The sequence below is a fragment of the Vigna umbellata genome, chromosome 1, assembly GCF_029865625.1.
Source record: "Vigna umbellata cultivar VRB3 chromosome 1, Vumbellata_1.0, whole genome shotgun sequence".
Lineage (NCBI taxonomy): Eukaryota > Viridiplantae > Streptophyta > Magnoliopsida > Fabales > Fabaceae > Vigna > Vigna umbellata.
Genome location: NC_142165.1, coordinates 77,979,796 through 78,103,030, shown reverse-complemented (window position 1 = coordinate 78,103,030; position 123,235 = coordinate 77,979,796). Strand labels below are relative to the sequence as shown.

The 123,235-nt window shown below is 32.2% G+C and overlaps 9 protein-coding genes, 1 long non-coding RNA gene and 1 pseudogene across 10 annotated transcripts; 7 read left to right on the top strand and 4 right to left on the bottom strand.

Annotated features, from left to right (window-relative positions):
• Positions 1-9,123: 9,123 nt before the first annotated feature.
• LOC148206480 (protein DMP6 pseudogene) lies at positions 9,124-10,383 on the top strand (annotated as a pseudogene).
• Positions 10,384-15,201: 4,818 nt separating this feature from the next.
• LOC124822345 (triose phosphate/phosphate translocator, chloroplastic) lies at positions 15,202-19,663 on the top strand. The gene is made up of 12 exons (XM_047294340.2): positions 15,202-15,563; positions 15,649-15,720; positions 15,811-15,876; positions 16,743-16,821; positions 17,071-17,191; positions 17,290-17,385; positions 17,896-18,008; positions 18,142-18,219; positions 18,330-18,446; positions 18,808-18,907; positions 19,043-19,143; positions 19,373-19,663. Exons 1-12 carry the CDS (start codon positions 15,307-15,309, stop codon positions 19,388-19,390), a joined length of 1,218 nt encoding a protein of 405 aa, XP_047150296.1. The 5' UTR covers positions 15,202-15,306; the 3' UTR covers positions 19,391-19,663.
• Positions 19,664-28,648: 8,985 nt separating this feature from the next.
• On the top strand, positions 28,649-39,538 carry LOC124822343 (homeobox-DDT domain protein RLT1-like). Its single transcript, XM_047294337.2, has 18 exons — positions 28,649-29,830; positions 30,009-30,446; positions 30,776-30,852; positions 31,294-31,704; positions 31,814-31,894; positions 32,006-32,170; positions 32,257-32,479; positions 32,611-32,711; positions 33,157-33,243; positions 33,343-33,495; positions 33,595-33,750; positions 34,051-34,260; positions 34,348-35,010; positions 35,095-35,646; positions 36,973-37,593; positions 37,686-37,790; positions 37,875-38,138; positions 38,420-39,538. Exons 1-18 carry the CDS (start codon positions 29,629-29,631, stop codon positions 39,314-39,316), a joined length of 5,406 nt encoding a protein of 1,801 aa, XP_047150293.2. The 5' UTR covers positions 28,649-29,628; the 3' UTR covers positions 39,317-39,538.
• Positions 39,539-59,538: 20,000 nt separating this feature from the next.
• LOC148206479 (uncharacterized) lies at positions 59,539-61,029 on the top strand. Its single transcript, XM_088104322.1, has one exon. The coding sequence runs from the start codon at positions 59,595-59,597 to the stop codon at positions 60,723-60,725; it is 1,131 nt and encodes a 376-aa protein (XP_087960448.1). The 5' UTR covers positions 59,539-59,594; the 3' UTR covers positions 60,726-61,029.
• Positions 61,030-67,466: 6,437 nt separating this feature from the next.
• LOC148206478 (uncharacterized) lies at positions 67,467-68,992 on the bottom strand. Its single transcript, XM_088107928.1, is given in 3 exon segments — positions 67,467-67,602; positions 68,533-68,587; positions 68,659-68,992. Coding segments are annotated over 3 exon segments (525 nt in total).
• A 17,279-nt stretch (positions 68,993-86,271) lies between these two features.
• LOC148206477 (uncharacterized) lies at positions 86,272-89,324 on the top strand. The gene is made up of 3 exons (XM_088107925.1): positions 86,272-86,409; positions 88,057-88,317; positions 88,892-89,324. The coding sequence occupies exons 1-3, from the start codon at positions 86,272-86,274 to the stop codon at positions 89,147-89,149; spliced, it is 657 nt and encodes a 218-aa protein (XP_087964051.1). The 3' UTR covers positions 89,150-89,324.
• Positions 89,325-98,231: 8,907 nt separating this feature from the next.
• LOC148206476 (protein DEHYDRATION-INDUCED 19-like) lies at positions 98,232-101,368 on the top strand. Its single transcript, XM_088104321.1, has 5 exons — positions 98,232-98,606; positions 98,719-98,858; positions 100,177-100,254; positions 100,365-100,654; positions 100,992-101,368. Exons 1-5 carry the CDS (start codon positions 98,522-98,524, stop codon positions 101,098-101,100), a joined length of 702 nt encoding a protein of 233 aa, XP_087960447.1. The 5' UTR covers positions 98,232-98,521; the 3' UTR covers positions 101,101-101,368.
• A 3,785-nt stretch (positions 101,369-105,153) lies between these two features.
• Positions 105,154-110,173, bottom strand: LOC148206474 (uncharacterized). The gene is made up of 3 exons (XR_015783597.1): positions 109,898-110,173; positions 109,675-109,776; positions 105,154-105,465 (listed from the first exon to the last, which is right to left on the bottom strand). It is a non-coding gene; the product is annotated as an uncharacterized LOC148206474 (long non-coding RNA).
• LOC148206475 (18.5 kDa class I heat shock protein-like) lies at positions 105,589-106,514 on the bottom strand. The gene has a single exon (XM_088104320.1). The coding sequence runs from the start codon at positions 106,253-106,255 to the stop codon at positions 105,776-105,778; it is 480 nt and encodes a 159-aa protein (XP_087960446.1). The 5' UTR covers positions 106,256-106,514; the 3' UTR covers positions 105,589-105,775.
• A 2,273-nt stretch (positions 110,174-112,446) lies between the features above and the next one.
• On the bottom strand, positions 112,447-113,051 carry LOC148206473 (18.5 kDa class I heat shock protein-like). Its single transcript, XM_088113635.1, has one exon. The coding sequence runs from the start codon at positions 113,005-113,007 to the stop codon at positions 112,549-112,551; it is 459 nt and encodes a 152-aa protein (XP_087969761.1). The 5' UTR covers positions 113,008-113,051; the 3' UTR covers positions 112,447-112,548.
• Positions 113,052-119,848: 6,797 nt separating this feature from the next.
• Positions 119,849-120,416, top strand: LOC148206472 (18.5 kDa class I heat shock protein-like). The gene has a single exon (XM_088113627.1). The coding sequence runs from the start codon at positions 119,892-119,894 to the stop codon at positions 120,348-120,350; it is 459 nt and encodes a 152-aa protein (XP_087969753.1). The 5' UTR covers positions 119,849-119,891; the 3' UTR covers positions 120,351-120,416.
• Positions 120,417-123,235: the final 2,819 nt, after the last annotated feature.

The following is a 123,235-nucleotide window of genomic DNA, read 5'->3' as shown; positions in this document are numbered from 1 at the left end:
AAAGATATGATTTTACGTTGGCAAACATTCTTACCTTACCTCGGAAGCAAAGTCTGAAGTTGCTAACCGTTACAGGGGAGCATCCTAATTATATATGATGTTGCTATGTGGAGAGAGAAGAAACACGTATCATAAGTATATTATGTGTTTCTCACAGAAAAAAACAAGTTTTTAGATGAATATAAAACCATAACTTTGCGACCAACTTTTTGGTTGATTTTAAATATTTTGCATATCTACTAAGATGGAGTGATCAATGTTTTTCCAAAATAAAACAATAAAAAATAACATTTTAATACATAAATATTTTATGACACTATCTTTTTTATTTTTTTTAAATAAATACAAAAATATACTTTTTAATCACCATTTTACTCTTATATTATATGATAAATGAATATAAAAATGTATTATTAATTTCTCAAAAGGATAACACTGATTCTCTTTACACACCTAATCCGAGTGACACACTCTGCACTATGGACTTCATGTATTCGCCAAAGATTCTTTGGCAGAAAAATTTGACAAAATACACAAATGGGATATATAACAATTTTTATATATATAATATAACTTTTTTTATATTTGTTTCAATCATTATAGCATGTAAGGATGATGTGTAGGGAGAGATAATAAAAAACATTCTTTGATAAACTACCTTAGGAATTGTTATTCGTGTAACATTTCTTACGAAATTTATCCTATTTAAATTAAACAAGATTATTTACTTATAGAGATTCTGATTCTAGCAATGTATAGTATGGTTTAGGAGATATATATGTAAATGAAAAAGTGGTGCTTGTTGTCACTTAGTCTAAAACAATCAAATTATTTTCGTAATTAGTCACACTAATCAAATTAGATCTATCAAATGTTGGACATTTATAAAATACTATATATTATTTGAGGATGTGTACCTTATTAAGAAAGTGAGAGAAAGATATATCGATGAAAAAAAAAAGAATATTTCATTCTTTAAGAAAAAAAAAAAAAGAGTACAGTTCTTATAATATCACTTTAGATCCATATAAATAGTCAACTACTGTAAATATGTTTTTCAAATGATACAGTAAAAAGTAAATAAAATGTACTTGACTTTGTCATGTGAATATAGATTTGTTGAATCTTTATATCACTATTCTTTTAGTGAATCATTGATTGAAAAAGAATTTTGATGAAATATATTTTATTCTACCACCTGTATTTCTTTTCTTGATCGATAAATGTATTGTTTTCATATATAAGATATGTTTTTTTATTAAAATAAAACACAGTTAAATTTATTCTTGATTTGATTTTTATAACTTTAAAATTTTCACATCCCCACGTGATTAAAGTGGTGCGATTGTCGTGATTTATTTACAAATACTATATCTATTTATTGGATGGGTTTCATTGAACATATCATCCAATTCAATTCACAAATACATGAGTTAGATTTATATTTTTTATTAGATTTATAATTTTAATAATTTAAACTATTTTAAATTAGATATATGTTTTGCTTGAATATATATATGATAAGACACACCGGTGTTCGTATTTTCCGTTATTCCATTTGGATAGGATACTTTATAATGAAGTAATTCTTTATGTTTTCTAAAATATCTTCCTTCATAAACCAATTTACTATTTATCCAAAAAAAAAAAGAAAAAATTGAAAAGGAAGGATTAGAATTAATTCTGTCTAAAATTGAATTAGCTTGATTTATTTATTTAAAATAATGAAGAGAAAGGTCCCTTTTGATGTTACTTGTGTGATACTCGAAGAAGGCAGGACCTCTTGCATATTGTGACGATGACTATTATGATGAAAATGGCAATAAGTAGATCTAGCATTTTAGTCACAATCACAATCCAATGCCACCACTACTTTCTCTCTGAGCTACCTTACCCACCACTCACGAAACTACTTCCGACACTACCACCTCCGTCACCACAATTCTAGTTAGTTGCCACACTCATATCATTATTACCACCATAATGCAATCTCCTACTTTTTTTCTTTCTAAATCACTGTAAGGGAAAACAATTTTACGAAATATGTTGATAATTTTTTAAATTTGTAGGTAAATTGAATTTGCGAATCACGACAAAAAAAATCGTTAATAATCATTAAAATCAGTAAGTAAATCAAAATTATTGTGATTAATCAACAGTTAGACATGTCTCGTTAAAATGTTTATCAATAAAATTTATCGATAAATAATTTTTTTTTTCCAGTTATTATCAATATTCAAAATTTATCAATAATAATTTATCATTAAATATTTGTTGATAATTATTGATAGACTTTGATCATTGGTATATTTTATAATTTAATAATTTTATTCCTTCTTATTTTATACGTTTTTTTTTCTTATCTTCTCATCAAATATTCATTATATCAACTATTGTTATTGGAGGATGCTCCCTGCACCTTACCTATTTCACCCTCACCTCTCATTTTACACATTTGTCCTTCATTTATTAAAGTTAAATGAAAATTAATGATGAGTTAATGATTTCATAACAACCAACAACTCTCCTAAGGACCAACAACCCTAAATTTTTTTTGATTGTATAAACCCTACATCTCCTTATAAACCCTACCCTACATGCACCCCTTCCCTCTTTTTATTTTTTCACTTTCATTATTCACTTGTACTGTTAAATTATTTTCTGAGTTCAGAGTTGTAATGTTATACAGTGATGGTTGTGATTCGTGCTGGTGGTGCTGTAAACAATGGGGGAGGAACAGTGTTGATGGTGTTGTGGGCAGTGGAGGAGGAAGAAGACAAAGAGCTCATCGCCGGTTAGACATAGCCGAAATTTGAATTTCGACGGACCCCAACTGCACTTCGAACTGCGGTTGAGGGGTGTTGCACTTCCAAGTGCGGTTTCACTATGCAGATCTTTTTGTTATTTTTAAGCCTAGCCTACAAGTTCACATGTTTGCTTATGATGATTTGATGTTTATTTGAACATTACATTTTGAATCTTGATTTACATATTTCTTGTTCGTTTATTGTCATATACTCTTATGGCTTATACTGTGTTTGGTAACCAGTTTAATTTATATCATGCAAATGTTAGAAACAATTTAGGCATAATAATAATTATTTAAAGAAATAAATAATTTCATAAAAAAATACATATTTAAAAAAATTCAGAAACAAATAAAATAAAATAAAACAAAAAAATATACATAATAAATAATATATAAAAAATTTAAAATTATAAAAAACAACAAATTTAAAACAAACAAATAAAAAAAGCAAAACATAATACGAAAACATGTTAACAAAAAAAATATATAAAATATTAAAAAAATTAACTTTAATATATTAACATAATTTTTCATAAACGCAGAAAAAAGAAAACCAAAAAAAGAAAACCAAAAAAAAGCTTGATTGCGTCTCCAACTTTGGCCAACAGCAACCAAAACTCCAACTTCGGCGAAACACCAGCCACACCTTCAACTACGGCGCTCCTCAACCTCCCTTCCAAGTGCAGCTCTGTCTTAGTCGCAGTTCCAGGTACAGTTATAAGGCGTCCCTCTCGTATCTCCTTCCACAACCCCATATCTCACCACCACAGCAACACCATACAACCACCAACAACAACACCACACAACCACCAAACCATGAAACAAAGAGGAGGGGAGGAAGGGATTCAAAATAAATGGTCAAAGTGAGGGAGGAGGGGAGGACTACGGGAAGAGAGGAGAAAGAAAGGTGTATATGTTGTGATATATGAAATACGACATAGAGGAAGAAAGGAGGAAAAATGGATGCAGGATTTTCAAACGTGAAATGCAGCACTGGAGTGGAGAAATGTTTTCAAACGTGAAATGCGGCACTGGAGTGGAGAAAGGTTTTTAAACGTGAAATGCGGCACTGGAGTGGATAAAGGAGTGTAGGGTTTGCTTCTTTTTATTGAATGGATGTGTCAATCTTTTTTTTAAAAATCAAAATATTCTTTGACAAAGGGTTACAGTTAGAAATATCAAAACAATGGGAGGTGTAGGGTGAATGCAGTGAGGTGCAGGAAGAAGCCCTCTTGTTATCGTTGGCTTTAACTCTCCCTTCTTATCTTTTTCTTCCTTCAACGATTCTATTATTGTATAGTAATGCCAATTCTTTATGAAATTTGACTCAAATTTTACCGGTATTGTATCTTTCTATTAAACCTCTTCTTTATTAAACCTAACATAAATATCATTTTTTTTCCTAATTTTAGATTTTAATATTTCATTCACATCTCACACTTGACTATAATGTTTACAACTATAATGTTTACAAAGTTGTTTTGAACCTGATAATAATAACATTTTAAATTGGATAAATACAAAATATATAATAGTAATATATTTATTATTATAAATTAAATATATTTTTAAATCACAATAGAAATAGAACATTTACGTAAAAACAAAATCATTATCTGAACATAAAATATTTTACAAAATATATCGGGTACACGAAGTAAAACGGTTGCACAAGTTGACGTCAAAACAGGCCTGCAGAAAAGCCCAAAATATCTTATCTCCTAGTAGGCCATAGGTTTACGAAAGATGTCCAGCAATTACATATTCTAATTTTTTTTCAAATAAAGGAGCATTTAACAAAATATCTTATTTTTTATTAGGAAAATGTTTATCCGTCGAACTATTCCTTTAACCAGACAGATAAGTTTTATCGGTTATAATAAATTGTCATAAAATATTATTTTTCCGAGTGAAAATACAATTTACAAAAGAACAATGTGAACGATTTGATTTTGTTTTTAAAAATTAAAAAACATGCTAAGGCTAGACGAGTTTAATGCAAAAAGAAATACACTAAAATGGTGAGTACAAAAGACGACTTTTAATTTAATTTTTATAATCAAAATTCATAGAAGGAGAACATGACTTTAGTGCAAAGGTTACATAAGTCATTCTTGTTAAGAACAACATTTGATTGGTTAAATCAGAAATCATGCATAGAGTGAACGGCTTTGATAAAAAAAAAACCACACAATTCAAATTATGTTTGAATACGATAACTTATTTTATTTCTTTATTATGTATGATTTGAGGAAAAACATTTGACTTGTTTTTATTTTTGTAATTTATTTTCAAACGAAAATATGTATGAAAATTGAATAAAAAGATTTATATATTAGGTTAACAAATTAGGGTTGGGATACAAAATTACATTAATTTATTAATTTGTTGAGATTCAAAATAGGATGTCACAGGGAAGAAAAATTTTCTATCTTGTTTTAAGATTTTTTGTAATTGATTGTATGATTTATTTAAAAATTTATCTAACACCAATTTTGATTTGGTTTTAATAAATGGTTAAGAAAATGTTTTTAGCAAAAATATCCAAAAACTATTTGAAGTAGAAAAAAAAATTTAATGAATTAATTCGTAATTTGTTTGATTTATTTTATAATTTTGTTAATAATATATTGCATGCATTAAAGAGTAATTTTTAGTTATTTATTATGTTAAATGAAATTTGTTATTTAAGTATGTAATTTAGATGAGAACTTAGGAAATGGTCTAAGAGGTTGTTTTAAAAACATGATACTAGAATATTTTCATAATAAAAGGTTGAAACTATATAAACAGATTTTCTATTAATTCCTTTTATAAAGAACATTATTTCTTTAAACTTCTCTTCTATCTTCTTTATAAATATTTGACTTTATTCTTTATCTATTTGAAGATCAGAGTACGTCATAGGATTTTTGACGTTGAGATTTAAAATCTTATTCGATTAGAATCTTGAACAAAGTGAGTTCATATTTTGTCCTTATTTTTTAGTTTTTTAAGAAATTTATTGTATGTGGGGTCTTTGGGCTTACATGTAGAATTTCAGGATTCAAGTCGAATCTTTGTTCAATTAAGATTGTTAGGATGTGTTTTTTCTATTTAAAATTTGTTTTGTTTTTAGAATTGTTATGTAATTAAGTGAAATTGATGCGTAATTTGAATGGGATGATTTGAATTATTGGATATTAAATTATGCTGAATTGTTGTCATGTGAGATGCATATGTGAAAGCATCAATTGTTAGCATTTTGGTCTCAAGGGTTGATAAATTTAACTTCTTTAGTTTCAAGTAGTACATTTGACGAGTTGATTTTTCATTAAAAATTTTGAAGAAAAAAGGGAAAACACCATTTGAAACCTAAAGTAGTACAATTGTCATTTACTTGAACTATGTTATAATTTTTATGTGTAAAATCTTGTTGTTATAATGGTTTCGTTTCAAAGATTGATAACTTTGTTTCAATTAGTATTGGAGTATGTGTTTGTTCTTTTAAAATTGGGGTTTAGTTGTTAATAGGAACTTCTCTATAATATCTTTGGTGATTAGATCTGGAACTTCTTGAGCTAAGAGATCGATATATTAAAGCATTATAAAGTTTATTAAGTGGAGAATAGTTTAAGCAAAGTCATTGCTCAATTAAAACTCAAAAAGAAAGTTTCGCTTTCGGTATACCATCAGGCACCGTTGTAGCATTGTTGGGTGCCACTTAGACAATGGCCACTGACTTAAGGGCGTTGGGTGTGACTTATGGACCATTGAGTGCTCTCACATCAACGAGTCCCATAAGTTTGTGGTGTACCACTTTTCCAACGTTGGACGCCATTCTATTTTTGTTCTTAGTCACCTCCGGAAGATTGAGATTCCTACTTTGTTAATCATTGAATCGAGTTAAAATTTTGACAATCGATTCTAGATACATAATTCTTTACTTAGACCGTTGTGATATTTAATTAGAAGATTGTGGCTAAAATAATGTATCTCACATTTTTTATGTATTTGATGAAAACAAGGTAAGTGAATATTATGCAAATGTAATAGAAAATGAATGATGAATTATTATAATGTATTTTGAAATAAATAGTAGGTAAATTATTTTATGAGATGAGTTTGGATTGGGGTAAACTACATAGGTATGCCATGATGTGATGATTTAAGATTTATATGGAAATATGATAAATGAGCTATTGTGATATGATATTTTTTGACTTTTTTTTGTGATTGGACTTATTAATTTGGTTATGTTTATCAGCTATGTAATGTTTTAAACTAGTAGATTGAATTTTAATTAATTTGGAATGTTATAGTACAAATTTAGAAAAGTATTGTATAATTGGTAATATTTTTAACTGTATTATAATATTTCATAACTTACTACTTTTTACATAGAAGTTGTCCTAGTCTTAGTACGATTTATGGGTTTTAAAGGTAAAGTCAAATTTCGATCTCCGCATGCACGATTTTGGTGGAAAAGGTAATCATAATCCATTTTCCACGACTTCTAGAAATCATATTTTCAAAACTAAAGTTCTTATATTTGCACGACTTCTATGTAAGTTGGAATTTTAATTTGAAGTCATGTGTATAAAATGTGGTTTTTTAAAGAAAGTTGTTCACTACTTATCCAGAATTAGTCAAATTATTCATTATAGTAAAATTAGTAAAACAATTACACCATTTTAATAAGAAAACCTATATATTATTGAACAAAATATAACATTTATCTGTATAGCTCAGTACAATGAGTAATATCAATTTCCGGTACACAGAAAACTTCAAAAAATCAGTCTTAAGAAAATGCAACATTTATTTATGAATAAGAATCCTTTTACTTTAAAAGTAACTGAAATAATTTACTTATATATTTTTATTTTCTATTTTATTTTAAATTAACTATTTATAAGATTAATTAAATAATAAGTACATTAATTTAATTATGTAATAAGAAATATCATTCTTTCTTCAATTACTTCTGAGTATTATATCTCTCTCTTATTTATTAATAATTATTTAATTATGAAAAAAATATTATAAAAATCTTTGATAACAAAAGTTTTACACTTGATAAAAAACTCATGTTAAATATCCTACTTTAATTTATAAAATAAGTATAATTTAATTAAATATAATTACATTAAAATTAATTTATATTTTAATTAATTTTTTTTATAATAATGTTGTAATGAAATAATATTATTCACAATAATTAAATATAAAATTTTAATATAATGTTATCAGTTTATTAAATTTATTAACATTTGTAATAATATCTTATATTTTAAAATAATGTAAATAAAAATTTAAATATATTTCTATCATATTTCTGATTCTATGAAAAAAATATTAAACAAATCTATGTTTTTGATTAAAATTACATTTAAAATAAATATTTAAATATACTTTTATTATTTAGAATGCATGATCGAAATTAAAGTTATGCTTTATTATTTATTTAATATTTTAAAGAGTTAAAAATTATATCATTAAAAAATTAATTAAATTTTAAATTATTGAAAAGTTAACTAAAATATAGATAGATATTACAAAATGTAATAATTTTAATAAAATAAATTAATATTTATTATAAGTATTTTTATGAGTCGTACGTTTATGAGTAATGAAAATTTTCATAATACTCTTTAGCATATGGAAATGATTATTAAACAGGAAGAGGAAAGTGTTTGGAGAAAAAATATCAATAATTGTTTCACTTATTATTTAATTAATCTGAACACTGAATTTGAAATAAAATGAAGGACTACCACGAAGAGTAACTCATATTTTATCTACTCTTGGAGTAAGTATATGTATATCCCTATTTATAACATATAACTGAAACGTAAATTACAATGTTTACGAAAAAAAAACCTATTTTTGCACAAATAATATTATATTGATTGATTCCTAGTACATGTATTTGTTGTTTAAATAATCCCTTTAATATCATGTGCTTAAAGCTAACATATGCAAATTTCAGTTTCTAGCCCTTGCGTCTCAGCAAAACATTTCTTCTGTCACCAAACTTCACTCTTACGAAGTTGGTAATTGAAATCCCACGCATTTTCTCTCTTATATATTCTGGAAACTTGTGCATTCGTAACTATCACGTCTGCTTAAAACAGAAAACACAGGAACCACATCTTCTAACTAACTTGCTTTTCGTGAAACCAAGTAACATAGATTAAGTTAAAACCTCATATATATCAACTTTTCAGTTACTGTTTCTTGCAAGTCATGGCAACACTGCTTCTTTTCTTTAGCATTTGCCCAATATATATCAAAGCCTAACTGCATACAAGAATGCAACTTTAACAATCACATGCAAAACAAAAGAGTTAATCAAAGCACAACACAGAAGGCAGATTAGGAAGCTGAAAAAATCTATTGCCAACAATGGATGCTATTATTAAAGCAGACTTGAATATGTATAATAATCATGGTGAACAAAAGCTACCACTTCTGCACAACATGGGGGTTCCAGATGCAGATAGAAGCCTCATTCAGAGAGCCATAAGTCAAACATTTCAAAGCACAGCCCATTTGGCAAATCTGTTACCAACTGGCACTGTTCTTGCTTTCCAACTTCTGTCTCCAATAGTCACAAATCAAGGCAACTGTGACTCGGTTTGCAAGTTCATGACTGCTACAGTCGTGGCTCTCTGTGGTGCCTCTTGTTTCTTGCAATGCTTTACCGATAGCTTCAGGAATGATAAGGGGAATGTTTGTTATGGACTTGCCACCTTCAAGGGCTTGTGGGTCATTGATGGATCCGCCACTCTTCCACCTGAACTTGGTGCAAAATTTAGATTGAAGTTTATCGACTTCATGCATGCAGTGATGTCAGTTTTGGTGTTTGCAGCAGTTGCATTATTTGATCAGAATGTGGTGAATTGCTTCTTTCCATCACCTTCAACTGAGGCACGGGAAATCCTAACAGTGTTGCCTGTGGCCACAGGGATTTTTTGCAGCATGCTCTTTGTGGCGTTTCCCACACATAGACATGGAATTGGCTTCCCACTATCACCGAACTAAAAGTTGGATAATCAATTCGATTCTCTTGTCTGCAACACTATAGAGGAATTTAAGTGAATTTCATTGCTGTGTTATCATCTAAATAAAGTGGAATATTTTTTTCATTCTATCAAACACTGGTACATATAATATATAGACCCCTTTCCATGATACGTGATAGATTCAATCACAAATTCCTTTAATTACAGCTATGTGCTCTTATATATATACACAGTTTCAGCAGAGATAGGATTTGCAGTTTATTTATTCAAGATCATCTGCATATTTCAGTATAGCTTTCAGTGAAGAGCCTGTGTGAAAAGTTTCACAGCCATCCCACAAGGAAAGCAAGCAAGCAGAACTCTATGAATGAACAAACCTAGATGCTATAACTTGTATCAGAGTTTATCCATATGTTTAGAAAAAAGTGCAGTCATGTAAATCTCTTTCTTTGTTTCTTGCATATATCAGTACTAAAATGGCATCAGCATGAGAACTAAATTTAAATATTTCCACAAGAATAAATCTCAAGTTATTTTCTTCAAAAGCTTTGTATCGAATTTATTTGATTTTCATCCTCATAAATAAAATTATTTAGAAATATAGATTTTTTTAAGTGTTTTTTAGTCTCTACTATTAAGTATCACTGATTTAGACTAAAAGTAAAATAATAATTAGGATAATGACAAATGTTTTAAATTGAGATGTTATATTATTTTTAATTTATTCCATAACATAATATATTTATTATTTTATATTATCAAGGTAACTGTAGAATTTTTTTAATTTATTTTTAATAGTGAATGAATCACGATTTTATTTATTAATTTAGTTCTTTATTTAAAAATAAAATCTTCCTAATTTTTCATTCCAAATTTTCTTTTTGGTAATAACTTTTCTTATATGCTTATAATTTAATGTTAACATGTTATTATTCTTATACTTTTCGACCGTGTAATATACCAGAAATTATGATTCGTAGTAGAAAAAATAAATCACTAAGTGGGTTTAATATTCTAAATTTTATATAATCACCAAACAAGTTAGTTGATAAATCTTCTAACTTTTTTTTGTCTGTATGCATGTTTTCTTTTAATGTTTAGATATAGTAAAATTTAAATGCGTATAAGAGATGGAAAAAAATGGAGTTCAAAACTAAACAAGTTATAACTATTGATATGGGTATGAAGAATGCCAAGGATGGAAAATTTAAAGAAAATTAAGAGGTCCATATAGGGTAGTCATAAAAACTTCCTATGAAATTTGGCTAAGTTGAAATTATGTTACAACTAAATTATGCTTGAATAAACTATTTCATTAAACATTTATAGAAGAAGAACTAAAAATTTAAAAATGAGTTGAATTCTTCCACGAGTTATTATCTACTCTTACATTTCAACTTCTGAAGAAATTAGGTGAGAAAGAATTGATCGTAAAACAAACTTTTGAAGATATATGACTGCTTTCAATTATTTTTAATTTTAAAAATTAGCATTAAATTATATATATATAAATTACATTAATACTTTTTTCTTAATTTATTTGGGTTTTTCTTGAAACCAAATCCTTTGTCTTTCAGTGAGTGTCTTATGTAATAAAAATTGTTTCAAATAAATATGAGTATTACAAAAGCAGTTAAAATCTCCTAGAAAGATAAGGAGTTTAATTTTTGGTGCATTGTGCACTTCCTTTGCAAGTCATGGGAAACTTCATCTGAAACGACTTAATGGTTGTTCCTCTTCCTTCAGTGGCTCTTAGCAGATCATGGTGAGCATCTTGGATTTGTTGTAGATTTTTTTAGTGAGTCGTGGTTATTTGACTTATCATAAACTCATCCAGCACCTATCATAAATAGGTGTTTCTATTCTCCTCCGAAAACACTTTTCATTCCTTTCTCTCCACTTTTCTTCTATCATTCTTGTTTTCTCTTCTTTCTTTCTTTTCTTAAAATCTTGGGTTATTTATTTTTAAGACTTTATCTTACTAATTTTTAGGTTCCTCGAAAACAATTGAGAAGAGAAGTTTTTATTGTATCAGAGAAAACTTACGTAATACGTTACGGATAAGTCCTTAAGGAAAGTAAATATACATGACTTAGAAAGTTCACTTTGTTCATGTTTTTCATCATCTTCTACTAACCTTATAGGGACTTATAGTTGACGGTATAAACATCGACAATAACTCTACATTGAAGAAGTAGAACAACATTTTTGGAACTCAATATACTTTTCCGAAATCCTTTTCAGATGTTTCAAAAATTGAAGTCTTCGTGGGACTAAATTTTTGACCTAGAAATGTGTGTCTACTCTAATAGACACGTATAAAGTTGCTTCTGCTCTTACAACCATCAAACCTAACTTCAATAGTCTTGTAAAAGAGATTGAAGACTGTATTCATTTGAATAAGGTATGCCAAAACACTTCGCTCAATGCATTATCTATTGATTTGTTCGTTGTGTACTACTCTTACAAGAAAGCCAATGATATATTTGGGACTTGTTGATTCTCAATTACACTACCAAAGATGTTGTGAGCCAAAGGATCGTCAACAAAAATTACTACCGTTGGGAAATTATACAAAATAATGACATCAATATCTTTTTCAACAAGAACCATAAATTGTTCGAAGATATTAAAGCAATAGTCTTATTTGATGAGTTATTTTTAGAACTTATAATCGAAAAGCTTCTAGAATCTTGGATGAACTACAACAACAACTAAAGCACAAACACAGATAAATGTCACCATCAAACCTTATCATGTACATTATCATCAAAGACACCAACTGAAAGGAGTGTGTTGTTACAAGTGCCAAGACATTATCAACAAAAGCAAATATGGTATAAGACAAATCAACTCCAAAAAGGTATAAGAAAAAACATAATCACAAGAAGAAATATTTTGGAAATTCCCATCCTAATGGATCTAACCTCACTTTTAAGAAAAAAGAAAAATTGTTTTGTGTATGAAAACTAGGCCATCATGCACCTTAGTGCAGACAGAGAGTTAGAAACTACAATCCCCCTAAGGAAACTATAGCTCAAGGAGAAACATTTATGTTGTTGTCATCATCAAAAAACACACAAGAGTTTGAGTTTAGCTTTCACATAGCTTCCCTCATAAAAAACTATCATGTTGGAGGACATCATGGAGTTGTCATCCACATTGTAACTAAAATTATGTTAATGACACATAAAACAAAAAATAGCCCTATCAACACCTTCATCCACTTTTGAAGAATCAACATAACTTTCTCCAAATTACATATCATTTTCCTATCAGCTTCCTTTTCTTTAGTGCTCATGAAACTGTCATCCTTTCCTTCACACTTCATATAAGTACCCCTTTCGTCAAACCCATCATCAGTGCACCATCTAGAGTAGTTGCAACCAACATCTTCACTTTCATTTTGTTTAAAAAAATCAACAACCACAAGGATTGAGTATTCCATTCTGTAAAAAAAAAAATCAACAATGGTCTCTTTTGAAAAACAATGACACAAATAACATAGGTTTCATGTATTTTACCTTGCACTTAGGGCAACTCCAAAATTATTTCCTTTAGTTCTTAGTAGTTTTTGTAGTTCTTAATACTAATTTCTCTCCACAATGACAAATGGGTGAATACTTCAAACTCCTTGATCCTTCACCACCACAACAACAGAGATTAGAGCTTTGCTTCTGTCACCCATTACTTGTGGAAGACGAACTTGAATGGCCCATAGTCATTCTTCAATTACTCCAATGACAACGCAAACAAAAGAAAGGAACATTAACACGTCAAACAAAATAAACATCAACCAACAACATCGAAGAAGTACACAAATGAGGTTAAAAAATTTTGCAGCACAAGAACAACCACCACCAACATCATCGTAGAAGAACAAATTACAACTTGATTAATGTGGAACGACACCAACAACATGGTAGAAGAACAACGACAAACACCTTAAGCATCCTCTAATTAAGGATTCAACGAATTAGGGATTCAAAAAAATCCCAAATTTTTTATTTTCAAAATAACAAAATCCCCCTAATTAATAACCTCACTCTGTCACATTGTTTAAAAAAGTCACATCAACATGTCATGTTAATGTGCTACGTCAACGTGTCATGTTAACATATTTTTAATGTTATTAAGCCAATTTTAACGAGAGGTCGAATTGTATCAAATTTTCAATTTAACCTAATATTTATTGATATTATAAATGATTAGAACTAAACTTGAAATGTGTTAAACCTCACTAGTCAACCCGGTCCTCTATGGGTTCGAGTCGGGTTGGATTAAAAAAATTACAAATTTCGACACAGACTACAAATGAACTCGGTATACTAAGAATTCGACTCACTCAGGTTGAATCCATGGTGAGTTAGGTTGACTCACCAACCTACTTATAAATTTAAAATATTAAAAAAACAAAAGTACTAAATGCTCTTATATTTAAATATATTTGGATTGTATTGTATTTTTGTGATTTTGAATTATATTTAGAGTTTAACATCGTTTTGCATTGTATTTAGATTGAATTTTATTTAAATTTCAATTAAAAAAAATTTTACAATTTTATTTTAAGATTAAAAAAAAATTTATAATTAAATGAGTCAATCTATTTGACCTATCAATTTATACCAAAATAAATCAAATTAAATATTTTAAACTCACTAATAAATAAATAAAAATAAATACATCAAATTAAATTAAATGAACTCGCTAAATAATAAGCTATAATCAAGTTGGAAACCAAAGTCAACCTCAATTTCATTTTATCTTTAGAAATAAGACACATTGTTTGTCTCTAGTGACAGCTTCACATGAGTGAACACTAAGTTTCATTTCCAAACCGTCAAAATCTAACGCCATATCTCTCTCACACACAAACATGCACGTTATTTCAATCAAGTCATGCTCATTCAACAATTTCTCACCATTTTTATAGATAAAAGAGGAAGAAAAGGAAAATCATGAGATTCTGGGCTTTTGTATTTATTTATTTTTGATTTAAAGTTTTGGTGAGAGAATGAGGGATTCCGTGACGTGAATTACAGTAACAGCCAATGGCAATTGAATAGCCTCCGTCACAATTTTACAAGGCGAAGGAGAAAGAGAATGTGATAAGGCCTGACCTTGATATCACGAAAAACAATCACACACAAGCTCCCTCTTTCACCACCAATCATCCCTTACGCCCTATACAAAAATCTCTTCCCAACAGATAAGAGGGTCCCACTTATCCACTTCCCTATCCTTCACCCCACCAAACCACCCTGCTTCCTCACCATCTCTCACCCTCCATTCCATCACTCCACTCACCGACCCTGATCACACAATCAAGCGCATCGCATGCATTGACTCCGCGAAGAACCCGATCACAGCCCTGCATAAACAAAACCAGACGGTTAACGAGAGCCACAGGTACTCTCACCAGAACAATATCGCATACACACTCTCTTCTTCTCTCATTCTCGCCATTCCCTCTTCCTCGTTCGGGTTCAGATGGAGTCGCGAGTGCTGTCACGCGCCGGAGCCTTCTCCTCCCTCGCTCACCTCCGCAAGTCTCCGCGGGACGTCGCTGGCGGTGCCTCCTTCGTCACGGTGAAGACCGTGGGGTCCCTTGCGGAAGGTGGGAATCTGATTTGGGGGAGGCAGCTGCGTCCGGAGCTCTGCTCGCCGGCGCTGAAGAAGGAGGCCGTCCTCCTCCGACCTTGCCTTGCCGCCACCTCCTCACCGGCCGAGGGTGGTGATTCCGCCGGGTGAGGTCCGTTTCATCCGTTCTGACTCGGCCAACTCGGCCACGTCACTCTCCTAACTAATGCCGTTCAATTTTTTTCATTACAGGGAAAAGGTTGCTCCCGCGGGATTCTTCGACAAATACCCCGCTCTTGTCACAGGGTTTTTCTTCTTCACGTGGTACGTCACTTGACTCTGTTCTTGTTACTGCCATCAGTCTCTGACTCTGTAGTGGCTTCCGCTTACGTCGCCTTTGTTTTCCTGATGTAGGTACTTCTTGAACGTGATTTTCAACATCCTCAACAAGAAGATCTACAACTATTTCCCCTATCCGTAGTAAGTGTTCAGCGACTCTCTATCTTGCACTTTGTCTGGTGTTGGCTCGTTGATCAGTGAAATCATATGCGCAAACATTGTCTTTGGCTTTGTTAAAGTCGATTAATATTGAGTTAAGGTCAACTTAAGGAATATCGTAATAATTGATTTCGTATTTCTTGATTATTATATTTTGTAATAAAATGACACTCTGTTAGTGTCTATGAAATGAGTTAGAACGGTCTGTTCTGAATGATGTATACAGATTCTCTTGATTTTAAATCTATATTAAGAATAGAGCAAACCATTGTCTAAGACTAAGAGTTAATATATTTTAATTGAGCAAATAACCAATGTGGAGACCTTTCAATTTTCTTCTTAAATTATGAAAACAAAAATCTAATTTACTTTTTGAGTGCCCCAAAAATGCCACACACTAAATCAATTTTTTTTTTTCATTTTTTAAAGAGTAAATTGACGAGACTCACTCTCATGGACATGGTTTTGCTTTGAATTTCTCCAATTCAATAATGAGTTTATATACTCTATTAATCAGATTTGTTTGTATGATTTAAAAAAAAAATATTAAATCTCAATAATCTTGTATATTAAATTTTGACAAGGAAATAAATCTGTAATCTGTCTGTTTAAATTATATCCTTCGTTAATAATTTACTAATTTAAACGTGAGTCACTTTTGAATTTTATGATTAAATTTTTATCCTGCATATATTATGTATTAGTGTATCATGAACAGAAAAAAGTCAAAGGTTATTATAAATAAAAATTCTTCCAGAATATCCCTTGTTCCACATCAGTTTTTGATTTCATATTTTATTTTGTCCACCATCACCATTTTTATTTTGATTAGCTATGCTTTTATGCAGCTTCGTATCCGTCATCCATTTATTCGTCGGTGTGGTGTACTGTTTGGCGAGCTGGACCGTGGGCCTTCCTAAGCGTGCTGTAAGTCAAGTTCAATATCGCCCAGCCCAGAATACATAAACCAAAAAACAATCTAACTCCTAAGTGCTATTTCACGTTATTTTCTGGATTGACCCTGTTAGTCTATTTATCAGCGTATTACAAATGGTTCATTGATTCTACTTACCTACATCTTGTGACATTAATTTTAGTTTCATGATGAATATTTTACATAGAATACTATTGCTGTATATAAATAGTACTGTACTGATAAGGCTGTTGTTTCTGTAGCCTATAGACTCCAACCTGCTGAAGTTGCTCATTCCGGTGGCTGTGTGCCATGCATTAGGCCATGTGACCAGCAATGTCTCATTTGCTGCAGTTGCTGTTTCTTTCACGCATACCATTAAAGGTGATAAAAGTTTATCTTATACATCAAATAAGAGGTGCTTGAAATTGTTTAGGTGTGTCTACTTTCTAATAACAACATTTGACAAACTTTTGTTTCAGCTCTTGAACCATTCTTCAATGCTGCTGCTTCACAGTTCATCCTTGGCCAATCCATTCCCATCACTTTGTGGCTGTCTCTGGCTCCCGTTGTTATTGGTAACACCCCTCTTCTTCCTTAAACTGAGATAAGATTCACTGTTTCCACTAACCAGCTATTTCAATGGGAAAAATGTTCACAACGAATTTTCTACCCCTCGTCTCTCTAATACACACTCTTTCCAATACGATATAATCCACAGGGTTCCTGTTAAATATGTGGATCTTATCTCATTATCCATTTTAAATATGAGATTATGTTGAAATGAGTAGCACTCTTCTTTCATTAATGCATGGACATTTTCTGAATTGTCAAGGTAAACATTTTGTTCAGTTATTTTAGGGAATGATTTTCTTTTTTCACTTCTTTAGAGATCTTCAAAGTTATTCTCTGAAAATTAACCTCAGTCATATATGGACTATTATTTTCTTTGTTAACTCAACTTGGATTTTAAACCTAAAAGATTGTGAACAGATGATGCCAAAATACAAGTATTATTTGAACATTTGCTGAGAAATATTTAGTGAACGGAGAACTTAACATAATTTTTCATGCCATGTACTGAGCAGGTGTGTCCATGGCATCTTTGACCGAGCTCTCATTCAACTGGGTTGGCTTCATAAGTGCTATGATTTCAAACATTTCCTTCACCTACCGGAGCATCTATTCAAAGAAAGCCATGGTTATCTCCTATGCTACCCATGTTACATGTCCAAATTTTGATATACACCTCCAAATTACTTATATCAGCTACATGTCCTCCTACTTTACTGACTATTGTTCTTTCATATTATTGTTAAATAACTCTTGTGCAGACTGATATGGATAGTACCAATATCTATGCCTACATTTCCATCATTGCTCTAATTGTCTGCATACCTCCTGCAGTAATTGTGAGTGAAACGTATTTTAATTCACTTGAGAACTCAATTTTTATTTTAGAATTTATGTACGTTTTCTATTTTTGCATCGTATCAGGATTAATCATTATTTGATATCACAGGTGGAAGGCCCTGCTCTGTTGAAGCACGGCTTCAATGATGCTATTGCTAAAGTAGGTTTGGTCAAGTTCGTCTCAGATCTCTTCTGGGTTGGGATGTTTTACCATCTCTACAACCAGGTAAATCCTTCTTTTTCGATGCATTAGTCTAAATTTTGGATGAAACATTACCTTGAAATTGAGAAATTAACGGAAAAACGTTACATTGATTACTGAAAAAACGATTTTTCATTTAATAATTTTGATTTTGAACTCCTTAGAGCCTTTATGAGCATTATCTGTACTAAAATGTTGCTTCAATAAATTCATTTTGGTTTATTCTTCTAGCAAATTCCTTTTGGATAAACACAATATCTTGAATTATTACATTTCTTGATTTTTGTATAATGATCTTAGAAGAGATGTAAAAGGCGATGGAGGAATAATCTGTAGAATAGTTATTTCAATACTCAACTATCTTATCTACATTTTTGGTCATCAGGTGGCTACCAACACTCTTGAGAGAGTGGCTCCTCTCACTCATGCAGTTGGGAACGTACTGAAACGTGTATTTGTGATTGGATTTTCAATTATAGTCTTCGGTAAATATCGTTATCTTCCTTCCTTGTTATTAAAGTTTAACCTTCACGAGTTTTTGTTTGTTCCTTGCCATTGAAGAAAAAATCATCTTCCTGGGAGTCTAAACATATTTCTGCATGGCTAATTGCTGTACACAGGTAACAAGATTAGCACCCAAACTGGTATAGGAACAGCCATTGCAATTGCTGGAGTGGCACTCTACTCTCTCATCAAAGCCAGGATGGAGGAAGAGAAACGAGTGAGTCCCATTTCAATTTTTGTGTACCTCATTAAATTGGTTGAAACTTGGAAAGTTATTCTTCATATGCAAGGTTAAACCACTTTCTTCATAGATGCCTTCGTCTTTGAAAGTGTAATCATGGAATGTGTTTGAAAGTGATTTCCTAATAATTTCAACTGATAACATAGAATGTCTTTGAAAGTGTTATAATTTAATTGACACAATTTTGCTCCTGGTCTCTTGTCAGCAAGCGAAAGCAGCATAAGAAGAAAGTGGTCAACCTGGAGGAGGTCTTGCCCTGTAAATCACGCCAAATTTCGTTCAAAATAATTGAGTGACTGGTTCAGTATTGTACTATCCTTGTGATAGCGCGCTTTTATTTTTCCTTCTTCCTTTTTGTTAAATATTTTCTTTTTCTTTTTCTCTATTCAGAAAACAATGTCTTGCTGCTGATTTGCAGTCTTGTCGTCTCGACTGAAAAATGATGTACCCTTGATTCCCATAAAGAGCTATTGAAACTATTTTGAAAGCTGAAAAATAGTAAGCAGTCAAATGCAGTTGGGTCAATGGTCATTATAAAAAAAAAAACTCTAGGCTTGAGTGAGAGAGGTCATGTCAAATAATTTGATTTACAGAATGAATTTGAGGGAATTGTCATTCTGATTGCACTGATTGAATAAAATGGTGACCAAGCTTTATATAAACAGATGATACAATAAGTGAAATAACTAACAAAATAAATGGCAATTAGTGTAAGATTATCTTGATTGTGCTTGAAAGAATGCATGAGTAGGTAGATAGCTAAAGACCAACAATTACCAGATGGGTTGTTTGGAGCTAGCCATTTCAGCTTACTAAAGGAAATCGCGAATATATTTAGACTAAGACAATAAGAGACCAAAAAGTAATGAAGGAAACCGAAATCCTCAACCAACTGACATTGCACTTGAGAGATAAGCTGAATCACTATGTTACCTATGCTTATAAATGTTGGAAAAAGTAGTGAACCTCATAAAAGAAGTCATTTTTAAGCTACAACAAAATCGTTTTAAGCCAAGAAAGCATTATGTGTGGCTTACACTTGGAAAGGAAATAGCTTATACTCCTTGTCAAAGGTCATCACCACTGAAAATGGTTTTTAATCAACTTGTTGTGCAGGTCCATATGAGGAAAAAGCAAAATTAAGAAGAACTAACTAGTTGCTAGCTTGACCACATTAGGGTTTTGAAGGAAGGCCTTGGCCTTTAGTTAGCCTTTATGCTTCCGAAAGGTGTCACTAACATTATGTTTTATTCCAAATAAATACTATCCACTAATATTTGTACTGAGTAGCTTCCACTAAATGCATAATTAAGAATAATTTTGCGTACAAATTAACTAACACAAACAAAATACATATACATACTTAATGTATTTCCTAAGTGTATAACTCTATTTTCCTACGTTTTAACAAACTTTTCTTTTTATATAATTACTTATATGTTCTTAACGTATTCAACAAATAGGGAATATAGTGAACAAATGATTTCAAAAGATTGTATAGAATATCCAAATGAACTAAAATAAGACAATCCATGAGAATTCTTCAAGTACAAATACTCTCAAGTCTTTGTTAGGTGCACTAACATCTTACCCTTTTGTTTTAAATTTTTTTTAGAAAAACCCTCTAAGAAACAATTTGTTTATTCTCATTATATTCCAACAACAGAAATGTCACAAAAAAAGAGAGTCAATATTGTAAATGTTATATCAATAATAACAAGTATAAACAATTTATACGTGTTAATTTTGTATATATTGTTTGTCAACTAAATAATGTTAAATGCATTTAGTAGTTTCACTTAATTCAAATGAGTCAAAAAAACCATTTGTCATAAAATCTTGAGATTTTATCAAACTTTTTCTAGGAAATATACTTGTCATGTTCAAGCAACATCATTAATTGTTTTATTTCATTTCTAGATTTTCCCTTTTCATCTTCGATATGCATACCTTATATCATGTATACTTGTTAATATAATTATGACACTATCCTTGTTGTTATCCTTCAAAGTCAATAAAACTCTTATAGACTATAAAATAGTCACTTCAACAAGTATGAATTTCTCATTAGTTTTGACCTCCCAACATGTGGAAAACCTACTAATGTATTATTAGTTAGTAATTATGATATGTATAAAGTAATTTCATAAATCATCATCTAGTCATGCTCACTAATTTTTCATGGAAATTGAAAGGATACTTACATTTTCTTGTTCCAATTACATTGAGTTGTGATCATCTTTGCAATGTTTATATCTACCACATCTTTTACAACCTAATAGCACTTGTCTTCCTTCTTTGTTGATCTTTTATTGTATCCGACATTAATATGATAATGACAATTACAAGTATAGATGGTATCCCACAAATCTATTCAAACAAGTCTTTTCACAAATCAAACATCTACATAGATACATTATTGCATAAATATAAGTCATTTGTTGCATTTTATAACAAAATACAATATTTACCTCATATATCATGAAAAATTTAATGTAATCCTTATCAACTAATTCTTATGTTGTTGAACCAAATTTTATAATATCATCAAGTTTATCCACCCTGGTCAATATGTCAACTTTGTCTCATAGTTTATTCCAAAATTGATCTATTGCAATTTTGTCACATGAATTCATACATTAAAAAAGTAACAATTACATTGTGTTTTGTGTATGGGGTTGAGTCTTCACATCTAATTGGTCAGTCTTTAACTGGTCGTTCACAACTCCAAGTCTCGTTCGTCAAACATCAATCGATGGGTACCTATCAAAGGTTCTCCGATGTCAAAGTCAGATAAGTTCAAATTGTAAGGACAATAAATGCGTAACTAATGTGTAACATACGTCCATACCTCGAACCACTATTTATAAACTTTGTGATGTGTTTTTGATTAAGGTTGGTCTTACTATGGTCCAAACATGACTAATCATGATTTAACTTTTAAGTGAAATGATTTTGGACTTAATCTACTTTAGCTTGACCAATCAGTCTCCAAAGTGTTTAGATCGTCCAGTCTGATAGGGTTAACCATCCGACTAATAGTTGATCGTACGAGTATACTTTACATAGGCCTACCAAGCCCTAAAATTAAATAATTTGTGAGGGGGTTTATACTTTGGACGCTCGATATTATGCCTCCTACCACATTGGTCATTCATTCCAAATTATAATAGTTGGAAGGGGGAGGGAGATGTGATGCCTTGATCTTCGCATCTTTCAGAATTTGAAATTTGAAACTTTCTGGACCATAAGATGTGAACAAATCTTATAGTGGAGTATTGGAGACGGTTGAGATGAACACTCCTATAAATAAGGGTAGGCCTGGCCTTTCATTTTCACCTTTTTCTTAATCTGCTTCTCGCTCAACCGATCATTTTCTTACTCAAGATAATAATGTCTATTGTTCATGTTTCTTTGTTTGAGGAGTCTTATAACAAAGACGGTAATGCAAATGATGTGTCGTCGTCATTGATATCATTGTTGGCGTCTCCACACGATATCCAAGGATCAACCAAGCAGAGTCTAGACTTGGTCGGCAAAGCGAAACCAAATGTAAATATAGAGGAGAATAAAAGTAACCTTCCTGACATTAATGAGGAGGATTCAACTACAAAAATTGAGGTTGATATTTCTAATGAGGGATGAGCTAAATCTCCTAGTCGTCCCAGGCTATGATTAGGCGTCCTTCAAAGTTCGTGAGTACATAACTCGCTCCCGTTGGGCTCGGGACTTATGTGAATGGGTAGGGAGGGCTACCTATGAGAGTTAAATGTTGCGTTGATCCAACTGCATCCGTATAGTTGGGCATGCGTGCAAGCCTTATGAGTGTTTTTCTTAGCTCTAATCTAACTCCAATGCCTTCATTATTTCTTCACCATTTTTGCACCTACCTGAATGCCAAGAAAAGGTTGTCTGGTTTAGAAAGTTGGTCACATAACAATCGACATAAGGTCATGGGGTAGTCGTTGTTGGTTCGTCCAATCCTCCAAATCTTGCCTACCTGGCCCATTAATGTTGCGCGGCTTTCCCAAATTGCTTCCATAAGTACAATTTTTCCTCTAAATCGCCAAGTAGAGAAGCAAAAAGACAAAGGAAAGAGAAAGTCTCACCGATAAGGAGATAAGTCCTCATCCTCTTAAAAAAAATCCACCAAACGGAGGGCAAAACGTTAAGGCCTCTAGTTAGGGGTATCTTTAGTATCGAATTGTAATTAGGTGCCAAGGTATCTTTCAACCTATCCAAGGCTAAGAAGGCATGCTTAAGGGTATCACTAAACAAGAAGTCTTGATGCCCTTGCAGAACTTAGCCTTCAGGTGACATTATTAAGCACCAAGGTATCTACGAGTGTTGGAGCTAAGGCCTATCGGTTGAAGAAAGAGTTATGTAGGGCACAACTATACTTGGAACAAGCATTGAAGGCCAAAAATGGATTCTAAGTTGAAGGTCGACATCACCACTCAATCCAACTGCCAACAACCTCAAGAGGACCTAGATGCTTAGTTGGCAAACTCTAAGGCGGTCGAGAAGCGCTTGACTGAGGCCAACTAACGATTACAACATACATTGATGATCTTTTACTTGATCATTAAAAATGATAGGAAGACAATGGAGTATCTAACCAAGCATAATACTACCATGGCGGTTGAGTTGGCAGACATTGGTCAAGTTGTAATTGACTAACATGAATCTGGGTTCAAGAAAGCGTTGTCTCAGGCAACTCATTTTTACAACATCCCCCTAGACTAAGACAACTTTGACGTGATGAATGACTTTTATGAAGGACAACTGATGTTCCTTTATGAAATGCCGGTAGAGGGGAATGAAGAACTTAATGCCACCGCCGTAGATATCGCCACCACTGATGTTGCTCAAAATGTTTTTGACTCTTAGGATTGAATATTTTTGGTTTGGAAGGGTCTTTTTTGTAAGAATTCTTCCTTAACCAAGACTGTTCGGTAAGGGTTCTTTCAAAAAATATTCTTTAATTGTTCACAATTAAATCATTCACCAGGAGTTCTTGTACATAACCTTTCCTGAGTCGATAATCTTTAATATGATATATGACAGGGGTTTCTAGAACTCTTTCTTAACCTTTTGTTTATAGGGTTAAATATGTTTTTAGTCCCTAAACTATTGGCCGTTTCTGGTTTTCGTCCCTCTTCCAAAGTAAGGTACAATTTGGTCCTCATTCTTTAGAAAAACGTCCGTTTTAGTCCTCAAAATTTTGTTTTTAGTCCTCATTTTAGTCCTCAAAACGTTCGTTTTTTCGACTAAAACGAACGTTTTTTAAAGATTGAGGATTAAATTGTACCTTACTTTGGAAGAGGGACGAAAACCAGAAACGGTCAATAGTTTAGGGACTAAAAACATATTTAACCCTTGTTTATAATTTATTGCAGCAAAGGTTCATTTTATAACTTTCTCTTAGCTATTTAGAGTTAGCACATTCGATTTGCATAGCTTGCCTTGAATATGATTTTATTGCTTGCTTTGAACTCCTCATTAAAACCTCTCTAGCCAAAATATTCTTTAAGGAAAAATGTTGGTGGTAGGAAAGAGTACGCTGATCAAAGATTAGAGATTACAATTCTTAAGTGAATAAAACATCAAATGAGGAGCATTCCAAGTGTTGGGGACATTCTTGTTGTTCGAGTATTAAGGACAGTAAGCTTCATTCTTCAAGTCTTCTATTATCTTGAAGGATCTTTATTAGTTTGGTGCAATCTTGCCATATGTAGGTTTCTTCTAGGCTTCGTTTGTCTTCCTCCAAACTAAGTCTCTTTCGTTGAAACTTTTCAGCTTGACTTTGTTGTTGTACCTCCTTACTATCATTCTTCTTTATGTTTCTACTTGGAAGACCCCAACTTCCCTTCGTTGTTTTCTACGCTATCCAACTTTGTTCTTAGTTGTTCATCGTTAGGATCAAGATTTGTCATTGCCACCTCAGATCGATGTGTTTTACGTGATGGAATGTAAAGAGTCATTTTAAGACCCACATCATAACAAATATGTGTGATTTTCTAATCTACATGCATTATGCAAATTGTGCCCCTATCAGAAGGGATTTTGATAGTTAGGTGAGGTGTAGATATGATAGCTCCGAAGGCTTTGAGACATGGTCGTCTGATTAACACATTATAGGATGTGTTGGCCTCAACTAGAAGGTATCAGATGTAGATCTCCTGGCTGTTCCAACTGGATCCAATTCTCGTCCTCGGGTTAAGGTATCCTCTAGTGTCCACTCATTTGCTAGAGAATCATACAATCTGGTCATTATAAGGTACAATAAGGTCTTCGAATATGCATCTTTAGGAACATTTTTCGATACAAGATGTTGACCGAACTGCCTTTGTCAACTAGTGTTTTACTTATGCCATAATGAACAGTCTTTACAGTAATCACCATTGGATCATCCAAACCAAGATCAAGGGCCTTGAAATCTTTGTCGGTAAAGGTGACTTGAGGCATGGTTCTTGGTCTCTTCTAAAAAAGATGCATAATTTTCAATGCTCGGATATGCCTCATCAGCGCTGATGTTGATGATCTGCCTATAACAAATCGCTTAGTGATTGTATTTATATTCCCACTTAGTAGGTGTTCTCTACTTCTACATTGTCTTATGCATTGGATCGTCGGGAGCTCCACTAAAGGTTGTGCCTATGAGAGGGAGTCCTCTCTGCCCGTTTGGTTTTAACAAACTTTTTTAAATGACCCGTCCATATCAATTCTTCAATGTTGTCACATAGGGTAGTGCATTTTGCTATTCTTTGCACAAGATTTCTATGGTATAGGCAATGTCTATTCATCTCGACATTTGGAGGAGTGGGATTCCTCCTAGGAGTAGGTATCAACTCAACTTTAAGAGCTTCTTCAAGAATCTTTGCTTGGGATTCTTTGAGAGGAGTATACTGGTGAAATTGTGGTCTTTTAGCCGACTCTTTGTTTAAAGTATTATTCCCTTTATTGTGCATTTTTTTATCAACTTTCTTGTTACTTGATGAAGCTTTTGTTTGTAGTGCATTTCCTCAATTTGCATAAACTGAGCAACTATCTACCTAAACTTATTCATATTCTTTATAGGCTTCATGCAAAGACTACCCATAAATGGTTATGGTCTAAAGGACATAATCATATGATGCATAGCCACTTCATGGCTAAGGTTCCAGATTTGTCTTGTCACTTTCCCAAACTTCTCCATGAACACTCAAAGTGATTCGTCCTTTCCCTACCTAACATTCACCAAGGAAATGGACGTAAGATGATGCAGTCGGCTGGTCACAAATTGTGCCCCAAACTTAGAACGGATGGTGGCAAAGCTATCTATGGAGTTTGGTGGCAGCGAGGAGAACTAGACCAAAGCTTCTCCCTTTAGCGAGATGGAGAAGGATCTACACCAAACGGGATCACTTGAGGTGTAGAGTTCCATTTGATTCATTAACATTCTAAGATGTTCATTGGGATCAGAATAGTCATCGTACTTATAAAAAATAGGCATCGTCCACTTGTCCAGCAAAGGCGCCTCCATTATTCTTGTTGTGAATGGAAGCATCCCGATCGTGTTCGCAGTTGCGACAAACAAGTGATCCTTTCTAACCCCTGAGTTGTCCTTATGGACCATTCGATAAGGCTTTTCACACTGCTTGGTCTGCAAGAGTTGAGTTGGGGCAGGGGGCACAAAATTCATGACACTCTACTTTTGCTGCATATTTGTGTTTTCCGCGCGAAGGGTCCTCAACAATTTTTCATATTTTCTTTACATCTTCTCCATTTGTCTTTGTAGATTTCTCATCATCTCTATCGGATTAGCCTGGTTGTTCACTTCTTACATAACTACATTTCTTGTTGTGTTCCTTGTAGTCACCATGAGATTAACAAGTTGATCTCTAGTCCAACGGTAGGTGCCAAAATGTTTTAGGTGTGAGTCGAGTCTTCACATCCAATTGTCGGTCTTCAACTGGTCGTTCACAACTCCAAATCTTGTTCATCAAACACTAGTCGATGAGTACTAGTCAAATGTCCTCTTATACCAAAACCAAATTGCAAGGACAATAAATACATAATTAATATATAACTTATCTCCTTATCTTAAACTACTATTTATAAATTTTGTGCATAATAAACAGGTATACTATAAAGAAAACTTCCACATTACATAATTTAGTATCGGTTGTTCTAGAAATCACAATTCTATTTATGAATCACGTGACTACAAAGTGTTTAAAGAATTACCTTGTTTGAAATGGTTCAATTGACTTTTCAAGACAAAAGTTATGATTCACCTTTTTTCTAATGACTTTATGGATGAATTTATTAAAAAAAAAATACCTTGTAAAATCCAAAATGTTTCGTATGAGGTATTCTTCTAGGATTATGCAATCTAAAACTTTTCCCTTTATTCTTCTAGGATTATTCAATAAAAGTTTGTTTGCCTCTAGAAAAGTAGAAGCATATAATTCAAAACTAATATTTAAAATTATTCAATCTATGTCACTTTCATATATATATATATATATATATATATATATATATATATATATATATATATATATATATATATATATAATATCATAACTAGTGATGAAAAATTCCATTGGTACTAAAAATATTGACATTTATCACATAACTTGTCGGAACATTTTTAACACTTTAACTCTACCAACAATTTTTTTCTAATAGTCAAAAACCAAACCCATCACCCAACTGTAAGTAACAACATTATAGAATAGTTATTTTTAAGAGAAAACGACAAAGTAATCATTATCAAAATTTGAGGCGGTGCAAATAGAAAAACAGTGAAGAAGGATAAATCTCATTTAATTAATGTTTTTCTTCCAGCATCCTACCTTACTAACTACATCCTATAATAATATACAAAGACTAAAATACCCTCCCTAATTGTACTACACCGACCGATATTGTCATTGCTGTCATTGTTACGCCATCGTTGTTGAAAAGGAAGAAGAAGAGCAAGATGGGGAAAAAACTCACTCCAAAACGCAGTTCACATATTTCGGAAAGCTTCTTTTGGAAAACTCTTTATGGAAATTTTGTTCGAGATACTATCATATATGTTATGAAAAACTTGATTTAGAAATTCTATTCTTGAAAGCTTATTCGAGAAGGGATTTATGTCTTTTGGAAAGCTTATTTAAAAAATTCTATTTTGAAAATCTTATTCTAAAAATTATGTTTTAGAAATTTTGTTATGAAAATTTTGTTCCAAAAGATTTGTAGAATAGGTCATTTTAAAATTTTGGAGGTGCATATAGAAATTACGAAGAAAAAAAGCCTTTAAAGGAGCCCCAAAAGGAAGCCCAATTAGTACATTGGTGTCCGAGGAAAGAAAGGGACCCACAAAAGCATAAACGTGAAACATCAAGAGATCCCAAATCACTGAAAATCAAGGAAACCGAGACTGAGCTGAAAACGAAAAAACAAGTTTAAAGAACCAATCAATCCCAAGTTGAGTAACAACTAATTCGTTTCTTTTCCTCTCTCTTTCCTTCCTCGAAAACAAAAACCAAACACACACACACAAAAGTTACATTTTAGCAACAAAATAATAAAAACAAAACAAAAATAAAATAAAAATAAAAATAAAATAGAAAATCCCAGACCAGAACCTCCGAAAAATGTTCATCAAAATTAACACACCGGGGAGACAGGAACAGTACACACATGCAAAACTCAGCAAAACATTTCGTGTTTAGATAGTTTTAGTTTTAGCAAAATCAAAACAAAAACCCATAAAATTTTAGGTAGAAATCTTATCTAATCAAACAAAAGGAAAATTCAAAAGATAAGAAATAAGTAATATTGAGAAATCTTAACAAAAGATAAAGAAAGGCATATTTTCTTATCTTTGGCGTGTTATTGTTCGTTAAAGTCCTGTTTGACAGGAACAACAAAACACACACTCATTTTGACACCGTTCGTTCATAAAAAAGAGAACAAAAATAAAAATAAAAAAGAAATCGGTTTATTATTCGAAGAAGAAAAAAAATTAAAAAGGGAATTATTATGAAAGGTGGAGGTGATGATGGTGGGATTATAGTAGGAGTAGCAGTCAAGAGCAACTGTTGTTGTTGTTGTTGGTTTATTATTTTTGATTTTCGATTATTAATATTCTTATCTTACTATTGTTTTTTATCTTGCTTCTTTTATTCTTCTTTCTTGTTCTATCTTTTCAATCCTCACATTGCACACAGCTGTTATATTTTCCCCTTTATTTATCCATGTTGTTGTTTTCGTCCCTTGTGCTCTTCCATTCATCGTCATTACGAAATTGGGATTTGATCGCAAGAGAGAGAAAGGCATAAAGGATTGGAGGAACAACAGAAGTTCGTTCTCCTGGGGAACCCTAATTTTTGTTCCTGCTTCTTGTACTTTAGGGGTTCTGCAATTTCTGGGGTTTTGTGAAGCGGGGATAGGAAAGTCTCGATCTTTGATCGCTTTTCGTCCATGGAGGGAGAGGCTTGTTCCGAGGGAGAGAATAATCGGAAAAGGGGTGGCACAGACGATGATAGCAATGAGAATAACAACAACAACGACAGCAATCACGGAATTAGTAGCAAAATTGTGAATTCTAATGAGGGGCAGAGCAAGCCCAAGCGCCAGATGAAAACCCCTTTTCAACTTGAAACCCTCGAGAAGGCTTATGCTGGTTCGCTCCTTGCCCTCCTATCGTTTCTTGAATTTTGCAATTTTCAATTTTCTTGTGTTTTTGTTTTGTTCTGTTTGTTGCAGTAATTTTTTAATTGGGGAGTTTGGTGTTTTTTTTTTTTTTTTTTTTTTTGCTGAGGCCTGGGAAATAATTTTGTGACTTTTTTTTGGTTGATTAGTGGATAATTATCCGTCGGAGACGATGAGGGGAGAACTTTCTGAGAAATTGGGTTTGTCGGATCGGCAGCTTCAGATGTGGTTCTGCCATAGGAGGTTGAAGGACAAGAAGGACTTGACGTCCAAGAAAGTGCCACGGAAGGTGGTGGCAGAACCTTTGCCGGAATCACCTACAGATGACCCCATGCTTGGCCCCCCGGAGCTTGGTAATGAGTATGGATCCGGGTCCGGTTCAGGGTCCAGCCCTTATGCCCGAGTGGAGCCCCTGAACATTGTTCCCCGGGGTGTGCCTGGTTATTACGAGTCCCCACGGGCTATGATGGAGAGTAGAGCAATTGCTTGTGTTGAGGCGCAGTTAGGGGAGCCGTTGAGGGAAGATGGACCAATTCTAGGAGTAGAGTTTGATCCATTGCCACCAGATGCCTTTGGAGCACCTTTAGGTATATAAACAATCATAGAAACTTGTGATTCTATCTTGACCTGCTGAATTAACTGAATGCTTCTGTTTCTTTATATTGTACATTGTGTTATTTAGGTCCTATTTTAACTTAGACTGCTTTATCTTCCTTGCATTTCTTCTCTACCTTGGCATCGTGAAAAATTGTCTTATATTTCGTTTTTACTTATCATATACAGCTATGTTCTCCGACTCTACGTCTTCTACTTTTATAATTTAAACAAATAACTAGAAAAATAGGTAAATGTTTGTTATAGGCGTATGACCTTTGTTTGGCTACTGACATTCTTGTATATTTCTCTTTTGGAGCAGCTACCGAACAGCAGAAGCTACCTAGTTTCGCCTATGACAGTAAAATATATGAAAGACATGATAGTAGAGCCAATAAGGTTGGTTTTCTTTCTGCTACAACAGTGAAATCTTGGTTAATAAAATGAAACTTTTCCTGTACTGCTTATTAGTCACAAATTGGAAATTGGAAAGACTTTGGTGGCAAGGTTGGAGGTTGCCTAAGCTTTTATTGCTTGAGTTGTTAATATCATGTCTAGATTTTGGTCTTTACTTCTTTTCTATCAGCAATTTTGAGTGTTTGCTTGGTTAAGTACATCTTTATGATGTTTAATTTAGTGCCTTTTGGCTTCCTTGGCACACAGATTATCATTTTAAATGCCCTTTTTGTGCAAATGATCTGTCTGTTTTTCTTGACAGTTTGAGGAATTGAAGAACATGCTGTTATATTTGTTTAAATTATTTGTCTTCATGTTGATGCTTATTTTTATTTTAAGTTAGTTGCTTTATTTGAGCTTTGATTAAGTTGAGCTCCATTCTAGGCTATGGCAAGGACATTTCGTGACTATCGATCTCTTCCAACCCAGGCTGGCACTAGGTCTGATACTTCTGGACCGTTCAGCAAATCTCATTTACATGATGCAATGGAAGGTCCTGCCAGAAATCTTCATTTGGCCCTTGGAAATGAAACTGTACCTAGAATTCGTCCTAGTCAAGGTCAATTCCGTGCTCGTCTTTTGTCGCAACAAGATAAGCAATTGATTCCATATCAGTCTCCTATGCGGGATGATAATGCCGCCCCAACTAGGGAATTGGACCCAACCATACTTAATGTTGGAACGAGCTCTCACTTTGCTGATCACCAAATTGTTGTGCCAGAAAATCTCCATGCTCAACCTAGTGGTCAAGTTTTGCATAACAACAATGCAATACGGATTGAGAAGAAACGAAAGGTATCTGTGAGCTCTTTGTTAATGTTGTAATTTTGCTAAGTGATCCCTTTCAATATTTGGTATATTCTTTCTAAAGTGGAGTTTTATAATTTTAATTCTATTGATGTAGAGTGATGATGTTCGTGACGTAGAAGCGCATGAGATGAAAATCCGGAAAGAGATTGAGAAGCAAGATAACCTTAGACGAAAGGTTTCATTGAAATGAACTCACTTTTTCCCGCTATCATAATTGTTATAAGGGTTGAAATGAATTGCATTCACGTTCTTTGAATTAATCTCTTTTTCCTCCCCTCATTTTTAGAATGAAGAAAGGATGAGAAAAGAAATAGAGAAACAAGATCGTGAAAGAAAGAAGGAAGAAGAGAGGTTAATGCGTGAGAGACAACGAGAAGAGGAGAAAGCAAGACGGGAGCAAAAACGCGAAATTGAGCGAAGGGAAAAGTTTTTGCTGAAAGAAAATATAAGAGTGAGTGTCCAAGCCTTATGATGATAGCTTTTATGTTTAGACATCTGAGAATGCTTGATTTATTTTCACATATTTTACCATAAAAGGCAGAAAAAATGAAGATAAGAGAAGAGCTTCGCAAAGAGAAAGAAGCAGAGAGAAGGAAAGCTGCCCTTGAGAAGGCTACTGCTCGTAGAATAGCTAAGGAATCTATGGAACTTATTGAGGATGAACAGCTGGAAATGATGGAGTTGGCTGCCTCAAGCAAGGGGTTTTCCTCTATTATTCACCTTGATTTTGATACTCTGCAACATATTGAGTCATTTAGGGGTGAGAAATTTATTTTTATTTTGCCATCTGTAATTTATATATTCGGTCTTTTTGGGGGCTAAGTATTGATTCAAAGACTAAAGGGAAGGCATTTCTACGTTTAGTACTGAAAAATCATTCTTATATTATAGATTCATTGTGTGTTTTCCCACCAAAGAGTGTCAAGCTAAGAAAACCATTTGCAATCAAACCGTGGATCAACTCAGAGAAGAATGTTGGCAATCTTCTCATGGTATGTTCTTATAATCACTTTCGCCTCTTTTTCACACTCATAGTATACAAAATCCTTAATTTACCATTATTCTGCTCTGGTCCTGACAGTGATCTATAATTACAGTTCTTTTATTAATTCAAATAATAGATTAATGTTGTTATATCTGCTTGTATAAGACAGTTAAAAGACTTCAGGTTTTTTGTGTTAATGTTGCATGTATGTTAGACTAATATCAGGTAAACCTGTATATTTCCTTTGGTCTTTATCTAGTTTTGACGTTTGCATTAAGAAATTGTGCTTCGGCAATTTATCTTTCTGCAATCTATAGTTCTGGTAGTTATTTTCTTGTAATCTTTAGTGTATGGTGTTGTTTGCTGAGTCAGAGCTATGGGGATGTACCAATTTTCTCTCTTACTTAATACTTCTAAATTGAAGGTTTGAAAGTTGTACTGTTCTATTTCAGGTTTGGAGATTTTTGATTACTTTTGCTGATGTTCTGGAGTTATGGTCTTTTACTCTAGATGAGTTTGTTCAAGCATTTCATGACTATGTGAGTCAGTCTGGACTTTGCTAGTGATTTCATGCTATTAGTTTAACTAGTTTTGTTCACCCTTTTCTCATTCTGGGTTTTCAAATGATTTTTTCTCAGGATTCAAGACTATTGGGTGAGATACATGTTGCTCTTCTTAAGGTGGTAATAAAAGACATTGAAGATGTTGCAAGGACACCTTCTACCGGATTAGGATCGAATCAAAACGGTGCTGCTAACGCCGGAGGTGGTCATCCAGAGATTGTGGAAGGCGTAAGTTCTAGGATTTTTAGCATTTTTTCTCAATTTTGTTATGATAAGTGGTTTTATTTAGCAGACTCCATTCATGTAATATTGCCTTTGTCATGTCAGGCATATGCATGGGGCTTTGACATACGGAATTGGCATAAGCACTTGAATCTATTGACATGGCCAGAAATTTTCCGACAGCTAGCTTTATCTGCCGGATATGGACCACAGTTAAAGAAAAGAAGTGCTACCTGTTCATATGCAAATAATAAAGACGAGGTTCAGTTTTCTTAGTTTTACTTTATCATTTTTAGATTCAGCTTTTGAAGATTCTTTCATTATGTGAATACCTCCGCATTGATTAAAGGCAGTATATACAATTAAGATAAATTTTTAGTTGGCTGATTTCGTGTTTAGCCATTTTTGTTTATCCTGAACTGCTGGGAAACTTTTGTTATCATGAAATTTTTTGCTCACAATTTTGGTTTGCTTGCGTTTTAGTAATCAATTAAAGGCTTTCCTTTTGGGGATTTAATGTTATTATCCAATAAATGATTGAAATCTATATCTAAAATCCAGGGAAGAAGTTGTGAAGATATCATTTCTAAACTTCGTAATGGTTCAGCGGCTGAAAATGCAGTTGCAAAAATGCATGAGAGAGGTCTGTTAGCCCCTCGAAGATCTAGACATCGATTAACTCCTGGTACAGTTAAATTTGCAGCATTTCATGTTCTATCCCTTGAGGGTGACAAGGGATTGACAGTACTGGAGCTTGCAGAAAAAATTCAGGTCTGTGCATACTTTGCATATCCATATTAAGGTATCTTTTGTATTGTCTAGTTTGTTCTTGACTTCTTATGTCACTTTACCTGTCAGAAATCTGGTCTTCGAGATCTGACAACCAGCAAGACACCTGAGGCATCAATTTCTGTTGCTTTAACAAGAGATACCAAGCTTTTTGAAAGAATAGCTCCGTCAACATATTGTGTACGTCAGGCATTTAGAAAGAACCCTGCTGATGCCGAGTCCATTCTTTCAGAAGCAAGAAAGAAAATTCAGATATTTGAAAATGGGTTTCTAGCTGAGGAGGATACTGATGATGTTGAAAGAGAAGAGTCAGAGAGTGATGAAATTGACGAGGACCCTGAAGTTGATGATTTGGTAAATTCGTCAAGTGCAAACAAAACATCTGAACCGTGTGATGATTTCTCATCAAATGGAAAACAAAATTTGGGCCATGATGTTGGACTTCAGGGTGAGTTTGATAAGGATCTGCCTCATGTTCCTGAGAGTTCTTCCAAGAAGGTTGATACTCCAATTGCTGTAACCGGGAGGAAACCTGGTGCTTGTGAAGTTTTGAACGTTGGAAATCTTGGTGAAGATAATATGGAAATTGATGAAAGCAAGCTTGGAGAATCATGGGTTCAAGGGCTTGCAGAAGGAGAATATTCTGACCTCAGTGTAGAGGAGCGTCTAAGTGCCCTTGTTGTGTTGGTTGGTGTGGCAAATGAAGGAAATTCAATCCGTGTTGTTCTTGAGGTAAACTTTATTCCATATAACGTATTTTTTTGTCCGTACCTTTTTTTTGTGTTGTTTATCAAATTGACATGAGTAGTTGTTCAGGATCGTTTGGAAGCAGCAAATGCTCTGAAGAAACAAATGTGGGCAGAAGCACAACTGGATAAATTTCGATTAAAAGATGATATTTTCAGTAAATCTGATTTTCCATCTCTCAATGGGAATAAAGTTGAAATACAATATTCTTGTCCTGCCGCAGAGGGAAACCAAAGCCCTTCATTGCTTGGTATTAATATTGGCAACAATAGTAATATTGTGCCCTCTCCCAGCACTGCAGAAAATCAAAAAGCCACTCCAGGTGTACAGAGCCTGTCTGTTGAAAAACACTCTTCAGTTCAAGATCTTTGCACTGGCCCAGATAACCCTCAGATTCAGACATTTGCACAGTATTCAAAAAGGTCACGGTCTCAGTTGAAATCTTATATTTTCCACATAGCAGAGGAGATGTGTGCCTACAGATCCTTACCCCTTGGGCAAGATAGAAGACGTAACCGTTATTGGCAATTCGTTGCATCTGCTTCTTCCAATGATCCTGGCTCTGGCCGGATCTTTGTCGAATTTCTTGATGGCAATTGGAGGCTTATTGATACTGAAGAGGTAAAATGCGTGTTGCCTAGTTACATTTTCCTTTCTTCTTTTCTTTATATGGAAATCCCTCTTTCTGATCAACTCATTACTGACTTCAATAGACATCATACCCATAAAATTGTCTGATCATTGAACCAGTGAAAGCATTGGTTTATGGTTAATGATTAACCCATGGTTGAACTTGTGTCAGTGTCAGTCTGTATACAAACTGGAGGCATATTGTATATATCAACGTAAAGTAAATATTACCAAAAGGTATTCTGTTGGATTAGTTGGTAAAATGGTTTGCTCATAAACCTTGGGAACTTACATCCAGAAGTTTGAGTCTAGCATGACCAAATTCGAGCATTTTTCTAACAACAATTAAACAAAGAACCATTTATAAGCAAACAGACCAGTTTGTGTGGGTCATTGGCTTATTTGTGGAGCTGGCTTTTGTATTTGTGGATTTGTTGTGGCCTGGCTGAACTACCCAATGGTCTGGTCTATGATTGAACCAGTCAGACCAGTTGGTTCGTCCAGTTCCTAAAAGACTGCATTAAATTCATTTCCTCATGTTTCAGTTGTGTTATCCATCAATATCTGTCCTTTTGGCAAATGCCATTGAGAAGGATAACCTTAAAATGTGTTAGACTATTTTGAAAGTAATTTATAATATCTTTTATTATTATCACAATATGTTAGAATTTTGAGTATCTTAAATGATCTCTTAGGAGTGGTCTTCAGATTTCATCAATTTTCCCTATTTGTTTCCTTATTTAAGATCACGAGTCTATCTCCCTTCAACTTGGTTACCACCAAACACTTTCCTTTTCCTCGTACACTACTTCCATTAAAAAAGAGCCACCTATTATATTATCCATGCACCAAGCCCAATAGTGCTTGACATGATGGGATGTATTGGAAAAAGACTAAGTCTCACATGGACTAAAAATAGAACTTGAAAAGAGTATATAAGTGAGAGAGAGCCCTTACCTCACATTGTTATGTTAAATTAGTCTCAAAAACCTTTATCTAAGATCAGCCAATCCTTTTCTCAATTCTAATTTCTTTCAGAACTTCATGCTCCAAATTTTTAATCCTAGGTATGAAGGTTGTGTTCATTACATACCCCTTATAAATGGCTTAGCAATCCTCTTGCTAAAATAAATCAACACAGTTCCGGTCTTTTATTCCAGTATTTATTTGGTGTGCTTCTTTCAAAAGTATCATTCTTTTATGTTTTTAAGTTACAACTAGCCAAAGATAGAAATGCTGTCAAGTAATATGTAGCATTCGTTTTTTTTTTGTGATTTTAAATTTAGATTTTTATAATTTATTAAACTAATCCTACAGGCCTTTGATGCGCTTCTGAATTCCCTTGATTCGCGTGGGGTCAGGGAATCTCATTTGCGACTAATGTTGCAAAAGGTTGAGGGTTCCTTTAAGGAAAATGTTCATAATAATACACAATGTTCTAAAGCTGGAAGCAGAGGCGAAACATGTGTTAAAAATGAAGCTGACGAAACAGATTCCAGTCCTGATCGTCATACTGGATCTGACAGCCCCAGTAGTACCCTTTGTGGCCTGAACTCTGACAGTTTGGAAACTTCCTCATCCTTCAAAATTGAGCTTGGGAAAAGTGAGAGCGACAAGAAATCTGCCTTGAGAAGGTATCAAGATTTTCAAAAGTGGACATGGAAAGAATGCTATAATTCATCAATATTATGTGCCATGAAATACGGGAAGAAAAGATGCAAACCTCAGGTTGTCGTCTGTGATATCTGTCTCAATCCTTATTTCTATGAAGACTCCCATTGCAGTTGTTGCCACAGAACTTTTCCCTCAAATAATGGATTTAATTTTTCTAAACACGCATTTCAATGTGGAGACAAATTATCAAAAGAGATTTGTATTTTGGATTCGTCTCTTCCCTTACGGACAAGATTGCTTAAGGCCCTGCTAGCTTATATTGAGGTGAGTTGATGGTATTGGTGATTTACATTCTGATTTTAGAATGGTACTTTTTGATAGATATATTATAATTATATTCACATTCTAATTTACAGGTTTCCATTCCACCCGAAGCATTTCAATCAACTTGGATCGAAGATATTAGGAGGCATTGGAGTGTGAAGTTGAGCAAAACATCTTCTGTAGAGGAACTGCTACAGGTTTGCCGTTTTTATTAAAATTGTCATCCATATCTTATCAAACATTTATAATTAAGAACCAATATGTAACAATCCAGTTTTCAGATATTGGCCCTACTCGAGAGAGCATTGAAGCGGGACTTTCTATCATCAACCTTCTCTACAACAGGGGAACAGTTGGGGTTGAACACTATGTCAGAGAGTGCTGCACAAACCTCTGCCGATCCTGAATCAGTTGCTGTACTTCCATGGGTTCCACTGACCACTTCAGCCGTGTCTCTCAGACTTTTTGAGTTTGATGACTCAATTGTCTACGTACTGCATGAAAAACCTGAACCTCGTGAGGAGAAAGAAGATAGGCAGTACATAGTGAGTCTATCTTATTTTGCCTGTTATCTTTGCACTCAAACTTTTAATTTCGTAGGCATTACCATGAAATGTTTGCTATGGGTTATGCTCCCATTTTATTTTATCTGAAAAAAAATGAAGAGGAACTATTTTGTCCAGGACATTCATCAAACAGATTGGTTGCCATGTTTGCTTGCTATACAAGTCCCTTTTGGTTATATTTTGTGGACATGGTGTGGCTGTTTTGCTGGAATTCTTGTGTTAATCTGGTGTTTAACAACCATCTAACTTTTCTCTTGCAGAAGCTTCCTTCAAGACACAGTGCTTCCAAATCTATTAAAGTGTCTGAAACAGCCGACATGGGACGTGATGAATTCATGAAGGTTAAATCTAATACTGTGAAAATTGTGCAAAGCAACAATAAACGAGGACGAGGTAGTGCTCTCAAAGGACGGAGTAAAAGTATATCTAAAACCAAACAAAATAATGGCCGTCGGCACAGTGCAAAGGTTGCTGGGAATCTAAATCAAAGGGTAAAACAACAGGGAGGGGGATCACAAGGACAAGCTGGTGGACGTGGTCGTCGAACAGTCCGGAAAAGAAGAATGGAGAAAAAGGCTGTTGAAGATCTGTTGCTAGGCCATAGGGGTGCCTCTCGTAACAACAACATTGCTAGAGAATCATTAAGAAACTTGGATGAGGATTGGGATGATCAAAAAGGAAGTCCCATGACTCCTATCCATATGGGAACTGCTAACATTAGTAACAGCACTGAAGAGGCTGAATCTGATGACAATGTCCAAGCAATGGAGTCTGATGACAATGTCCAAGCAGTGGAGTCTGATGACAATGTCCAAGCAGTGGAATCTGATGACAATGGTCAAGCAATGGAATCTGATGACAATGGACAAGCAGTAGAATCTGATGACAATGGCCAAGCTGTGGAATATGATCAAGGAAACTGGGAAATAGGTTTTAATGGTAATCCCAGCCGATGGCAGGGGGATCTGGTTGGAACAAGTGATGAAGATGTTGAAGCTTCTGAAGATGACAATCACAATGACAATGGCATTGAAGAGAATGAAGAGGAGGATTCAGAGGGAGATGTTATGAGCGAGGGTTCAGATGGTACTGCAAACAGAATTGTAAATGAAGAAGAAAGCTCAGATTCAGATGTCTCTGAAGATTCATCTGATTAGAATATTGTTTTCAAAGGCTGCGTTACATTTTTTTTATATTGCAGCTTTAGGAGGTAACCGAGTTCCAAGTCTTGGCATGGCTTCTCGAGAGTTCTATGGTTGAGTAGGCTATAATAGTGTACAATAGATATAAACCCGCCCATTGCGTGGATTCTTAAAAGATTTTTATAGAAAGATTATAATATTATTATACAATCAATAATAGTGCTACAAAAATCAGAACATTGTCTCTTGCTCCCAACCAGTAGTCAGCAAAATGTTAATTCTATATTTGGATTTCATATTGGTGGGAAAATGAACAAAAAAGAGAAAAATTCTTTGCAACATAACTTGTAAGGGCTCAAGCTGAAGATCATGAACACTATCTTTCCTTTAATGATCCAAACTACAAAGTAACAAGTTTCATACAAACGAATTTCTCTTCAGCTCCTCCTGTTCCTTTTTTATTTTGGCTGCATGTTTAGCTCTTAATTCAGTATTTAAAGTTGGAAATTGAAAAATATATTAGATTATTAGATATATTATATAGATATTTTATCTTTACTTTTATTTTTAATTATTTTGTTATTTTGTTATTTGTATTTTGGGTTATTTTATTATAAATACATTATTATGTGTATTTGTTATACAAGGAAGAATAATCTATATAGTATTTATTACATTTAATATCTTATCAAAGCTATAATTTAGAGTCTATTTTATAAAATTTGTTGTTTGTTAAATATATTGTTTCATCGATAATTATTATCGAATCATTCATTAGTATGTAGTTTCACGTATGATATTTATATATTTTATGGTAAGAGATGTGTGTTAAAAGTTTATATTAATTAGAGATAAAACTAATATAGGATATATAAGTGGGTGTAAATCTAACTTTACAAACCGGTTTTGTATGTTGAGTTAGGTTTAAAGTTCATTTTTTAACATGATATCTAGAGCCTAAAACCATCGTCGTCGTTGGAGTTGTTGCCCTTGTCTGTTGCCGTCGAAGTTCCAGTTTCAACCGATGACCATATAGTTTTGGTTGTCTCAGTCAGGCGACTACCATGTCGTCAACCACACCTTCATCGAGCTCTCACGCATCTTCATGCGTCTCTCAAAGTTTCAAATCTACGTGTTTTTTTTGTCGCACTTGACGATGTCTTAGATAGCTATTTAGAGTGTTGAGATCGTATCTTTCTTCTCTTTCAAGGTCTATGATTAATGCCTTAATAGAAGAACCTTGGATTTTTATGGTTTCTCTCTCCTGTTCATCTATGGTTTCTTTCACTGTTATCTCTTCTGATCTCTCTTTTACCATTAATGTGTCTGACCCATTCATACATACTAATTATGTTAATGTGCACTTATTTATTCATAAGTTAGATGATACTAATTATGCGGTTTGGGCATCAACTTTTAAACTTTGCCTTAAGAGTTAGGAGTATGTTGATTATATTACTTAGAAAGTGTTTGATATTGCTTCCACTGAGGTTTTCCCAATAAAAGAAATTTGATCCTCAATTATGCATCGTTATCAAGGGTACTCTTCACTCTTCTTTAAAACAAATTTTTCTTTCCCATGACACAAGTCTAAAGTATGGGAACATGCCAAATTATTATACACCAATGATACTCAATGTTTTTATAGTGCTTGCTATAATCTTTTCAATGTTGTTGCTCCACGGGATCAAGACTCTATGGCTGACTATATGGGTAAGATTCATGCTCTTTTTCATGAATTTAATGAGTTATTGCCTCTTACATCTATTCATGCCCAATAAATCAAGCAACGGTCAAAGTTCTTTATTATATTGGCATTACATAAATTTACTATTAAATATGTATCAGATTTTGGGTTTAGTTTTTGTACCCAATTTGGCTTTTTCTTATTACACTCTTTTGCATTTTCCAAGTAAACCATTAATTATACACATGTTTTTGCTAATGATTCTTAAGCATTAGCATCTTAATATAATGATCATAAATGCTCTCACAATCCTGGAAAGCATGTAATAAGTGTGACCATTATGGTAAGTTGGGCCATAAAATTGATAGGTGTTATGCATTACATAGATGTCATCCTTTATCTATTTTTGTTGTGTAGATTGATCCTTTCTCATAATCACCTTTTATGGATCCTCCTTCATCTCATATCACTAAATAATCTATTATTATCAGCAACTTTCTTAAATGGTATGAGGATCAACAACTTTCTAGATACATCTTTTATTGGTCTGACTCAATCTTCTTCTCTTTGTCCTTGGGTTCTTGACTTAGGAGCCATAGATCACATTATTGGTAATAAACATTTGTTTTCCTCTTTATTCTCTTTGGATAATTTACCTTCAACTATAATAGCGGATATATCAAGGCTTTTAGCTCATGGTATTGAGATGTTAACCTTTTTTTATATAATGTTTTTTATGTCCCTAGGTCTCCTTTTAACTTACTATTTATTAGTTGTCTAACTAGTTCTCTTGATTGTATTATTTATTTTATTAAACATTACATGACCAGAGTTCGAGATAAGTGATTGACACTGTATGTAAGTCTCATGGTTTTTACTATCTCCACCCTTCTACACATGTTGAAGTCTTGTCAAATTGCAACAATGTGTTCTCAACTTATATCCAAATTATCCAGTTTGGTGTGTGAGTTGTGTTCATTAGGCAAGCATAATCGTAATTTCTTTCCTTGCAGTGTATCCCAATGTATTTCATCTTCTTTTGTCTTAGTTCACTATGAAATTTTGGGACCCAGTCGTGTTAATAAGTCTAATTTAGGTTTTCAATATTTTATTACTTTTATTAATGATTATTCCATATGTACTTGGTTGCTTTTAATAAAAAAATGTTTTGAATTATTTTGTATATTCTAATATTTTTTTAATGAAATTAAAATTAGTTTGATGTTTCTATTCAAACTTTGCAAAATGATAATGGCTGCACATATCTTTCCCATTCTTTTAAATATTTTATGGCTTCTCATGACATTCTCCATTAAAATTCATATGTTTATAAACCTTAGCAAAATGGGATGGTTAAGCGCAAAAATAAAAATTTAATTGAAACAACTCGCACTCTTTTAATTTATGGTGAAATTCCTCAATATTTTTGGGGTGATGCTATTCTTATTACATGTTATCTCATTAATCACATGCTTTCTTCAGTTTTAGATCATAAAATTGTCATTCTATTTTATTTTCTCACGAACCTCTCTGTCCTTAATACTTTTGGAGTGATGTTATTCTTACTATATGTTTTGTTCATAATTTTGGTCTTGATCTTGATAAGTTATCTCATCGGTCTCAAAAATGTTTTTTTTAACATTTACTAGATCTAAAAAATGATACAAGTGTTTTTTCTTCTTTTCTTAATTGTTATTTTGTTTGTACAAATGTCACCTTCAATAAGTCTTTTTTTACCTTAAATGTCATTCTTGTTTTGATATGTCTCCATTTAATACAATCAATATTTATGTTATTTGTGGTCCTCCACTATTACCACCACCATCAGATTCTTCTCCACCACCACTTCAAGTTTACAATCATAGACATTATTCTCAACAACCACTAAATGACTCAATTCGTGCCAACTACTTTTCTCTTTCGGCTCCGACAATTGTATGTTGTCTTCGCAAATCCTTACATGGACTAAAACAATCTCCTAGGACCTGGTTTGAAAAATTTAGCAACGTTATTCAATAATTTGGATGGCTTAGTGTAAGGCAAATAATCCAGTCTTTTATTGTCACTCGAGAGATGGATGTGTCTACGTGATAATATATGTTGATGATATCATTTTTACACATGACATCTCCTAGATAAAACAACATTTTTTCCACCTTTTTTAGGGCAAAGATCTTGGCAAACTTTGATATTTCTTGGATATTTAGGTGGTACAATCCAACAAGGATATTATTGCATCTTAAAAGAAGTATGCATTAGACATTTTAAAGGAAAATAGGTTGATGAATTCAAAATTTGTTGACACACCCATAAATTCTAATACTAAACTTCTACCAAATCAGGGGGAGTCTATGTCAAATCTCGAGTAGTATAGAAGATTAATTGGAAAATTAATTATCTTATAATTACTCGTCTTGACATTTCCTTTTTAGTTAGTGTGTTAAGTCAATTTCTTAATTCCTCATGTGATGATCACTATAATGCAATCATTCCTATATTAAAGTACATTAAAGGGTCTTTTGAAAAATGGTTGTTATATGGTTCCAATAGTCATACATGTGTTGTGTGTTATTCAGATGCTGATTGGATATGATCTACTTTTGATAAAAGGTCTACATCCAAATATTGTGTCTTCATTGGTGGTAACTTGATTTCTTGGAAAAGCAAGAAACAAAGTGTTGTGGCAAGATTTAGTGCAGAAGTCGAATATAGAGCTATGACCTTGTGAGCTTGTTTTACTTAAACAATTGCTTAAAAAGTTACACTTTTAATGTCACTCAAATGACACTTATACGTGACATTCAGACTGCTCTTCATATTAGTTTCAAACATGTCTTTCATAAGAGGATAAAACACATTAATATTGGTTGTCATTTAAATGAGAGAAGATTATATTGTAAATATCAAGACCAAGTTTGTTAACTCAAACGATTAGTTAACAAGTATTTTCTCTAAGTCATTACAGAAATCGAAAATTGATTATATTTGTAATAAGTTTGGCACATACGATTTATATGCACCATGAATATGAGTGTTAGATATATTAAATTATTACCTATTTTAGATACATATATTATCTTGATCTTTTATATTTAGTTACGTTATAATTTTTTATTTGTATTTTAGACTTATTTTATATTTTATTTATTATAAATAAAATATATTTTGTACGAATTAATCCTATATAATTTTTATTATATTCAATAAAATTAACATTTTATCAATTATTTTTCTTACTAGGAAAAATACGATTTCCAATCACATGTTATTCGATTACACATTGAAAAAGAAAATGGGAAGAATGTCAAAGCGAGAAGTATAAGAATAAACTTGAATTTTTCGGTATAGATCATAGATTACAAACAATTTTACTAAAAATCCAGAAGGGGTTGGTTTTTCCAACACCCTTTTGATGTCTTTCGACATCTTTTGTAATTTGAGTAAAAAGTAAATTTCACACTTATGCACACCCTCATTTTAATATATTTTTTTAATATTTTAGAATACTTACTTCGCGATGAACGCATATAAGAATATGAATATCTAGAATAGAATTTATATACATTTAATTTTAGAATGGCTATTTTAAAATATAAAAATACATTTTGAAATGTTATTTCTAAATTTAAAAAAATACATTTCAAAACTATTATTTCTAAATATAAATAATATGCACTAAATTCCGAGATGCTAAAAATATATTACATCTTTCTCATATATTAGGAAAAAAATACATAGTGAAACACAAAATTCATATTTTAATTAATGCAGGAAGGCAATTACGAAATGAAAAATGAGTAGTTTCCTGTATATCATTCATGTTTAGTTATTCGATCACTATATGACACTGAAAGCATTAAGGGTGATCATCACGCGCGTAGAATACTTGAGTTGGATGGGTTTTTGGATACAACATTATTCTATAAACAGCGAACACAAAAAGAGAGCACCTTTTGCTCTTTATATAGTTGGATGGGTTTTTGGATAATTTGTTTCCTATAAACTTTGAGTGAGAAAAAGAAAATAAAAATATGACTTTTCTTGGAATTAGGTTATACACAAATTGAAACTAATTTTAAGCATACGCTAATATAAAAAATTAGAAATTGATTTAAGTATAAACTAATTTTAGTTTTCAAAGAAACTAATTTCATTTAATTTTTTTTACTTTTTACTCCATAACTTTTGAAGGAAAAGTTAAAAAGGTTTGTCTAAACATTCCCTCACCTCATTTATGTGACTTATTTGTAAGTCAGAGTCTGCCAAGTTACTTTGCATGTAATCTTATTTTAGTTGATTCTCATAAGCAACATATGTTGAAGTTTCATATGTACTTCGCCTACGATTCAACTTTATTTATTGTGTCTTTTTTTCTCTAACAATAGATGATATTACATGACATAAGAAGTTTCTCTTCAATGGCAATGACTATAGTTAATGGAAGGACATGATCAAGGTGTTCGTTAACACCTTCTAATACTATATAATACAAACAAACAATACAATCTTCAATTAAAGTACATTATTTACTCTGTTTTGTCAAAATTTGAATGCAAGCATTTTAGATACAAAATTATGAAGAAAATATGAGACACCATTTGCATTCTTTATAAAATATATGGTGAGGAAAACAATTAAAAACTGCAACAGTATAAAGATAACACAAGATGTTTATTAAAACAGATGATGATGAAACACTAGATGAAATTTTGAATGGATTCCAAATTATCTTCGATAAATTTCAAAATAACTTTACTATAACTAAATAATTTTACTTTCAATTTTTATTTAAAAAAATAATTTTAAGTTTCATAGTTTTTTTATTCAACTTTTAGTGAATATGTTTTTTAAACAAAAGAGAGAAATGAATGCCGTCTTATGAAAACATAAGAAAGGTTAATGCTAATTTCAAATTTACAGAGGATTGTGAATATCATTTCATTTAAAACAGGGAAGGTGCATGTGTACAAGAGGGGTGTGAGTATCATTTAACATGACCTGTGGAAAAGTATGTAAATTTTTTCCTTAATTAATTTTATATGGTAAGTTAATTAACATTAAAACGATATATATATATATATATATATAACGTTGTATATATAATTTTATTTAAAAGTAAAATATCAAAATATTAGTAAAATAAACGTAATAAAAATGTATAAATATTTTTATATTTTACACATGATTACCACAAATGTTGTAAATATAATATTTATGGAGACCCATTATTATTATTATTATTATAAAAACCCTTAACAAAATCCTGATCATTAAATTATAAAATGAATATATCTATGGATAAGAATGAAGTCGCCATTGTTGGTAGATGGAAATGGTGTTTCTTTTAGGTAACCATTTAAGTTGAGTTTGATTACTTACTTGAGAACGACAAACAATGTGAATTCATTGGAACAAAAGTTTTCGGGTGAGTGTTCCAACAAAAGGTTTGACAAAAGAATTAAAACATCTTTAAATGACAACTTTCATATGTTAAAAAATTATAAGAAAATAATATTTTAACAGACTTTTTAATCATATTTGGATATAGTATATCTATATTTTCTCACTGATTCATTATTATTTGTTATTATATTACATATTTTAATCTAATAAAAAAATAGTGTATGTTGTATCAAAATATTATAAAAAAAATTATGTTAAAATATTATAAAAAAAACTATTTAAAAATATAAAAATAAAATATGTTGAAGTGCTCTTCCTTTGACTTGACTTTGTTTTCCACCAGTCTTGATATTTCTTTTACTTTTATATAATTTATTCCTTTGGAAAGATAGCAGAAAGTAATGGAAGTTCCGTCAATTACGCATTCAACTTCTCTTCATCCAAGAAGAATAAAGGGTAAAAGGAAAAAACAAAATTCTCTCAACTACTGAATTCCCCGTATCAAACTAATACATTTCCACTACAAAAACAATAATTTTGTCTTTTGTTGCCTCATTTTCTGCTGATTGTGCAATGTTTTCATGTTTCATTTCCTATGTTTTTTCAACTGAAAATCAAGAGGTTGAATCAGTGGTCACACCAGTAATATCATCCACTTCTTTATCTTCTACTCTTACATCATATGTGGAAATTTTATAACTATGTATATATGTTCAATAAAAAAAATATAGTCATTTAAAAATGTCTTGTTACGCTTAAATTTTATTGAAGAAATTAAAATAAAATTCTTCATTTATTAAATAATTAAGAGAAAAAACATTGATTTGATTTAACAGGTAAAAGTGTTTCTATGTAGTGGGTCTTTTTAGTGATGTTATATAAGTAGTCTCTGTGTTTTATTGACAATAACATTGGAATGTCTCTTGTATTTATACCTTCCTTACCCATAACAATAACAAGGGTTTTGCTTTCCCTTAGGTAAAGTTTTAGAATAAGGAATTGGTTACTCAGAAAGTTGTAACTTTGTTGAGTCCACTTAAATAATTATATGATTAGAGTATTCATTCGTGGTCATTCTTATATTAGTTATAGTACGCATTAAGAGAATAATCACTCCAAATTCATTAAAAAAAAAGAGTTTCACTATAAAATTGCAAAGACAAGTTATTCAACTTTTGTTAAAGAATAATAATATTTTTGACACATAAAATTTTTATATTCATTTAATATTATCCTTCATTATTTTTTTTCTTTTACAAATATAAAATTTTATTTTTGCATAACTATTTTATCTAATAATACGTGTCAAATAAATATTAATATGTGTCCCCATATCATTATTTTTTTGTTAACAACTCATTAACATTTACTTAAGCATTGAGTTAGACAACCAGGTTTATCACTATATTAGTGTCCTAAATTTAAAATTTATATAGGATTATGAATAAAATTTACAATGTAAATGGAGGAGTATATAGTGAGTGCTTACTATTCATATTTTTATAAACGTCTTTAAGGTAATTAAATAGTTGATCCATTATTTCGATTATTTTATAATCAAGTTGAGTTAATTTATTAATGTGCTTACTGTGTTTAACTTTAGGTTGTTGCTCCTAAGAGCAACATTTATTGCTTTCTGTTTTTCTGTTTGTTTTCCCCTCACCGGAACCCCTTATATAAAGGCCTTCCAGTGTTGGTGGTTAGTAGAAGTTTTTTCAGACATTCACTCAATAATAAAATAGCTTTACAGTTTTCGTTCTTACCTCTTTAGTGATCCTCCTTTCTTTGCTCCTTTCTCTGTGTGTTGGTGCGCTGCCATGGAAGACCACCAGATGAAGCTTCTCGGACGCGTCATATCACATCTCTTCTGAACAGTGAGAGACTTCCCGAGGAAGTCTTTTTCTTCCACGTCTCGGGTCAGAAGGCTTTTGGGCCTTTCCTTCTTATACTTCGGGCCTTTTTCAATATGGCATCAGAGCAGGTTGCGAACCTGTTATGCCTATGTTTTCCGCTGCAATCTTGATTAATCTTTTCTGGACGTTCTTTCATCGTTTGCTGTCTCTGCCACTGCGGGTATGGAGCAAGTTAACAATCCTTCCAGTCCCTATTATCTTCACCCAGGAGAAAACCCAGGTATTTCGCTTATTTCAAATATTCTTGATGAATCAAACTATACTTCTTGGAGCAGAAGTATGAGAAGGGCACTATTATCCAAAAACAAGCTGAAGTTTATAGATGGAGAGATAAAGAAACCACAAAGAGAGGATCCTCTTTTTGATCCTTGGGAAAGAAATAATATGATGGTATTGTCTTGGATCATCAAGACTCTCTCGGTTCAAATAGCAGAAAGTGTTGTCTACGTTGAGAACGCTCAAGACCTGTGGGAGGAGTTAAAAGAAAGGTTTTCAAAGGGAGATCATTTTAAGTTCTCAGATTTGCTGCAAGAAATACACTCCATCAAACAAGGAGAGAGAAGTGTGAATCAGTATTTCACTGATTTAAAAATATTATGGGAAGAGTTGGAATTTTTGAGACCCATTCCTCGTTGTAGTTGCAAGATTCCTTGCAGCTGTGATCTTTCAAAGGCAGCCCACAAATACAGGGAGATGGAACATGTTATATGCTTCCTAAAGGGCTTAAATGATTGTTATAATACTGTTAGAACACAAATTTTGCTAATGGAGCCCTTACCCAACATTAATCGTGTCTTCTCCCTCATCATACAACAAGAAAGGCAAGAGAAACAAGAATCTGGGCACACTGGCCAAGCAGAAATTAAGGTTCTTGCCAGCAACACAGACAGACAAAGCAATTGGAAGAGTGATCAAAACTGGAAAGGACATGGGCGTGGTTTTTCTGGCCGTGGACAAGGAAGGGGGAGAGGAAGAAATCCAAATCAAGGAAAACAATGTTCCTATTGCCATAAAATGAATCATACTGTTGACGAATGTTACTCAAAACATGGATATCCTCCATGGTACAAAAGAGGTGACAGCAATGGGCAAAATAATACTGGTCAAAATGAATGGGGAACTACAAATGCTTGCACTACTGCTACTGAATCACAGAATAATCAACAAAGCAATTTTAGCGGCATTCAAAGTTCTCTCACCCCTGAACAAATGAAAAGATTACTGGAAATGCTGGACAAGACAGAGAAGCCCTCACACAGTGTCAGTCAAATACACAAAGAGATCACAGAGGAAAGACAAGGTATGTTTTCTTGGATAATGGACACAGGAGCCACAGATCATGTGACTCATGACAAGGATTTATTCACAACTTTTTATACAATCAAACCTATATCTGTTAGAATGCCAAATAAATCTACTGTCACAGCCCATTATGCTGGAACAGTACAGTTTTCCCAAAATTTTGCTATTTTCAATGTTCTGTACATACCAGAATTTACTTTCAATCTAATATCTGTCCAAACCTTGACTAAAGACACAAATTGCATACTGACTTTCTCTTCTGAGTTGTGTAAAATCCAGGACAGAACCACATTGAAGATGATTGGATGTGCTAAAGTGTACAATGGACTCTACTACTTACAATCTGTTGAAAAGAATCTGAAACCCAGTTTCGTTTTCTCTTATGAACATGTAAAATTGAATCTGTGGCATTATAGGTTAGGCCACCCAGGACATAAAATTGTTGAGACAATATGCAAAGAGTTTCCTTATGTTGAAATTGATACAAACAGTGCTTGTGATGTTTGTCATTATGCAAAACAACACAAGTTGCCTTTTTCTAAGTCTAATTCCTTATCTTCAAATTGTTTCGATATTATACACTGTGATATTTGGGGTCCTATTTCAACCCCCTCTGTTCATGGGCACAGATATTTTCTTAGCATTGTTGATGATTGTAGTAGACACACTTGGGGTTTTCTTATGCAAAACAAAGGTCAGACTAGAGAACTCTTACACTCTTTTATCTTGAAAATCAAGACCCAATTCAACAAGACTATTAAAATAATTAGGACAGATAATGGCCCTGAATTTAACTGTTCCAACATTTATAATACCTATGGCATAGAACATCAAACCAGTTGTGTGGAAACTCCACAACAAAATTCTGTTGTGGAGAGAAAACATCAACATATACTAAATATCACTCGCAGCCTGGTTTTTCAATCTAATATCCCTCATGCCTACTGGTGTTATGCTCTATCTCACGCAATATACTTAATAAACAGATTGCCCTCGCCTGTTATTAAGAATAGAACCCCTTATGATATTTTACACTGTGATTCCCCGACTTATCTTAATCTAAAAGTGTTTGGGTGTTTGTGCTTTGCCTCTACTCTAGAAAATAACAGAAGCAAACTTGACTCTAGAGCTAGAAAAGGAATCTTCCTAGGATATAAGAATGGAGTAAAAGGATACATTGTTCTTGACATTAACACTAGAGAAATTTTTATCAGTAGAAATGTGATTTTTTATGAAGATATTTTCCCCTATAAGAACAAACAAAGAAATAATGGTAACTGTAATGAAAATGAAGAATATGGTGCTTTTCTGTCTAACTTTCCTTGCAGCCAAAAAGAATCACAAGACAGTGATGAAAGAGATGATCAAAGTCTCCTTAACAGTGAGGCTGACAATTCTGAAAGTTCAGTTTTAGTTGAGGAGGAACAGAGAAACAACCAAAGAAAATCGAACAGAGTAAGAAGAACCCCTGAATATTTGAAAGATTATGTACAAGGTGGTCAGTCCTCTACTACATCTCTATGCTTTAAAAATGAGCTGAGAACTCCTTATCCTATAAATAATATCTTATCCTATGAGTCTTTATCTAGCAAACAATTGAGATACACCCTTGCTGTAAATGCTGCAAAGGAACCCAATTCTTATGCAGAGGCTAGAAGAAGTCCTGAATGGGTTGATGCTATGAACAAAGAGATTAAAGCTTTGGAAGACAATGGCACCTGGTTTCTGACTAAGCTTCCTCCTGGAAAGAAGTCTATAGGCTGTAAGTGGGTTTACAAGATAAAGCACAAAGCAGATGGCACTGTGGAAAGGTATAAGGCCCGGTTAGTTGCAAAAGGGTATACCCAACAAGAGGGTATAGATTTTCTGGACACTTTTTCACCTGTGGCTAAACTTACCACTGTCAGACTACTTTTAGCTCTAGCAGCATCAAAGAAGTGGTTTCTACAACAGCTTGACGTTGATAATGCTTTCCTGCATGGAGACCTAAAAGAAGATGTTTACATGGATCTTCCACCAGGTTTGGACATTGATACTGAAGGGCAGGTTTGTAAGCTCACGAAATCTTTATACGGCCTAAAACAGGCCAGCAGACAGTGGTTTGAGAAACTGTCCAGTTTCCTTGAGTCTGCAGATTACATTCAGTCCAAATCTGACCATTCCTTGTTTGTTAAGAAAACTCATACCAATTTTACAGCTTTGCTTGTGTATGTTGATGATATTGTTTTAGCAGGCAATTCCATGACAGAAATCACTCATATAAAGGCTCTCCTACATCGTCAATTCCACATAAAGGACCTTGGAGAACTTAAATATTTTCTAGGCTTTGAAGTTGCCAGATCTAAAAACGGGATACACCTTTATCAAAGGAAGTATGCCCTAGATCTTTTAGAAGAAACAGGAATGTTGGGTAGCAAACCTAGTTCTACACCCTTTCTGAGCAACAACAATTTTTTATACAAGACAGAGAATTACATGGAAGATCCCAGTGTCTATCGCAGAATAATAGGGAAGCTTTTCTATCTCACTAATACTAGACCGGATTTGTGTTTTACTGTTAATCTCCTAAGTCAATTTATGCAAAAACCCACTAATTTCCATTACCAGGCTTTGCAGCATGTGCTCAGATATATCAAGTCAAGTCCCTCTGAAGGACTTTTCTTCCCTACTGATTCAAACATTCAGATAAAGGGGTTCAGTGACTCCGACTGGGCAACGTGTCCTAATACACGAAGATCCACTACTGGGTACTGTGTTTTCCTAGGAACATCTCTTGTTTCATGGAGGTCAAAGAAACAGAGCACTGTTTCTAGGTCATCCACAGAAGCTGAATACCGCGCCTTAGCTGCTACCGTGTGTGAAATGCAATGGCTTCATTACATTCTGCAAGACCTTCATGTTCAACCCGAAGCTGATGCTGTTCTCTACTGTGATAATAACTCCGCTAGACATATCGCCTATAACCAAAGCTTCCACGAGCGCACTAAACACATAGAGCTGGATTGCCATGTGGTACGCGAGAAGATTCAAGCCAAGTTCTTACGCTTGCTGCCCATTCGATCGGAGGAACAACTCGCTGATGTCTTCACTAAGTTCCCTCATCGTACACACTTCAGATCCATCATCCCCAAGCTTGGATTAATGAATATCCACCATCCAGCTTGAGGGGAGGCTATTAATGTGCTTACTGTGTTTAACTTTAGGTTGTTGCTCCTAAGAGCAACATTTATTGCTTTCTGTTTTTCTGTTTGTTTTCCCCTCACCGGAACCCCTTATATAAAGGCCTTCCAGTGTTGGTGGTTAGTAGAAGTTTTTTCAGACATTCACTCAATAATAAAATAGCTTTACAGTTTTCGTTCTTACCTCTTTAGTGATCCTCCTTTCTTTGCTCCTTTCTCTGTGTGTTGGTGCGCTGCCATGGAAGACCACCAGATGAAGCTTCTCGGACGCGTCATATCACATCTCTTCTGAACAGTGAGAGACTTCCCGAGGAAGTCTTTTTCTTCCACGTCTCGGGTCAGAAGGCTTTTGGGCCTTTCCTTCTTATACTTCGGGCCTTTTTCAATATAATTAATCTTGTGGTCTTACCTTCACTACTTGTGATGTTAGTTTTTCATTTACAAATAATGTTATGGGAAAGAGACAATTATTACATGCATTTTGTGTTCATGATTAGGGATGGCAACGGGTCGGGTCGGGCACGGATAGTGCCTACCCGCAACCCGACCCGACAAAAAAAAATCCACCCGCTACCCGACCCGCTACCCGCACGGATATCCGCTTAAAAAATATCCGCGGGTATTTTAAAACCCGCGGATATCCACGGATACCCGCAAATATTAAAAAAATATATATTTTAATAAATTAATAAAATAAAATTTAAATAAAATGATAAAAAATATATAAAATATAATATAAATTAAATTAAATATAAATTTTAATTAAATTTAATATTGTAAAATATAAATTAATGTTAATTTTAATTAAATTTAACTTAATAAAATATAAATTAAATTTTTATTTTTATTTTTTGCGGGTAGCGGGTATCCGCGGGTACGGATAGTATAATATCCGCACCCGACCCGATTATAAGCGGGTATTAAAATATCCGCTACCCGCGGGTTGCGGGTAGTAAATATTCGCGGGTATCAACTATCCGTCGCGGATTTTATCTGCGGATATCCGCGGGCGCGGATTTTTTTGCCATCCCTATTCATGATTTTATATGAAATACCAAATAATTAGAAAGTTGCATAAACTTAGAATAAAGAATGAAAAATTGCATATATAATTTATATTTTTGTGTCAATAAGTTATATTTTTTAAATAGAATGTTTCTTTTAACATAATTAATGAAAAAGTTAAAAACTAAAATAATTATGATCGATTAATCATCCGTTATAAGTAGCACTAAAAAAATGTAAATATTTCATCCTCCATGATAGATTTTCATAATGAGTAGCTATAGGTTAAATATTTCTAAATCAAATGTTTGCAAACATCTTCAACACAATGTAACTAATTTACCTTTTTTTTTTCTGTGGTCCTTAGACTAGTCAAGTAGTTGAACTTTAACCTCTTTTTCCTTTTTCTTTTTTCTTTAAATTTGGATGAATTAATTAAACTTTACACTTTTGCTTTATAAAATGAAGGAGAAGCAGGATTATAGGTTCCCCTTCTTCCTATGGGGTCAAAATCAAAATAGATTTCGGTGTACGCACGAATGAGACATGGAAGTTTCTTCACCATCAGTTCTCTTTCTGCATCTCTCTAAGATGCTTATTCCAAATTTCCATTATTATCTTTTATCTAATTAGGAGCTATTAATACTTCAGAAATTTAATTCAGTCTAAAATTGATATGGAATAGTAATAAAAAAGTTAAATATCATAAAATATATATATATATAAAGCCATTATCTTAAATTGAGTTAGAATAATATCAATTATTTATATGATGAGATTTATGTCTTAATAATTTTATAAATTCCCCACATCATTGATGTTATAACCGATAATGAATTTTAATGAAGATTGTGGAGGCAACCTACTCAGATTTTTGTTTTTCCATTTTTGGGTACTCCAACCAGAAACTGATTCCCAACTCACACGGGTATTGTGTGAGTTGAATGAAGAAAATTTAGTAGCATGACATTACCCTCCTTAATATTCACATGGCTGACTTAAGCATGGATTTTATATGCAGTTTGAGCAAAGTGATAAAGATAAAGATGGAACCAGACCAGATATGAATATTATTTATTAGTAGCTTCACTTATACTTATATTATTCATCATATATTTATTTAAAAGATATTCACTAATATTTTAAAATTCATTTATTATTTATCATGTTATTAGTCAGATATTTATTTAAGAAATATTTATTAATATTTTAAAAATTCAAAAATATCTATAAATATTCACTAATATTTAACAAATATATATTTTATAACTTTTTAAAATAAAATTATAAAAAAAATTAAAAATATAATATAAATTAAAATTTAATGTTAATTAAATTTAATCTAATAAAATACGAATTAATTTTAATTTTAATTAAATTTAAATTAATAAAATATAAATCAAATTTTATTTTTATTTTTATATATAATAATTATCCGTAAATAAAAATAATAAAATATCTAGATATTAAAATATTTATTTTTGTTTATTATTTATATATAATTATAAATATTCAGAAATATCAATTATTCATATGTTATTATGAATATTTTTATTATTTTAAATAAAGAGAACAGTGAGTGAGAGAGTGAAAAGGGTAGGTGCAGTCCAGAATGTAGACAAAGCATAGAGGGCACATGGTGTGTGTACCGAATAACATTCATTATTTTGAGTTTTCACGTCCCACCCACTCCACAAATCACGCACTCCTTCTGCCCTAATCATCTTCCAACTTTCAACTTTTTCATCTGCCCCACCCTTTACTATGCCATCCTTAACTTCCAACTATCACTCAGATTGCTATTTTCTTTCGCAGGGTTATAGGGTCTCATTATCATTACTTTCCTCCCAAAACCCTAATATATCATGCTTTCTTTTCGGACATCAGTGTCACAGCTCTTTTGGATTACTCCACTCACAAATTTTTTGTACATTGTACATCCACAAACTTAAGGGGTTATTGAACAAGATTTATCTTCTAACAAGTAGGAATACATAATAAAATTATAATTATAAAGGCATACTTATGTTTTAAGTCATGATCAATTTGAAAACTTTTAATTAATTTATTAATAAACTTTGATAGTTTATTTTCAATAAATTTATATTTTTCAATTTGAATGTTTGATGTTAAATTTTGTTGTTAACCGAATAATGTAGCTGCTAAGTAATTAAGGTGATTCTTATGTACTCTATTAAGAATTTGCAAATTTGATAAAGAGATAATTCTAGCTGATGGGAAGAGATGCAATGTACATAGCATCATATTAATAACAACATTATAATCTTTTAAGAGCCTAAGTAATAAAGGAATTACTGTTTTAAAAGTTTTGATGATTTCTACAAGTAAAGTATCAAGTGTTAAAATTACAAGAAAATCTTTATTACAACTTTTTTTGTGTTAAAGTTTTTGTAATTAAGTAGTTTTATGTAAAGGGTGTTATTTATCCTTTATTATATGTATTATGTGTTTAAAAGTTTTCCAAAAACTCATTTTGTCTTGAAATAATTGATTACCAACTAATGATAATCGATTATCCATAACTTACCATAATTAATTATGACGAACAATTATGAGAGTTTTCAAGCATGTTTTTTACCATTGTGCATACATTAAATGCATAATTGATAACTTTATTTAGATAATCGATTATCACGCGTTAAATAGCTGACAACAAATATTTGGAGGTATCCTTGGGTGAGATATCAATATATTAGATTGAGACTCTCGTTCTAAAATACGAAATACGTGAATTTCGAAAATCTTATCTATTTTGTTGTATGCTATGATAAGTGTGTTCTAGGGTTTGTTTAACTCTTGTGCTTGTGGCTTTGAGAACTTGGTATAGGCATAGAGTGAGAACTTTCACGGTAGTTGTGATTAAGTGTTGTTGTTGTTGCTAAGTCAAAACCTATCATCCTTTGTGAAGATTCAAAGGAGGTGGTCACCCTTCGTGAAACATTCAAAAGAAGTGTTCATCCCTTGTGACTTTCAGGGGAAGTGAGTTTCATCTCTTAGGGTAACAAGAGAAGTGTTCTAACCTTAAACTTGTTTATTTTCTTTGTGATTGTAACAATTTGTTGGTTTGTGATAGTGGATCGTTCATTCTCATTTGAGATTAACAACTTGACGTAGGATCCTTGTGATCTAAACCAATATAAAATCATTTATGCAATTTTCTCTCTTCCTTACTCTCTTATTTGTTTTAAATTATCGCTAAGGAATTTAAATTACAAGAGAAAATATTTAAAGACACGATTTGCGATAAGAAAACAATTCACCTCCTCTTGGTTTGTTATTCACGATAACCATTATGTTGCACCACTCTAACAATTACATTTCATAGTTTTCTAGTTTTTCAAAATGTAATAGGACTATAATGCTACTATTTTATATTAAATACATTCATCTTAAAACAAAATAAAGTTAAATCCTAATTATATGAGAATCTACTTTCTCTCTCCTATTCCCAAAGAATTTGCTACTAGTTTCTTCTATTTGAATATATAGTATCCTTAACTCACACAAAAAATATAGTGATCATTACAAAAGAAAAGAAAAACATAACACAAACCAAAACAAAGTAAACTAATATTATTAAGACGAAACAAATTACAATTTATATTTTTATAATTGATCACTTAACCAAGGACTCTTGTTGAGCCCACGCGTAATGGTAGCTAGTACCACTCAATAACATCTATGACATTAACTTATGTTTAAGACTATGTAAAATTCATTCTTAGCGTAGTGGTAGCTAGTACCACTCAAACACTAAAAGCAGTATTCCGACATTTCCAACGAGGGTTTCTCTGTGTGCCTCATATTCCTTTATGGAAAATCTGGCATGGCCAAACACGCGCGCACGATGTTCAACGAAATGCCCCAACAAAAATGCGACTGCATCGTTCTCTTTGTCAATGCCCTCTTGGCCGCGTACCTCCACTCTAGGAAGTTCGACGTCGTGGATGAGCTTTTTAGGACCCTCCCCACTTAGCTCTCAATTAAGCCTGATTTGGTGTCGTACAACACTTTCATTAAGGCGTTTTGTGAAAAGGGTTCCTTTGATTCAACATTTTCATTGCTTACGGAGATGGGTGTGAACCCTGATTCCATCATGTTTAACACTTTGCTTCATGGGTTATACTCAAAGGGTAGTTTTGAGGATGGTGAGAAAGTGTGAGGGCAAATCGGTGCAAAGAATGTTGCTCTTGATGTGAGGGGTTATTGTTCCAAGTTGGTGGGGTTGGCTAAGGAGAAGAAAGTGGGTGAAGTTGTTGAGCTTTTAGGGAAATGGAGAAGGTGGGTGTGAAGCCTGACCTCTTTTGCATAAATGTTGTCATCAAAGGTTCTGTGAATGAGGAGAATTTGGATGTGGCTAAGAAGTGGTTTGGTGAGATTGTAAACTCCGATTTTGACCCTCATAAAAACACTTACTTTATCCTTGTTTCCTTCTTGTGTGAGAAGGGTGATTTGAAGATCACAATTGAGATGTGCAAGGAGATTTTCAATAATCGGTGCATTGTTGACACGTCATTGGTGCAACTTGTGGTGGATAAGCTAGTGAATGAGGGCATGATTTCAGAGGCGAAGTTAGATTGTGACAAAAGTCTTGTACAAAAAACTTTTAAGTTAGAAAAATCTTAAATTGTTAGTTTCGCATGACCCTATGAACGGTTCTACAAAAAACATTTATTGTATGTTTAATATTAAAATAAGGGAGACTCATCATTTAAAACATATTATCACTTCTAATACTCTATTTTTTAGGTTCATACAAATTGTTGATAAAAGTAAAAAATATAAGTAGTTATAATTTTATTATAATTTTAAAAGTATTTATTATATTTTTATAAAAATTGATAGGCAAGGCATTTTAGTGATTTGAGAAAATTTAGTAAATATTAGACTACTCGTTAGAGAGAATGAATAAATTAAATTATCAAGTTACTTAATAAATTAAAGATTTATGTAAGTAAACATAAAAATGTGTAAAACAAATCTTTAAATGAAGTAAAAGTATAGATAGAGAAGAATATTTAAAATAAATTTTGTAAATTACCTAATAAATGAATAGTGTTTTAATAATTTAAAAGAGAAATGAGTATGGAAGAAAGTCATACATAAATACATATTTTTGTTTTTGTACCTTGTTTAAAATAATTAATATTATTTATACTAATATGTTATTTATGTATATTATCATGCCAATGTCAATATTTTTTTTATTAAAGTAAAAAGAAGTTCATATAATACCTAGAAATAGAGTTTAAATGAAATTTGATATTTACTATGAATATGAATTGAATAGATGTGGCCGATAAAGTTGTTACATTTTCATTTTATAAAATGATTTATAAGTGTTCCTTTTGAAATAAAAACTAACAATCTTATCATATATGGTGAGTTATTTATTCCACTTAGTATTTGCATTTGTGGATTCAATGATGCAACTCTAATCAAGGATGGGTTTACTTAGAAGTAACGAAATATGATACAAAATGTTGAGCTCAACCCTAACAAGAAAGCCAGGATTTTTGGCTGAAAGGATTAATAATTATGCAAATCCTCTGTCCGGCTGAGATTAATATAATATGGGCCCATTTAAATCACCTAAAGTTCCCCGGTGTGGGACCACAACCATCACAGAAAGCCTTCTCCAATTTGCACTAGATGAGTGGAAAAGTAAAGAGGGTAGAAGGATAGGTTGAAGACCCTCTCTATATAATCAAACTTCCACAACTAAAACTACTCATCATCACTATACACTGTCCACACCATCTTTCTCTCTTTCACACTCACCAATGGCTCCCATCCCAAAACTCATTCCTTTCCTCTTCTTAACAACCCTTTCCTTCTCCCTCCAACTCAATGCCAGAGAAAGCCAGTTCTTCAGCAAAGTCACCCCTCTCAACAACAACCTCAAAGAGACAGAGCTTACCGACAATGAAGGCTCACTTAACAAACCAGAACAACAACAGCCAGTGTTCATTCCAGAAACAGAAAACAGCTATGGCCTGTATGGTCATGAGACTGGTCTGCACCCTCCCACCACTACAACAACTAATGCTGCCCCCAACACCACTCCCACCACCTTCAAGCCATACAAAACTACCACAACTGAGGAGGACAACGCCAACAAGTTTCACAGCTTCAAGAAAGATGCCTATAACACCAACCAAAATGAACTGAGTGAAACAAGACTCACCGGCACTTCTTTCAACAACTACTTCTACAGCGGCAAGGATGCTTTTGAAAAGCAGAATGAATTCAGTGACACAAAGTTTGCAGAAGGAGGATACAGCTCCACGGAAAATCAGAACAACAATAACTACTTCTACAACAGCAATGATGGTTTTGGTAAGCAGAGTGAATTGAGTGACTCAAAGTACGCTGAAGCAGGATTCAACTCCAAGGAAAATCAGAACAACAACAACTACTTCGACAACAGCAAGGATGCCTTTGGTAAGCAAAATGAATTCAGTGACACAAAGTATGCAGAAGGAGGGTACAAGTCCATGGAAAATCAAAACAGCAACGACAATGCTGCCAACGAGAGATATTACAACAGCAACAACAACAACCACAATGCTGCCAACGAGAGATACTACTACAATAATAACAACAACGAGGCTGCCAACAACAGGTACTACAAAACTAAAGCTGTTAACAACAATTACAATGGGGAGAGGCAGGGTTTAAGTGATACGAGGTTCGTGGAGGGTGGAAAATACTATTATGACCTTAACTCTGAGAAGTACAACAACCCAACACAATATGGCGGTTCATCCAGGGGAGTGAACTCCGAGCAATGGTACAACAACAGGGGTTACTTTGGCAACAACAATGTGAACTCCTACGAGAATAAGAACTCCATGGAAGGTTATCAGAACCAGGAGCAGTTTGAAGATGAGCAGGAGGAGTTCGAGCCTTGAGCTTCAGTCATCAGTGTCACAGTGAAGAGTTAATTTTGCTTTTGATTTGGAGTATTCACAGTCGGTGTGGATGATCGATGTTTTACTGTGCTTTACATTATAAATTACAAAAAGTGTTAAAGGGTAATAATTTATTTAGGGGTTTTACTTGGTGGTAATCTTATTAAATCTTGCTTTTGGAATTGCACAGTCTATGTAATGATTCGGAAATATGGCATGTAGTATCAAAGCATGTGTAACTTTTGCTATGAACATGTTGTGGTTTCTCGCTTTTCTCACTAAAAAAGGAACAATCTTCTGTGTTGTTTTTCTCTTTAAACGAGTGCAATGCAACACAAGGATTAAGCAGAAGGAGAAAGAGAATATAGACCAATAAAAGGAAACATAATTTACTAATTTTAAACCTTCTTTGGTGGTCCAACTGGCCTTACCTACCAACATAGATGATCACAGATACCATTTTCAAACAGTGACAGGGGCACCACACTGTTGAAGTTGAGTGATAAACATCATTTTGTTATACCTTTCCTTTTTCACCACAATGGACAAAACGAAGTCAATGATTAGCAACGAATAACATATCAGTTCATACTTCTAAATCACTCCCTTTAGATGCTGATATGCTAATCTGATAAGACCATGTCTGCTAAATAATATACACTAACTCATCAAAAAAATATTTGGTATATATGACAATCTTTAGAGTATCAGTCAATCCTTTTATCAAGGTTGTTTTCCATTTAAATTGAAAAAACTTCAGCTTAATTGGAGTAATATCTCTTTAGGTATTTAGCCATAACCTATTCAAGCTGCCTAGAATCAGCACCAGTCGGTTCCATGCCAATGATGCAAAACAAGGTTAGGAGCTTCCTCATTGGAAATTATCCACCAATCACTGTTTCTTGGTGGATTAGTTATGCACGGTAGCTGTAGCCAATGGCATCTATGTGATTGGTAGAAAACTCCCATTTTGCCACAATTTTTCTATTAGTAGAAAACTCTTCAAACTTACATAAGGTGAACTATAACTACAGTCATTGATTCACTTCAACGGTGACTTCTGAGAGGCAGAAAACAGTAGAGAGGAATAGGTTACCCTTTACTACAGTCTTTGGACATAAATAAACTGAAGTCAATTTGTAGTTTAAGGTGTAGAAAGGTGGAATTGTTGTGAATTTGGGTTTGTGGAGATGCAACTATCAATATTAATTTTTATTGGTTGGGTGTGGAGAGGCATAATAATAATAAATGGAGTAATTTTTCAACCCAATCGATTACGCTTTCTTTCCTCCGTGATTGGGGGTGTGGGAAAAAATAAAGTGGTTGCTTGTGCTAGTTTGCACTTTATTTACTCCAAAGGTTGTTATGGTTTGAATATTTAAAACTTGGCAAGAGAAAGAGCACTTCACTTGCCGCTTGCATCTCCTTAAATAATTGGGGAGGGAAGAAACTTTCCACAAACACTTGGAGGACACTAGGAAGCAAGTAAATGCAAAGTCTGAGCTATTTTTCCTATACAGTGTAGAACTCTAGAAGAATTTGTCCTTATTTGACAATAATAGTATTCATAAATTGGAAAACTATTTTTCCTTTTTATTGTGGCACATCTTTTCATTCCTATTACCTACTACAGTGAAAAAGTGAATTTGTATTTGCATAGCATGTAGCAATTTGCTTAATTTGGACAGGACATGTTTTGAGAGATAGAGGGAAAGAGGGCAGTTGAAAGTGTTAGGTTTAGATTAATTGATGGATAACCTAAAACACCTAACTCGTTTGAGGCACACGAGGGGGGCACCCAATGCATGGTAATAACCATAGACGGCATCAATTAAATAACCTTCACAAATAGGTGTACATTTTTTAAAAACCTTTTACTTCTTGCTTCAAATTTCTCATAAAATATCAAAATATTATGATTAATATTTTCAAGTTCAAAGAAATCTTACATAGTTTTTTATGTAATATCGGACTTCTATCAATACTTCTTTATCGAAATTTTATAATAGACATATATATATATATATATATATATATATATATATATATATATATATATATATATATATATATATTTTGTTATAATGCATAATAGTGTTTTGATAATTACTTCTTTAGAAGAGTACTTTATTTATATAGAGAATTTGAAATTATTTCCAATAAAGTATGAAAATTGGGTATTGAAATTCTAAAATCTTATAAGAGTAATTAGATTAATTTAAAATAAAAAATTTTAAATTTTACTTAAAAAGTAAAAGTTTTAAATTTGTTCTATTTTTAAATTTATATTTGTGTCTTGTTTTCATATTTTCTTTCATTTTAGTTCATTTCAACAATTATCAATGTGATTAAGATCAAATATTATTGTGATAATTACTTTTCGGTTAATATCGACTTGAGATTTATTATTGATGTTGATAATAGTTTTTTTTTCTTTTAACTTTCATGACTATTTTTATTATTATTATAAATCACTATTATTTCTTATTCAATATTAGTTATTATTCAATGTTACTAGTTAGAATTTTATCTACTAGTGTCATGAAGATTGTCTTTTGATAGATACAAAGTAGAATTTTTCGATTGACCTATGAAGATTTTTTTCTATTACTAACACAAATGTCATTCTTTGTCAATAATTTTTTTTTTCATTTTTGTATAAGATGTTGATTGAGAAAATATTTATCCAATTTTAACTAAGATTGCTTAACATTAAAATAATTTTCTTCGTTTGTAGTAACTAAAATACTCTATTCACACGAAAAACAATTAATAGAAAAATAAAATAAAATACAATAAATTTTAATAAACAATTTAAAATAATATTAATTTGAATTTAATATGTTTAAATATCTTAAAAATTAATAAATTTCCTCCATATTTAAATTTTAACTTGATTTCTACATGCTATTATGGTAAACATGGGAATTCATATGATGTGGTGGGTGATATCACTAGTGCAGTAAAGGAAAACGATATGGATTATTTTTGTCTTTACACAGCGATTCATGAACTGAGGTATATATAGGCGAGGCAAAAAATGATAAGTTTTTCGCCTCGATTTTGAACCGAGGCAGTATGTGGGGGTCTTTTGCCTCGGTTGGTTTTAAACTGAGGCAGTAAATGTCCATTTTTTTCTTCAGAAAATGGGATCTTTTCCCTATTCAAAATCACTTTTTTTTTTGTTTTTTTATCTCCAATTGACAAATTTTATGTTTATGATGCATTGTTTCCCACTTCAATTCCACATAACCTACTTTACCAATGAACATTAGGTTAATATACACTAGTACATAAATCGCGTACAACGTCGAATATTTTGGACTTTAAATGGCGAATTCGCGAACGACATCATATCAGAAGACATTAAATTGATGTCGGATTTAAAAAATTCAAAGTTAAATTAACATCGAATTTTGTCAATATACGATGTTAAATTAACGTCGAATTTTGTCAATATACGACGTTAACTTAACGTCGGATTTTCTCAATATACGATGTTAATCATTTTTTTTTGTTTTTTTTTAATTAATTGTGATCTTTTTTTACAACTCTACGAGACCTGAAAAGTATAAAAATAACAAATTTCAGTTTTTGGTATTTTATAAACCAACAACAAACAAGTTTAATCAAACAACAATAACAACAAATAAGTTCAACCAAACAACAAAAACAAACAAGTTCAACAAAAAAAAAACAACAAACAAGTTCAAAAAATAAGTTCTTCAAAATGAAAACTAACCTTCAAAAGGTGGGTTCGTCGGAATAAAGTGTCGTCACTAGTGAGAGAGAAAGCAGAATGCGCCTGTGAAGCTAGAGAACGAAAATAATTGGTCAAAACAAACAAAAATCATACATAAAGTAATTAATTAACATGCATTTGTATCAAATGAAAGAAAGATTACATGTGATGGTCGTCAAACTTCGTTCGAGAAAAATTTGAGAAGAGAAAAGCGTCTCACGCGCTAAGATAAAGTGAATGAATTTTCAATCTCTCGCTCAAATTTTTATTGAATTCACTAACCTTTTGACGTCGAACTCTGTGGCATTCGACGTTTTATATATTTTTACATCGAATTACAATTCTAAATGATGTTTAATAATTGCATTTATTTACAAAATTGACACCGATCATTTTTAACGTTGTTTGTTCAATGGTTGGACGTTGAACGCGTGACGTTATACGCTATTTTTGTACTAGTGATAATGTAATGAAATTAGAATGTTAGTATAATGTTTTCATATTTTATATTAAACAATAAGGAGAAACGAACCATGGCTTTGCAAACGGCCGGAGATAATGTCTAACGGTTGGTGGCGGCAACGAGCAACCGAAGGCGACGACGAACGACTGAAGGTGGCAAAAAATAGTCGATGGCAACGTTGAACGGTTAGTGGCGGCGATGAACGATCGATGGAGGCGATGACCGATCGGTGGCAGTAACAAATAATGCAGTTTGCGCAAGAGAAATGGAGTTAACAAAGATGGAGACCACACCGGGCACTTCGCGTGAAAGAAATGAAGGTCATGAACCAAGAGCTTCGCTTGAGAGAAGAAGAGGAAACAACAAGGAAGAAGAAGAAAATCACAAGGAAGAAGGAGGAAACGGTGAGGAAGAAGAATGATTATTAGGTTAAAAAAATTTACGTTTCTGAGAAGTTAAATATCGAAAGAGATACTACCTCGGTTCTTTTTTTAACCGAGGCAATAGACCACTTACCGTCTCGGTTATTAATGCAATCGATGCCTAAAACCCTTTTCACATCAAAACTGTCGGTGTCGGACAAGACATACTACCTCGGTTTTGTTTTATTATTTTGCAGGGTTTTAGGCCTCGGTTGCTAATTTAACCGAGGTAATATGGGTTTTCTGCCTCAGTTCCTTTTGAACCAAGGCGTATAAGTTGGTCGAAATTACGAAAATGTCACTGCGTTTTAAAAGGTTTCGATTTCTTCTAAACCGAAGCCTATTGTGCGAGTTAAAATGCAATGTTTGCACTAGTGTATGTTAGCTTCAAAATCATCTTTGACTTTATTTAGTTATGTTAATGGCTTGGGTAGAAATCTAAGTTAAAGTCTACTTTTATAAGAAAAATACATTTTAACTTACATTATTTATGCATTTTTAAATTATAAATGGTAAACTTAGTATATAAATGGTGATGAGGTTACACTAATCCATATTATTATATATACAAAATTCCATTTTTTTACACATTTTGTTTTCAATTTTATCTTTTAAATTTTTTTAAAATTAAAAAATAATTATTTTAGCAAATTTATCTTTTAAGTAACATTATTTCTAAACTTAACCTTTTTTATTTAAGTTTTTTTATAAAATTTAAATATTATTTTAAACTAAAATAACTATTTATAATAAAAAAGATTATCTAAAATGCTAAAAATTGCCTACAATAAAAATATAAAAATTATTTACATTTACTTTCATAATTATATTAATAATAGTTTTATTTTTTTTATCATAAAAAAAAAGTAAAATACATGCGCATGAGTTTTCACTAATATAAACCGAGAATAATACCTTTAAAAAAATGTGAAAAAAAGAAAAAAAATGGGGAGTAAGAAGAAAATAATGTTAATATCCAAATAATGTTATATTTATAATGAGACTTAATTAAATGGTTCAATGATAAAAGAAATTCTAATACATAAGATCCTCGTCAAGATCATATTTGCATTTATGTGGGATAGAGATAATATAAGTTATATATTTCAGACTTTTAGAGAAGAGAAGAATTAGAAGAAAGGAAAATGATACTTGAACAACCATTTTTGACAACATTTAGACACGCGCACACGTGTCTAAATTTGAGTGGTCCAGTTGGAAAAATTAAATGAAAATGGACCACTCAAATTTAGACACGTGTGCGCGTGTCTAAATGTTGTCAAAAATGGTTGTTCAAGTGTCATTTTCCTAGAAGAAAAACATGGAGAATATATGACAAACAAACTTTGATTCAACAACTGATGATCCTAAAAAAGAAAAACAAGGGAGGTTCACTTTTATAGAGAAATCCTTTCATGTGAGTTTTAAACTTTAGACATAATTATGGATTTCAAACCCTTAATTCAGATCCCAAAATATATTTAATAAAATATGAAATCTGAATAAAGTAAAACGAACACAATAATGTGAAAAACAAGAAGAAACAAGATTAAAGAAAAAGAAAAACAACGTCAAAATTGTCAACACGACTAGTCTGAGTTTAACCATCCTGGTTTACAAGTATTCTAACCACTTCTTGTTTACAAGTACTCTAACCACTTCTAATTCAACCCTAGACAACACACTTAGACTATTTAACTCAACTAACTTAAACACCAAATGTTTTAATTCTCTTCAGAATTTATAACACAAATAGTGTTATCATCAAAGGCATAGATGATAACTCTCAAAGAGAGCATATAGAAAATACAAAGAAATTTAGTGATTTGCTAAGGTTTTTTTTTCTTAAAAGTAATATATCTTCAGACGATATATGAGCATATAGTAAATTTGAGGGAACGACGAAACTCGTCACGAACAACGATGGAATAGTGGTTCGACGACATAGCTCCTCTGATAACGACGTTTGAGAATGAAGAAGAACTTTCAAACCTTTCACACGAACCTACGAAACCAAATACCTCTAAATGAACATTCCATGTCATTTATTTTTGTTTAAAAAAAATACCAATTCGACCAATTACTTTTTGGTACGTGACAATGTCAAAAGATTGTCAAGAGGGTGTCAATATATCATTACCCTTTTCATAATTAGTAACTCATTGCCTTGGAATGAGTTTCTGTAATTCTTGGCGGGAGATGTTTCGAGGGATCTGGACAATAGAGGGTGTTTCTTCTTGATTATTAGTGTTGGCAACTTTGGCAAGTGTACCAAATCGTTTCAAGTAATAAAACCGGTAAGACCAGATATCGTTTCCCAAGAGACTCGTGTCACCAAACAATCGTATAATTTCGAACTAACGTAGACTAAAGAATGATTCCATAATTTGGGTTTTTATGCAATTAAAGTAAATATAAGACAAGAATGACAAAAGTGAACTTTGGTAACTCAAACACTTAGGAATGAAAAGATTAGAAATTATATGAAATGATATTGTTGGGGTATGATTTCACCTACTTCACTCTAATGTATGTAAAAATACACCTTCTTCATTAACTTGCTAATGTCAATCTTCTAACTTACTCAAACCCAATCCCTTGGTAGAGAGAGCCTAGACTTACTTCTTAAACTCCAATCCCTTGGAAAACCTAACAAGTTCATCCGCTTTAAGAATTGAGATCTAAGACAACCAAAGGTCCAAGTTCTATCCCTAGATACAATTTCCTTTGGGTAATTTGTTCTAGTTCTAGGTTTACACAATACTTCTCAATATCAAGTAAATCAATTATCATGCCATGGATAACCAATTCACAACAAGCATTAAGAGAAGGAACAAAATACTAGCAATCAATGAAAGAAGCATCAAATATATTCAAAACAATTGCAATTACATAAGAGTTTAGTGGCTACATCAATTTCCCAACAAGAATGAAACTAGCTCTCCATGAATGGAGAGCTTGAGCTTACAATAATGGTGGAAATGAAAGAAGGGAGAAGACCCAAGGATGAAGAAGGGATGTTCCCACAGCTCCTAGCTTGCCTCCAGGTGCTCCAGAAGAAAGGAATCGTGTTTGGGTGCCCAAAGATGTCGAGCCCCTTCTGTTTTGGGGTTAAATAACCCCAATCTGCCAAATCAGCAATGCTGAAATCATGGTCAAATATGCCATTATCAATTAGCAAGGATGGAAAGGGCATTATCTTTACAGGAAGGAAGTGCAAGATCAATAGTATGATCTTATAGTCTCTATATTATTTGGTGATGAAGAGTTGAGAAAGCACGTCAGAAACTTGCTTTGCTCTTGTGATCTAGATTTGAACTTTTAGTCTTTGGGAGATAATGACATATCTAAGGCTGACATTAAAGTTTGGAAACACTGAGAATACTACGCTTCCAGCATGAAGAGTAGTTATTATAATGCCTATGATTTCATGCTCGTAGTGTAGATAGTTGAAGTCTAAGAGTGAGACTTGAGCTGAGACTGGTAATCCCTTTCTTCTATGAAGTGAGATGACTAATCTGATAATTCCATAATGAAGATGAGTGCATCCTTCATTTTGTCAATGTCTAATCAAATCGTTAGGAATCTCTATATTAACATATTATTTTTCAATAGTGGTAGTTGAAGAACATTGGTCCATCCTTAAGGACTCAACATATTCTCTAACATGAAGCCTTCTGGTAGGGATGAGTTTAGTGATGGATCTGAGAACTGATCTTTGTCTTCTGAAGATTTTATAAGGACTTAAGAAGAGAGGACTTTGTGTTTATGAGATTTGTGCATCTTAGACATACATAATAGTATTCTATAAAGTTTTCTAGTTTTTAGGATAGTTTTTTAGATATTAAAGGGCAGATAGGGTAGAATTTAAAAGAACAAACTATGAAGTAGTTTGTGATTGGAAATCTTTATACTATCATCTTATTCCTCTCTTAAAAAATGGTTAGACTCTTATACTATTTTGAACAGAAGCTTCTTGTGGAAGATTAAGATAAACTCTTTTAAACAATAATGTTAATGAAAAATATTTGAAAAAGATATTTTTAGTTAAGATCGTTTAAACCAAATGATATTTAATTGTTTGTTTAATAAGTTAAAACAAGTGCCAATTAACTTTTCATGCAACCAACTTAGGTCCTGATATTCTAGGCTACGACATGTTTTATTAAGACACAAGCTACGGTACTTAGGGATGCCTTGTAGATTAAAAACAAGCAGAATAAAAAATTAATAAGAAAAAAAAAAGTAGATTCAAAATAAAAATTATTTGGTTCAAAAAAAAGGTAAAAATAATTTAGTAATATTTTATTTTATGCTCATAATATTATTTGATAGAAGAGAAATATAAAAAATATAGAATAAAACTTAACCTTTTAAATTATTTAAATTAAAAACAATTAAATATTATTTTATCATTTTTCTTAATTAATAGTCATGTTATTTATCATTTAATTTTTTTTTATCATTGATGATATTACAATCATTATGATGTAAAAGAAACCTGAAAAACAAAAACCAGAATTCTATCGATAATTTTAAAATAACACAATCGTATTTAAGTTGTCATATTTTCATTAAATATTTTTGTAAATAAAAAAATTAGGAGCAGGAAGAGGATTGAGAAGAATATGGGCTCTTGTTCTGCTCTGCCAGGATGAAGGCCCAACTTAGTCTGCAGTTCAGCCAGTGCTTCCTGTATCCCGATATTTTCTTCCTGCTTTCTCAAAATTTTTAAAGTTATTTTTTAAAATGTATTTTGTATAATCTAAAAATGAATAAATTATATAATTCCAATTTCAAAAATAAAATAAATATTTTAAATTATATAATCCAAAATATATTTCTGAATTTAAAAATAATTTAGATTTTATTAATTTTTAATTAAAAAAAATGATCATTTCATCATGTCAAGGAGGTACAGGAAAATAAAATATGAAGGTGCAGGAAGCAATGCCTTGCAGTTTTTATCACTATTCATCAAACTCTAACATAAATACTATTTTACATATGATTGTTAATTTTAACATATAATCTAAAGAAAGTCTGAAATCACCTATTACCTACACTGAAATATTTAAGAAACAAACAACCAAACAAAATATATATATATATATATATATCTATCTATATATATATATATATCTATATATATATATATATAGATATATATATATATATATATATATATATATATATATATATATATATATATATATATAAAAGTTAAGTTAGCAATCGATTTGTGATTATTTCTACTCAACCATCTTATTTATGAACAAATTAGTATAAGCGTGAGATATTAATGAGAACCCTGAAAGAGTATAATTAAGATTTGTGGCATTTTATACCAACTATCCTTAACACAAATGAAATGATGTTGTTTGATAATTGGAAATGAGGAAGAGAATCACAGGTCCACGTGGTGCAAAAGTGCACTAAAAGAAATTTAACATAAAGTGTATTTGATTAGTCTTTTCAACTAATTTATTTTATTTCTTTGGTTACAAATTGTTTAACTAAAATATGTAGTAAATAAACTTATTTTACTAAATTATACAAGTTTTTTCATATGCTATTAGAAATGAGTTTATAATAACTTGGATTTTGTTTTCAATCTCAATACTTTAAAAAAACCATCCATGCTTGCTACTCATTGAATACTACATTATTTATTTCGGTTACCATACTATTTTTTAAATAAATTTTTTTCTTTAAACAAGCCGTAAAAATAATTCAAAATTAAGTAAAAGCTAAGATTACTTGTAAATAAATTTATCTACAAATTAAGAAAAATGCATATAAAAATCGTGCAAAAATTTTGGACAGATAAATTTAACTTGAAATATATGATCATCCAAGTGAAATTGAATTTAGATTTATTAAATAAAACCTCATATTTAACTTTTTTTAGATAAAGCAATATAATAAAGATGGAGATATATTAAAAGTAATATGTATAAAAACGAAAAAAAAAATTGATACTTGAACAAAATAAAAAGATAATTAACTTATTAATATTTTGTTTATATATATATATATATATATATATATATATATAAATAAATTAATTGTAAGAACCTATAAAATTATAGGAGCACAATGTTTTAAAATAATAAAACATTATTATTTTAATGCTAAAATGTTTAAGTATAAATGGAAATCTAATAAAAGATATCATTATTTAAAAACACTTTATTTCTCTAAAATATATTTTTATAGAGTTCTCTCGCTTCTCTTTATGTCTTCTAATTCTATGGTCATTTGTTTGAAGATTAGATATTGTGGAGTGATCTTCTCAACGAACTATCATCTTTTATCCGATCAGATTCCTTAGTTGTGTAATTCGTCTTTTGCTTATTTTTCTTGTAGACAATACTTGTCTTGGCTTGCATATGAATCTTATTTGGTTGCATGTGAGGTTCTAAGCTTCTTTGTGAGTCTCTATCGATCAGTGATCATAATGATATGGTCTAGTAATGTTTGTGATGTTTCTATGTATAGATAGAGTATATTGTGAATTGGAGGTGTGTTTGTTATCTTAGAAGCTTTGGGGTTGTTTCGACAAAGTAAGGGAAACTAGTATTGATTTGCGTTATGTGAGTGTTATCAATTGGATGTTTTGCATTTTGTTGCTTTATTTCATATTGGGGATGAAATTTGGTTGTTTTTAATTAGTCTAATTTGGTGTATATTGCTAATTTGATTTGTATAATTTGGATTATTGTTTCATGCTTGAGTGTTTTGGTCAATTTTGTGTTGATTTAGGGAATTATAATTCGAGCAATTGAGCAAATTGGTATGAGCTCCAATGTCTAAAACTACTTTTGACCAAAATAAGAGGGAAGTATCAAACTCATCAATTGAACAGGTCTCATTTCTCCTAAATCATACAATTTCATCGGTTGAAACCTGATACAAAGTTTAGTAGTGATAGACTAGCCTTGAGCATCAACCTTGTTGTGTAGGTTTGGGAGCATTTTAGCTTCGGGCCGTTGAGTGCCAATTTGTCCATTAAGCCTCGTGTTTTGCGAATACATTGGTGTTGAGTGGCAGTAGGGCACTGATGAGCGTCATATTTGTACTGCAAGTCTGGAGCATTTTAGCTCTAGGATGTTGAGTGTTCAAAAGTTTTGTTAAACGTAACTTTTTGCGAGAAGAAAGATGTTGAGAGCCATTTTTTTTTCTAGAGGTTAGGCACTGAGTGCCAGATTGTATGTTTGCCATGTTTTCTTCTTTGGCTATTTGAGATAAATCTATAATGGACCTTGTGTATGTTTATGATTTTGATTGTTTTTAATTGAGGTGAAAATGTTTTTGTGAGCACGATGATGGTGTTTAAGGAATGTTCAAGAAATGCTTATAATGGACCTTGTGTATGTTATGATTTTGAGTATTTTCATAACACACATTGGAGACTTATAAATATGTATTCTACATGTGCAAGAAATGTTCTTATTTTCGTTCTACATTTAAGATTACTTGACATTTCTTCTTATTACATAATATTCTAAGCACTATAAAGTTATTCAATATCAAGAGGGGGTGAATTGGTATAATTTCTAATTAACAAATTTTAACAAGTTTTCTTGAACTACTTGACTAGAAGTTATAAGAAAACCAAATATAATCGAGATTTTCAATGATCATTATGGTTGTTGAGGAAGAATGTGCCCCCTAACTTTTTTATATATATAATTTGAAATATTTTTTTAATTTTAATATATTTTATATATTTGACACTTCCAAAAATTATTATAAATCTATACTAAAATTTTGGCATTCTTAAGATATTTGTTCAAATCCACCATTGATAAATAGAGAAAGAAATATTGCACAAGAGATTTTAAATGGTTATAAATTATCAATTTTTACACCTAATATCAATCAACTAAACCTAGGAGTGATTGTTTCCATTATAGTGAAATATTTATATTATAATACTACTGATAGCGTGGTTGACGTGACCAAATTAATATTACTAAACTATAGCAACTCAATATTTCTAAGTTAGTAGCAAATAATAATAATATGGGTAAGATAACCCAAAGTCGTCTCCCAATGAACATAAAATTGATTCTTAACAAATTATTTTTTATAAAAATTATACAAAAGAGTCAAACAAAATAAAAATAATACAAAAATAAAGATAAATAAAATATTAATAACAAAAATAAAGAGAATTTAAAAGATACAAAGAGACAAAAATAATAATAAAGAAAATATGTTGATTCCAATCTTTTTTCAAAATAGAATTCATTATTTGTTGTCTAAATATTATTCTTCAATTATTTCTTGTCTTAGATTTTCAAATTAATCAACGTAGTTTCTCAATTAATTTGTTGGCGTTCTAACTATTAATCAATGTACATTCTTAATTAAAAGCAAGAACATCTTAGATTAATCATACTAAATTTAACCAAAATACATTCTCAATTAAAAGTAAGAACATTTTAGATTAATAATAGTAAATTTAACCAAAGTACATTCTCAATTAAACATTACTATGCCTAATCAAAGTACATTCTCTTACCACTTTTATCAAGTAAAAAACTAATTAATCAAAGTACATTATTGATTAATTTTTGTTAAAGTTTTCACCTTTAATAAAAGTACATTCTCAATTATTGACAAAAACTCATTCAATCACATGAAAGTTTCTAAGTTTAATCAAAATACATTATTAATTAAAATTAAAAACCGTTGGACTCATTTGATTGACATGTTTTATAGATTTAACATTGTGCTAACCTGCTATAATGTAAAAATCATTATTTTTATAGTATAATCAATCCTAAAAGCTCAACACTCCATGAAATGTATAAACAATATAAAAATAGAAGAAGAGAGGGAAGAGAAGGTGAAAGTTAAGAGAGAGGACAAAATTAGGTCCCTAAAGGGTTCCTAAGCTCTTCTAATGTGTTTTCTTAACTCTAGTTATATAGAAATTAGACTGAGCTTTATTTTAGGTTTTCTTGTTGGTGTAATCTTATTTTTTATAATGTTATTTCCTCCAATTATCTTCTAAATAATAATCTAATATCTTCGAGATATATTACATTTGATTGTTGTGGAGATCTAAAAATATTTAAGAATACCTTGTCATATTCAAAAATATTTGACAAATAATATCGGTTGATAATTACTGATACAATTAAATAATATAATTTTTTGAAAATATCAAATAAAATAACTAAAAATACATATTTACCTATATTATTTTTTATCATAAATATTTTTGAATTATCAAAACCTTTTTTTGTGAAAAAATATACAGAAATTGCAAGGTCCAATTTTTGTTGTTTGTTCTCTCTTGCTAAATTTTTTCACTTTTCCATGCTTTTTTTGTTTTTTTTAACGCAATGCTTGGTTTAATCTTTTTTGTAGTTTTGATTATTTTCTATTTTTTATTTATATTTAAGGTATCATGATGTCTTAGTGAGTTTATTTTCACACTTTCATATAGTGAACTTAGTTGTTGTTGCACTAACACATCTCAAAATATCTAAAGAACCAACTAAAAAGTTGTTTATAACATATTTTTATATCTCATGTTTAACAAACCTAATTATAAAAAATCATAATTATTTGTGTCTCATGTTTTTTAAATAACTCTTAAGAAAAAATACCATAAAAAACACACGCACGCACGCACGCACGCACGCACGCACGCACGCACGCACGCACGCACGCCCGCCCGCCCGCCCGCCCGCACGCGCGCGCGCGCGCGCACGCACGCACACGGACACACGCACACACGGGCGCACACAGGCGCACACGGGCGCACACGCGCGCACACGGGCGCACTCGCGCGCACACGCGCGCACACGTCGCACACGGGCGCACACGCGCGCGCACGCGCACGCACGCGCACACGCGCACACGCGCGCAGACACACACGTAAGAAGATCAACAAACAACTTGAAATTGATCCTATAAAGTATCATTTCACAAAGTTTAAAAACATGTAAGTGATAATTTTTGAAAGTAATTCATGTATTTTAAGAGAAACCCACTAAACCTTTTACAAAAAGCATATTAGATATGACTCAATTAATTATACTAAGTAATAATTGATTGCTTTAATTTTTTTAAATACAATATAATTTTCACTTAATTTTATTATTTGCACAATGAGTGTTTAAACGTTTGAGAAGAATAATTAATTATTATAAATGATACTTCATTAATGCAAGTCATATAAGAGTCAATTTTAAAAAATTAAAGTCCTAATTAATTATTTATAATAACGAAAGAAATTATTGGATAAAAATAACCATCAACACATAATTAATTATGTGAAAAGATAATCAATTATCAATTAAAGTGATGTTTTAAAACGGTGGGAGGCGCAACAACGTTTGGAGCAGTGAACGGAGAAGGATTTTATAGTTTCATTCAAAAACCCCATATATACCCTATAGTATCCAAAACTTATTCGTAAACTACGAAACAATTCAATAATATAATATCAATAACAAAACCTATTTAATCCAAAAATCCCCGTTTCTATGAAATTGTATAATTATTGTTGATATCACTAGTAAAAAGTGTGGTTTCTAACGCACCATATACGCTTCGGTTATGCGAAAATCGAAGCGTACAACACTATATACCTCGGTTACAACTTAACTCGTGGAGGAATGTTGATATTGTCTCGGTTAATATAAGACCCGAGGCCTATACCTCTGCACAGAAGGCCTTATTACCTTGGGTTGACGACAACCGATGTCTAAACACATTTGCAAGTCAGGCTTTTTGCCTGAAAGTCCTCTGCAAGTCAGGCTTTTTGGCTGACAACTCGCCTATTGCCTCGGTCTGCTAGGCAACCGATGCCTAAACCTCTGCACCTGCTACGTTGCCTGGTACTTTGTCTGCTACGCCAGACCTAAGGCATTAGTTCAGTCGGGAACTGAGGTCGTTGGTCCCGCACCTCCTAACATTTAAGATTTCATACGTTTTGTCCAACACTTTATACTTCGTTTTTGCTTTTAACCGGTGCTATATGGCGCTATTACCTCGTGTTTTTGAGTAACCGAGGTAGTAGCTCCACTTCAGTTTTTTTAACCTACAGACCTTTCATTTGCGTCGCACAGCTTCTTCTTCCTCTACGTATACCTCTTCTTCCTTTGCGTAACTTCTTCTTCTGCGGGTTCGTCCACCACTGCCACCCGTGTGCTGCCAGTAGTCTCGTGCGTCCTACGAAAAAAAAAAAAAAATCAAAACATCTACTGTTTCGGTTAAGGATGAACCGAGGTGGTATCCTACCCTTTTATGCCTCGGTTCGCACCCGAGGCAAAAAGTAGTAGACTTTTTGTCTCGCCTGGATATGCCTCGGTTCGAGAACCGCTGCCTATGAGCAAAAATAACCGCTGTCGTTTTCCCTGACTGCACTAATGTATATATAATCATTTTGGTGTACAAAAGAATTCAAATTACCATATAAAATCAAAACAATATCATGTAAACAAGAAAAATTTATCCTAAAATTCAATTTTTCTCCATTTTTAAGAATTTCCATAAACCAAATTATCTACATAAAAGAATCTCACTTATTTTTAAGGAGAATAGCTCCCTTACTGAAATTTCCTTTCATCAAATCTAAGAAACTAGCATTTAGATGAGTTAAGTTAGAAAAATAATTAATTAATTTGAATAATTTAAAATTTTTTACACTGAAATAATTTGTTTGAATAAAATAATTAAAAAAGAATTAAAATTTAAGCCATCCTAAAAGGTATTTTAAATTATTGAAATAAAATAATTTCAAATACTCAAAAATATAAAAAATTTGAAATTTTATTTATTTTTATTTTTTTCATTCCATTTAAGTTGAATCAAATTAACATAAAGTAAAAACTTAATCAAGTCAATTTAAACCAAAGACTTAGTTGTACGTTATAAAATGTCATTTTTTCATTAATGTAATTTGAAACTGATAAAAAAACAAATTGATCAAACTAAATTGAAAGTTAAAATAGAAAAGTCCGAATCAATTGGGTGTATATATTTTATAAATTGTTATTAAAATTAATTATTATAGTAATTAATTATTTTTTCTTTAAAAATAGTTTTTATTTAATAATGTTTTTAGTGAAAGAAAATAAATGATTTTGTCTAAAAATGTTTTAATAATATTAGTGGAATACCTTCTGATATAATAGTAATAAAGAGCTTTTGGCAGATGAAGGAAAAGGAAGATCTTAATATAAGTCATGCACAAACCGACAATGCGCTACAATGAGCTTGTGTCCATATGTGCCATTCTCTTTCATCACAATATAATCTTAGGTGTCGGTTATAATAGTAAATAAGGGTGAGTCATTTTCACATATTTATATGATTCCTCCCACGAATAAGAGACACCCAATGCAGATAAAACTTCTGTAGCCATGTGCATGGAATCTCTACATAAATGTTAGAACTCATTATCTCTACTCAAAGTTCATTTTATGAGTTTGAATTTTAAAAATATAATTTAGTTATCTTAATATAATAGTTTTAATTATATTATTTTTACTTTTTAATTAGTTTGTTTTATTTTACCAAACATGCTATTACAAATATGTTTTTATTTTTGGTTTTATTTTATACTTGTTTAATTTTACTGTATGTATACAATTTAATATGTTAACATTTGAAAGTTTATAATGGTATCTAAGATCACTTTATCTAAGATCACTTTATTTAGAAGTAAAATATTTTGAATACATCATTTGAATTTTAAATTGTGAGTCTCTCTCTCTCTATATATATAAGAGGATTTTTATTTGTTTATATTTGTTTTTCAAATTTACTTTTTAAATAATATTTTTAATTAAAATAATTATTTTATCAATTTTATAATTTTCTTTAAATTTAATCGTTTTTTAATTTGACCTCTTTTTAAACTTAACACTTTTTTAATTATAAAACTACTTATAAAATAAATAAAAACTATTTACAAAAATATAAAAATTATATATATATTTAATTTCATAATCTATATTATTATATCTATATTATTATATAAAGATGATTCATCACTTTTTTTTTCAATTTTATTCTTTTAAGTCATTTTTTATTATTTAACTGTTTTTGTATTTAACTATTTTTTTAATTTAATCACTTTTTATAACTAAATAAATAAAAATTATATATAATTAAATTGTAAAAATAATTTATATTTATTTTATAACTATAGTTTCTTTTTTTACTATAAAATAAGTTAAATCACATGTGTGTATGTGTTTTCACTATTTTTTTTAAAATTCAAATAAGAATAAAAGGAGAAATATTGAAAGATATGTAGTTTATAAATCAAAATTTAAAGTTATAATAGAATTTTCTTTCAAATATTGAAAATTTCATTTAAAATTATTAGAAATTAATTTAGAAAGGTTATTTGAAAAGGATTGTGAGAGAGAAACATGACTACTTAGGAGAACAACATAATGTTTACAAGGTAGAAAGAGAAAATAAAATAAAAGTTATTAATATTTAATTAGATAATGAAACCTTCTCTCTTTATATTTTAATTTATAATATTTGAATTATTTTGATTATGATTATTAAATTTTTAAAAAAATATATTTAAAGAAAAGTCACCAAAAAACACAAAGTTTAAAAAATATACATAGACAAACTCTCCTCTACCCAGAATTTCACTAAAGATGAAATAATGATGCTATCTATTGTTCCATATAAATAAGGAGAATGTGAAAGATGAAAACTTAAAAAAATATTAGTAATTCCAATAATTTTTATAGAACTAATATGTTTATTTTCCCAAACTTCAATTGCTGTACTTAGTACAGGAAAAAAAATCTCAGCAAAAGGTTTTTATTTTATTTTTTAACATAGACATTAGTATTCCAATTTATAATTTATCCTAATTTATGTTTATAATTAGCATACGAGAAATTCACTTTTAATAATTTTAGTTCATTTATAACAAATGAATACATTGATAATTTTAAATTTGGGAAGAGTGGACATTTTTTCTTATTCAAAATGAAATTTTCTTCACTAGCGTTCAATGATTGATAAATAATTTTATCCTTAGATTTTCAGAATGACATAGTTTTAAACATTAAATTTGTTATTGAACTTATCAAATAATGATTGGTAAATTATTCAGTTAAACAATAGATTAATAGTTGACCTATATTAATTGGTTTATATTGAATATATAAAATCATATAAACTAAATTTGGCACATATTTATCAACCACATACATCGGTTTGGTTGTTAAATGACATGTTAATAGTACCTAAAACATCTTAATGTAAAATATTCACTTAAAATATAAAGTATAATTTTTTTATTGTTGGAAGATTTTTCCATTAAAGCAACACTACTGCATTAAAAGGATATAGCCTCGGTTATTTTGGGTTATAGACACCGGTTTGGTAACCGGTGCATATCCAGACGAGGTAAAAAGGTTACCTCTTTTTGCCTCGGTTGTGACCCGAATCAAAAAATGATAGAATTTTGCCTCGGTTTCTGCTGAACCGAGTTAATATCTTGGATTCTACTGCCTCGTTTGAGACCTGAACCGAGGTAGTATAGTGAGTATAGTGTTTTTCGATTTTCCAATGTTCCAGGCCTTCCATCACATTAACTTATTATCATTTTCTCTGTTGCATCTTTCAATCTCAAACACTGTAAAACCACAACCAGAAAAAGAAAGCAAAATCTCACAACCAAAGAGGAAAATATCCAGAGAGGCTAAAATCATATTCAGATTCTTTCATAAATATAACAGAATCATACAATATAAAAAAAACACAAAAAAGAAAACACAAAAATGGAGCCAACAACGGCGACTTTGTTGAGCAACGGCGGTCCGACGACTGGCCTTGGCTCCAACGTGAGGTTGCGAACGACACTTCCCCAGACGCGAATCCACGAAGAGGCATCAGATCTGTAGATCTGAGATTGGAACGAGAGTCGGTTGGGACGTTGGGGATCTCTGTTGCGGGTGAGCCGGGCCTTCAGATCTGTAGATCTGAGATTTTTCACCGCCAAAAGCCACCGCCAACAGCAACCGCTAACAGCCACCGCCAACAACAACCGCCAACAGCCACCGCCAACAGCCACCGCCAACAGCCACCGCCAACAGCCACCGCCAACAGCCACCGCCAACAGAGATGGGGCCGCTTGCACAGGCGAGGTGGTGGTGGCTCCTTGTAGCAGCGGGGCAGCGCCGGGGCAGCGCCGGGGCCGCTTGCTCTTCGCTCCAGAGACGCAATGGCAGGTGAGGTGGAAGCTGCACTCGAGCTGTCGCCCAGGACGAGGTGGTGGTGGCTCCCGGCAGTGGCGGGGCAGCAGCGGGGCAGCGACAGCGACACTTACAACAACAGAAGCAAGATTGGAAGAGAGAAAAGCGAGCTTGGAACAAGAGAAGCGAGATTGGAACGAGAGAGAAGCTTCTAGGGAACGAGAAAAATAAAAGGAAAGTGAGAGAGCTTCTAGGGAACGAGAGAGAAGCGAGAAAAATAAAAGGAAGAAGAGAGAGCTCCTAGGTTTTCTCGTGCTTCAGTCCAAGTCCAAGCCCATATGCCTCGGTCCATTTGGTAACCGAGGCAGTAACTTTTTCACCTGAGGTATATACCTCGGTTTATTCTGTCAACCGAGTCAATATATCTTTTAGACACTGGTTATTTAATAACCGAAGCATATAATGATTTGAAAATTACAACTCTGCCACCGCGTCTGATACGCTTCGGTTCCAAAAAAACCGAGGCATAATGTACGAGTTAAAAATGAAATTTTGTACTAGTGCAACATTCAAGATGTCTAGCAAAGAGGTATAAAAGACAAGGGTTAAATATGTTTTTAGTCCCTAAACTATAAAGCGAATTTGCTTTTAGTCCCTTTTTCAAAGTAAGGTACATTTTAGTCTTTCTATTTAAAACAAACGTTAATTTTTTATCCTCACGGGAGGATCAAAAATTAAAAATTAAGGTTTTTTTGAAGGAGGAGGACTAAAATGTACCTTACTTTGAAAGATGGACTAAAAGCAAATTCGCTTTGATAGTTTAGGGACTAAAAACATATTTAACCCAAAAAACAAAAGATGAATGTTTTTTTATATCTCATACTAACAAAATAAAATGTTGATAAAAAATAAAAAAAAATTAAAAAAAAATTATTATAAGTCTCACTATAACTATAAATAAAGTTAATTTAAATAACTTAAAATCTTTCAATTTAGTAAAGTTAGGTTGGAATTAAAGTTTAATTCTTAACCTATATGAAAACTATGAGTGAAAACATATTTCAACTAAATAATCTTTTATTTATATATATATATATATATATATATATATATATATATATATATAAATATATATATATATATATAAATATATATATATATATATATATATATATATAAATATATATATATATATATATATTTATATATATATATATATATATATTTATATATATATATATATATTTATATATATATATATATATATATATATATATATATATATATATATACACACGAAAGTCTCACATTAAATTAAAAATAAATTCATTTAAAAAACTTAAATTATGAGACCACAACAAATTTTCTTAAGATCTACTATTGTTAAAAAATTAGACAAAATCTTAATCTTATTAGACACAATTTAATCTATAAAAATACAATAACATTTTAAAATAAATTAAAAATACTCTTCAACTTACCAAATAAAGGAATGAATATCCCTCACAAAATTACTAGTAAATAAATAAATGAACAACAATCCATATTAATGACTAATGTTGCATATGTAACCTCTCAATTTCGAAAGCTTACAAATGATAAAATAAGATATTATAAAATTGATCAAACAAAACAAATTGTCTCAACACATAAATAAGTTAAACATTGATAAAATACAATCACTCATATAAACATTCATAAACAGTTGACACTAGACTCTATGATCCAGATACATACCTTTGACATTGGATTTCACCATAGGCATGCACTTGTAGTAGTGTTTATATTGTGCAGAGTTATAAACAAAGGTGTTGTCGCCCTACTACTCACAAAGTTAATCCCCTTTGCGCATAGAACCAAAATAGTCCAATGATTAGGACCTTCTCCCATTCTCTCCCCTACCATTCCTCTCTATATGAGTTGAATGATTGGTAATATATTATGATACTTACTTTATAAACCCCCATATATCAATGCATACGCTACACATCACCACCACACAAAATTTCTCCTTCAAATTCTCTCGACACAATACCACACATATCCACAAAGTATCCTCATCTCAATAAATCATCAAAATAGTCACAAGCATACATAAAGTCATTTTAAATCTATGTCAAACAAGACAAATAGATCCATACATACACACTCGCGCTCAAAGGTGACGTCCAACGCTATACTTTTCACAAAATGTGATGTCAGCGCTAGCTATGACGCTTAGCATAATTCCTTTCGCAAAAAGTTATACTTAACAACACTTTATGGTGCTTAGCACCCTAGAGTTAAAATGCATTAGACCTATAATACAATAATGACACTCAAGGACACCCTAACACCGCTCAACGCTAAACCATTCACAAAAATGAATGCTTAGTGAAACATTTCTTAACATTATACTGTTCACAATATATAGCGCTTGACGATTCAAAATTGGCGCTCAACAGCTCGGAGGTAAAATGCTCCCAAATATGCCAAATGAATGATAGTGGCATATTTCACCATGAATTCAGTATTGAATTAGAGAAAATATCAACTCTTTCTTAGCCTTTTGCCTTGTAAATCCTAGTTTTCTTTTAGTTTAATGAGTGGTTTCATCTTAAGCTTTAATTAGATAAATTAGATAAATTGATCACTAACACCTTCATTTACACAGTTAAATTAGGTGGAAGAAGTCTCTGCATCAAATGAAGGTGTTGGAACCAAGGAAAACAAGAAAAACAACAAAAATATGAAGAATCAGAATTTTGTTGAAGCTAGCTCGGGCGCCATTTTTCAATGGGCACTAGAGCGCCAATGCACCATGGCTGGACCGCGTTGGGATGCCCCCTACATATGGGCGTTGGGGCGCCATTTTGCTGACTGTTGCGCACTGGAGCGCGAACTTAAGTGCGAACTTAAGCGCGACTGCTGCTGATTTGGCAGATTGGGTTTATTTAACCCGAAAATGGAAGGGCTTTGACATCTTTTGACACCCAAACGCAATTTCTTTCATTAGGAGCTCTTGGAGGCGAGCTAGGAGCCGTGGGAACAGTCCATATTCTTCCTTGGGTCTTCTTCCTTGTTCTATTTCCACCATTGTTGTAAGCTCGAGCTCTCCATCCATGGAGAGCTAGTTTCATTGTTGTTGGGGATTGATGTAACCACTCAAATCTTATGTAAACTATTTTGTTTTGAATGAATATATGCATGTCTCATTGATTGTTAGTGTTTAATTCTTTCTCTTAATGCTTGTTGTGAAGTTGCTATTCATGGCACGATTTTAGAGTTGCTTGATATTGGGAAATGTTGGGTAAATCTGGAACTGGATTAAACTACTAAAGGAAATAGTATCTAGGGATAGAACTAGGACCTTTGGTTGTCTTAAATCTCAATTCTTAATGCGGAAATAATTGTTAGGTTTTTCAAGGGATTGAAGCCTAATAAGGAAGTCTAGGCTCTCTCTACCAAGGGATTGGGTTTGAGTAATTTAGTAGTTTGACATTGACATATTAATGAAGAGGAAGTGATTTTCTATACATAAGAGTGAAGTAGGTGAAGTCATACCCCCAACAATACCATTCTATATCATTTCTAATCTTTCCATTTCCAAGTGTTTGAGTATCTAAGATCACTTTTATCATTTATGTTTCATGTTTACTTTAATTGCACTAAAACCCAAATTATGGAATCATTCTTTAGTCTAAGTTAGTTCCAAATTATACGATTGTTTGGTGACACGAGTCTCTTGGAAAACGATATTTGGTCTTACCGGTTTATTACTTGATACGAATTGATACACTTGCCAAATTCTCAATAATGAACTAGCGCTCAACAATAATGTGCCATCACTCAATGCTACATCAGAACATATCAGATGAAAACTCAATGATTTGGGAAATTGAAACCTGCTTAAATGACCAAATTGGTATTCCTTTCTTAGTACTTTGGTCAAAAACAATTTTTAATATTAACGTACATACCAATTTGCTCAAATGATAAGATTTTAAGTTCCTTAATCAACATCAAATTAATCAAGACAAACAATATAATAAACACCCAACATAAACCAAATTTCATCAAATCAAGGCTAATAATATCACTTAATCTTGCAAAACGTACATTTCGATATATTTATAACTTAAAAACAAAGCAATTACCTTTCCTTACCTGAGAGAAAAACAAATTTGGTTTAAGAAACCTCAAAACTCTTCAAGCTCACAAGATGTACTATCTACATTTAAGAATAATACAAACACAATTAGGGCAAACCACTTAATAATGATTGAAAGTTGAAAATTTTTTAGTAAGTGAATAGTTTCAGTAGTTAAAAAAACTAATATAAATATAACTTTTGCATTCTATATTTTTTTTTGTCTTTTTATATAAAACTTGTTCTATAACTTTTTATATTTTCTTTAAAAAAGATATGCACAACTTCTTAAAATCACTAAGTAACTATCATCTGTTGTTACTTTACATATTTTATATATATATATATATATATATATATATATATATATATATATATATATATATATAAATGTAAAAAATATAGTAGTTATGCTGTATTGATCATTCAATTTGCTCTGACTTCCAATTTATTCTGAAGCTCAAATTTGTACCATAATATTGGTATTAAGTATTATTCATTTTAGTGTTTCGTATTCAACTTTATCTACAGAAAACATCTTAAAAGATTCATAAAATAATGTATTTAAATTATTTTTATCTTCCTCTCATAATATTAGACTCTTTAGAAGTACAGGATCATCATTAATTTTTTTTTTTAAAACCCCTTACTAATGATATGAATAGTCAATAGTCAAAACTTTAAAACGTGGTGGTAAATATAACAATACAATTTATTTTAAAAGATGAGTATTAATTTAATATTTGCAATTGATATCAGAATTTGACATTATAAAAGAAACAAATTAAAGTTCTTGACCGTGACAACTACCAATCAACATGATATAATTCTTGATATTACGGAAAAGAACAATTTGGTTATTGACTTTTTCGACTATCAATTAATTTAGTTCCCTAGATAATCAATTTGGTCTCTATCCAAACATTAGATATAATTCATCACTTTCATGCATAAAATATAATTTTGTCTTTATGAAAATATTAAATTAATATATCAAGGACCAAAGTAGTTACCAGTCATGTACTAAATGATTATAATCATCAGATTGAAGATCAAAATGTTTAACTATTTTTTTTAAATTACTATTTCTTATTTATTTTTGGTATTATTTACTCAAAATGGTGAATAAGGTAAAGAAAAAGTACATATGTTTACTCCAGAAGTTTTTCTCTAAAACTTGCATACTAAACGACGTTAATAGAAAAAGTGTGTTAATTATTAACAAATTGTTTTCATCATTGACTAAAGTACATAACATTTGAGATTGGTTTCTGAAATATCATGAATTAATCTAAGTAACAAATTTGGTGCGCAAAATTGATCTTAATTCGAGCAATGTTCCACAGGCGATGTGGGGCCTGGAGTCTTAAATGTCTAACGTTTAAGGAAGGATACTATTAAACCAGTTAGGAGACACGTATATTGTTCTTTGGTTTCTCTCCAATACAAAATTTAGTTTTTTCTCCGTGATCATCATTTTGTCATCAATTTCTCGGTAGAGGCAACTGACACAACATGGTTTCAGAGGTAATAATAATTCAGTGCCCTTTCGTTATTCCTCTGCACAACTTGCAACCATGACATCAAAATATGTCTTCTTTCTCCGTCTTCTTCAACCATTCACCATTTCTCTTACCACTCCCTTTCTTTTTTCAGTTGATTGTTTTTAAGCACTCCAAAAGAACAATACTTCTTTCTGGGTGTGTTACTGCTATTGATGAATACATGGTGATGTGTATGAACTTTCCAGTGTTTAAATTGTAATTGATTCTGGATCTCTCTGGGTTTTTTCTTTTTCTGTGTGAGGATGGTTCTGTTCTTAGTATGCAGTCTCTTGATTCGTTGAATTAGAGAGTAATCAGTTTGTAGGCCACGTATGTTCTATGTTCTGTTTCTGTTTTCTTATAATAGTTAATAATCTTGCAAGTTCATCATGATGGAACTGGAACTGAATTTCTGCTGTTTTGTGAACTTGGAGTTATATTCTAGAAATTATTAGGTGAAGGAATGTTGAGCATAAGATGGAGTGATACAATGAAAAGAAAACAATGTGTATGGACTATGATCAATGTGCGTACTGTAAAATTTGTACTTTCCAGATGGACTGACATGAAGAAATGACCCCATTAGTGTCTCAAGTTAGGACCGTATTGTAAGTAGTAGCTGTGAGAACAGTGAGCATACGAACTAACATTTCATTAAAACCCATCAATGTTTGTTGTCCGAACTTCGTTGTAAGAATGTGATTTTGATCTGAAAGATAGTCTTGGCTATGCCAACATGTCATTTACTAGAAGCAGAAAATGGGGTAACAAATGTTGATGGTCCTGTCCGGAAGATTACTATTTCATAATTTTGGCAAATTGAAGAGTTAAAGCCAGGGAAAAGGTAGGTCCAATTTTAAATTTTTAGCTTAAAATGATAAACTAGATGGTATAGGAACACAGTTTCTCTTAAATGAATGTCTTTCTCACTGGAACAATTATCAGTAAACATAACCATTCATGTATCATTTTGACCAACTATTCTTTTCATTTCATATAGTATGTAACAAGATAAGGAAATCTAGCAAAGGCACATGATGTGGGCCAAATCCCAAATCGAAAAGGAGCAAAATATTTTTTAAAAAAGGTTCGATAAGTGTGGCAACTAGATCTGGGAAATTTCTGGAGAAATGAGCCCATTCAATTCACACTGAATCCTGAGCATTGTTTTTAAAGCGCCAGTGAACACCAATTAAGTGCAAATTATTCAGACAATTTGATTTCTATCAGTTATATTTCCCCTTCATAATTCGGTTTATTTTGATTTTTTTTAATTGGCCACGCCTCTGTGGTAGAAGAAGAGTTTGTAATAGCACTTAGTTGCCCAAATAATTAGCTCTCTGTAATACAACTAGAAGATTCATAAATGGTCGGTGATAGAGTTTGCTGTCTGACATGAGACCAAAAGGTTGTCTGAACAAATTGTGTGGGTTTTAGAATCGAATGACACTATGTTTTACCAACCTCATCTATATGGATGATTCTTCTGACAGATTTGTAGGCCTTTTAGTCATTTGAAATTAGATTTTATGATCTTCTTTCCTACCGGATCTGTTGTTCAATTTACTTTCTTTCCTTACATCTTTGAAAGGGAAGAACAGCATTGTCATATAAACAAGATTGAAGGAGAATAGAATTAGTACATCCAGGAGGATAGTATAGAACAGTTATGCAATGTTCAGAATTTCTGAAAGATTTCCATAACGCTTACACTTGCTGAAAATGGTACCTTCAATATTACTCTATCTTTCTTTTGTTCTAGCATAATATTTGCCATACATATCTCAACCTCTCCAATTCAGTACCAGTGTTTGGGAACTCTTGTGACTGATCTGCTGATGTTACTTTTGCTATAACTGTACTCAATTTTTCATCAGGTCCTTGTTTTGAACTTGATTTGTATGTATTTCTTATTCTTGGCATCAATTCTCAGAACGATGAAATGCCTATTGGATGGCCATTTGGTCTGGGCTTTCTGAATACAAGACTTAGAGATGTAGAATCACTACCAGCTGCTCCAGTAGAGCCACACTCAATGCACATTCCGTCCACCAGTTTTTCCTCATTCTCATCCTCCAACCTTGATACTGAGGTAATTCGAATTCACTGATACTATTTTTCTTTCTTTCTCATTTCATTAACTGAAATTAACTAAGGAACAACAGAAGTTCACAGTTAAAGTTAAACTATCTAAGGGAACTGTACTTCTGATCAGAGTGTACACAAATGAACACATTAACCACTTATTTCAGAACAACAATTAATAGAATCTATGTTGTTATGGAAAAGAACTCTGTGTAAACCATGTGTGGCTGAAATTTCTTTCAATTCTTTACACTTCTAGAATTGAGTCAATGTAGACAATCAATGTGAGAACTACCAATTTCATAGAGTAATGGACTTCATCTAGAGGCACAGGAGGACCTACATACAGTTGAGGGTAGGCAAAAATATACCCTCTAATCTAGGGAAAACCATAAGAGAAATCATTTTTTACCTTTTGCAACCTCCTTTTATGATTTTGAACTCCTAAACCCATACTCAATTATGTGTTATTAGTTAATAAAGAAAAGGGTTGGTTAAAGAAAACTGAATTGAGCACTAGTAAGAGAAGATGTAAAAAATAAATGGTCGTTTTAACAATGTTGTTGTGTTGGAAAAAGCAGTCGACAGCATCTTTCTTTCAAGACAACAGTGTATCCCTGGGGCATCTGATTGGGCTGAGAGCAGGAGAAAAGGGACGGTTGTACTTTCCAAACTCAGTGAGAATAGAAGAAAGGGAGGAGAAAACATTAGCAAAGTGTTCCACTGCTGACGATGGCTCTAAAGTAAAAGAAGAAGAAATGTCTGGTGGCATTTGTATACCTATACTACTTGAGGCCCTATTCAAGATCAGCAAAAGTAAGAAAAGTTCAAGTAACTAGCCTTGTCTCTACTCAAAATTAACAACAATCATTTTTCTTTCGTTTCCCATTTAAACTTTCCAAAGTAGAATAGAAAAGGGAGTCTTGTGTATTTTGTTATTCTGTTCTTTAGCAGCATTCTGTCTCTTCTACCACATCTTTGCATACCCAATAAAATGTTTTCCAGTTCTTGTGATCTTCCAAACTTTAATTTTCAGTTAGTTGTAAAAGTTTGTGCTCCGTGTGCATAATTACATAGATGTTGATTAATCAGCGAGTGAAGCAAGTCATAAAAATATGATTCCATTAGAGATTCTCGTGAAGTCCCAATTTTTTCACACCCCTCTCACCATCCATCGAGACTCTCGTATAGTTGCAATCTTCGTCAAGAGGGAAATAATTGAAATCACTATGTTTTAACATTATGAATTACTTATATTTGTTATAATTATGATTCCTTATTTTAGATATTACTTATTCAACATATTCTATATCTTTTTTTCTCCCTGACGAACCATTATTATGTTTACTTAAATCTGTAATTTTTTTTTTGTCAAAGTGTGAAATATATATATATATATATATATATATATATATATATATATATATATATTAGGTCTGATTGGTTCTAATTAAAAATAAATAAAGATAAAATTAAACATTCAATATAAAAATTCTCATAAATACAGTTATATTTATATAATTTTTTTTAAAATAATCAAATTACTCTATATAGGTTATGTTTTTTTTATCTATATTGTACTAGTGAAGTCTAGTCCATGGCCTGGGTTGAATAGGCTAAATTTTGGAAGTTTCACTCTGCACTTCCGATCCCTTCATCCTACACTTTCAAATTTTTGTAAAATGTCTAACTTTAAAAAATTAATGGTCAAATATTCCTTTTTAGCTTGTCAGTGCGTACACAAATATTCTCTCTCTCGCATCTCATTATTAACTTCCCTCCGCACAACACACAACACACAACACTCTTTCTTCTCCATTCTCGCATAACACACAGCACACGAAACACACTCTTTCCTCTCCATTCTCGCGCAATACATAGCACACAAAACACACTCTTTCCTCTCCATTCTCGCACAATACACAACACACCCTCAAGGATCCGGTAATCGATTACACGAACCCTGTAATCGATTATCAGGGACCTGAGGGTCATTTGTATAGAAAGTTTAACGTGACTACCTAGGTGGAACAACAACACTCCCCATGATGGTTTTTGTTCTGTTTTTGTTGAATGTTTTCATTTTTTGAGATGAGTGAGTGAGTTTAATGCTATTGGGTGTGTTAACTGCACCAATGATGAGGTTAGGCCATTGATTTCTTCAAAAAAAATGTCCATTTAGGTGGTTTGCTCCAACTGAGGTGCATAATTATTGTTGTAACACCCTTCTCGGAGTGTCACATGAAAAATTTTCATTTTATTAATTAAGAAATATGTCATCTAATGTTGTTGCAATGCACAAATTTTAAAAGGCATTTTCAATAAATAATAGATCTCTGAACAAGAGGAAAAGATATACATATAAGATAACGTGCTGTCAACTTTGACCTTTGTTGACTATTTTAATCATAACTTTATACACACCTGTAAATTATGTGATTCTTTTTTTATTATAAAATAGACTCAAAAAGCTTTCCAATAACTACTAATTTGTTTGGACATCTGAGTAGGTACAGTTAATTCCTTAAGGTTAACGTTTTATATATTTTTGCCAACTTTAACCTTTGTTAGTTGTTTTGCTTTTAATTTTCTCCACCGAACTTCAAATAAGTTGATTCTTGTTTTGTTCGAATCTAGACTCAAAGAGTTTCAAGTGACTATTAGCTCATAATTTTTAGACCAATGAACTAGGTATAGTTAATTTCCTAAAAACAACGTTTTTCTAAGCTTTCTAAATGGTCATAGACTTCACCTACCTTGGTTCAAACACCTATAGGAGATTTTTCCTCCACAATTGAGTGTAGCAAACTGTGTTTTGATACACTTGACACCACCAATGAGGATCAACGTGAGTCATCCATGCAAAAAAATAGAAAAAATCATTCATAGGAACACAAAAAAGACCCTAAGGAGTCAAGTTCTCCGAACTAGGAAGTAACGTGTAATACAAACCAGTAATCAGACCCTAGTCAAGTTATCGTTTCTCTCTCCTTTCTAAAATATTTTTATTAAATCTAATAAATTCATAAATATTATTTTTTAACAATTAAAAATTTTGTAATTAAATTATAAATTCATACATAAATTTAAAAATAATTATAAACAAATAAAATAATTAAATAACTAATATAATTAAACTTTTATATAACAAAGTATATAAAGAATCGGATATGGACATTCGAAAATTAAGACTTCGGATATCCACATCCGATACAGGTATAATCGGATTTTCATATCTGATATGCACACATTTTAAGTTTTTCTTATTTTAAAATAGTTTTATTAATTTTAATAAATTCATACAAATTAATTTATAACAATTAAAAATTATATAATTACATTATAAACTCATATAAATTCATACATAAATTTCAAAATAATTATAAACTAATATAATAATAATTAAATAAGAAATATAATTTAAACATTTGAAAGAGATCAACCATGAATCAAATATCAAAATCTGAAAAGCATTACAGCAGATGTCCACAACCGACTCATCCTGCATCAGATCTTAATATTCGATGTTGAGATTTCATTTTCTTATTATCCTATTCATGTTTGTTTTGTGGTATGATTATATCTAATGCAAACATATTGCAAAAATAAAATCCTAACCTCCCACCAACAATGCACCAGCAATTTCCCACCAACGCAACAACCAAGAGCACCAAGAGGAAGCACCACCATAAAGCACCAACAGAAAGCACCCCCAAGCCTGATAGAAGCACCACTCCAAGCTATAGTGGAACGCTAACAACTCCTCTCACTCACAAGAACAACTGATATGAGTGGAAAGAAAAACCACTAGTACAAAACGCGAAAAAGAAGGCGGGTAATACGTCGCGGTTTTCAGAAAACCGAAGTATATGTAAAGGCGGTGGCATTTTTGCAATTTAAATGAACTTATAGGCCTCGGTTTCCCTTGAACCGAGTCATAAATGCCAAATTACCTCGGTTAATGATTAAAATGAGGGCATAATCCTTTTTCAAATTGACCTACAGCATCGGTTGAATTGGACAGAGACAATAAAATGAGTATAGACATCGGGTTTGATAAAGAACCGAGTCAGTATTATTTTTTTAGACATCGGGTTTGATAAAGAACCGAGTCAGTATTATTTTTTTATCTTCAACCATGAAGTGCAGTACCCTAATCTCTAGTTTGTCTTTCTCTGCTCCGCGTAGTTCTTCTTCCTCTGCTCCCCCTCAGTTCTTCTTCCGTCGCTCCATTATCGCAGAGCATCCAACCTGCTCCTGCGGAAGCCTATTCCTCCGTCTCTTCCCCCAAAGCCCATGGCCGCATCGTCGTTGTCCCACCCCAAAACCTGTCACGCCTCCCACCCCCGCAACCCTAACCCCACCACCAATCAGAACCGTCACCCGACGCGATCTCGCTCCGCCACGGGAAGCGATCTGGACGTGATCTTTCTCCGCCACCGGACGCGATCTCGCTTTGCCACCGAACGAGATCTGGACGCGATCTCGCAACGCCACCGGACGAGATATGGACGCGATCTCGCAACGCCACCAGACGAGATCTGGACACGATCTCGCAACGCCACCGGACGAGATCTGGATGCAATCTCGCAACGCCACCGGACGCAATCTGGACACGATCTGGCTCCGCCACCAGACGCGATCTCGCTCTACCACCGGACGCGATCTGGCTCCGCCACTGGACGCGATCTCTCTCCTCCACCGGACTCGATCTCGCTCTACCCCCTCGTCGAACTGGCACCGCTTCCTTGCTTTCGTCTCTCGCTATCATCAATCACGACAACAAGGACATGCCGTCTCCGCCCCCCAAGCTCGACAAGTTCGTTCCGCCGGACCTCTGGTCTGGGTTCGTGCCCCAGGAGGAGACCCACCTGGGCCGGGTTCGTTCTTTCTTTATCAATTGTTTTGGGGTTGATCGTTGTCGTTTTGTGGTTGTAGGCATCACCAACACCATTCAAAATATTGTTCAATTTTTTTTCAGAGTTTTGCTACTGGTCCATGGAGTGCGGTTGTCCAATTGGCTAATACAAGATGGCAGCCCATCACTATATGGAGTGGTTCATGAAAGGCTCCTTGCTATGTACATTTGTGATGGTCATGGAATTGAGGCAGAGAAACAGTTGAGGGAGATGAAGCTTGTGGGTAAGGAAGCTGATGGACATCTTTGTGACATTGTTCTTGCCATTTGTACTTCACAGAAATTGGGCAATGCCATTTCGTGATGAGTCGTGATAGTCTAGGAGGATATCTTTTGCATCTTGGTGATTTGTCTGATGTCTTGATTGAGAAGATTATCCTTGTTTCTTCTGTTTGAAGAGGTTGGCAACATTTGATATTATGATGATTATTGCACTACTCAGTGAAAACTGACAAATTTTAGATTACATTATATGTTATATTAATTTATTTAAGATCTAAAGTAGAGCACTGAAAGAAGGACTTTGTTTTATAGGTTGAATGTAAATAGCATTTTTTTTATTGAATTTCCCAAGATATTATCTCGATTCAAAAGAGAACCGAGGCAAAATCCTACTATTTTTGTTTCGGTCCACAACCGAGGCAAAAGGAGTAGACTTTTTACCTCGTTCGTATATGCTTCGGTTCCAGAACCGCTGCCTATAGACAAAAACAACCGATGTTGTATCTCTTTACTGCACTAGTGAACACTCAACCAAAATAAATCAAATGGAATGAAGAGAAAAAATATTAAGGAAGAGAAAAAATTATCATAGGTGTAATTCAAATGGAATGCAATGGAGTGTAGGGTTTCTTAATATATGAAGGAAATGGAGGTACAGGTGCATGTTTCAAGATAGAAGAAAAATGGGGTGCATTCAATGTTGGGCACAAAAATGGTCAACAAACATAAAATTATTAATTAGGGACATTTTAAAAAATATAAGGTGTAATTTGAAAAACTTAGAGTTGTAGGGTGAAAGACTCCTAAATATTTCAGACCTCAATTTTAGAAACCCAATAAAACTTTAAATGTGAGTTGTTTGGTTCTTCCCACTATAAACATCAATTTGCCATCTCTATAACCCTTGTAGTTTTCTATAGCCACCTCTAACCTTTATTAAACACCTAAGACTATTTTCTTTGTGTAAAGATATTATCAAAATGAGTACAATTTTTCTTAATAAAACGTTTTTCACATATGATTAAAATTGAGCGATTCGATTTTTTTTTAAATCTAATTATTTTACCAGCAATGTCCCACGATTATTATAAAAAGGGGAGACAAATTTAATGGATAAGATACAATTTATTTAATGTTACAGGGAATAGGATAGAAAAACTCATTCGTGTACTTTTATTCATTTAAATTTTAGTTAAAATTGATCTATATAATAGAAGTCCAATATAATTTATTCATTAATAATATGTTTATAGATGAAATTTATCCATAAAAAATAATATATTTCAAAAACAAACTATTATTATTTTATAAATATTTTTTAAATAATACATTACAAATTGGATGAGTAATTCATGTCGATGATTAACACCTATAGAATTGATGATGTTTAAGTTATTTTATAAGCAAAGAATAAAATATATTTAATAGAGCATTTGGGATGCACTTTACACGTTATGTACAAATATTGTTTACCTTGGTGATTGTACATAAAACATGTAGAAACTTCCAAAAATATCTTACACCTCAATTGACTATCGAAGCTTACCAATCTACCCATCAACATTATGTTTGATAATCCAAGTTCAAACACCATTCTTTAGTAAAAGATTGGATAATTTACGAAAAAAAATACACAAATACAACAACCTTGTTGACATAAAAATCCTTTAGTATGATGAAGGTAATAATGATTTTAGGGTCAAACTAACCGTGTTCTAACTAAAGATTAGTTAATTATGTTTTGGTTGAAATCAATGTAACAATGTTTCAATTGAGATTGAGTTGAAGATGCTTAAAGTCAAAATTATTAATGTTTTAGTTAAAAATGAGTTAAGAAAAAGTCCTATATACTTAAAGTTGAGTTGATGAAAATTAAAATCGACAAATTAATAGCTAAATATGATCCAACCTTAACTAATTATATCTTAACTACGATCAATTCAACAATCTATTCATTAATACTAAACCAAAAATATCTATTGAATGAGTTATGAACCATTTAACTAAAATTAAATTGATAATATTTTAATACAGTTTAACTCAATAGTTTATCTACCAACACTAATGATACCATAATTGAGATTGTACAAAAGATAGCTCAATAAAAAAAATTAATGACATTTCAAATATCATTGAGTTGACTATTTTCAAATTTTGAAAGATATTAAAAAAACACAATTGAATTAGTTTTGATTCATTAAATGCATAGGATCAATTAAATTTTTAAAAAGTAATAAATAAGTTATTAATAATTCATAAAAGTGAATGGTTGAATTTACTTGAATTTACTTGAATTTACTTCCATGATGTATAAATAGAATGGTTTGACACCATAATTATCTATAACTTTTTGTTAATCAAATTATCTTCCAATTTACTCTTTAAGTTCCGGCTACAAATAATAATTAAGTTGTTATTTACCAAATAATGATAAGCTGGTACAAATAAGGGAAAGGAGAGCAAGAAAGGAAGCTAAAATGTTTTAGATTAGATTAGACGCAAAAAACATAACATTTCTATGTTGTTAAATGGGAATGTATTGTTTTCATCATTCATCTTTAATTCATTAGCTACATTTTTTGTACATCTTAAATGCTTTATTCTTTAAATCCTATTCATTCCTTTGATGGTAAAATGTCTCATTTTAATTGAGGTAAATATTGTTTGTGTGGTTCGAAGAGGACGAAAAGCAATGTTCTTTATGTAAGAAAAATAAAAGTGTCTACAACACTTAACAATAGTTCATAAAAGAAAACAATAGTCCAATAAAAAAAACTTCAATTTCTTCTTAATTTTTAATTGTTATAATATTTTTTTTCAAAAATATAATAATTAATGTTTTTATTTTTTTTTACTGTAGACAAGTCAATTTATATATCCATTAACTGGTGCCGATAGAATCATACTGACTACTTTTTGACTTGCTAAGAAGTTTTAAGTCTTATGATATAAGAACCAATGAGCTAAAAAATATTCACATATTATTTTTAAAGGGAAACAACGTAGTGTTGCTTTAAAATTACCACAATTTTATGTATATTTTTTTTATAAACTAAAAGTATCTTTTGAGATAAAGATTTATAGTTAACACATCTAAACACTCTATACATAGAATTCTAATTTATGACAATTACTTAAGTCAAAATACTCTCATACTGATCTTTGTCCGACGTCTATATGTGTGACGTTAATGAGACGTCGGACCCTTTAGGTCAGACGTTTCTATAGACGTCGAACCTATATAGGTCCGACGTCTATATAGACGTTCGATCCATACAAGTTAGACGTCTCTGAGGTTGCTCCTGACTCATGGTGATTCGAGTTTACAACTTTATATTTTAGTTGAAGAGAATGTATTGTACATTTTTTTTATTGGATGGTTTTAAAAACGTAGTGGAGGGAATTGGAGGAGTACAAAACGCAAGAAATCGCCGCCGTAGAACGCCGCCTAAAGACACGAGAATAACTGCACCAAAATCCAACGAAAACGCATTTTAATCGGTTCAAATGAAAGATAATGCATCAAAGAGTGATGTAATCGGAGTAAAATTAATTTAAAACGGTGCAAAAGTGAGAAAATGAACCTGAAAAGCGTAACCCGTAGAGAGAAAACGCCATGAAATGAGTGCGCGTAACGGCTGTCTCGCGTTCACGGTGTTTTAATGCCAAAATTTAGACGTCGGTTCTCCCAATTAACATACGTCTAAAGTGCTTTAGAAGTCGGATTGGCGGGATCAGACGTCTAAATAAATAGAGTCAAAAAGTGACTTTTTAAATTTCTGGATTTAGGGTTTAGACGTCGGTCCCCCAATTAACAGATTTCTAAAGTGCTTCAGAAGTCGGTTCCCTCCATAACAGACGTCTAAATAGAATAAAAAATTATTATTTTTTAAACTTTTTCGTTTAGTTTTGGCGTCTATTCGGGGGAGCCGATGTATATGAATATTAAGACGTCGGGCCCTTCCATAACCGACGTCTAAATAGTTGTTTTATTTACGAAAAATGCTACCGGCATTTTTTACGTTGGATATTCGAGGGTCAGACATCTAAATGGTGACGTTAAAGGTCTCTTTTGCACTAGTATATGATAATTATTTAAAATGATTTTATTCCTTTTTCATGTATAATTAATATCCTTTTTATTATTTGAGAATACAAACTCTTTTTACTAATTTGAATATTACAGCCTCGATATTTTTTTTGAAAATAATTGAGAAAGTGTTTATATTTGGTATGTCACAAGTTGCTTACTATATATAAGTAATATATTTGAACTTGACACCATTTAATATATTAAAGATAAAAAAACAATCAAATAAAAGTAAAATGAAATGTTATGCAAATAAAGTAAATATAATCAAATCTACCACCAAACTAGGATACCTTTCAATGTAGATATTGATAAAGACCAACAAACAAACTGAGGATAATATTGCAATGTGTTTCATTATATTATATATCTGAAATAACATTTCACTCACTTTTGTTGTTGGTGTGTACTTAATTAAGATTAAATTAAAACATTGATTTTGAAACAATTAAAGTCATGATTAGAAAACTAAAATTTGTGTTAGAATTACATTAACAGAGTACTGAAATTTAATTAAATATTTTGAAATTAAGTGCAGAATTAAATTGAGAAAGACAGAGGGCAAAAATAGGGTAGAAAAAAGAAGGAAAGAAGAAAGAAAAATTGTGATAACCACATGAAAATAAGAAAGGAAAAAAAAATCAAAGGTGTGTATATCTTAAGATAAACTCTGACATCTCTGCTCCTTTGTTTAATCTCAAGTTTGATGCTAACCACAAAACAAAACGCGCCTTACTCCATTACAGTCGGCGATTCTGAAACTCTTGGAAAAAGTCAAATCATTTTCGGAGAACGATATTAAACTCTTATTTTTATTTTTATTTTTTTTCTCTACACTTAGGACCTGAGATCACGTTGCATCTCAAAATATTTTCATTCATTAGAGAGGGAAAAAAAGTGTTCGTTGAATCTGTTGAAGGTGGTGATTTGATTTGAATTTTTTACATAACCCATTTATCAATTCATCTCTTCGATCTTTCAATGGATTCTGACTTCTGGACCTCGCGTCTTGCCGCCGCTAAACGCCAATACACGCTTCAGCATCACCATCAGAATTCTCATTTAGGTTCGTGTTAATTGTGCTACGTGACAATTCCCTTTTTAGCTTTTCTGGAGAAGGTTTTCTGGGTTCAATCAAAATATATTTTTTTTAATTTTGAATATCTGGGGTGTGTCAGATCGGTTGGGAATCGATGATTTTGATGTGGAAGAAGAGGTGCGACCCGATTTCCCTTGCCCCTATTGCTATGAAGACTTTGACATCGCGTCTTTGTGTTCTCATCTTGAAGACGAACATTCTTGCGAAGCCAGAGTCACGGTACGAGGCTTTTTTTTTTTCTCAGATGTTCTTTTATGATGTTTGTTTCGTTAGAAAAAAATGGAACGCTGGATCTTTGTTTTTTTAGTCTTTGAGAAATCGGTATCCTTGATAGCAAAGTTGTCTAATATTTACTAGGAAGCATGCTAGTATATTTTGTGTAGAGGAAACCTGTAGAGATTTCAATTTCAGAAGAATTCTAAGACCATGTAAGGGCATATTTTGAAGTTATTGAGGTTCAGGATGTTGGAGAGCTAATCTACTGTAGGTCTTGACATGGTCTTACCTTTTGATTGACCTTAACATTAGTCATGATGACCAAAGTAGTTTGCTGTTATCCTTGTCGCCTTTTGTTCCTTGCCCTTTGTTGGTACACTTTGCAAGGTTTGTGATTTATTTATGAGAACATCTAGAAGTAATGAGGGAAATTTGCCCCAGAATGTATATAAATGATTAGTTTAACCGTTGTGGACGAGGAAATTTGCGTGTCAAGATGTGGTTTAGTTGTATAAGTTTGTCATCTATTATAAAGACCATCAGGAAATTGATATAAAGAATAGGGTTCAAGTATGAAATCAAGAGGGCTTAGCCCCAAGGAGAATTGTCTTTTTTAGTTGCACCTGTCTATTGTATGCCTGTGCTTAAGTCATAACTACAATACATCCAAGATCGTTCAAGAGGTATGTTCTAAGCAACCACTTTTTCAGATGGAAAATAGTTATATATCATATAATAAAAAAGTAACATGTCGATTGATGATCTCCTGAACCCCGAGTTGTGAATTTTACCAGTAATTAACAATCTGTTGATCACTGATATGGATAAGCTGCCTTAGTACGCACTATTAGAATTTAGTTCATTTGTTGTGTATGTCTACATCGCACACATGTGTGTGCTTGCATATATATATATATATATATATATGTGTGTGTGTGTGTGAGTGAGGGAGAGTATATTAAGAAGTGAATTTAAGCCTAATTCATCATTATAAAGCTAGCTTGATGAATTATAAAACTAGATTGTTAAGTGAGGTTTATAACCGTTTATATTGTTTATATTGTAAATTGGTCATATTTTTGCATTATATACATGTGTATGCTTGCATATATATGTGTGTGTGTGCTGAGTCTGAAGAATTGGTTTGAAAGAACTATATAAATGAAAAAAATCATTGAAGTTCGGGAGTACGTACTAATATACCATGTGCAGGAAAAACGAAAGGCTAAAATTCTGTGTTGTTGCTTTTTACCCCTGCCTCAATATTTGACTTAACTGTATCGGGTTATGGTAGCTCAGTCTTGGTTTTTCTGGGATGCAGATTTGTCCTGTATGCTCTGTTAAAGTTGCAAGGGACATGTTAAGTCACATAACGCTGCAACACGGGCACTTATTCAAGATATCCTTTGTACCGATGTTTTGTTTGAATACTGTAAACCTGAACAGATAATGGTTGTTTGTTGAGTGAAAATTGAAAAAATTTAGTGGATTCCCTTGACTAAGAATTACGTACAGAGAAGACGCAGGTTAAGAAGAGTTGCTATTCCAAACAGTCAGACACTGTCTCTCTTGGGTCGAGATCTTCGTGAGGCTCATCTACAGGTGCTTCTTGGTGGTGCTGGCGGAGGATACCGGTCAAACAGTGCAGCAGTGTCTAATGTTGCTACTGATCCCTTTCTATCCTCATTTATTTTGAATTTCCCAGCCTGTGAAGCAGAAGAGATTTCAAAATCTGTGGTGACAACTGCTGAGGATTCTTCTGCAAAAAATGTGACACCTGAACATATTTGGAAGTCAAGGTACTTTTTTATGAATTTTGGCTGCCTTGTCAGTATACAATAAAAAGATATTCTGATGTTTAATCCTTCAAGTCATCACGAAAGTCTAATTAACACATAATTATGTAATTCATAAAGAGTCATTGTCCTTTTTATGAACTCATTCCCATGCATTGTTTATTTTAACAAAAACCACAAGAATGTCTCAAATATTGACTCTGCTACTAAACAGTAGTCTCTTTTCTGTATTTTTTGTGTACTCATCTAGCTGGGTCAATTATTCAGGAATAGTATGCATGCTAAATGACTATTAGAGAATGACTTGTGAATCAGAACTTTGATCTGTGTCTTTGTGCAGTTTTGATCCCTCCTTGAGCAGCGAAGAGCGGGAGAAAAGGATGAGACAAGCTGCTGGGAGATCTGGTTTTGTGCAGGACTTGTTTCTTTCAACTTTGTTAGGCGACTAATGAAAGGTGTAAGATGGTTCGAGAAGAATAATGAACATGAGATCCATGGTTAAGTATCTTGAATGAAGGATACCTTTAGTGGGATCAGTGGTTGTTTGACAATCCATGTTAGCCTGATTGGTATATTATCTAAGTGGCACCTTTCACACAGTGCCGAATCTGATCATATTTTCCATTTTATCCCACCCTTGTAAGTTGTAAGCATCTTCACTGGAGATGTATTACTCTAAAAAATGTTTTATAGCTTATGGAAAGACTTATTTTGTTATATTGCTATTTATAATTAATTCACTTGACTCAGAACACAATTATCCTTATGCTCCCCTTTCAAGTGGAATATCTGAAAATTTCTCTTTAAGATAGACTGGAAAAAACAAGTCAAACTAAAGTCTTACAGTAACTATTTTGCTTTGCACCATAAATATTCTGTCTAAAGCCCTACAAAATTGGAAGCACAATGAAAACCATCGTCATATTCTGTCTAGCTCAACTTCAACCTTACCCTGCCAGAACATCTTATGTGAAAAATCTTGACTTGATAAGGGCCATTAGTTTTTGAATCATTAGGTAAGAAAAGAAAAAAGAAGCTTCAAAAGTTGTTTAGTAGTTATTATTATAATATCGATTTGTCTCCATCAACTAAACTAAAGAGGTCTTTAAAGGTTGATCAAAAGCCAAAATTGGCTTGGGTAAAAAGTTGAACGTGTTGTTGAATATTTATTTCGTTGACTTACTAGAAATTTATCCTTCATTGGAATACTCGCATGTCGGCATTAGTTAAAGTTGCAAATTAATATGTGATTCGCATTATTTTATTTTGACAAGAACTTCTAGATGATAACGAAGCTTATAATTGACTATGAACAACGGATAACCCAATAGACTATGATTGATCAGATGAATGAATTGTGAAGAACAATATTCCAAGTGGGAATTGACTTCTCGTTGATAAATGGCATGCTGGAATGTGAATTTGTCTTCTCTCTCCGAGAATTGTTCACTCTGAAAACAAGATTTTCTGAAGTCCTCGTATTTTTCAACTACTACGACAATTTGATATATTTTCAGCAAAGATTTAATAATGTCAACACATATTACACAAAGTTGAAATATATCTAGAAAAAAATCTCTGATTTCTAGCCACATTTTCAGTGTACTTGCGGTGGTCTTCAACAACTTGAAGTTCACACCAATTTTGAGTACATTATGTTTTTCTTAATGTATCTGTATGATTCATTTTCTCTAGTATGTGGCCAGATTCTCCGTTTTGATGAGCTTCTGTCAATAGGTAATGTTTTCTCTCTTTTTCTACAAGACTTCATCTTCCTATTTTTCCGATTCTCTTATTTATATGTTAATACATCTCAGAAATTTTCCTCTAATAATAATAAACATAAAAGTAACAAGAAATCAAGACTAAGTGTTGTAACAATCCATATTTATTAAATGTAATAATTCAAATTTCTTTTAATATATATTCATTAAGGACTAAATAATCATTAGGTCTTTGTGATAATAATAATTAGAGATGCATTGATTCATCTTATATTTTTTAAAGCTGGAAAATATTGCGTTTCAAAATACATCCAAAGTAAACTCATATCTACTTCAAAACATAAATTAAGAACTTAATACAACTTTTTTTTAAAAGGTTAAACGGATTTTATAAGACATTTTTATACTAATTCTTCAGTTTCCGGTCTTAATACTATTATCATCATCGATTTTTATTTCTGCTCCTGTATATATATTATACGACCACAAAAGAAAATTAAATAGATATACACAAAATGCAAGTGTATGTTAATACATACAAAGGTTGATGAGAAATAATATATCAAAAATAGTAACATATCAAACTATTACGAAAAATATCAAAGTTTATTTGATAAAAAAATAAGTTCTTGATCTCATCTTCTTTCTCCATATATTACTATATAAATACTCACTCAATAAACATTCTCTTTAAAAACCAATATACAAATTCACATAATATATTTAAAAGAACTTTAAAAACCAATATACAAATTCACATGATATATTTAAAAGAAGAAGCGTAATATGAAAACAATAATAATTTATAATAAAAATTATTAAAACAAATCTTTGTTAAAAATCTTCACCTATAAAATCAATTACACTTGATAATTAATTGATTATTAGAGAAGGTAACAAGTATGTTGCCCATTAATAATCAATTACGTATTACGTTTTTTCTATAATTGATTACCAGTGAAGATAACATGTTTATTATACACTAATAATCAATTATGCTTTCTCTTAATCAATTACCCAGATAGGTAATAATGTATCTACATTCCTAATTAACTTAACAATAAACAAAATGTCAAAATCATAAGTTCTGATTATGTAACCTAAATCAACACTATCATAATAAATTCATAAATTTTTTTAACAATAAATATCTCAATATACTTCATATTCCTTCCTAATCCAATTCCCCATATCTTCAGATTCAAATTTTCAAAAAATCAAAGTTTGTTCAAAACACATCATTAAAAAAAATCTAGATACTAGCCAAAGTTTTTGATTGTATGCTTTTACTCTTTTTAAGCCATACTCTTCAATTAATAATAAAGTCACAAGTATAATCATCTTACTTCATCAAAACCACTCAAACAATTAAATTCAAAGAAATTACTTAATTATGAAATCCAAAAAATCACATTCAATATATAAAATTTCTACTCATCTAACTCTTCTATAATTATTTTCATATTAATTTCATAATATAACAATATCAACTATTAATAATTTCATAACATAACAATATCAACCATTAATAATTTCATAGTACAAAACCAAAAATCTCTTTCTCTCACAAATTTTAAAATTTTTTAAATAAAAGAAAATATCACCATTATTATACATTAAATTTATACTTAAGAAATTCTTTTTTTCACGTGTGATAAATTATTTATCTATAAAATCAAATGTTGAATTAACTATCAAGACAAAGTTTTAAGATCATAAATAAAAAAAAAAGGTAATATACAACTTAATATAAGGAAAAACAGATTCCTCTTAGAAAATGATAGAATTGTTTAACTCACCTTAAAAGAAGGTGACTAAGGATTTTGATAGAGTTCTTAACATATATTACTCTAATAGTGTTGATTCTTCTAGAAGATTTAGAATTTTGGAAAAGAAAGGAAGTTGTTGGAGAGAGTTATGTTTATAAAGAAGAAAAGAGTGTTTTGAAGAAAAAAAAAGATTTTTTTTACAAATATAATTATTATGAATTGTTTGGTATACTTAGAAAACATAATTGACATTACTCTCTGTCCAATATCTTAATATAATAAGATAATAAATTAACGGATTTTTTTATATCTTTATATAATGTTTTTCAATGTAAAATTTATATCATATTTGAATTTCTAACAATAAATTATTAAATCAAATAAAATAAGATATAAACATAAATTTATATATACATAAAGTTTTTTAGAATAATATCAAAAACAAATTCAAGAAAGAAAAATAGTGATCATTTCCACGGTAAAGGAAGTAGAAATAGAAAACTATAATCCTAAAATATACATATAAGATATACATATAAGATACTCGTACTAGTAAGAGACTTTTTCAGAGACTTTCTCAAAGTCATACTCAAAGTAGTGAAAGTAGACTATCTTTATGAAGATTTATGTATGTGTTGAAGATTTATGTACGTGTTGAACTAACTTCCGTACCGTTGAATATGCACAGTATCACAATTTACTTTAAAATTTAAAACAAACAATTTCAGATTCTATTCTCAGTTTTCATTATCCATTTTTGAGTTAATCTTTGTGGTGAACCCTGTTACACATTCATATCAGGTAAATTACTTAATTAGCCACAGTGCTAGAGTTTAGCAGAAAATGTGATTCTAAACTTTTATAGCAAGGTCTTATTTCAAGATTGCTCTTTCAACACATTATTATTGGAACCTTGAAACTGCAAAGGTTTGTGCAGATACTGATAATAACGAAATTCTAAAAGCTATAGTTAAGAAAATGAGATTCTCAGCAATAGCTATCAATCGTGTAACAGAGCACAAATTACCCACAAATTGATTCACACAAGGTCCTAAACATAACAAAAAGACACGTGTTTCTACCGGAAAATATTTTGGTGGCTTAATCAGAGATTTCTGAATTTGGTGGAATCAGCCACACAAAAAATTCAGTTGCAAAGACAATGGCAAGAACAGCTAAATTCTTCTGCAATGAAGAAAAACTCATGGAAGTAGAAAGAAATATGGCTAAAAAATATGAGGCTTCTGAGTCTTCTTTCTCCCCTCCTCCTTTGATTCTGCAAACTCATCCCTCCAAAAGTTGATATTATCATCAGCGAATGCTATCCATTTTCAATTAAAAAAAACATAGGTAATTATAATACAACAAGTTAATTCAAGAGATATCTGTTACATTAACTTCTAACGCAAGTACATATATGAAGAAATTCTAAGACATTCTCAGGTGAAAGGTTCTTCAAATGATATTATATTTCTCAAGAACCATAACCATTGGTTACATTTTACTGTATTTTTATTGTGTCACTCACTCACAACATCCTCACCAAAACAAAAAGACCTTTTATTGTATCACTCACACACAAGTTCTTCAGCAGAACAAAAAAGACGCGATCATCAACAAAGTAACATTGCTTAACCAGAAATTTCAATAGACTTGACCTCAGGTTTCTTAATCTCTTCCTTAGGAACAGTGACAGTAAGAACCCCATCTTCCATTGAAGCCTTCACCTGATCAACTTTTGCATTCTCCGGCAATCTGAACCTCCTCAAGAACTTCCCACTGCTACGCTCCACACGATGCCACGTGTCGTTCTTATCTTCCTTCTCAACGTTCCTCTCTCCGCTTATCTGAAGAACCTTATCATCTTCCACCTCAACCTTCACTTCCTCCTTCTTCAGTCCCGGAATCTCAGCCTTGAACACGTGTGCCTCTGGCGTCTCCTTCCAATCCACACGGGTGCTCACAAATGCAGAATTTTGGCGAGAAAATTCGGGGAAGGAAGCAGAAAGAGAATTCTGGAAAGGGAAATCCTTGAAGGGATCCCACACGTCCATGGAAAAAGGATCAAAGACGTTGCTCCTTCGGCCAATGATACTTGGAATCAGAGACATCTTGAATTTCTATAACTAGACGAAATCCGAAAGCTGGAAAATTTAGTGAAATGGGAAACACGTAATTCTTTTCTTGTTCGATGATGTATAGAGGAACCGATGCGGTATTTATAGAAAGTGAAAGGATTATTTAGGATGTTCCAGAAAATTCTGTATTCCCTTTGGTTTCTTTTCGAAGCTTTCAGTTTCTTCCACAGACTTCTACTTTTACCCAGCATCATTGAGAAGGTTCAGTCTTTTATATACATCATTCTGTTTGTTTTTTAATGTTATTAGTGGAATTAAATTTAATATGTAAAAATAAATAATAATTTAAAAACAAAATATTAAATAATTATTTTAATTTAAGAAATAATAAATTTAAATTAATGGTTATTTAAAATATAAAAATATAATATAGATATTTTAATTTATTTTAAGATTAAAATATTGAAAAACAAGTATGTACCAAAATAAGAAGAATTCAGAATTTTGATCCAAGTAGTACAATACGTAGAACCGATAAAAGTCTAGGAAAACTTTTTTTTAACAATTCTTTTTAATAATTTTTTTATAATAGTCATTTGTGATTGATTCGTTTCAAATATACGGACCAATAAAATAGTGACACGTAATCTATTGTTAAAAAATTGTTAAAAAAAGTTGTTAACATATCATAGTCCAAAAGCCTAATATAGAATTCTATGTTATCCAAGAAACACGTATTGTCTTCTATTTAAGTTGGATAATGATACTTTTGACAATATTTTTTTGATAACATTTTAACATCAGTATCATTCTCTAATTGATCCAAAATTATTTCACAATCAATAATAATAATCCTAAACACCAACATAAACCAATTACAGAATGACACGTAAATGGTGTTAAAATATTGTTAAAATATCATTATCCATTTAAGTTTTAGTATATTTCATAACTTGTACTCTGTTGATATTGATCATGCCCCCAAATTATATTATTACAGAAAATTGTTACAATCACTTTTGTTTATTAGTTTCATAATTATTATTTTACATATGCTTAATTGCATAAATATATCACATTTTACGGTAATTTAATATATTGCAAAAGGATTTAAGTTTTTCTTGATATTATTGTACGTGCAAATTTATTTGTTCATGTGATTTGTTTTGAGTTGAAAGTCTTATGATATTATTATTTTATTATATTGTTTATATGATGAAAAGGATTAAGAGTGGTGGGAATAAAATATTTTAACTTTAAATATCTATTTTGCTGAAATAAAAAAAAAGTTAGTATTAGTTATTATCGATAAAAAGTTACCAAATATATGACCTATTCCAAGAGGTGAAGATAAAAAGTTTTAAATTGTATGCTTCTTATATTCTTTGGACTCAAAATTGCTCCTTAATCTGCAGGCAGTGTTATCACGATCACAGGGATGTCCAAAACTGTACATAGATGGCCCTTATGGTTGTGCTGCTCAAGACCATGTAAAGTATGACATTCTGGTACTAATTGGTCTTGGAATAGGAGCCACACCTTTCATTAGCATCCTGAAAGATGTAGTTATAGGTGTCCAGACAACAGAAATTGATCATGTAAGTTTTTTTATCTGTGTTTATTAATGTAAGCATTTTCTTACTGTGATGATAATCTCTTCACCAAAATTCAATTGCTCTGCTTCTGTTTCTTTGAACAAATGCACACTTGGGCATTTGAAATAGAGTGGTCTCAGAAATTGCAGCTTAACGAAGGGTCCATTAAAAGCATATCTTTATTGGGTCACTAGAGAGCCAAATTCTTTTGACTGGTTTAGAGATGTCATGAAGGAAATCTCAAATTCAAACAAAAAGCAGGTATGCCTAACTGCAATTTTGTTTTGGCCATGGCATTCACATTATGCTCACTGTAGAAACTATATCTTTGATGCAATTTAAGATCTTGGAGCATTTTCTTACCAATCTAGTTTTCTAATAACCTTGAAGTCCGTTGTGGAGATGCACAATTTCCTGACCAGTGTACATCCAGAAGGAGATATTCGTTCAGCTTTGCTAAGTGTCATTCAGGCCTTGCATCTTGCCAAGAATGGCACTGACATAGTTTCCAGGACTCCTGTAAGTGCACTTCTTCATAGCAATAAAATTTGAAGTGAATAGTAAAAAAAAGGGTGGAAATGGTAGTGGCAAAGGAAGTGATAGGAAACACAAGATATGATGGAATCATATATCTCCCTATTATTGATTCAGAAATGAGGGACAGTGAATGTGTGTACTGGACACCCATAAGTAATAAGAAACACAAGAAAATGATGGATGCTAAAGGCATCTTCTTCACTGCTGAAAGGATCAGCTACCTTGGTGACAAGACAAACCCAAAATGAAATCAGAATGCTATACTATTACCAAGGCCATGCACATTCCACAAAGAAGAACCAATACTGTTAAAAACATTTCACTGTCCATAAATAGCACCAGAGTAGTTTCTGACAGTATACTACAAACAAACTTAGACATCACAAACCTATCATGCAAAACAGAAATGCCACAGCCAAAATGTTTCAGTACTAGATTTTCTTATAAAACATCAAAGCCAACACTCCAATACTATTATGATACTAACAAATTTTCATGTCATACCTAAACTAGAATCACATTTATAAAAGCTAATTTCCATTACAAGAACAAGGAGAGCAAACCCCTGGCCTAAAACATCTATGTCCCTCCTGGTGAACACAAGGTACTTAGTTTTTGCTTTTATTTTTCCCAGCAAAAGGAGGATCTTAGGGGTGGAACCAACTCACTGATCATAACCTATTATATTATTTTATTTTATTTGGTTGGTGTTATCTAAAGTCAACCACCTAACCTGAACTTGAACGTCAATAAGTAAATGTTTTATTTAACTTCCCCTTTTCTTAGTGTCCTAAACTTTTGTCTTGCCTTTGATGGCAATGTTGCACCTTTTCAATGATCTAAAGTGAAAAAGTGTTGTGGGATATTTCCATGCGCTTTCACTGGTTGAAACTCCATTAGGTAGTCTGATGTTGGAGATCATATGCACCCCAAAGAAAAAAGGACAACCCCTCCTTGGAAAGATCATCATTTATCAAACCCCTTCATAGGAATTTACAAGAAAGAATCCTTTATAGTATCATTCATATGAAACAAAGCTTATGATATGAAGGAAAAAATGAATTATGAAGCAAGCCGAATTGCCCCATTGTACTCTGTTACCTTATGCTTATGATATGTCCTTTAGTTCTTTTTTTATTGTCAATACAATTATTCTTTTCCCCTCAATTATAAATCTTACATCCACATATTACTGTTCAGCAGCAATTGGTCGCCCATTACCATGCTGGAATTACTTTGAACAAAACTCATTCATGGAGGGAAATCAAAAACCCAACTACATTGCATACAAAACCGAGCAAGAGAGGAAATGAAAAACACCTTTTTGTGGTTCCTTCGGCCTTCGCAGCACTAAGTTCAATGTCTCAGCTTAAACCGCAACACAGCAGCCTCAATCGATGCCTCGTCAAAATCCAACTACGTCTTCCAAACGAACCAAAAATGGGGCAATGAAAATAAAAACAACACACATTAGGTTTCAATTTTAAAGATTTCTACCCATTACAGATTACCATAAACATGAACGAAAACAAGAATCACTTACCAGATTTAGGGCTCCAGAGAAGAATGATTTACAGCTGCTGAGAGGAGGGCTCCAGACGATCCAGAGGGGAGGTGACTGAAGGTTTGAGACGAAGCTTCGACACGAGAGCTGATTGAAGGTTGGACAGGAGAGCTGAATCAATGGTTGATGAAGGATTGATGAAGATGACTCCACAGAGAAGAGGGTTGGAGAGTAAGAGAGTTCGACAGAGAACAAAGTTCTAGAGTTCGAGAGAGAGAGACAGACTTAGGGTTCGAGAAAGGGAAAAACGCTTCTTCAGCCAGCATCCAATTAATCAGAAAAATATAATTTTAAAAAAAATAATTTCCCATATCCGTATATAATATCCGCAGTTAACAACTTCGTTTTAACTGCATACGGATACTACGGGTTATATACGGATATATCCTTCCAAAATTTTCCCGCCACCACGCGCAAATTTTATATACGGAATTTATATACGGAATCTTCCGTATATAAATATCCGTATATAATATCCGTATATAAAGCTTTTTCTGGTATCCGTATATAAATTCCGTACATAATGCCTCATTTATATACGGATGTAAATCCGTATATAATTTTCCGTATGTAATTTCATTATTTCTTGTAGTGATCTATTTTAGTGAAAAATTATTAAATAAACTTTTAACATTTTTCAATGTAAAACTGATATTTAGTTGTTATACATTTTTAAGAACTATGAAAAGGTGGAAGTAAAGAGAAAAGGTTAACATTTTTTTTCCACTGAGACTATACATTAATTTTGAAATGTTTTTGAAGTTTTTAACAATGGGTTCTTGATGAAATGGTAACGGAGTGGTTCTTGATTTCCTCCTTAGATGATATTGTTGTACTGCTACAATTTCAAAACCTTTTTTTTAACATATATGTCCAAACTTTCCTAGTTCAATTATTAATGAAAAATAAGAAATACATTATGTTCTCAAGTATATTAGATTAAATTCAGCCACAAACATCTAAATATACTACTCCTAATTTCTCTATTTTCTATTTTTAAAAACTTCCTTTAGTTTGTTTGCATTGAGACACTCTTTACACATAGATTTAGGGATGTAAACCGTGGGTAAGCCATCAACCATTTCTCGTTGGCTTAGTTGAAATAAATCTTTAAAATTCAGATACCCAAATAGTAAATATCGTAAATGCCACGATCATTATGTTTTGTTCTCTGTAAAACATTAATGTTTAACATTCATCATGACACAAAATGTCCTATTCTAAGACAGATGTGTTTGGATTATGAATCCTTTGTTTCGATCAAATATGTTGAGATAGTTATCCTACATCTTTGTAACAAACCCTTTATGTAAGTTGATTTAAATTGAGCAAGTTTATCTTCAGTTCTAGCACATACAACATCTCTTCAATCACAACTTTTCTTTAATTACCATCTTTAAGTTTATCCTTCTAAATCTCTTTGTTGTTAGGCTTCTATCATTAGAAAATTTAATCTATCCTTACACAATTTCATTTATTTTCAAAAATCATTCATTTCTCTTCTAATTATGAGTTGAACAACCTAAATCCAAGTATCAAATTTATCTTCTGATTGATTGTAATTTTTTTAGCCATCAACATCATCTGGTTGACATATCATCCTAGGTCGAATGAACTTTGTTTTTGGTTTGTTTTTCACTTCATCTCCTTTCTAACATTATTTTGGCAAAATGATGTCAAATCTTTTACAATTGTTGTATCTCATGTTTTTATCAAATTTTCATTTATTTTCTCCATAATGGTGCAAGACTTGTAATTCTTGTATTTGTTAGAAGCACTAAAATCTCCGCTTTGTTGTTTTTGTAATTTTTATGTTTTGGAAATTATTTTTGCTAACATTCTTGGACCTTTTTTTGTCTTTATACTGAAATTGTGTCCGTAGCAAATGGTCTACATTCATTATTCATGTGTTTCAAATGTGTTCATTATTCATGTGTTTCAAATGTGTTTCAATGAATGTTGTAGTTCTCAATCTCATAATCTCTAAATCATATGTTTCTTCAATGGCTACAACCACGTGGTCAAATTTTGGTGGCAACATTCTCAGAACACATTAGTTTAAAAAACTATTCCTACGTACCCACATAACATTTACATTCCTCCTACCCACATAACATTTACATGTTCATGCATTTTGTCAAAATAATATGCCACCATAATCTACCACACTTTATTCTCATGCATAGTCAACAATTCAAATTGTCTTTACAGGTCCTGTAACCTCACTTTCTTATTCTTATCACCGTTACCATAAGCCTTTATCAAAGTCTCGGCAATATAGATTCCTTTAATATTTTATTGAAATTTTTTAAACTTACACATTGATATATCAAGATTTTGTTGCAAATTGTGATTTCTTTTTCTTTTTATCAGAAGCCTTCTGCTACCCCTTCAACTACTGCCAATCATCAAACATATTGGCATCTAAACTACTGCCAATCATCAAACATATTGGCATAAAAAATTGGCAATATCCCCTTTATCATTCTTACAAACCAAAGTTATCAAAATGAAATTTTATTCCTCAGCAACCATTACTTGTATTTTACACCATCTCTCTGTAACATCAATCACACCCAAAATTCATACAAAACATGACACTCGATTTTGAAGGAAGTAATTAATTAAACTTAACCAGAAATTTCAATGGCCTTGACGTCAGACTTCTTAACATCTTCCTTCGGAACAGTGACAGTAAGAACACCATTCTCCATAGAAGCCTTCACTTCATCCATTTTTGCATTCTCAGGCAATCTGAACCTCCTCAAGAACTTCCCACTGCTACGCTCCACACGATGCCACGTATCGTTCTTATCTTCCTTCTCAACGTTTCTCTCACCGCTTATCTGAAGAACCTTATCATCTTCGATCTCAACCTTCACTTCCTCCTTCTTCAGTCCTGGAATCTCAGCCTTGAACACGTGTGCCTCTGGCGTCTCCTTCCAGTCCACACGTGTGCTCACAAATGCAGAATTTTCTCGACCAGATTCAGGGAAAGGAAAATCCTTGAAGGGATCCCACACATCCAGAGAGAATGGATCAAAGACGTTGCTCCTTTGTCCACCGAAAAAACTTGGAATTAGCGACATTCTTATGATTATAGTACTTGGCAGAGATTTAAATCTTTACACAGTCTGTAGCGTGATCGTACTCAGGTAACTCTCTTTCTGTTTGATGATGATGTCTGAGGAACTGATCCAATAATATTTATACGAAGTGAAAGAATAGTATGGGACGTTCCAGAATATTCTGTTCTCATTCCCTTCATTCTTTCCGGTTCGATATCACTCTAAAAACTTCTGGATTTCTTCCGCATTTCTAGAACATTCCTGTCTTTTTCATATTTTTGTGTTATTTTTATTTATATTACTTTTATCCACGCGTTACAATATATTATAACAAAAAAAAAAATATTTTGAGAATTTTACTGTAATAAATATTTCATATAAAAATTCTCTCCAAATTTTACTAAAATAAATATTTTGAGAAATTAAGAAAAAAAATTCACAACAGAATTTCATGAAAAAATTATATAGTAAATTTACTTAAGAAAATTGTATATTTTCACATATTGAGCTTATGAAACTTAATATATAGTTTTATGTAAAGTTGAAAATACAAAATTAAAGAGTAAATTTATCAGAAGGACTTGGTATGATATACCACAAATATAATACAATAGAAAATTTTAACATGACATAAATAATTTTATACGCAAATAATAAAATTCACATAAAAAAATATTTACATAAGTAATATTTGTTTTATTAATATTTTCAAATTAATGATATAGGTCTAAAATAAAGGAAAACATATAAATTTATATGTGATTTTATAAAAAGAAAATATACAAAGATATTTTCAGAGAGATAATTAAAAAATTCATACATTTTATGAAACTCTATAAATTTATTTTAGAGTTTAGGATTTAGGATTTATGGTTTATGTATAAAATATTACTTTATACTCTATAATGTAAAATTTATTTATGAGTTTGTTCAGATGGAATATTTAAGGGTATGTGAGATTTAATTGGTGAATATTGAAGTAACAAATTAAATGAGTTTGTTATTAAATATTTCATAATTAAGTTAATATTTTAAAAACATCCCAGAAAATCATATATAAAATATAAACAGGTAATTAATGGATCTAACTTAATAAACAGTAAAGTGCACTTGTCGCTAAAAATCTTTTTAACTTTTCTGTTTTGTTTTTATTGACGTAATGTTGAATTTAAATATAGTCATCTGAGCTTTAGGTTTTACGGTCAGCATAGCTTGAGTCGTCTAATGAGCATCATCGATCATACATTGATGGTTTCATCTTATGATCTTTCTCTTTTGGTATTTTTTATATTGACTTCTTTATTCATCTGGTCAACTTACATTTGATTTGTCTAATAAGTAACTTTATCTTACTGCCTTTGGTAAAACTCTTTGCTCTCCACATGTTGACTAGTATTGTATAATTCTCACTTTTTTTACAAATGTACTTTTGATAAAGTTTATTTTAACTATGAACACATATTAAATATATAATCATCAACTTTATGATTGACATATATCTTATATTATTTCATAGCAGCTAATCATTATATTTTGCAAAGTCTACAGAGTTTTTACTACTTGATTGCCATGTCTGACTCATGAATCTTGTAAGGTTGTGGTAATTTTTGTAGATTAGGTGTTATGGCAATTCAAGTTGAACATAATTAATGACACTCGTCTAGTTTCTAACTAATGCATTGCTCAGGATATTTTACATTTGTGTTCATTCTTAATCTTTATCTAAATATAGCTATTTTCTTTTTGGACTCTTTCATGTAAACATTTTCAGACCATTCTCATCAACTACATTGATCATATCCGAGCTCAGGATTTTGAAGTTGATTATTTAAATATTGGAGGAGGACTTGGGGATAGATTATTATCGTTCTGGTGTCATCCTTCCTTTAGCTAGAGATTGATCATTTTCTTTGTGTTTTTAATATATCCATATTTGTTGGAGTATGAAATATTAATATAAAGGACATTACAAGTGGAGTCTTTATTTTATTTTCTAAGTTTATTTTGTAAGATTGAATTTAGTAATAAGATATTATCATTTATACTAGGTTAAATATAGTTAAATTTATTGAGACTATTGTGTATTATCTTATTAAATTTTTGTTAAAATACCTTCAGTAGATAACGGCTCTACCAAAATGAAATAACAAGATTATTTTATTTGTTCCTTTTTTTTTCTATGCTTTAATATATAAATAACGGTTTTACTGAATAAAGATTAAGTTTAATATAGATAACGATTATTATAATAAAAGATCTTTAATATAAATATCTTAATTGCTTTTAAGTTTAATATAGTAAATAATATTTTTGTTTCTATAACAATCAAATAACATCTAACAATGAAATAACAACAACCAAAACAAAAGAAACTAATGAAAACAATAGAATTATTCTTTACTTCATTTTTTTTCTTATAATTTTATTTGAAAATGGCAATGTTGGATGGATCACACGGATATGTCCGTAGTTCTGCAAGGAAAAAACGTCGAAGTGAGGATTTTATCACGTTGATTCAAGTAGGCTTTGTTACTCGAATAAACGTGGAAAAGACTGATTAAAAGAATTTGAGAAGATTTAAAGGTAAATCTTTTTATTATTTATTTGAATAAATTTGAAGATAAGTGAAAGGAAATTTGAAAATAAAATTTATAAAAATTAATGTAGAATTTGATTGATGTGATAGATTAAAAAAATTTATTTTAATTGACTTTGTGAGCCAACTGATACAATTTTAATTATTTTTAATTCTAAATCTTAAGTAATGAGTCAGTGGTCTAATTTTGATATATGATGTTTAATTTTTTCATATAAGTAAAACTTAGATTTATCTTAAATTTTTAATAATTTTTTCTATGAGAAAGTTACTTCAACGTTGGTATACTTTCTCTCGAGGGAAAGTATTACGTAAAGGACCGCGATATTCCAACAACGCATATTTAACACTGTTTTGACAACGCCACGTGTCGTTGTTTGATTGGTTTGTTTTAAAAATAAATTTTTTTTAAAACCTACGAAACGGAAGTCCGTAACCCTTATTTTTACTGAAATTCCGAAAATAGCCCTTTCTCTGTTCCATTGGAAACGAAGGTGCGTTCTCTTGGAAGGTCGAAGGTCGCGTTTCGTGGCGCTTCACTTTGTTCTGTGTGCGTTCGTCTTCGAAGCTTCCATCTTCGCTGTCGTTGTCTCGCTCTCTCGCTCTATCATTTTTACTTTGTGTTAATCTCACTTATAATGACAAAAGTAGTGATTGAAAAATGAACGCATTATAATAAGAATTTGAAAAGTACGAGACCATTTTCAGTAAAATTAATGGTAATTAATGGGAAGGAGTTGATCAAATTCTGAGTGGGGAGATGGGTGTTGGTCATTGATGTAAACGCAAGAAGTGTGGAGTGACCCATGAGTAGGGGGACGAAGTACTGCAAGGGATGAGTCAGAGTGTTAAAAAAATGGTCTGGTAATCGTTTACAGAATCCTGGTAAACGATTACCCGAGAGAAAATTGGATTTTGTACATAAAGTCCAACACAGGTAGTCAGCCAGGTGAACAGGGGTCACCATTGGAAAAAAAGCTCAGTTTTAGGCAGTTCTGCACCTGTCTGAGGCTGGTCCAGGTGTTTCAGTGGTGGGAGAGGGTGGTTGGTGATGTGATGTGTGTCCAAGGAGTGTGGGGTGACCCCTCATCAGTTGGAGGAGCAACCTCTGCAAGGGATGAGTGAGGGTGTTGAAAAAAGGGTCTGGTAATCGTTTACAGCATCCCTGTAAACGATTACCCGAGACAAAAATGGATTTTGTACAGAAAGTCCAACACAGGTACTCAGTCAGGTGAACAGGGGTCACCATTGGAAAAAAAGGTGAGTTTTAGGCACTTCTGCACCTGTCTGAGGCTGGTCCAGGTGTTTCAGTGGTGGGAGAGGGTGGTTGGTGATGTGATGTGAGTCCAAGGACTGTGGGGTGACCCCTCATCAGTTGGAGGAGCAAGCTCTGCAAGGGATTTGTTGACCAAAAAACCATACAAGTGAATTTAAGGGTCATTACTGGTTGGGAGGTTATGTTTGATGACCCCAAGAAGTGGGGAAGAAGTCATTCTTACTGAGGGGACCAAGTTGGACAAGTGCAGAGCTAATCTGCAGAAAAAACATTGTCGTAATCGTTTACAGTGGCCTCGTAAACGATTACACGAGAGAAATCACTGTTTTGTACAGAAAGTTGAACTGAAGTAGTCAGTTGTAGTGTCCTGGGTGATCATTGGCAAAAACTGTTAATTTAAAGCACAAGTCCACTTGTATTTACTTGGTGTTGGTGTTTGACTGGTGGTAGAGGGTGGTAGGTGATGGGAGGTGACCCCAAGAAGTGGGAAAGAAGCCATTCTTACTGAAGGGACCAAGTTGGACAAGTGCAGACCCAATCTGCAGAAAAAACACTATGGTAATCGTTTACAGTATCTTTGTAATCGATTACAGTGTCAAAAAAGGTGTAAACTTGATTTCTAAGGCATAATTTGAAAGGTCTTTAAGTATAGATTCCAACAAAACAAGAATCAACTCATTTGGAGTTCGGTGGAGAAAGTTATGAGCAAAAGAACAAGCAAAGGTGAGAGTTGGCAAAAATATATGAAACGCTAACTTGAAAGAATAAACTGTACCAACTCAGATGTCCAAAAAATACAAATTAGTAGTCATTGGAAAGATTTTTGAGTCTAGTTTCTAATAAAAAAAGAATCACATCATTTGGAGGTCGGTGGGAAAAGTTATCAGTAAAATAGCCAGCAAAGGTCAAAGTTGACAGCATGTTATCTCACCCAAGTTGCTCATCTCATAGACATTGTTTTTTTCCTCCATCATGGGGTGCCAAAACATCACTTCCCACCACTGAAACACCAGGACCAGCCTAAGAAAAGTGCAAAAGTGCTTAAAACTCACCTTTTTGGCCTATGGTGACCCCAGTTCACCTGACTGAGTACCTGTATTGGACTTTCTGTACAAAATCCAGTTTTGTCTCGGGTAATCGTTTACAGTGTCCTTGTAATCGATTACAGTGTCAAAAAAGGTGTAAACTTGATTTCTAAGGCATAATTTGAAAGGTCTTTGAGTATAGATTACAACAAAACAAGAATCAACTCATTTGGAGTTCGGTGGAGAAAGTTATGAGCAAAAGAATAAGCAAAGGTCAGAGTTGGCAAAAATATATGAAACGCTAACTTGAAAGAATAAACTGTACCAACTCAGATGTCCAAAAAATACAAATTAGTAGTCATTGGAAAGATTTTTGAGTCTAGTTTCTTTTAAAAAAAGAATCACATCATTTGGAGGTCGGTGGGAAAAGTTATCAGTAAAATAGCCAGCAAAGGTCAAAGTTGACAGCATGTTATCTCACCCAAGTTGCTCATCTCATAGACATTGTTTTTTTCCTCCATCATGGGGTGCCAAAACATCACTTCCCACCACTGAAACACCAGGACCAGCATAAGAAAAGTGCAAAAGTGCTTAAAACTCACCTTTTTGGCCAATGGTGACCCCAATTCACGTGACTGAGTACCTGTGTTGGACTTTCTGTACAAAATCCAGTTTTGTCTCGGGTAATCGTTTACAGGGATGCTGTAAACGATTACCAGACCCTTTTTTCAACACCCTCACTCATCCCTTGCAGAGGTTGCTCCTCCAACTGATGAGGGGTCACCCCACATTCCTTGGACACACATCACATCACCAACCACCCTCTCCCACCACTGAAACACCTGGACCAGCCTCAGACAGGTGCATAACTGCCTAAAACTGAGCTTTTTTTCCAATGGTGACCCCTGTTCACCTGGCTGACTACCTGTGTTGGACTTTATGTACAAAATCCAATTTTCTCTCGGGTAATCGTTTACCAGATTCTGTAAACGATTACCAGACCATTTTTTCAACTCTCTGACTCATCCCTTGCACTACTTCGTCCCCCTACTCATCACGGGTCACTCCACACTTCTTGCGTTTACATCAATGACCAACACCCATCTCCCCACTCAGAATTTGATCAACTCCTTCCCATTAATTACCATTAATTTTACTGAAAATGGTCTCGTACTTTTCAAATTCTTATTATAATGTTGCGTTCATTTTTCAATCACTACTTTTGTCATTATAAATGAGATTAACACAAAGTAAAAATGATAGAGCGAGAGAGCGAGACAACGACAGCGAAGATGGAAGCTTCGAAGAACGACAGAGCGAGAGAGCGAGACACAATATGGAAGGGTTGAACGAACTTCTTTCCCACCCGAAACCGCCCAAACCCAATTCTTTAAATTTTAACGAGAGAGCGAGAGAGCGAGAGAGCGAGAGAGCGACAAGGGTTGAACGAACGTCTTTCCCACCCTAAACCGCGAAACCCAATTCTTCAAATTTTAACCTCGAAATCCCAAAATACCCCTCGCCCCGTAACCCTTTCTGTGTTTTATTTTCAATTTATTTGGCCAATCAAGAGCTGACACGTGACGTTGTTAAATCTGTGTCAAAATTTCGTTGTCCAAATAACATTTTCCTTACGTAAACGATGACCTTCCTATACCACTCTTATACTACAACAGGACACACTTGAAACCTTTGTCAAAAAACTTTAGAGTGATATCGAACCGGAAATAATATAAATAAAAATAACACAAAAATATGAAAAAGACAGGAATGTTCTAGAAATGCGGAAGAAATCCAGAAGTTTTTAGAGTGATATCGAACCGGAAAGAATGAAGGGAATGAGAACAGAATATTCTGGAACGTCCCATACTATTCTTTCACTTCGTATAAATATTATTGGATCAGTTCCTCAGACATCATCATCAAACAGAAAGAGAGTTACCTGAGTACGATCACGCTACAGACTGTGTAAAGATTTAAATCTCTGCCAAGTACTATAATCATAAGAATGTCGCTAATTCCAAGTTTTTTCGGTGGACAAAGGAGCAACGTCTTTGATCCATTCTCTCTGGATGTGTGGGATCCCTTCAAGGATTTTCCTTTCCCTGAATCTGGTCGAGAAAATTCTGCATTTGTGAGCACACGTGTGGACTGGAAGGAGACGCCAGAGGCACACGTGTTCAAGGCTGAGATTCCAGGACTGAAGAAGGAGGAAGTGAAGGTTGAGATCGAAGATGATAAGGTTCTTCAGATAAGCGGTGAGAGAAACGTTGAGAAGGAAGATAAGAACGATACGTGGCATCGTGTGGAGCGTAGCAGTGGGAAGTTCTTGAGGAGGTTCAGATTGCCTGAGAATGCAAAAATGGATGAAGTGAAGGCTTCTATGGAGAATGGTGTTCTTACTGTCACTGTTCCGAAGGAAGATGTTAAGAAGTCTGACGTCAAGGCCATTGAAATTTCTGGTTAAGTTTAATTAATTACTTCCTTCAAAATCGAGTGTCATGTTTTGTATGAATTTTGGGTGTGATTGATGTTACAGAAAGATGGTGTAAAATACAAGTAATGGTTGCTGAGGAATAAAATTTCATTTTGATAACTTTGGTTTGTAAGAATAATTTGGAATAACTTTTGAAATTGAAAGAAGCATAAACTTTCTTCGCATTGCGTTCCTCTTGCAGTTTACCCTTTTACTATATAATTGAGTTTTGTAAGTGTTTTTTATTTTAGCCAAAACAGGAACTATTGGTTCACATATCTATTTACAAAGATGGATATTTTTGTATTCTTTATACCTACCTTATATTCTGTATAAATTGGGTCTGTAAGATAAAAGTCTAAGACTAAAGAAGGTTTAAGACTAGAGAAGGTCCAAAATAGAATTTTAAAAAACATTTTATCTAGAAAGATTTTAGAATATGTATAAAATATTTGTGGATGCTTATCCATAAGAAGTATTTAGATAAGTTTAGAATTATAGAAATATTTTAGAAATTTTTAAAGAATGAATAATGATCTTTAGATTAATGTTGTGGTGGTAAGATCCTAACCATTGGTTAAGGAGATGTTACTAGTATAAATAGGGATCATTGGATCATTTGTAAGCAAGTCAATATCTACCATTTGTATGAACCAACATCTACTACAACTAAAGACAACTAACACTTTTTCCAACTATTACTTCTACATTCAACTATCTCTACATTTTCTCTATCTCATCAACTATTACTTTTACAACCTCAAAATACTAACAGTGGTACCAGAGCTACGTTCGGTCATCTACTGGGCATAGATGAAAATTTTCAACTATTGCAAACAAAACTATAACTTTATTCTATACCAATCAAACATCATCAACTCCGGTACCTATTTTCATAGGAGAAAATTATGATTTCTGGAGTGTTAAAATGAACATTCTTCCTTCCGTTCTCAAGATTTATGGGACATCATAGAAGAAGGATTCGCTATTCCAGAAGACACTTCCACTTTTATTGCAGCTCAAAAGAAAGAGTTGAAGGAAAATAAGCAGAAGGATTTAAGGGCTTTATTTGTTCTTTAACAAGCAGTTGATGACACAATTTTTCCAAGGATAATTGGTGCCACAAGTACAAAACAAGCTTGGAACACAATACAAGAGGAGTTTCAAGGAAGTGACGAGGTATGCAATGTTAAACTTCATTCTCTAAGATGAGAGTTTGAATTATTAAGAATGAAAGAATCTGGGACCATTAAGGACTACTATTCTAGAATAAAAGAAATAGTTAGTCAGAAGAGAGCCTATGGGAAAAATATTCTTGACAAAAAGATCGTTGACAAAATTTTAATTTTTATTCCCTAAAAATATGATGCAACCGCAACCGCGATTGAACAAACAAAAGATTTGACTACATTATTGGTAACACAACTAATGGGCTCTTTTGAAGCTTATGAACAAAGATTAAAAAGACATGAAGAAGACTCAGTTGAAAATGTCTTTCAATCAAAACTAAAATTACGGTCTCAGAATAAAGAATATGAAGAAAATAAATGTAGAGAAGAAATTTCTAGAAATAAAAAAAATCCTAGAAGCTTCTCTATGACTCGTCAAGGAAAATATCCTCATGTGGCATCTGTAAAAAGACAAGTCACTTGAAAAAAGATTGTTGGCATCATGAAAAACTTCAATGCAAGTATTGCAAGAAGTTTGGTCACATAGAGAAGTATTGTCGTAATAAAAATATACATCAAGCAAACTTTGCAGAAGAAGATAATCAGGAGAAACTCTTATTCTATGCCAATCAAGAATCTCCTGGTAGAGAAGGAAGTTGGTACTTGGATAGTAGATGTAACAATCACATGGCGAAAGATCAAAGCATCTTCAAAGACATTGATAAATCTGTCATTGTCAAAGTTCGACTAGGAAATGGCATCACAGTGGAGTCTTGAGGCAAAGGAACTGTCATGGTGAAGACAAAGAAAGGTACAAAATTCATCAAGGATGTTTTACTAGTTCCAAATCTTAAAGAGAATCTTTTAAGTATTGGCCAAATGATGGAGAATGGATATTCTCTTCATTTTGAGAAAGATACATGCAAAATTTATGATACTAAAATGATAAAAATTGGTCAAGTAAAAATGGAGAAGATAAATAGAAGTTTTCCTATAAGCTTCAAACCTGGAACTAATATTGCAATGAAGGTAGAAGTTGATGACTCATGGCTTTGGCATAGGAGATTGGGCCACTTCAACACACATGCCTTAAAGCTTTTATATCAGAAAAACATATGAGAGATCTTCCATGCTTGAAAGAGAATAATGAATCATGCGAAGGATGTCTCCTCGGAAAATAACATCGATTATCATTCTCAACAGACAAAGCATGGAGAGCAAAAGACTTATTAGAGTTGATTCATACCGATGTTTGCGGACTGATGAGAACACCTTCACATTATAACAACAGGTATTTCATCCTCTTCATTAATTACTTCTCTAGAATGACATGGGTCTATTTCTTAAAGGCAAAGTCAGAAGTTTTTGGAGTATTCAAGAAATTCAAGGCCCTTGTTGAGAAGCAAAGTGGAAAAAAAATAAAAGTACTTCGAAGTAAACATGGCAAGGAGTACACATCTGAGTTTGACAAATTATGTGAAGATAAAGGCATAGAGCAACAACTTACAGTTGGATATACTCCACAACAAAATGGCGTGTTAGAGAGAAAGAATCGCACAGTTATGGAGATGGCAAGATCAATGATGAAAGAGAAAAGTATGCCTAACACTTTTTGGGCTGAAGCAGTCTACACTATAGTTTACATTCTAAACAGATGTCCAACTAAGGCAGTCCAAGATAAGACTCCTATTGAGGCTTGGAGTGGAA

Bases quoted from the DNA above. Each gene is read 5' to 3' on its own strand.
- LOC124822345 (XM_047294340.2), top strand. From the start codon at position 15,307: ATGGAGTCGCGAGTGCTGTCACGCGCCGGAGCCTTCTCCTCCCTCGCT. The intron at 15,564-15,648 runs GTGAGGTCCGTT...TTTTCATTACAG, and splicing joins GAGGGTGGTGATTCCGCCGG to GGAAAAGGTTGCTCCCGCGG. The intron at 15,721-15,810 runs GTACGTCACTTG...TTCCTGATGTAG, and splicing joins GGGTTTTTCTTCTTCACGTG to GTACTTCTTGAACGTGATTT.
- LOC124822343 (XM_047294337.2), top strand. From the start codon at position 29,629: ATGGAGGGAGAGGCTTGTTCCGAGGGAGAGAATAATCGGAAAAGGGGT. The intron at 30,447-30,775 runs GTATATAAACAA...CTTTTGGAGCAG, and splicing joins TGCCTTTGGAGCACCTTTAG to CTACCGAACAGCAGAAGCTA. The intron at 31,705-31,813 runs GTATCTGTGAGC...CTATTGATGTAG, and splicing joins GGATTGAGAAGAAACGAAAG to AGTGATGATGTTCGTGACGT.
- LOC148206479 (XM_088104322.1), top strand. From the start codon at position 59,595: ATGGCTCCCATCCCAAAACTCATTCCTTTCCTCTTCTTAACAACCCTT.
- LOC148206477 (XM_088107925.1), top strand. From the start codon at position 86,272: ATGTCTTCTTTCTCCGTCTTCTTCAACCATTCACCATTTCTCTTACCA. The intron at 86,410-88,056 runs GTGATGTGTATG...TCTTGTGACTGA, and splicing joins CTGCTATTGATGAATACATG to TCTGCTGATGTTACTTTTGC. The intron at 88,318-88,891 runs GTAATTCGAATT...TGGAAAAAGCAG, and splicing joins CCTCCAACCTTGATACTGAG to TCGACAGCATCTTTCTTTCA.
- LOC148206476 (XM_088104321.1), top strand. From the start codon at position 98,522: ATGGATTCTGACTTCTGGACCTCGCGTCTTGCCGCCGCTAAACGCCAA. The intron at 98,607-98,718 runs GTTCGTGTTAAT...GGGGTGTGTCAG, and splicing joins CCATCAGAATTCTCATTTAG to ATCGGTTGGGAATCGATGAT. The intron at 100,655-100,991 runs GTACTTTTTTAT...GTCTTTGTGCAG, and splicing joins GAACATATTTGGAAGTCAAG to TTTTGATCCCTCCTTGAGCA.
- LOC148206475 (XM_088104320.1), bottom strand. From the start codon at position 106,255: ATGTCTCTGATTCCAAGTATCATTGGCCGAAGGAGCAACGTCTTTGAT.
- LOC148206473 (XM_088113635.1), bottom strand. From the start codon at position 113,007: ATGTCGCTAATTCCAAGTTTTTTCGGTGGACAAAGGAGCAACGTCTTT.
- LOC148206472 (XM_088113627.1), top strand. From the start codon at position 119,892: ATGTCGCTAATTCCAAGTTTTTTCGGTGGACAAAGGAGCAACGTCTTT.